The 144179-nt window shown below is 43.8% G+C and overlaps 1 protein-coding gene across 1 annotated transcript; it reads left to right on the top strand.

The window, feature by feature from the left end:
- The first annotated feature begins 47899 nt into the window (after positions 1–47899).
- Positions 47900–143914, top strand: PCTP (phosphatidylcholine transfer protein). The gene is made up of 6 exons (XM_073684134.1): positions 47900–48106; positions 109658–109775; positions 119272–119351; positions 126534–126705; positions 126807–126874; positions 138295–143914. The coding sequence occupies exons 1-6, from the start codon at positions 47924–47926 to the stop codon at positions 138367–138369; spliced, it is 696 nt and encodes a 231-aa protein (XP_073540235.1). The 5' UTR covers positions 47900–47923; the 3' UTR covers positions 138370–143914.
- The last annotated feature ends 265 nt before the right edge of the window (positions 143915–144179 follow it).

Genomic DNA, 144179 nt, shown 5'->3' with positions numbered 1-144179 from the left:
CGGCACTCGGGAGGGCGAGGTGTAAAGACGTCACCGCACCCTCTGACCTGAGACGTCACAGGGAGCGCGCACCAGGAAGACAGCGGATCTGCGAAGGCATGGGGAGAGGTAAGTACCGGGCTGCCGGGGCTCTGAGAAAGCGGGGGGAAGGGAGGGCGCTGACACCGCTCTCCTCTGCCCACAGCCCGGCGGGCTGGATATGGCCCGGGGCCGTAGTTTGAGGACCCCTGATCTGGACCATTGAGATCATTTCATGCATGATAATGCCCCGTCTCATGCTGCACGTAACACATCTGCTTCTCTGGCTGCTATGGGCATAAAAGGGGACAAACTTATGGTGTGGCACCCATGCTCCCCTGACCTCAATCCCATTGAGAACCTCTGGAGCATCATCAAAAGGAGTGTCTATGATGGCGGGAGGCAGTTCACATCTAAGCAACAGCTCTGGGAGGGTATTCTGTCCTCACGCAAAACAATTAAAGCAGAAACCATCCAAAACCTAACAAATTCAATGGACGAGAAAGTTCAGAAGCTCCTTTCGAACAAGCGATCCTATGTGCAAATGTAACATCACCTAGAATAAAGTTTTGAGTTGAAAACTGTTTGATTTCAGTTTGTAATAACCTGCTAATGATTATAATTTCAAAAATGACCATTTTTTTGTTCTTTATTAAAATGAAAAGGTTGAAAACTCTGCTGTGCATAATAATTTGGAACATGCATTTTGAGTGCAGTTTGAGTTTTTTATTTTTTTAAAAATATACTGTTATCATAGGCAGTTTGTACAAAAACCTTTCAATTGTACTCTAATAGTTATCTGACTGGAAAATTACAATGACTGCAATTCATATAGGCAATTTGGGAAAATCTGAGAAAATATTATTTGCATAATAATTTGGAACACAGAGTATATCCATCTGAACTAACAGTCCGTCTGAGGACTAATCCAGCTGCATATATTCAGTGGTGATAGCAGGAGTTAGGCAGGCAGTGAAGGCCTGGCCGAGCATCAAAAAGGAGGAAACACAGCGTCTGGGGATGTCCATGAGTTCAAGACTTCAGGCAGTCATTGCCAACAAAGGGTTTTCAACCAAGTACTAGAAATGAACATTTTATTTACAATTATTTAATCTGTCCAATCACGTTTGGTCCCTAAAAACAGGGTGGCACATGTTAAGGAGCTGAAACTCCTAAACCCTTCATCCAATTTTAATGTGGATACCCTCAAATGAAAGCTGAAAGTCTGAACTTCAACTGCATCTGAATTGTTTTGTTTAAAATTCATTGTGGTAATGTCTAGAACCAAAATTAGAAAAATGTTGTCTCTGTACAAATATATATGGACCTAACTGTATCAGGGGCCAGGGCAATTTTTTTGTTTAATCTTAATCTTGGTTATTTGCTTAAAAAGCAGTCCAGAGTACACCATTTTTATGCTCAATTTGCTTGTTAGAACTATAGAATACAGCCAGATCTGTTCCATATTTCAGCAATAAAAATCCAGAAACTTGTACTGAACGTGGAAAATATTTGCGTCCTTTTACATTCTGTTGCACTGTGTCGGTCAAACTATTCACACTAGGTCTCTGTGAAGAATAGTATTAGTAAATTACAAGCCTGCTATTTATAACCGTGGTTCTCTGTCAGACATATCACATATAACAGCGTTCCAAAATCAGCCATTTCCGCCTTCCTTTTCGTTGCAGTGTGTCTGTCAAGCTATTCAGACTAGGTCTCTGTGAAGAATAGTATTAGTAAATTACAGGCCTTCTATTTAAAACCGGGTTCTCTGTCAGACATATCACATATAAAAGCGCTCCAAAATATGCGATTTCTGCCGCTCATTTTGTTGCAGTGTGTCAGTCAAGCTATTCACACTAGGTCTCTGTGAAGAATAGTATTAGTAAACTACAGACCTGCTATTTAAAACTGTGATTCTCTGTCAGACATATCACATATAAAAACGTTCCATAATCAGCCATTTCTGCCTTTCATTCTGTTGCAGTATGTTGGTCAAGCTATTCACACTAGGTCTCTGTGAAGAATAGTATTAGTAAATTACAGGCCTGATATTTAAAACCGTGGTTCTCTGTTAGACTTATCACATATAACTGCAATCCAAAATCAGCCATTTCTCGTGAACGTGGAAAAAAATGTCCTCCATTTAAAATGGGCAAGGTGCGTGGCAAGGGACGGGGAAGTGGACATGATGGTGCATGCAGAGGCCGACGATGTGGCTGTGGGCAAGCTGAAATTGTGCCACAACAAACACCCACATCTTGTCGAGCGACCTTCCTGTCCCAATTACTAGGGGACCGAGGCACAACACTATTGAACACAGAACAGTGTCAAAAGGTTGTTGGATAGCAGATAATGCTTCAGTTCACATTGACACCACCACCATCACATGGTCAAGTCTCAGTAGCCATGAGTCTTGACTGCATATTCCTCACCCTGACACTCCTTTCACCCACCATGCCGAGTGCCCAGAGACAACTGATCCCACATTTGGACACTCAGAAGAGCTGTTCACTATTCCATTTGTAGATTCGGGCCTCTTGCTCCGCCAGCTTCAAGCGAATGAGGAGGAGAACGCGTTTAGCGATGCCAAAATATTTGAGCAGCTACGGTCATACGAAGGCGACAGTGGTAAAGTGCAATTACTGTCACAAGAGGTGGATGATGATGATGAGACACAATTGCCAAAAAGTCAAGAGGAGGACCAGGGTGCGGAAGTGGAAGACGAGGTGGTGGATGATATAGTAACTGACCCAACCGGGCAGGGGGACATGCAGAGTGAGGACAGCAGCACACAGGTGGAGGGAGGTGTAGACGCAGACAGAAGGCGGGAAAGCATTCCCCGTAACACCAACACGACAGAAGTTGCCAGTACAACTGTTAGGTCTTCCCGAGTCTGGTTGTTTTTTAAAGACTCTGCAGATAACCACAAAAAGGCCATTTGCATCACCTGCAAAGCACCCGACAAAGTGAGCCGGACCCCAGGCTCCAGAAACAGTGTCTGAGGGTGACATCACTGCTTCTTCCGCTGTTGTGTGTGCATGCCAATCCCCTGTCAATGGCGCAAGCAAAGACGCCTCCCGCCCTGCACCTGACTAGCACCATCAGCAAGCACATCCACGTCCTTGTCCCAGCGCAGCGTTCAGTGTCCCTACCTCAGTCCTTGGAACGCAAGCACAAATATGCAGCCAACGCCCCACAGGCCACACTACTAAATTCACACATTTCGCTAATGATTGCACCCGACATGTTGCCTTTTAGGCTCGTGGAGACGGAAGCTTTCCGCAACCTGATGGCGACGACCGTCCCTCGGTTCTCGGTCCCCAGCTGCCACTATTTCTCCTGGTGTGCCATCCCCACATTACACAAGCACGTGTCCCACAACATTAGCCGTGCCCTCAACAATGCAGTTACTGGGAAAGTCCACCTAACCACGGACACGTGTACAAGCGCTTGTGGGCAGGGACGGTACATCTCGCTGACGGCACACTGGATTAATATAGTGAAGCCGGGACCCCGTCGGACCATGGGACGGAACACGTCCTCCCGATGCCGAGGATTGCTGGCCCTGGGTCAATCATGGTTGCCCCCAAATTCTGCAGCTCCAGCACCTCCTCCTCTTCAGCCCCCATCTCTGAAAATACCACATCAGTCGCAAGCTGGAAGCACTGCAGCACTGCCTCGGCCAAGCGGCAACAGGCTGTGCTGAAGCTAATATGCTTAGGTGACAAACCGCACAACGCTGAAGAATTGTGGACAGCTCTGAAAGAGCAGGCAGATCTGTGGCTCACACCGCTGACCCTATAGCCAGGCATGGTCATGTGTGACAATGGCTGGAACCTGGTGGTGGCTCTGAATCAAGGTGAGCTCACACACGTACCATGCCTGGCCCATGTGCTTAACCTCGTGGTTCAGCAGTTTCTCAAAACCTACCCAGATCTTCTGGATCTGCTTGTCAAAGTACACCATGTGTGTGCCCATTTTTGAAAGTCAGCTACAGCTTCCGCAGCCTTTGTCGTGCTTCCAGCTTCCATCTCACCGACTGGTATGCGATGTCCCCATGCGTTGGAACTCTACATTTCAGATGTTGAGAAGGATTTCTGAGCAGAAGAGGGCAGTTATTGACTACAAGCATCAACAAGGCCGTCGGTATTCAGGTCAGACTCTACACATAAGACCTCAGGAGTGGACATGGATGTCAGACATCTGTACCATCCTCCAAAACTTTGAGGACTCCATCAAGATGGTGAGCAGCGATGACGCCATAATTAGCATCACCATCCCGCTTCTCTGTCTTCTGAAACGCTCTCTGCTTGCCATTTGGGCAATTTTTAGGCCCTCCGTAGACCGCTGAGGGGGCCGCCAAAAAAATGCTCGAGTTTTCCATAGACTTACATTGGGCTCATTACTCGGACCAAGCACACAAGCATTCCAATTTTCTCGACCCGAGCATTTTAGTGCTCGCTCATCACTAGTGGTCACGCCGGAAATGCTGCCTCATTTTCAGTTTCTGACACCTATGGAGTGTAAAATAACGGAAGGGATGCCACAATTCACTTGACATCAGCCCTGATAACCATATATAACCCCTGGCAAAAATTATGGAATCACCGGGCTCAGAGGATGTTCATTGAGTGATTCCATAATTTTTTCCCTCTGCTCAGTCTGAAAATAATTACCCTTACTGAGTACCACATTTTCAATCTTGATTTCTTTTAGTGTTTCTTAAAGCCATAAAGTTGCCATTTGAAATGACTTTAGTTTTGTGCCATGTCTGTAATCTGCTTTTTTTCAACAACATTAAACAACTGAATGAACATCCTCCGAGCCCGGTGATTCCATAATTTTAGCCAGGGGTTGTAATATGGGGGGACAGTTTGAGATGAAGAGTTTGGGTCTGTGTAACGAGTCTGGGAGGTGGAACCTCTGAGCAACGATACAAAGGGGCAGTCCTTGTAAGGAAGCGGGTGGCTCCCAGGGTAGGCGGGCAGGTAGTCACGGCAAGTGACGGGGACAGTCTCTGGGTAGAAGGGCAGGAGGTCACGGCAAGTGACGGGGACAGTCTCTGGGTAGAAGGGCAGGAGGTCACGGCAAGTGACGGGGACAGTCTCTGGGTAGAAGGGCAGGAGGACACGGCAAGTGACGGGGACAGTCTCTGGGTAGAAGGGCAGGAGGTCACGGCAAGTGACGGGAACAGTCTCTTGACAGGCGGGTGGTCACGGCAAGTGACGGCTAAGCCTCCAGATAGGCTAGCAGGCGGGTAGCAGGTGGACGCTCCCAGGTGAGCGGGCAAGAGTCTCTGGACAGGCAGGTGGTCACAGCACGTGACGGCAGAGCCTCCAGGTAGGCTAGCAGGCAGGTAGCAGGCGGACGCTCCCAGGTGAGCGGGCAAGAGTCTCTGGACAGGCAGGTGGTCACAGCACGTGACGGCAGAGCCTCCAGGTAGGTTAGCAGGCAGGTAGCAGGCGGACGCTCCCAGGTGAGCGGGTAAGAGTCTCTGGACAGGCAGGTGGTCACAGCACGTGACGGCAGAGCCTCCAGGTAGGCTAGCAGGCAGGTAGCAGGCGGACACTCCCAGGTGAGCGGGTAAGAGTCTCTGGACAGGCAGGTGGTCACAGCACGTGATGGCAGAGCCTCCAGGTAGGCTAGCAGGCAGGTAGCAAGCGGACGCTCCCAGGTGAGCGAGTAAGAGTCTCTGGACAGGCAGGTGGTCACAGCACTTGACAGCAGAGCCTCCAGGTAGGCTAGCAGGCAGGTAGCAGATGAGCGCTCCCAGGTGAGCGGGCAATCAGATCCATAGACAGACTGGCAGGGCTGGTAGGCAGACTGTTGGACCGCAGGAATGCAAGTAGATAGACAAGTATCAGGCAGGTATCAAGCAGGAATCTGGCAGGTAACTGGCAGGTATCTGGTAACGGGACCTGAGGGCTGAAGCAGAGTGATAGGCTATGCAACAACATTGCTCGGGCACCTCCATTTTGGAGGAGGTGCCTTATATATGGTGAGGTCCTCCGGCCATGGGCCGGGGACTCCTTAGGACGGCGCGCGCGGCCCCCTTAAGAGAGGGGGAGCGCGTGCGCGCCCTAAGCACAGTGGCCGGGAAGCAGCGCGCTGCCAGCAGAGCGGGAGGAGGACACCGGGCACGGAGCGGAGAGGTGAGGGGAACAGCGTCCCTGCCTACCAGGAGGCAGGGACGCCGACGCTACAGTCTGTAAATGACCTAGGGCTGTCTTGAGAGAAATATGTTAGAGAACACCTTGGCCATATTACAACATCTATCTGTTTTAGATAAACAACCAATACTGTATTGTAATACACTGATGCTTTATCACATTTTTATTTTGAAGAACCAAGATAAAAATAAACAAATTACATGAATAAAACAAAATTCTGCCATTTCTAGGAGGAGCGTTGATGCGTGCTGCATATCGTATTCTTTTTGAGTTCAATGTATAAATAGTTGCTGCTAATTGCCCCTTTACACAGGATAATAATTGGCTAAATCAATAACGCATGCCAGAGAGATCAACATTCTTGTTCAATGGCTAATTGGATAGTTTCTGCAGACCTTAAAATTTTCATTGTGGGCATTACATCTCCCCATTACAGGGCAAATGCTGTCAACAATATGCAAACTGTTTGGGAACCAATCATATTAAATTTCATGCAGGTGAATCGGCTTGTGTAAATGTTCCTTCAATGACTGCGGATAAAATTGTTAAATTGTTATATCGACAATCAATGCTTATCACTGGCAGAAATCAGCCCATGTAAACCTAGCTTTAGCCCCCCTTTAGAAGTGGCTGAATTTGATTTGTTTTGCAGGGAATGTGGCACTTTGTAACCGAAACTAAGAGCTCCAGCTGCTATAAAAATAAACTAAGAAAGTAAAGAATTGTGGACTACATACAATGAGTAAGATACATGAGTGTTCTCAGCTTACTTGGTATTTTATTAGTTCAGACTTTTCTCTTCCATGGTTGTTTACTCCATTCTCCAGATTTTTTCAAGGATCATTTTATTTTGCAAATCTTTGCCCCATTTATGGTCCCTTCTGGATTTCATCAACGATGCGAACATCAGCTGTCTACATTTCCAAGCCTTTCATGTACAGCCATATAAAACAAAACACACTTGGGCACAGTGTTTTTTTCTCAAATGTATAAAGAACATCTGCAATTAGTTGAGAAACTCCGCTTGTCCTCACTGTAAAACACAAAAATTGTCCGTATGCATCTTAGACCAGCACTCCAGAATTATTATTTTTTTGCCTATATACTGCGGGATAGAATATTATTAAAAATAATGTAGAGGCTCTTGAGTATGACTTGTAATTACTGGAATAAGTTGAAATGACATTTTTGGATTGTCCGCCCCGTTAATTCCTTCTTTTCCTGATAAGGGGAGTAGTGATAGAACTGTTGTCTCTCAGAGGGAATCTGTCTGCAGGTTTTTGCTACTTCATCTGAGAGCAGCCTGATGTAGGCAAAGAGAAGCTGAATCCAATGATGTATCACTTAGATTGCTGGGTGCAGCTGTTCTCACACAATCAGAGCTTTTAGATTTAGCATGAAGAGAGCTGAATGAGCTTCCCCCGCCTACACCAGGCTGTACATAGTCCATATACAGTGAGCTGGCTATCAAAGCAGGGGGTGTGCCGGACCAAGGCTCACATGACCAACTAATCATAGCAATGATAAGCGACATCGCAGGGCATCGCAGAGAGAGTGAGCGCCTTGTCTGCTCCCATCAGCACAACGCGATGCGATCACATTGTGCTGATGGTCTCCATGGTGAACCCTGGCCCCAAGATGGCGGCGGGGTCCTTCACGGTCCTGCAGTAAGGTGGCCACTCAGTGTCTGCTCAGAGCGCAGGAGCTGAGACGCCTCCTTCCTGCCTGTCAGACGCTGATCTGATGCTCTGCAGTGCAGATGCATTGCAGAGAATTAGATCAGCAATCAGGTCAGGGGCAATGTGAAGCAGTAAAAAAAAAGTTAATAAAATTTATAGAAATCTAAAAAAAAAATCACAAAAAAACAGAACAAAAAAAAGAAAAAATATTAATCCAATAAATACATTTATCTGTGTAAAGAAATAAATAAACAAAAAGTACACATATTTGGTATTGCTGGGTCTGGAACGATCGTACATATAAAACTGTCCCACTAGTTAACCCCTTCAGTGAACACCGTAAAAAAAATAAATGAAAAACTAGGCAAAACGATGCTTTATCATATCGCCAACCAAAAAGTGGAATAAAACACGATCAAAAAGACGAATGTAAATAAAAATGGTATTGTTAAAAACGTCATCTTGTCCCGCAAAAAAACAAGCTGCATACAGCTCCGTCAGCGGAAAAATAAAAAAGTTACAGCTGTCAGAATAAAGCGATGCAAAAATAATTATTTTTTCTATAAAATAGTTTTTATTGTGTAAAAGCACCAAAACATAAAAAAAGATATACTGTATTTTTCGGACTATAAGACGCACCAGACCATAAGACGCACCTAGGTTTTAAAGGAGGAAAATAGGGAAAAAAATTTAATCAAAAAATGTGGTCATGATGCCCTGTTATGGGGGAGGGGGTCTGCTGCTGACACTGGTATTGGGGTAATGTCCCCCAATTCTGTTAATATCCTCCATCCTGGTATGTATGGCCCCGCCTTCCTGGTATAAGTGGCCTCCATCCCATCCTGGTATGCATGGCACCCCTTTATCCCTCATCCTGGTATGCATGGCACCCCTTTATACCCCATCTTGGTATGCATGGCACCCCTTTATCCCCCATCCTGGTATGCATGGCACCCCTTGAGCCCCTATCCTGGTATGCATGGCACCCCTTGAACCCCCATCCTGGTATGCATGGCACCCTCTGAGTCCCTATCCTGGTATGCATGGCACACCTTGAGCCCCCATCCTGGTATGCAGGGCACCCCTTGAGCCCCCATCCTGGTATGCATGGCACCCCTTGATACCCCATCCTGGTATGCATGGCACCTCTTGAGCCCCCATCCTGGTATGCATGGCACCCCTTGAGCTCCCATCCTGGTATGCATGGCACCTTCTAAGCCCCCATCCTGGTATGCATGGCACCCTCTGAGCCCCCATCCTGGTATGCATGGCACCCCCTGAGCCCCCATCCTGGTATGCATGGCACCCCTTGAGCCCCCATCCTGGTATGCATGGCACCCTCTGAGCCCCCATCATGGTATGTATGGCACCTTCTGAGCCCTCATCCTGGTATGCATGGCACCCTCTGAGCCCCCATCCTGGTATGTATGGCACCTTCTGAGCCCCCATCCTGGTATGTATGGCACCTTCTGAGCCCCCATCCTTGTATGTATGGCACCTTCTGAGGCCCCATCCTGGTATGTATGGCACCCTCTGAGCCCCCATCCTGGTATGCATGGCACCCTCTGAGCCCCCATCCTGGTATGTATGGCACCTTCTGAGCCCCCATCCTGGTATATATGGCACCCTCTGAGCCCCCATCCTGGTATGTATGGCACCCCTTGAGCCCCCATCCTGGTATGTTTGGCACCCTCTGAACCCCCATCCTGGTATGTATGGCACCCTCTGAGCCCCCATCCTGGTATGCATGACACCCCTCTGAGCCCCAATCCCGGTATGTATGGCACCCCTCTGAGCCCCCATCCCGGTATGTATGGCACCCTCTGAGCCCCCATCCCGGTATGTATGGCACCCTCTGAGCCCCCATCCCGGTATGTATGGCACCCTCTGAGCCCCCATCCTGGTATGTATGGCACCCTCTGAGCCCCCATCCTGGTATGTATGGCACCCTCTGAGCCCCCATCCTGGTATGTATGGCACCCTCTGAGCCCCCATCACGCTGCCTACAAAAAAAAGAACAATCATACTCACCTCCTCTCTCCTCCAGTGCTGTCCAGCTCTGCTGCTGACACTCTCACTGTGTGAGCAGCGCATGGCAGGGCGCGCATGGCGTCCCTGCCATGCACCCTCACACAGTGTGAGACGCTGTGCTGGAATAGTCACTGCTCCCTATGCCGGGACTCTGCGTGGGGAGCAGTAACCATTTAGTCTGTTCAATAGCCGGCCCACTGTACCACAGCGCGGCTCCTGCTGCTGCTCTGCGGTCAGTGTGCCTGCTATTAAAGACCATGGATATTCACTACAACCCATGGGAGTGGGTTGTAGTGAATATTCATGAGCTTTAATAGCGGGCACACTGACCGCAGAGCGGCAGCAAGAGCCACGCTGCGGTACAGTGTTCCGGCTATTAAGAGAAATGAATATTCATTGCTCTCCACGCCCATGGGCGTGGGGAGCAGGGAATATTCATTTTCTTTAGTAGCGGGCACAGCGTAGGCTGCTGCCTCCTGTGCCCAGCTGATCCCCCGCTGCCGCTCCCCCACACCCACCACCATGCGGCCATACAATAATATAGTATTCGGACTATAAGACGCACCCCCCACTTTCCTCCAAAATTTTGGAGGAAAAAAGTGCGTCTTATAGTCCGAAAAATATGATAATTGTGGTATCGCTGTAATCATACTGACCCAAAGAGTAACGCTGCATTATTAATTTTACCACACGCTCTTCTAGCACGTAGGAGATCTGTATATGGAGTACACAAACTATTCTAGGAAAATCTGTGCTCTAGGAGGCAAATAGCGTTTCGTCCCTCCCGAGTCTCGCCGTATGGCTAAACAGTACTGCACAGACACATGATGTATTTCTACATTCAGCAGAAATTGAACAAATTTTGGTGCTATTTTTACCCATTTCCCTGCATGAAAATGTAAAATCTGGGGCTAAAACAAAATTTTGGTGGTAAAAATGTAACTATTTTTTCTTCACTGCCCAATGGTATAAAATGCTGTGAAACACCTGTGGTGTCAATATGATCCCTTAGTTGAATTCATTGAGATGTGTAGTTTGTAAAATGGGGTCATTTATGGGGAATTTGGTTGATCTGGCACCTCAGGGGCTCTACCAATGTGTCACAGAAAGTCCAGCAAAATCTGAACTTTGCACTATGCCTCAAAAGTAGTTTTCGACAACATATGGGGTATCTGCCTACTCAGGAGAAATTGTAAAACAAATTGTGGGTCCTTTTCTCCAGTTATCCTTGTGAAAATGCAAAATTTGGGGTTAAAAAATATTCTTGTGAAAAAAATTAGATTTTTTTTTATTTTCTCCGCTCAACGTTATAAACTTCTGTGAAGCACTTGGGGGTTTATGGTGCTCACCACACATCTAGATAAGTTCTCTGAGGGGGTCTAGTTTCCAAAATGGTGTCATTTATGGGGGGGGGGTTCCACTGTTTAGACACATCAGGGGCTCTCCAAATGTGACATGGCATCTGCTAATTATTCCAGCAAATTTTGCATTCAAAAAGTCAAATGGAGCTCCTTCACTTCCAATCCCTGCTGTGCGCCCAAATAGTAGTTTTCCTCCACATATTGGGTATCTGTGTACTCAGGAGGAATTGCACAACAAATTGCATGGTGCAATATTTTCTGCTACCCTAGTGAAAATGCTAAATTTGGGACTAAAAAAAACATTTGTGTGGGAAAAATTTGATTTTTTTTTTTTATTTTCACGGCTCAACATTATAAACTTCTGTGAAGCACCTGGGAGTTCAAGCTGCTCACTACACATCTATACAACTTCCCATAATGGTGTCACTTGTGGGGGGTTTCCACTATTTAGGCATATCAGCGGCTTTCCAAATGCGACATGGCTTCCGCTGATTACGCCAGCAAATTTTACATTCAAAAAGTCAAATGGTGCTGGTTCCCTTCCGAGCCCTGCTGTGCACCCAGTGATTTTCCCCCACATATTGGGTATCAGTGTGCTCAGGAGAAATTGCACAAAAAAATTTGAGATCAATTTTCTCCTATTACCCTTGTGAAAGTAAAAAAAATTGTGTCTAAAGTAAATTTTTTGTGAAATAAAGTTAAATGTTTCTTTTTTCCTTCCACATTCCATTAATTCCTGTGAAGCACTTGAAGGATTAATAAACTTCTTGAATGTGGTTTTGAGCACCTTGAGGGGTGCAGTTTTTAGAATGGTGTCACTTTTTGGTATTTTCTGTCATATAGACCCCTCAAAGTCACTTCAAATGTGATGTGGTCCCTACAAAAAATGGCTTTGTAAATGTTTCTATATTCAGCAGAGATTGTGGGACAAATTTTGGAGCCATTTTTACTAGTGTTGAGCGAGCACTAAAATGCTCGGGTGCTCGAAGCTCGGGCCGAGCTCGCCGTGATACTCGGGTGCTCGACCCGAGCAACGAGCCCAATGTTAGTCTATGGGAGACTCGAGCATTTTTGCGGTGGCACCCCCGGCAGTCTTTTAAAAGCCTAACAAGTGCCCAAAACGATAGTGACAGTGCTCAAATGACATGGGGACAGCATGGGGATTGCCCCAGGAAGCATTTCTGACCCCCAGGTCACTGCTGTCAATAACATGGTCAGAGGTATTAAGCCACTTTTACGGGCTCACAATAAAACGTTCAAAAACGAAAGTGAAACTTTTTTCCTGTGAAATATGTTAAGGAACATCCTTTCCAGGGAAAAGACTTGTGTATAAGTTAAAATAAATGACCAAAAACAAAAATACTCCTCCACACCTTCGGCTATGTTCACAAGTAGCATTTTTTATGCGTTTTTGCACTTTTGTATTGCTTTCAACTATGACAAATGCATTCACCGGGAAATGTCATTTTAACATTTTACAACCTTATCTGGCCATGTGCTGTGTGACACATGCATAAAGTGCTGAAAAGACATGGGAACAGCATGGGGAAGACCCCTGGAAGCATCTCTGACTCCCAGGTCACTGTCTAAAAGTGTGCCCATCATAAGTGATCCTTGCCGCATCAGAAGATGCAGACTTGCAACTATCCCCATGCAAGTTCTAGTCCGGGGCAGTGTTCAATTGTACCTCCCCCATTCCTTGCAATACAAGCGCAAGTATGCAGCCTGCCACCCACCCACCCCCAGGCTGCAATACCATACTGCTTGCTTGCTTGAACTTGAAATTGGGCCTTTTAGGCATGTGGAGGCGGAATCTGGCCACCACGTCATGGCTGTGTTGGCGGCCTGGAATCCATACTCAGTACCCAGCCGCCCGGCGGCCGAATGTCCATACTCAGTCCCCAGCCGCCCCGCGGCCGAGTGTCCACACGGTCCCCAGCCGCCTGGGGGCAGTCGGGTGTCCATAAACGGTCCCCAGCCGCCCCCATTTCTCCTTGGAACATCCCCCCACACACTTTTCTTAGCCCAGCCTGCTTTAGGCAGCATTGGATGAGCCCACCAGAGAACCAGACTCCTCCGGTGGGCCCTGACTTCTCCATCGGTGGAGTTGAGAGTGCCAATGTGAGGAGCATGATGATGATGACAGAAGTTAGCATCTGCTATGTTTTCTTTTAATGCAAGTGTAAGTGTGCAGCCTGCCACCCACCCACCCCCAGACTGCAATTCCATACTGCTAGCTTGCACTTGAAATGGGGCCTTTTAGTTTAGAGGAGGCCAAAGCTGGCCACTACCTCATGGCTGCTTCGGCAGCGAGGTATCCATACTCAGTCCCCAGCCGCCCCTATTTGTCCTGGTGTGCCTTATACATAAGATTAAGCGCGTACACCAAAACATTACTTGTGCCCTCCTCAGTGCATTTAGTGGGAAGGAGAGCCTATTCCGCTGTAGTGTGTGCATGCCAAACCCCTGTTCATGGTACATGCGAAGATGCCTCCCACCTTGCACCTGTCGTTGCAGACTTGCAACTATCCCCATACAAGTCCTTGTCCCAGGGCAGTGTTCAATTGTACCTCTCCCATTCCTTGCAATGCAAGCGCAAGTATGCAGCCTGCCACCCACCCACCCCCAGGCTGCAATACCATACTGCTTGCTTGCTTGCACTTTAAATTGGGCCTTTTAGGCATGTGGAGGCGGAATCTGGCCACCACGCCATGGCTGTGTGGGCGGCCTGGTATCCATACTCAGTCCCCAGCCGCCTGGTGGCCGGGTGTCCCCGCTGGCTCCCCAGCCTCCAGGGGGTGGCCGGGTGTCCATACTCGGTCCCCAGCCACCCCTATTTGTCCCGGTAACCTTTCCCACACTTTTCTGAGCCTGGCCTGCTTTAGGGCAGCATTGGCCGAGCCCACCGGACTATCAGACTCCTCCGGTGGGCCCTGGCTTCTCCATCAGGGGAGTTGAGAGTGCCAAGGTGAGGAGCATGATGAGGATGATAGAAGTTAGCATCTGCTTTGTTTTGTTGTAATGCAAGCGCATGTATGTAGTAGCGGCTAGGCCTGAGGTGGTCAGCGTTTTGGCGCATATCCTACCTCCTCCGTGGATTGCTGGATGTTTTCCTGCTACTATCCAAGTTCTATGACTCCTGTTAAAACAAAGCTTCAGGTGATAAATGATGGATGAGGTAGTGGCAAAGGAGAAAGAGCAGGAGGAACAGGGACCATTCACATCAATATCAGGCCAGTCAACCAGATATGTCTTATAGGATATGTTTCTGTAACAAAAGGAACGGTTCGGCTACACAGTTATAGGGCATACAGTGAGTGCAATGCCTACCAAAAATTTCGAGGCACTCCAATGCCCCTTGGAAATGACATGGAGGTCAGAGGGCGTTAACTAAACCTTTTTTACCATTTATAGCAACTGGGTCTCCTGTGCACTGTTGGCCTAAGCAGTGAATGGAAGGCTTTCCAAAAATTATGAGGAACTGCAATGCCCCTTACAAGAGCAATGTGTGGCACTCCAGGGATCTGGTCACCACAGTAATAGAGATATTACGTCGGAGAGCAAGTGGGAGGTTTCCTGGTCAGGATCCCTTAAACATGCAACATCCTCCTGCCCCAGTCCTGGGAGGGGAGAATTCTGCCCTTAAAAACTTGTTCTGGGGCGGGGTTGAGTGAGTCAGAGAACAGAGAACAGTCAGAGTCAGAGTGAGAGCAAGGGAAAGTAACAGCAAGGAGCTCTGTAGGAGCTAGGAGCTAAAGACCAGGGGCTGGAAGCTGAGCAGAGCTCGCCCTGGCAGAAGACAATAGGAACCAGACACAGGAGTCCGAGGCTGTGAGGACTTATATATCCAGCAGCAGAAACCAGCCGGCAGGGGATTTCAGGTCCTCTGGCCATAGAAGCCCGGAGGCTCAGTCACAAGCAAGGGACCAGCACCGCCGTCGTGGAGCGGAGGCTAACAGAAGGCCCCAAGTCACCAGCCATACGGGTGAGCACTACACGGTACACTCAGGGACGTGGGCTACTTCTACCCGCTTACAGCAAGGTAGCCAGGAAGAGTGCAGACAGACGGGGAGGCCTACAACTCCACCTGGCCAGGGGAACTCCTGCTTGCTCACAGACTGACCAGGCCTCTTATGCTAGCCAGTACTCCCGGGAGGGTCTACCTTATAATCATCAGTAAAGACCCTGAACTGCACTGCAAAGACTCTGAGTCGTTCCTGCTGCGCTCGTGCACCATCACCCCCATCATCAACACTCACTGCCGTGAGGCTATACTCCTCCCGTGGGGAGTTATCCCATTCTCTGCTGCGCACACAACACCAGCCTCAGTGGTCTGCCTCGCAGCGGTGGTACTCCCTGACCGCAATCCACGGGTGGCGCAGTCGGACAATTAACCTCAAAACCTAAGAAAGACTGCCACTGGTTTGACCAGCCTGAGCCAGGGGACCGGGTCACCACCACGGAGACTACAGACCCCAGAGACCCGGCACCGGGTATCCCACACACGTGTACATACGGCCCAGGGGGCGCGTCACATGCAGTACAGCATATTACAAACATAAGTCCCATTATTGGGGAGTGGGTGTCCCATAGTATTTGCTTATGCCTTGCAAGCAAAAACTGCCAAAAATTAGGACGGAGCAACTTGCAATGCCCCTTACAAGAGCCATGCAGTACAGCATATTACAAACATAAGTCCCATTATTGGGGAGTGGGTGTCCCATAGTATTTGCTTATGCTTTCCAAGCAAAAGCTTCCAAAAATTAGAACGGAGCAACTTGCAATGCCCCTTACAAGAGCCATGCAGTACAGCATATTACAAACATAATTCCCATTATTGTGGAGTGGGTGTCCCATAGTATTTGCTTATGCCTTGCAAGCAAAAGCTGCCAAAAATAAGGACGGAGGAACTTGCAATGCTGGCACCCTGGTGGTATAATGGTGGTGGAGGCTGAGGATAAGGAGAAGAAGATAAAACAGCCGAAACGAGGAAGCGTATACCCATGTGTGGGTGTGAAGCGATGCATGTGAATACACTTCCCGAAATAACACAGTGGATTTGACTTTATGTTACTCTGCTGTCATTTGGTGGTGATGAGAAGTCTGGCCCAATCCAGCCCTTGTTCATTTTGATAAGGGTCAGCTTGTCAGCATTGTCAGTTGACAGGCGAGTGCGCTTATCAGTTATAATTCCCCCAGCGGCACTAAAAACACGCTCCGATAACACGCTAGCGGCAGGGCAGGCCAGGACCTCCAAGGCGTACAGAGCGAGTTCATTCCAAGTGTCCAGCTTGGATACCCAATAATTAAAAGGCACAGAGGAATCACGGAGGACGCTGGCACGGTCGGCAAGGTACTCCCTCACCATCTTTTGAAACTTTCCACTCCTTACATAGTAACATAGTAACATAGTTTGTAAAGCCGAATAAAGACTTGCGTCCATCAAGTTCGACCTGTTAGTTCTGTAATTGCTAAAGTTGATCCAGAGGAGGGCAAAAACCTCAAATGATTTAGCCAATCTTCACCTGAGGAAAAATTCCCTCCTGACTCTGAAACCAGCAGTCAGAATAAATCCCTGTATCAACCTACTATTTTATTTTATTTTTAAGTATATGCTGAAATCTGCCTGGTATCCTTGTCAGAGTACCCCGCGCCTCAGGGCCTGTAAGCTGGGCGGGTGTCAGAAAACTGTCCCAGAACGTTGACAGTGTTCCCCTGCCTCTGCTGGATTGGAGTTGCATCTCTCTCGCCTGTACGCCTTGGTTGGGCAACAAACTGTGACCTCTGCGGCTAGCGTGGTCAGATGGGAATTTTTTAAGAGTTCTGCAGCAAGGGCCTTCTGGTACTGCCCCATTTTTGTAGACCTCTCCACCTCAGGAATAAGAGAGTGAAAGTTCTCCTTGTAGCGGGGGTCTACAAGTGTCACCAACCAGTAATGACTGTCACCCAACATTTTGACAACGCGAGGGTCACGGTTAAGGCAGCGTAACATAAAGTCAGCCATGCGTGCCAGACTGGTAACGGGCAAGATTTCCGTGTCCTCACTAAGATGACGACTGACCATGCTCTCCTCCTCCTCTTCCTCCTCCCCCCTGTCCTCAGGCCACCCACGCTGAACCGACGGTATGACACTTGTACAGGTACTACCGTCTACAACGTATGATAGCAGCTCCTGTTCTTCCTCCTCCTCCTCCTCCTCCTCTCCCTCATTGTCCCCCAATGCACGTTGGGATGAGATGAGGCAGGGCTGTGTGTAATCGCCCGCTATGGCTTCTTGATCCATCTCATCATACTCTGGCTGCAATGCCTCCTCTTTAATTCTCTGCAGAGAGCGTTGCAAAAGACAGACAAGTGGGATGCTGACACTAATGATGGCGTCATCGCCACTCACCATCTTGGTGGCCTCCTCAAAGTTTGTCAGGATGGTACATATGTCAGACATCCAGGTCCACTCCTGAGGTCTTATGTGTGGAGTCTGACCTGAATATCGACGGCCTTGTTGCAGCTGGTACTCCACAACTGCTCTCTTCTGCTCACAAATCCTTTGCAACATGTGGAGGGTAGAGTTCCAACGTGTGGGGACATCACACACCAGTCAGTGTGCTGGAAGATGCAAACGCTGCTGCAACACAGCAAGGGCGGCGGAAGCTGTTGCCGACTTGCGAAAATGAGCTGACAGGCGGCGTACTTTCACGAGCAGATCTGGCAACTCGGGGTACGATTTAAGAAACCGATGAAACCACGAGGTTAAGCACATGAGCCAGGCATGGTACGTGTGTGATCTCACCTCGCCTCAGAGCCGCCACCAGGTTACGGCCATTGTCACACACGACCATGCCGGGATGTAGGTTCAGCGGTCTCAGCCACAGATCTGCCTGCTCTTTCACAGCTGTCCACAACTCACAAGCAGTGTGAGGTTTATCACCTAAGCTTATGAGTTTCAGCACAGCCTGTTGCCGCTTGGCGGAGGCAGGACTGCAATGCTTCCAGCTTGTAACTGATGTGGTGATATCTGAGATGGAGGCTGAACATGAGGAGGAGGAGGAGGAGGAGGATGCGCAGGAGCTGTACACTGTGGGGGCAACTCTGACTCACATAGGGCCCACAATCCTCGGTGTGGGGAGGATGTGTTCCGTCCCAAGGTCCGACTGGGTCCCGGCTTCCACTATGTTTACCCAGTGTGCCGTCAGAGAGATGTACCGTCCCTAGCCACAAGCACTTGTCCACGTGTCCGTTGTCAGGTGGACTCTCCCAGTAACTGCGTTGTTGAGGGCACGGCAGATGCTTTGGGACACGTGCTTGTGTAGTGCGGGGATGGCACACCGGGCAAAATAGTGTCGGCTGGGGACCGAGTACCGAGGGACGGCCACCGCCATAAGATTGCGGAAGGATTCCGTCTCCAACAGCCTAAAAGGCAGCATTTCCAACGCAAGCAGTCGTGAAATGTGCGAATTTAGGACTGTGGCCTGTGGGGCGTTAGCTGCTAATTTCCGCTTTCGTTCAAAGGTCTGGGATATGGACAATTGAACGCTGTGGTGGGACGTGGACGTGGACGTTGATGCTGTTTCTTGAGAAACTGCCATAACAAGTGAAGACTGAGAGGAGGAGGCATCTTTACATGCAGTATGGACAGGGGATTGCCTTGCACACACAACAGGGGGTTGTATTGCACGCACAACAGCGGAAGAAGCAGTGGTGACACCCGCTGACACTGGTTGTGGACCCTGGGTTTCGCCCCACAAAGTCGGGTGCTTTGCTGCCATGTGCCTGATCATGCTGGTGGTGGTCAGGCTGGTAGTTTTGTCACCCCTGCTGATGCTGGCATGGCAGGTGGACCATATGGCCTTTTTGGGGTTATCAGCAGAGTCTTTAAAAAAATTCCAGACTCTGGAAGACCTACCGCTTGTACTGACAACGTCCCTCGTGTTGGTGTTACGGGGAACGGTTGCCTACCTTCTGTCTGCGGCCACCACACTGCTTCTTCCTGCCTGTTAGAGTACTCTGCCTCCCTCCCCCTGTGTGCTGCTGGCCTCACTCTGCATGTCCTCCTTCCACGTTGGGTCAGTTACTAGATCATCCACCACCTCCTCATCTTCCACTTGCGCACCACGATCCTCCTCCTCACTTCCTGGCAATTGTGTCTCGTCATCGTCCACCTCTTGTGACAGATTGCCAACGTCGACTTCCTGTGGCCGTGGCTGTTCAAATATTTGGGCATCGCAACATGGGATCTCCTCTTCCACCACTTCAAGCGTATCAGGCGAGGGGCCCAAATATGGAAATGGACCAGTGAACAGCTCTTCAGAGTGTCCAAGTGTGGGATCACTTGCTGTCTGACGACACTCGGCATGGTGGGAGGAAGGAGCATCAGGGTGAGGAGGAGTATGCAGTCGAGACTCACGGCTACTAAGAGTTGACCGTGTGGAAGACAGACCGGAGGTGGTGGTGCCCAGGTAACTGGAAGTATTATCTGCTATCCAATTAATAACCTGTTCACACTGATCAGCTCTCAATACTGGTGTTGTTCTGTGCTTCCCTAGTAATTCGGTCAAGAAGTGGGAGCGAGAAGATGTGGCTGTTGGTTGTGGCACATTTTCACCTTGGCCACGGCCCCGTCCTCTGCACGAACCATCACCAGAACTTCCACTTCCACGTCCCTTGCCACGCGCTTTGCCCATTGTAAATGAAGTAAAATAGCTTACACTTGCACTATCAATGGAAAAAGGGTAATAAAGAGTAGATTAGAACCGTGGAAGAGGAAAACCACAGTTATTGTTTACTGGGGTATACCACACTTTTTTAAATAGAGATATTTCCGGCTGAACAGTGAGCGACACACTCAAACTGCTTTTTTTTTAGATACCAAAGGCCCAAAACTGGATAGTACAGCGATTTGACCCGTGGAACTGCGAAACCACACTGGGATGTCGGGCCTACACAAGACTATTTTCAACAGATATATTTTTGTGTCACAACAGTCAGGAGACACTACTGTTTTTCTTTACGGAAAAAAACTACCAAAAGCTGAATAATAGAGATTTTTTACCGTGGGATGGCAAAACCACAGTTATTGTTTACTGGGGTATACCACACTTTTTTAAATAGAGATATTTGCGACTGAACAGTGAGCGACACACTCAAACTGCTTTTTTTTTAGATACCAAAGGCCCAAAACTGGATAGTACAGCGATTTGACCCGTGGAACTGCGAAACCACACTGGGATGTCGGGCCTACACAAGACTATTTTCAACAGATATATTTTTGTGTCACAACAGTCAGGAGACACTACTGTTTTTCTTTACGGAAAAAACTACCAAAAGCTGAATAATAGAGATTTTTTACCGTGGGATGGCAAAACCACAGTTATTGTTTACTGGGGTATACCACACTTTTTTAAATAGAGATATTTGCGGCTGAACAGTGAGCGACACACTCAAACTGTTTTTTTTTTTAGATACAAATGGCACAAAAAGGATAATACAGAGGTTTGAACCGTGGAAGTGCAAAACAACACTTCTGTTTCTCTATCCTACACCAGACTATTTTCAACAGTTATATTTGTGTCTGAAAAATCAGAGACACGCTTTTTTTGGGGGGGAGGGGACACACCAAAAGGTTAATAAGACGGGTATTTGTACAGTGTGAAGGAGGAAAAAAAAGGAGGATTTAGATGAAAAAAAAAGGATTTTTCCTGGCCCCCGACACCTGGTGCTAAGTCCAGCAATTTCAGCAACAGGAGCACACAGGACTGTAATGCAGCGTTTGCTGGTATAACCACTGTGTCTCCTATACAGCCTGTCTGCCTGGTATCTGGGATGGATATTAGTCCTGAAAAGGACTGTTTGTTTGTTCTGGTAGCCTTTACAGACTCTACACTAACTATTTCGCAGTTTATATCTCTCCCTAAATCAGCAGCGCTGTCCCTACACTGCCTAATCCGGCGCCCGATTTTAAATACTCGAGGTGACGCTGTGCGGCCAGCCAATCACTGTAATGCCCACAACCAACATGGCTGCAGCATTACAGTGACTGGCTGGCAATCGCTGCATGTTCATTGGCTCTGTAAAGAGCGCCAAACATGCAGGGCGGAGACCCGAGCTCCCGTCCGAGTAACCCGGTAACGCTCGGTGCTCGCCGAACATCCCGAGTAGCGTGATTCTCGGGCGAGTACCGAGCAATGTCGAGCATGTTCGCTCAACACTAATTCTTACCCATTTCCCAGTGTGAAATTGTAAAATCTGTGGTAAAAATTTAATTATTTTTTCTTCACTGCCCAATGGTGTAAAATGCTGTGACACACCTGTGGTGTCAATATGATCCCCTAGATGAATTCATTACGAAGTATAGTTTGTAAAATGGGGTCACTTATGAGGGGTTCAGCTGGTCTGGTACCTCAGGGTCTCTACCAATATGACATGGCACCCTCAAACCAGTCCAGCAAAATCTGAACTCCAATATTGCGCTTCTTCTCTTCTGAGCTTTGCACTATGCCTCAAAAGTAGTTTTTGACAACATATGGGGTATCTGCGTACTCAGGAGAAATTGCAGAACAAAATTTGGGGTCCATTTTCTCCTGTTACTCTTGTGAAAATGCAAAATTTGGGGCTAAAACAAAAAAAAATTTTGTGGAAAAATGTGATTTCATTGTTTTCACGGCTCAACATTATAAACTTCTGTGAAGCACCTGGGGGTTCAAGGTGCTCACTACCCATCTACACAGGTTCCCTGAGGGGTCTAGTTTCCAGAATGTTGTCACTTGTTGGGGGTTTCCACTATTTAGGCTCATCAGCGGCTCTCCAAACGCGACATGGTGTCTGCTAATTTTGCCAGCAAATTTTACATTCAAAAAGTCAAATGGCGCTCGTTTCATTCCAAGCCCTGCCGTGCACCCAAAAAGCAGTTTTCCTCCACATATTGGGTATTGTTATGCTCAGCAGAAATTTCACAACAAATTCTGGGGTCCATTTTCTCCTGTTGCCCTTGTGAAAGTAAAAAAAAATTGGGTCTAATGTAAAATTTTTGTGAAAAAAAGTTAAATGTTCATTTTTTTCTTCCACATTCCAAAAATTCCTGTGAAGCACCTGAAAGGTTAATACATTTCTTGAATGTGGTTTTGAGCACCTTGAGGGTTGCACTTTTTAGAATGGTGCCACTTTTGGGTATTTTATGTCATATAGACCCCTCAAAGTCACTTCAAATGTGATGTTGTCCCTAAAAAATGGTTTTGTAAATTTTGTTGTAAAAAAAGAAAAATCGCTGGTCAACTTTTAACCCTTATAACTTCCTAGCAAAAAAATTATGTTTCTAAAATTGTGATGATGTAATGTAGGCGTGTGGGAAATGTTATTTATTAACTATTTTGTGTGACATGACTCTCTGATTTAAGGGCATAAAAAGTGTAACATTTTTTGCAATTTTTGTCAATTTTTTCCACAAATAAACGTAAGTTATATCAAAGAAATTTTACCACTATCATGAAGTACAATATGTCACGAAAAAACAATCTTAGAATCACCGCTATCTGTTGAAGCGTTCCAGAGGTATTACCTCATAAAGTGACAGTGGTCAGAAGTAAAAAAAATTGGCCTGGTCAGGAAGGTGACTTCGGGGTAAAAGGGTTAAAAACGCAGAAGGAATGTATAAATGCTGGGACAGGTTGGAGACCTAGTCAAAAGAGCCATACACTAATGTGAAAAGCAAATATGTAAGCAGGTAAATAAAATGTAAAACCTGCAACACATATATGAACAGATCAAATAAAGCAGTGCATCTAATAGGGCAGCACAGTGGCTCAGTGGTTAGCACTGCAGCCTTGCAGCACTGTGGTCCTGGGTTCAAATCCCACCAAGGACACCTGCAAGGAGTTTGTATGTTCTCCCTGTGTTTGTGTGGGTTTCCTCTGGGTTCTCCAGTTTCCTCCCACATTCCAAAGACATACTGATGGGGAATATAGAATGTGAGCCCCAATGGGGACAGTGCCAATATTGTCTGTAAAGCACTGTGGAATTAATGGTGCTATATAACTGAGTAAAATAAATATATACCTCAAAATAACACCAACACTTGCTAGACAAGAGAGTCAAAGCATGCTGCGGTAACCTATATAGGAAAAATACACAGATGGGGGAATGTGTGGATACTCATATATTTATTTTTTTGCATCAGGTGTGGCAGAATTCTGCTCTAACAAGGGATTTGTCTGGCTATTATTAGTGATATCCTTTTGGCTTTTTAAGTGTTTTTATGCATTTCTTTAGCTCTATTGTTCAATAAAACTGATTTTCATGGGTGAACCCTTCTTCATTGCATACTTTCTTCCCTCTTTTTTTGCTTGGATCACTGTTATGGGTATGCTATAGGTTGATCCCCTATATTTGGTGGTGCCCTCTTTCCTTCTTTGCTACAGTATCTACTAGATATTAGAACACCAACAATCCTTATCCGCCAAATAAACCAAGTTTCTGGTTCTCTATGTACAGTGGGGAAAAGAAGTATTTGATACACTGCCGATTTTGCAAGTTTTCCCACCTACAAAGAATGGAGAGGTCTGTAATTTTTATCGTAGGTATCGTAGGTAGGTTTTATCAACTGTGAGACACAGAATCTAAAAAGAAAACCAGAAAATCATATTGAACTAACAACAGTGTTAGGGAACAAACTTACAACATTGCACAAGCACCTCCATGTTGGAGGAGGTGTGTTAAATAGTCAGTTTCCTCCCGCCATTGGCAGGGGACACTTTAGAACGGTGCACACGACCCTTTTAAGAGGCGGGGAGTGCACACCCTAAGTATAATGCAAAGGATCTGCGCACTGTGCGCGTACCCCGGGCAGCGTCTGCGTGCGAGGAAGATGGAGCAGTGGGACACTCCGGCCGCGGCAGTGAGGGGGTTGGCATCTATGCTTGGGGGAGTCAGGAGGCAGAGACGCCGGCGCTACAGTTATCACAGTTCATAACCAATGACCTGCGGTAACCTTATTGATGTCACCGCTCGCAGCGTGAGAAATTTCTCACGCTGCAAGCGGTGACATCTGTAAGGTGACTGCAGTTCATTGGCTGTGAACTGCGATTACCTTACTGACATCAGCGCTTGTCGCAGCAGCCGGATTCTGCCGCTACTGTCAGTGTGTGAAGGATGCCGTACTGAGCGGTCACATTGCTGATGTCACCGCCTGGATATAGCAGAGATGGGAATAGCCATGGGATGTGGGATGGATTTATGGCGGACCACTTTGGATTATTTGAAGGTAATAAATGAGTAAAAGACGGTCGGGGAGTGCTTTGCATAAGTAAAGGACTTTTCTTTGTGTGTGTGTTTTGTTTTAAACCTCTCCATTACAAACCCACTGGGATTGATGTCAGCTGACATTACAGAGCTGACATCAACCCCAAAATATTACCCTGCTTGCCAATGCACCAGGGGAAGAGCCTGGCAAAGTGCCAGAATTGGTGTATAAAATGGATGTGCCTTTTCTTGGGCGGCTGCAGGCTGAGATTTTTAGGCTGGAGAGGGCCAAATATCCATGGGCATTCTCCGCCTGAGAATACCAGACCCCAGCTGTCAGCTTTAGCTTAGCTTGGCTGGTTATCAAAAATGGGGGGACCCCACACCAATTTTTTAAATTATTTAATTAATTTAAAAAAAAATGGCGTGGAGGCCACTCTATTTTTGATAACCAGCTGAGCTAAACCAGACAGCTGATGGTTGCAACCCGCAGATGTCTGTTTTACATGCGCTTGTTATCAAAAATAGAGGGGAGCCAATGTTTTTTTTTTTACATTTTTACATGGTTTGCCAGCCAATCACCGCCAATACTTGACATGGCTGTGATGGGGCCAGAAATGCCTTTAAACAAGCTTTGTTCAGGCTGCCGATCCTAAACCGTAACATGGACTTTCCTGAGAAGTCATTTTTGGGGTCCATGCATGGCCACTAGGTGTCCGATACGAACCCCGAACTTTACCATTCGGGTTCGCCCATCTCTAATTACTATATTAAAAAAAAAAAAACTTGCAATATTCATATTTGGGATTATGTAATTCTAATATTAGACTTCTTGCTGTTCTTAACATATACATTAGCAGCAATAGACTGACTCAAACCCTGTTTGTTTGTATTGAACAATTATCTGAGCATGCTCTAATCTGGGCGAAGGTCATTTTCAAGGTAAATGAGCTGTACAATCAATAATTGTGAATATTGGATTATGTGTCATCTGCTGTATGTAAAGGTGTTATCTTTCATTGTATCCCTGCCTATGATGACAAAGAGACTGGTGAAAAGTCCTCTGTAGAGAACAGGAAGTACCGTATATAATTTCTAGCAGGCAGTGTGAAAATTGCAAGATTTCAGATTTAATTTTTTTATATAGTGATATAGAATATTGAAAATAACATTATCAAAATTAAAAAAAAAAGAAAAAAATGATTAAACATAAACACCTATTTTTAAACAATAGAGAGTATGACATTAAAGGCATAATAAAATAAAATTGAGAAGCCCCTGATATGTTACTAGTAAAATAGGAAATTATGTCATAATTCAATAAATTGTATTGTTTACCGCTGTTTCGAAATTACTAAATACTAGCCTGTTCTACCAAGTGCAGGCACAGAGTGATCACTGACCACTCATGCCAGTAATTCAGCTGCTCAGTGTCAACAAAGCAGCTCTTAATGGCTGCTCTGTTGATGGGGCATGACTGTCAACGTCATGCTGATTGACAGCTGGCTACCTGCAGTTAGGCAGCAAGAAGCCATCTGTCAATCAGCATGACGTCGACAGTCACGCCCCGTCAACAGAGCAGAGTGAAAGAGAAGCCGCTGCTATGTTGACATACATATATAATTATACATATACAGTATATATATATATATATATATATATATATATATATATATATATATATATATATAACACAAAGAATTTACACACCTTGGCATGCTTTCAATTAAATTATTAAGGGGAATCTATCACCATGAAAATGCAATCCAGTCTGCAGGCATCATGTTAATAAGCAGGGGGAAATGAGTAGATTGATAAATATTTTGTGAAAAAAGATATAGTATAACCTGTATTTTTATCAACTTCTTCTCTTTCTGGGATTTTCAGCTCAGTGGGTGGTCCTATCAGTGGCTAACAGCTTTTTATGCATTAGTGTGCATACAGATATACCTGTCAATAACTGACACGACCAGCCACTGGACCAAAAATCCCAGAAAGAGCAGCGGCTTAAATGATAAAATCATGGGTTACACTGAATCTTTTCTTGCAATACTATATATCATACCGTTCAGCTCCCCCTCCACTGCAACATGATGCCTGCAGATTTGACTGCATTTTCATGATGACAGGTTCCCTTTAATGGTTGTCTGAGGAATGTTCTGCCATGCTAAATGTATTTCGGCATGCAAATCATCTAGATCTGCTGGCAGCTTCCTTTGCAATTACCAACTAATGACATACCAAATGCAGTCTATGGAAAACAAGTCTGAAATGGTGCAGCCCATGGTAGCACACCTAGGCCACATAGGTTGCTTACAGTAGCATGAGCAACAAGCAGCTGTGTGCTGTTAAGTTAAAAAATGGCTCCTGGGACACTTTAGAGAAATGGCTGTACCACTGGTTCCACCACCAAATCAATCTGAAGCTGTTAGTGTACCTAGAATGAAGATTAGAGGGGTTCAGCTACCATACATTATGCCACCCCACATCTTAATCCCGGAGTAAGATTGCTCTGATGTTCCCTCATGAAGGCCTCTTCATGGCACTGCCCACATTGTCTCCAGGTGGAGATTTGAATGGAGCAATGAAGATTTAAAGGAGGTTCATCCTCTTCTGAGATGATTTGTCTTAAATGCAATGATACCCAGAGATTGGTCTGGAATCCAAGTGGGCAACGAAATGAAGAGCTCTTCATGAGGGAATGTCACACCATCCTACAGGTGTTACATTGACTTCACACCACTGCTCTCAAAGGCTTTCAAGCTGCAGAGCAAGACAGCAATAGAGGCTTGAATGGAGGTCTATTCTCTTCATGGATGAGTCATGCTTTTGTCAAGAGGCTGGAATGGAAGTCTATCCATGAGCACGAGGGTGCATGTTACTCGTACTACTATGAGCAGCCCGCCAACGCCAAGCTGCATGTTGCGCATGGAATTACCTTTACAATAATTCTATTGTATAACATTATACTCTATGGACTATGTCAATTTAATATTAGTAAAAAAATAAAAGCATGCCAAAGGCTGCTTGACATAAAATGTGACCCCTCATCTCTTGACTCATTTACTATTTCATTTATACTGCTGCCAAAATGGACATGATCGGGATTAATTCACTTCAAGTACATTATTTCCAAAGCACGTTCTCTGATATTTAAGACATGATCAAAATTAACCCTATGCTGGCCACCAGGCAGCTGAAATATGTCTAAAAATATGTTCAAAGGGCAATGGACTTCCTGTGATTTACAAGAGTCAATCAGCTTCATTTAACCTACCAAACATGCTTCTGTCCTTAGATCACTCCTGTTCCAGGTCAACACTTAAGTGTCCCTGTCAATCACATCAGTAAAATCATTAGACCAAGCTTGCTCATTTCTAATATAAGTAACACTGTACACAAGCAGATTTTATGTACTGCAGTCAGGGCACTACTCAAGTGCATCTATGTTATACTGTACGATTCGATATGGCCAGCTTATAAGAGGGGCTTCCCAGTTGACACAGATGTTGCAATTGAATACATTTCTTTATTAACACGTGACACAATATAAAGCAGTCCTTAAGCAGGGATTAGTGTTCTAAGGATATCACATCAAGTTAGGCCTCTATGGGTCTCTTTGAGGCTGCCCACTACCGCAACCTGCCAATTCACCTAGGGCAGGGTTGTACTAGTCAATTGTTGGGGATTTACTATAAATCTCCATGGGTTATGGTGGCCACTTACCGTACTCCATTACCTGTCATGGAGCCTGACTATCCTTGGCTATAAGCATGCAGCTTGCATGTCACGTATTACTCCATTGAGCAACAAGAGAACATTTCCAGGTCAAACAGTAGCAAAAATATACTTCCTTAGTCCAAAAAGAAGAATTGTCCTTTGCCCCAGCTGTCCACTCACTTTGGGAGCCTGGAAGGATAGGCCTAGTCATTAAGAATAGATTTCTTCTCTATCCCCACTGCTCATTTCATTCCAGGACAGATATCGCCTACCATGACCAAGTTAAAAGTTTATTCACACTGAAAATAAAAGCTTGTTTCATGATAATCTTGAAGTCTAAACAGGCTTCTAATCAGCCAATGAATGAGCAATATGTTCATTGGTCTTGTGAAATGATCTTTTGAGCGGCACAAAAGATCATCGTGCTAGGCAGCACATCATTTTCTGGAAACAGAAATTGTGCTGCCAAAAACAATAGCAGCATATGTGCCCTGAATGATATTAGTGATCATTCAGTGCAAATCTTAGGTTGTAAGGTATAGGGGGGAAGAATAAGTGTCACCTCTCTAACAAGCTGACAAATACAGTACATGCATTCCTGTTAGATTAAGAAGTAACCATTGCAAAGGTTGAAGGATTTTCATTAAAGGGTTTGTCCATCTCTTGTTGCAAAAGTCACATGTTCCTCTTTGCCAGAAAAGCAACGAGACTGACAGTGGACCCGGTCACAGTTATGGAGGATCGGTAGCTAAGTGTGCTTGTTTTTTATTTTTAGACCATGCTTGGCAGTTTTAATAACCCGATAAAAAGAACCTGTCATCAGAATTTACTCCTAGAAGGTATTAGGGGTGCTTAATCATCCACCTAATACCCTCTTTAATGCTGACTGTATTAGCCCTAAATGCTAAATGTAAACCAAGTCAGCAGGATTGTAAAAAAATCTGTTGAGAAAAAAATGCACATTAATTGCCAAAGATTTGAGTAGAATCATACGTGAGGCAACTAGAAGCCCATTAAACTCCAATGATGTAATATCCCAGAACTGCAACTTCCATGAAGTACCCAGAAGTACAAGGTGGTCAGTACTCAGAGACATGTCCAAGGTAAAAAAAAAAAAACTTAAACCCAACCACCACTGAAAAAGATACAAAGGTTTAAATGTTAAGACTAGGCCAAGAAATATCTGAAGACAGATTTTTCAAAAGTTTTATGGATGAGAGTGTCTCTTGATGGACCAGATGGATGGGCCCTTGGCTGGATCGGTAACAGGCACAGACCTCCACTTCAACTGAGGTGTCAGCAATGTGGAGGTCGGGTACTGCTATGGGATAGTATTATTAATCCCTTCACCCCGAAGCCTGTTTTCACCTTCCTGACCAGGCCAATTTTTTGAATTCTGACCACTGTCACTTTATGAGGTAATAACTCTGGAATGCTTCAATGGATCCCAATAATTCTGAGATTTATTTTTGTGACATATTGTATTCCATGATAGTGGTAAAATTTCTTTGATAAGACTTATGGTTATTTGTGAAAAAATCGGAAATTTGGCGAAAATTTAGAAAATTTTTCAATTTTCAAACTTTTAATTTTTATGCCCTTAACTCAGAGTGTCATGTCAAACAAAATATTTAATAAATAACATTTTCCACATGTCTAATTTACATCATCACAATTTTAGAAACATTTATTTTGTTAGGAACTTATAAGGGTTAAAAGTTGACCATCGATTTCTCATTTTTACAACAAAATTTACAAAACCATTTTTTAGGAACAACATCACGTTTGAAGTGACTTTGAGGTGTCTATATGACAGAAAATACCTAAAAGTGACACCATTCTAAAGACTGCAACCCTCAAGGTGCTCAAAACCGCATTCAAGAAATTTATTAACCTTTCAGGTGCTTCACAGGAATTTTTGGAATGTGGAACAAAAAAAATAAACATTTAACTTTTTTTCACAAAAATTTTACTTTAGACCCAATTTTTTTTTACTTTCACAAGGGCAACAGGAGAAAATGGACCCCAGAATTTGTTGTGAAATTTCTCCTGAGCATAACTATACCCAATATGTGAGGGGAAACCATTGTTTGGGTGCACGGCAGGGCTTGGAAGGGAAAGAGCGCCATTTGACCTTTTGAATGTAAAATTTGCTGGCAAAATTAGCATGTCACGTTTGGAGAGCCGCTGATGAGCCTAAATAGAGGAAACACTCAACAAGTGACACCATTCTGGAAACTAGACCTCTCAGGGAACCTGTATAGATGTGCAGTGAGCACCTTCAACCCCCAGATGCTTCACAGATTTTTATAATGTTGAGCCGTGAGAACAATAAAATCACATTTTTCCTCAAAAGATGTTTTTTTAGCCCCAAATTTTGCAATTTCACAAGAGTAACAGGAGAAAATGGACCCCAAAATTTGTTGTGCAATTTCTCCTGAGTACGCAGATTCCCCATATGTGGTCAAAAACTACTTTTGAGGCATAGTGCAAAGCTCAGAAGGGAAGAAGCGCAATATTAGAGTTCAGATTTTGCTGGACTGGTTTGAGGGTGCCATATCATATTGGTAGAGACCCTGAGGTACCAGACCAGCTGAACCTCTCATAAGTGACCCCATTTTACAAACTATACTTCTTAATGAATTCATCTAGGGGATCATATTGACTCCACAGGTGTGTCACAGCATTTTACACCATAGGGCAGTAAAGAAAAAATAATTACATTTTTACCACAAAAATGTTGTTTTAGCCCCAGATTTTACAATTTCACACTTGGAAATAGGTAAAAATGGCTCCAAAATGTGTCCCACAATCTCTTCTGAATAGAGAAATACTCCATATGTGGCTGTACAGTAGTGCTTAGCCATATGGCGAGACTCGGGAGAGACGGAGCGCTTTTTGCATCCTGGAGCGCAGAATTTCCTAGAATAGCTTGCGGACTCCATATACAGAGCCCCTAATTCCTGGAAGAGCAGAATATCCCCTCAAGTGACCCCATTTTGGAAATTGTACCCCTTTGTGAATTTATCTACAGGTGTAGTGATGATTTCGACTCCATTGGTGTTTTCCAGAAACAAGTAGCGTAGCAGTGGATGTTGCTAAGTGAAGATTGCAAACTGCAGTGACCAAAACATTGTAGTGACCACTACATTGCAGTGACCAGTACGTTATGCCCAGCTTGTTCTTCTGGATACATGCATCCATAAATTAGGCGGACTCTCATCGCTATAGAAATACCAAAGATGTGGACGCTAACTGCAGTTAAGGCACACTGTGGAGCTCAGAAGGGAGGGGGACATTTGGATTTTGGAGTGCAGAATTTGCTGGACTTCTTTTGGAGGCAAGGAGCCATAGCACTTTTCCAGAGCCTTTGTGCTACCAGTAACATGGAAGCCCCTACATTTCCATTGACGGATGACGGACCTGAATGGGGACTTGCTTTTTTTGTGAATGAAGTTGAAGCTTTATTGGGAACATTTATATAACTTTTGGGATCACATTTATTCAGCGTTCTGCGCTGAGCACTTATATTGGGCTTTCCATCTAAATCTCTGAGTGATGTGATTCAGATGAAACCCCCAAGGGATCAATCCACTATAATGAGGCAGCAGAGTTACATCTGACCACTGCTCAATGTCGTCCTTCTTTTCAGAAGTGCACAAGACTGTGGCTAACGGCACTTTTATGCATGCCTAATAAAAAGACGGACCCCGCCGGATCATAGGTCAGACGGTATCCACAGTGCCTCCATCTGCCTCATTATAGGGAATCTTCCAATGGGGGGTTCCATCTGAATCATGTATTTCAGATATTTACACAGAAACTCTGGTGTAAGCGCTCAGCATAGAGCGCAGGATAAATGTGAGCTGAGCCATACTGCGATCTTTGAGAGGCAGAATGAACAAATCAACAGCAGGTGAAGAATTAGTTTTATATATTTTTTACGCTGTTCCTCGTGTGGTATTAGTGATTAGGTGACTTTATTCTTCGGGTGCGATTACAGCGATACCAGATTTATAGCGTGTTTTTATGTCACACACTAAAAGACGCTTTTTATTGTAAAAACAAGTTTTTGTATCGCCATATTTTAATAGCTATAATTTTTCCATACTTCTGATGACAGAGTCATGTTTGGCTTGTTTTCTGCGGGACGAGTTGACATTTTTATTGGTACCATTTTCGGGCACATGATATCTTTTGATCGCTTTCTATTCTATTTTTTAAGAGGCAAAATGAACAAAAAACAGCAATTCAGGAATTGTTTTTTTGGGGATTTTTTTAATGCTGTTCCGCGTGTAATAAAATTAATAAGGCAGCTTGATTCTTCGGGTCAGTACGATTACAGCGATACCACATTTATATCATTTTTTTTAAGTTTTGGCGCTTTTACACGATAAAAACTATTTTATAGAAAAAATAATTATTTTTGCATTGCTTTATTCTGAGATCTGTAACCTTTTTACTTTTCCCTGACAAAGTTGTATGCAGCTTGTTTTTTGCAGGACGTTTTCAGTGGTACCATTTTTATTTAAATACGTCTTTTTGATCACGTTTTATTCCACTTTTTGTTCGGCAGTATGATGATAAAGCATCATTTTTTTCATATATTTTTCTTTATGGTCTTCACTGAAGAGGTTAACTAGTGAAACAGTTTTATAGGTCGAGTCGTTACGTACACAACAATACCAAATACAGTATGTGTACTTTTTTATTTATTTTTTTATTTTTACATTGATAAATGTATTTATTCGATTAACATTTTTTTTTTGTTCTTTATTTTGTAATTTTATTTTTATACTTTTATTAACTTTTTTTTTACTCTTTTACATTGTCCCACTATGGGACATCAACTTTCTCTGCCTTGATCGCTGATCTAATACTCTGCAATGCTTCTGCTCTCTGAACAGGCACTGTCAGGCCACTTTCCTGCAGGACCCTGAAGAACCCCTGGGATCACCATGGAGACCATCATCACAATGCAATCGCATCGCATGGCGCTGATGGTAGCTAACAGGGAGCCCACTCCCTCTGCGATGCTCCTCTATGTTGCTGTAACTATTGACAGGGGCATAAGAGGGGTTAAATGCCCACGATGGGTGCTAGCACCGATCGTGAGCATTGCTGCAGGGTGTCAGCTCTCATATAGAGCTGACACCTGCACACAATGGCCGCGGCGCCTGCGCGATCATGAAGCAATATATACACGGCGGTTTGCGGGAACACAGCTTCCGCTGCACCGGTGCAAGTTGGGAAGGGGTTAAAGATAAGCAAGTAGGACATTTGCAGTTGGACCCAAAATCAACCAGTCATCATCAGAGTGCTGCTGTGTCCTTTTTTTGTACAACTTCTAATACGATCAAAAATCTGTTATTTAACCCCTTTATCCCCGAGGGTGGTTTGCACGTTAATGACCAGGCCAATTTTTACAATTCTGACCACTGTCACTTTATGAGGTAATTACTCTGGAACGCTTCAATGGATCCCCCTGATTCTGAGACTGTTTTTTCGTGACATATTGTACTTCATGATTGTGGTAAAATTTCTTCGATATCACTTGCGTTTATTTGTGAAAAAATATGTCACACAAAATACTTAATAAATAACATTTCCCACATGTCTACTTTACATCAGCACAATTTTGGTGCCTTGGGTGGTCTAGTTTCCAAAATGGGGTCACTTGTGGTTCCAATTTGTTAGCGGACACCATGTCGCGTTTGGAGAGCTCCTGTGTGCCTAAACATTGGAGCTCCCCCACAAGTAACCCCATTTTCGAAACTAGACCACCCAAGGCACCTATCTAGATGCATATTGAGCACTTGGAACCCCCAGGTGCTTCACAAATTGATTCATAAAAATGAAAAAGTGTTTTTTTTCCCACTTTTTCATTTTTACGAATCAATTTGTGAAGCACCTGGGGGTTCCAAGTGCTCACTATGCATCTAGATAGGTGCCTTGGGTGGTCTAGTTTCCAAAATGGGGTCACTTGTGGGGGAGCTCCAATGTTTAGGCACACAGGGGCTCTCCAAATGCAAAATGGAGTCTGCTAACAATTTGAGCCGATTTTCCATTCAATTTGTTAGCGGACACCATGTCACGTTTGAAGAGCCCCTGATGTGCCTAAACAGTGGAGCTCCCCCACAAGTGACCCCATCTTGGAAACTATACCCCTCAAGGATTTTATTAAGGGGTATAGTGAACATTTTGAACCCAGAGGTACGACACAGAATTTGATAACATTAGGTCATCATATTGAATAAGTTGTCGTTAGTCTTGAGCGCAAGTGCTCACTACTTGAGTTTGCATCGGGTACTCAGGTATGCACCATGTACTGTGTGTGCTCGAGTGACATGCTTGAGTCCCTGCCCCGCATGTTTCACGGTTATTAAACACCCAAAAAAAAACATGCGGGGATCACTCGTGCATGGCAGGCAATCCTCGCAAAGTTTTTTTGGCCACGAAGCATATGGGGCGGAGACTCGAGCATGTCACTCAAATACCCACGATACTCAATGCATACCAGAGCACCAGATGCAAACTCAAGTAGCGAGCACTTGCGCTCAACACTAGTCACCATATCGTCATCTTTTTTTCTTACTTTTGAAAAAAAATCCCAACCCCATCACAACCCTAACCCCAAACCTAACCCCAACCCCAGCCCTAACCCTAGCCCAACCCTAACCCTAGCACAAACCTAACCCGAGAGCTTATTTTTTACGCTGTTCCTCGTGCGGTATAAGTGATTAGACAACCTTATTCTTCGGGTCGGTGCGACTACTGCGATACCAGAATCATATGGGGTTTTTATGATTGACAGCTGTCACACACTAAAAGACGCATTTTTTGTAAAATCTAGTTTTTGCATCGCCATATTTTGAGAGCTATAATTTTTCCAGATTTTGGCAGACAGAGTCATGTGATGGCTTGTTTTTTGCGGGATGAGTTGACGTTGTTATTGGTGCCATTTTCAGGCACGTGACATTTTTTGATCGCTTTTTATTCTGATTTTTGGGAGGCAGAATAAACAAAAACCAACAATTCAGGAATTTTTTTTTTTTTTTTTATGCCGTTCCACGTGTGGTAAAATTGATAAGGCAGCTCTATTCTTTGGGTCAGTACGTTTACAGCGGTACCACATTTATATCGTTTTTCTATGTTTTGCACTTTTACATAATAAAAGCAATTTTATAGAAAAAAATATTTTTTAGCATCGTTTTATTCTGAGAGCTATAACTTTTTTATTTTTCGGCTGATGGAGCTGTATGGCGTCTTCTTTTTTGCAGGACGAGATGACGTTTTCAGCGGTACAATTTTATATTCGTCTTTTTGATCGCGTGTTATTCCATTTTTTGTTTGGCGGTATGGTGATAAAGCATTGTTTTTGCTTCGTTTCTTATTTATTTTTTTTACCATGTTCACTGAAGGGGTTAACTAGTGGGACAGTTTTATAGGTCAGGTCGTTCCGGACGCGGTGATACCAAATATGTGTACTTTTATTGTTTTTTTTTGTTTTTTTTGATAATAATATTTATTGATGGGTACATTATATTTTTATTTTTGGTGGATTATTTTTTATATATTTTTTTTAATATTTATTTTACATTTTGTTTATTTTTTTTTCACTTTATGACACTTTTAACACTTTTGTACTTTGTCCCACTATGGGACTTTCACTTTTTTTTCTCTGATCGCCTCCATGGCACAGGAATGCAGCACCATCCCAGTGCCATGCAGGCTGTCAGCGCTGGACAGGGAGAAGATAGTTTGGAGATGCACTGCGCATGTCCAAAAAATCTTCCTGCTGTCTGGTGACCCGGATGTTGTCATGACGACTTCGGGTCGTCATGGCAACATTCTGGAAGCCGCGGCAGACAGCGCTGGAGGCCGGAAGAGGAGGTGAGTATCGGCGATCACCTCCCCTTGCCACCGCAATGCTGCGATCGACTTCGATCGCAGCATTGCGGGGGTTAATGTTCCGGGAGCGGTGCAGGACCGCTCCCTGCACATAGCACCGGGTGTCAACTGTGACAATCAGCTGACACCCGGCGGCGATCGCGCCCGCACAGCCTGTGTGCGGGCGAAATCACCAGGGCGTATAAATACGTATCTGGTCCATAAGTCCTAGGGCACAGATACGCACTAATACGCCCTATGTCGTAAAGGGGTTAAAAGAACAAAATTATGGTGGAACAAAGCATTTCTTGAAAACTATTTATTAAAACAATTAATCCCCGGGGGATTACATGTACACGTCATTTTCTCGTTTCCAGTTGATGATGATGAGTTCATCAACAATCGGGAAAATATTTGCAATGACTCCTCTAGGAAATATATGGAATTACCTTACTTATCAAATTCAATCTCAAAACTATTGCTGGCATTGACAAAACATTGGACAAAACGTATTCTATAGTCAACACTGAATTTTCAGTGGAATAATTTCAATCTATGAACACACAAATGGACAAATCAAAAGATACATGGGTAAAAAATATACAGGAGACAGAAGAGACTAAATTTGGGAGAGATCAGAAGGATTTTGCTCTCAAAGGAGTTTATCGATGGAGGAAACAACTCACTCAGACATAAGTGAGAGAACAAATCTTCTCTGTATCTTCAAATTCATCTATGAGAGATCAAGCTGATGCCTCTTCACCGATATCTTTTGAAACCAACGGGACTCCCAAACGCAAATGTGAATTGCGGTTTCTGCCCAACAAACAAAGTTACGGTTATTCACCTGAAATAAAAAGAACAAATTTAAAGGTAATCAACTTAAGTTTACACAGTTTATTCACTTCGAATATATCTATTCCAAATAAGGGTCTCATCTTTTGCCCTATCGCCAGGTTTGATAAATTCACCGCAGTAAAAGATTTACATATTTTTGTGAGGTCGTTGATATTCAAACGCTATTTTCACATTGAAAACATTGTTAATCTATTTCCGACAGAGACAGAACAGTAGGCATTAGCAACATTGGAGGAACTCACACATGAACACAATACAGCAGACAAAGGTAAAATACCAGCATCAATTAGACTTAGATCTAAAAAAATTCCCCCACTTTCATTGACCCCTAATGTGGATTTGTTTGTCCAACTAGTCAGCTTCGAGATAAGAACTGTTATAAGAAATTAACTTTTAACCTTCTCTCTAAATTTCATTCAGAACTGACCAAATTACTACGGACAACCAGAGACAATGATATTAATACCAAGAATTTGTTTGCAGCATTGAAAGTCTACGAACCACCTCTCCCCGCCCTGCATTTATTACCGAAAATACAGAAAAACATTGAAACACCACCCGGGAGACCCATCATTTCTGGCTGGGGTAATTAACTGGATAGAATAGGTTTATTGATGCTGAATTGCAACCACTTGTAGCAACTGTCACATGCAAGTGGATCGTTTACATATTGATGAGAATATACTGCTAGTGACATGTGATGTTGAATCACTGTAAACTAATATCCGTCACATGGATGGTGTGAAAACGGTTATATTTTTTCTCCAGACAACAGATATCTCTCACATTATGACCAACTTCATTCTTCAATTATTACAATTTACTTAGTCATATAATTTCTTCATCTTCAAGGGGTCCTTCTACCTGCATCTCCAGGGAACAGTCATGGGAACAACCATGGCACCTAATTTTACCACAAAAAACTGGGAAAATTTATTGACCCGAGTATAAACCTAGGGTGGGAAATGCAACAGCTACTGGTAAATTTCCCCAATCCTGATATGCATTGCCCACTCATCCCCAATCCTGATATGCATGGCCACCTCTTCCCCAATCCTGGTATGCATGGCCCCCTCATCCCCCATCCCGATATGCATGGCCCCCTCATCCCTCATCCTGGTATGTATGGCCCCCTCTTCCACAATCCTGGTATGCATGGCCCCCTCACCCCCAAATCATAGTATGCATGGAATCCCTCATCCCCAATCCTGGTAGGGATGGCCCCCTCTTCCCCAATCCTGGTATGCATGGCCCCCTCATCCCCCAATCCTTGTATGCATGGCCTCCTCAACCCCAATCCTGGTATGCATGGCCCCCTCTTCCACCATCCTGGTATGCATGGCCCCCTCTTCCACCATCCTGGTATGCATGGCCCCCTCTTCCACAATCCTGGTATGCATGGCCCCCTCACCCCCAAATCATAGTATGCATGGAATCCCTCATCCCCAATCCTGGTAAGCATGGCCCCCTCTTCCCCAATCCTGGTATGCATGGCCACCTCGTCCCCCAATCCTTGTATGCATGGCCTCCTCATCCCCAATCTTGGAATGCATAGCCCCCTCATCACTAATCCTGGCATGCATGGACCCAAATCCTGGTATGCATGGACCCCTGTCCTGTTCTGCATGGACCCCTGTCCTGGTATGCATGGACCCTGGTCCAGGTATGCATAGCCCCCTCATCCCCAATCCTGGTATGCATGCCCCCCTCGTCACCAATCCTGGTATGCATGGCCCCCTCATCCCCAATCCTGGTATGCATGGACCCAAACCCTGGTATGCATGGACCCCCAATCCTGGTATGCATGGAGCCCTGTCCTGGTATGCATGGACCACTGTCCTGGTATGCATGGCCCCCTCATGCCTAATCCTGGTATGCATGGACCCCTGTCCTGGTATGCTTGGCTCCCTCATCCACAATCCTGGTATACATGGACACAAATCCTGGTATGCATGGACTGCAATCCTGGTATGCATGGACCCCAATCCTGGTATGCATGGACCCCAATCTTGGTATGCATAGACTTCTGTCCTGATATGCATGGACTTCTGTCCTGGTATGCATGGACCCCTCATCCCCAATCCCGGTATGCATAGACACCAATCCTGGTATCCATGGCCCCCCATCACCGCACACATGAAAAAAATAAACATTCATACTCACCTTCCTCCCCTCTAATCCAGCGCTGCGTTCTGTTCTGCCAGCAGCTGATCTACTAAAGAGAATGAATATTCACTCTTCTCCACGACCATGGGAGTGGGAAGGCGTGAATATTCATACTCTCTAATAGCGGGCACAGAGGTTTGCTGAGCCGCAGCAGGAAGCCGGTGGCTGCAGCTACAGTGTGCGCTATTAAAGAAAATTAATATTCATTCCTCTCCACTCCCATGGGCGTGGAGAAGAGTGAATATTCGTTTTCCTTACCAGCGGGCACACGTGCTAGCTGAAGCAGCTGGCTACTGTCTGTGCACTGCTCCTCCGACGCCACAACCCACCTCCCCACCTTCCACAGCCGGTATATATATATATATATACAGTAAGTATATACTCGAGTATAAGCTGAGGAGGGCTTTTTCAGCATAAAAAATGTGCTGAAAAAGTCGGCTTATACACAAGTATATACGGTATATATTTTTGATCTGGCAGGACTCCATTGAGGCGCTGCATGCTTTTACAGTATGTCATTACTGAATCAAAATGACTACAATATTCAATATTCACCTCTCATATCAATGTTCATTGATTTTTAAGACGTCACGGTCAAGAGAGGTTCTGAAATTTTTTTACAAACATTTCTTTTACAGACAGATTTATTCGGTAAATCTACATTGTTGAATTCACTCTTACACACTTCATCCCACCCACCAGCTATGATCCAATCCATACCCATGAGTCAGTTTTTGCATCTCTGAAGCAATTGTTCAGATGATGGGGATTTTGAGCGTCAAGGGCAGGTTTTACGATAGAGGGTACAGTCGTCGATCAGTCAAATGAGCATAGAATAGGACCAAAATGAACTTCAGCTTTGAAATCAGCAGCCTGTTTTTTGTTAAATCATCATGATAAATTTTGGTTTCCTCAGTGCTTCTTGCTTTTGGGGTGGGACTTGTGGGCAGAACTCTTGGTAGGGTCTTCGGTTCAGAGGGCTCAGCCACGGCCCCTCCGCTGACTCTGTTGTATTCATTATCTTCGTAATTTAAATTTTGGTTAGCGCTGTCATAGCTGTGAATGGCGCTATCGCAGATTGAGCTGGTGGCGGTCTTCATGAAAATAGTGCCGGTGCATGTGCAGATCGATTTCCGGCGGTTTTCAGGAAAATGGCGTCGGAAGCGGCGCACGCACAGAATGAGATCTTGGCTCAATGACGAGCCATGATCTCATTCTGGGCATGCGCCAACTCGGGCATCATTTTCCTGAACACCGCCGGAGATCGATCTGCGTATGCGCAGGCACTACTTTCATGAAGACTGCCACCAGCTGAATCTGCGAGACCGTCACTCACAGCTAGGCTGGCGCGAACCAAAAATTTAAATTCCGAAGATAATGAATACAACAGAGGTAGCGGAAGGGCCGTGGCTCAGCCCTCTGAACCGAAGACCCTACCCACAGTCCCGCCCCGAAGTATGAAGCACTGAGGAAACCGAAATTTATCATGATGATTTAACGAAAACCAGGTTGCTGATTTTTACACTAAAGGTGTGTATTTAATCAGTATGACAGTGCCATTCTGCCCATACCTTTAGTTTAACATGGCTGTTCCTGATGACAGGTTCCCTTTAACCCCTTTACAACCCAAGGTGGTTTGCACGTTAATGACCAGGCCAATTTTTACAATTCTGACCACTGTCACTTTATGAGGTAATTACTCTGGAACGCTTCAACGGATCCACCTGAATCTGAGATTGTTTTTTCGTGACATATTGTACTTCATGATTGTGGTAAAATTTCTTCGATATCACTTGCGTTAATTTGGGAAAAAAACGGAAATTTGGCGAAAATTTTGAAAATTTTGCAATTTTCAAAATTTTAATTTTATGCCCTTAAATCAGAGAGATATTTCACACAAAATAGTTAATGAATAACATTTCCCACTTATGTACTTTACATCAGCACAATTTTGGAACCAAAATTTTTTTTATTGGGGTTAAAAGTTGACCAGCGATTTCTCATTTTTCCAACAAAATTTACAAAACCATTTTTTTAGGGACCACATCATATTTGAAGTCACTTTGAGGGGTGTTTTTGACAGAAAATACCCAAAAGTGACACCATTTTAAAAACTGCACCCCTCAAGGTGCTCAAAACCACATTCAAGAATTTATTAACCCTTCAAGTGCTGCACAGGAATTTTTGGAATGTGGAAGAAAAAAATTAACATTTAACTTTTTTCACAAAAATGTTACTTTAGACCCATTTTTTTTTATTTTTGCAGAGGTAACAGGAAAAAATGGACCCCAAAATTTGTTGCGCAATTTCCCCTGGGCACGCAGATACCCCATATGTGGGGGAAAACCACTGTTTGGGCGCATGGCAGGGTTCGGAAGGGAAGGAGCGCCATTTGACTTTTTGATTGTAAAATTTGCTTGAATAATTAGCGGACGCCATGTTGCATTTGGTGAGTCCCTGATGTGCCTAAACAGTAGAAACTCCCCACAAGTGACACCATTTTGGAAACTAGACCCCTCAGGGAGCTTATCTAGATGTGTGGTGAGCACCTTGAACCCCCAGGTGCTTCACAGAAGTTTATAACATTGAGCCGTAAAAATAAAATTTTCACATTTTTCCCACAAAAAGGTTTTTCAGCCCCCACTTTTGCATTTTCATAAGGGTAACAGGAGAAATTGCACCATGTAGTTTGTTGTACAATTTCTCCTGAGTAAGCAGATACCCCACATGTGGGGGAAAACCATTGTTTTGGCGCATGGCAGGGTTCGGAAAGGAAGGAGCACCATTTGACTTCTTGATTGTAAAGTTTGCTTGAACAATTAGCGGACGCCATGTTGCATTTGGGGAGCCCCTGATGTGCCTAAACAGTGGAAACCCCCCACAAGTGATACCATTTTGGAAACTAGACCCCTCAGGGAACTTATCTAGATGTGTGGTGAGCACCTTGAACCCCCAGGTGCTTCACAGAAGTTTATAACATTGAGCCATAAAAATAAAATTTTCACATTTTTCCCACAAAAATGTTTTTCAGCCCCCACTTTTGCATTTTTCTAAGGGTAACAGGAGAAATTGCTCAATGCAGTTTGTTGTGCAATTTCTCCTGGGTAAACAGATACCCCATATGTGGGGGAAAACCACTGTGTGGGCGCATGGCAGTGTTCGGAATGGAAGGAGCGCCATTTGACTTTTTGCTTGAATAATTAGCGGATGTGCCCCTGATGTGCCTAAACAGTTTAAACCCCCCACAAGTGACACTATTTTGGAAAATAGACCCCTCAGAAAACTTATCTAGATGTTTGCTGAGCACCTTGAACCCCCAAGTCCTTTACAGAAATTTATAACATGGAGCCGTGAAAATAAAAAAATCTAACTTTTTCCACAAAAATGATGTTTTAGCCCCATTTTTTTTATTTTCACAAGGGTAAGAGGAGAAAATGGACCCCAAAAACTTTTGTGCAATTTCTCCTGAGTACGCCAATACCCCATATGTGGGGAAAATACAGTGTTTGGGCGCACGGCAGAGTTCAGAAGGGAAGGAGCACTGTGTGACTTTTTGAACGCAAAATAGGCTGGAATCGAGAGCGGACGCCATGTCGCGTTTGGAGAGCCCCTGATGTGCCTAAATAGTGGAAACCCCCCACAAGTGTCCCCATTTTGGAAACTACACCCCTCAAGGATTTTATCAAGGGGTATAGTGAACATTTTGAACCCAGAGGTACGACACAGAATTTGATAACATTATGTCATCATATTGAATAAGTTATCATTAGTCTTGAGCGCAAGTGCTCGCTACTTGAGTTTGCATCGGGTACTCAGGTATGCACCATGTATCGTGGGTGCTCAAGTGACATGCTCGAGTGCCCGCCCGCATGTTTCACGGTTATTAGACACCCAAAAAAAAACATGCAGGGATCACTCATGCATGGCAGGCAATCCCGAGAGGTTTTTTTGGCCGCGAAGCATATGGGGCGGAGTCTCGAGCATGTCACTCGAGCACCCACGATACTCAATGCATACCCAAGCACCCGATGCAAACTCAAATAACGAGCACTTGCGATCAACACTAGTTGCCATATCGTCATTTTTTTATTTTTTTTTTACTTTTGAAAAAAAAAACAACCCTAACCCTAGCACAACCCTAACCCCAACCCCAGCCCTAGCGTTTATTTTTTACGCCGTTCCTAGTGCGGTATAAGTGATTAGCTGACTTTATTCTTCGGGTCGGTGCGACTACAGAGATACCAAAATCATATCGGGTTTTTATGATTGACAGCTGTCAGACACTGTAAGATGCATTTTTTTGTAAAATCTAGTTTTTGCATCGCCATATTTTGAGAGCTATAATTTTTCCATATTTTGGCCGACAGAGTCTTGTGATGGCTTGTTTTTTGTGGGATGAGTTGACGTTTTTATTGGTGCCATTTTCAGGCACGTGACATTTTTGAAGCGCTTTCTATTCCGATTTTTGGGAGGCAGAATAAACAAAAACCAACAATTCAGGAATTGTGTTTTTTTAAATTTTTTTATTCTGCTCCGCGTGTGGTAAAATTGATAAGGTAGCTTTATTCTTTGGGTCAGTACGTTTACAGCGGTACCACATTTATATCGTTTTTCTATGTTTTGGCGCTTTTACACAATAAAAGCTATTTTATAGAAAAAAAATTTTTGCATCGCCTTATTCTGAGAGCCGTAACTCTTTGATTTTTCGGATAATGGAGCTATATGGCAGGTTGTTTTTTGCGGGACAAGATGACGTTTTCAGCGGTACCATTTTTATTTATATTCGTCTTTTTGATCGCGTGTTATTCCATTTTTTGTTTGGCAGTATGATGATAAAGCATTGTTTTTTGCTTCGTTTTTTTTTTTTTTTTTACCGTGTTCACTGAAGGGGTTAACTAGTGGGACAATTTTATAGGTCAGGTCGTTCCGGACACGGCGATACCAAATATGTGAACTTTTTTTTTTCATAATAATATTTATTGATGGGTACATTATATTTTTATTTTTGGTGGATTTTTTTTTTCTTTTATATTTTTACAATTTTTTTTTTTCACTATGACAGTTTTTTTATTTTTATACTTTGTCCCACTATGGGACTTTCACTTTTTTTATTCTGATCGCTTGCATAGCATATGGATGGAGCACCATCCCTGTGCTATGCAGGCAGTCAGCGCTGCATAGTGATAAGATAGTTTGGTCATGCACTGCGCATGGCCAAAAAATCTTCCTGCTGTCTGGTGACCCGGATGTTGTCATGACGACATCGGGTCGTCATGGCAATATCCGGGAAGCAACGGCAGACAGCGCTGGAGGCCAGAAGAGGAGGTGAGTATTGCGATCACCTCCCCTTAGCCACCGCAATGCTGCGATCGACTTCGATCGCAGCATTGCGGGGGTAAAAGTGCCGGGAGCGGTGCGGGACTGCTCCCTGCACATAGTATCGGGTGTCAGCTGTGACAATCAGCCAACACCAGGCAGCGATCACGCCCGCACAGTCTGTGTGCGCGCGCGATCACCATGAGGTATTAATACGGGTCAGGCTCTTAAAGCCCGGGGCACTGACGCGTATTAGTACCTCTTGGGCTTTAAAGGGGTTAAGGATAACTAAGTGAAAAGTCACTATCAAAATGAGCCCACCACGTTTTTGGATACTATAAGACCACCATGGGGTCTGCACTCCTTGCGGCAAATGTGTGGCTTGTCCAAATATTATTGCAAAAACTTTCTCTAAAACTCGGATGGTAATACGCTATTCAACATCACACATACAATTACATGCACCACTAAGGGTATGTGCCCACGTAGCGTTTTACAAGCGTTTATGCTGCGGAATTTACGCAGCGTAAACGCTTGTGAAACGCTTGGTAATCTGTCCCCCATGGTCCCCAATGAGAAGCCGCAATTTCAATGCCCATGCTGCGGATTTTTCCGCAGCATTTTTGATGCGCTCAAAAATCAGCAGCATGTCCATTAATTTTGCGTTTACACATGCGGAATTGCCTTGTCAATGCAATAAAAAACGCAAGGCAATTCCGCATGTCCCAAACGCATCATAAACGCTTTTAAAACACTTGTCAAATTACGCAAGCGTTTTTCCGGGGAAGGACATGCAGAAATGAAGCAGAAATTTTCTGCTTCATTTCTGCAACGTGGGCACATAGCCTTAAGCTTCGTTCTGAGGCTCCATAGACTTACATTGTGCAAGTCACTTCTGGGTCACGCATGGAGGATACAGTGAGCCGGCTAGTTACAATTGTGGTGACGTCACTCAGAAGAAGAGAAGAACAGCATGGAACACCAGTCAACACAGCAGTAGGTGAGTATCTTAATACACTAATACTACATTACATGCACATACACACTCATTTAATGAATTAAAATCGAAGTGGTAGTAGTGCTTCTTTAACTCCTGTAAAATATATGGATGAAGCATGTTGAAATGCAACAGCTAGATCCTTCTTTTCCCTGACATCTGCTATCAGTTGAACTACAGGACACCGGAATATACATTGGATGATAGGCCTGTTCTGCTGAAATGGTCAGATATCCCTGACATTAATCTAAAGGGTATGGGTACCTTAACATTACATGTGTACGGCATAATACTGAATTGTATAGATCAGTGCCTACACATTATACTGTTCAGCCAAGTAGCTTTGTACAAAGTACAAACCTTAAATCCTTCTGATGTAAGGCCAAGTTTTCCACATACCTTAGTACAGAACTTTTAGAACTGTTACACATGAAAGTTGAGTACAATTCCTTTTAGTGCAACTAAATATATAAATGTGAGCCTGTTTGAACTGTCTTGATCAGTGGCATACCGGCAATGGTGGCAGGCCACGCATCCGCTATGGGGCCCATGAGTCAGTGGGGCCCGGAGCCAGCGCCAGCACCGGGCCTTCCCACCTGTCATTGCACGTTCAACTGTATTGGCATCCTGGATGCCGATAAAGTTGAAAGCAATGATGGAGGAGGGAGCGTCAGCTGCAACTTACTCCTCCATCATTCTTCCTCAGCGTCTGACATCTCAGAGTAGTGGGCGTGATGACATCACCACATGGCACCCACTGAGCTGAGGTATGCAGTGCATCAGATTGCTTGCTGCAGAGACTGGAGATGCGGGGGAAAGAGGAGAGGCGAGTATTTTTATTTTGGTGGCCATAATACTGTATGGAGGACTACGGGGAGTGCAGTATACTGTATGGAGAACTATGGGGACTGCAGTATACTATATGGAGCATTATGGGGAGTGCAGTATACTGTATGGAGGACTATAGGGTGAATTACACTGTATTGAGAACTATGGGGAGTGCAGTATACTGCATGGAGGACTATGGGGAGTGCAGTATACTGTATGGAGAACTATGGGGACTACAGTATACTATATGGAGCACTATGAGGAGTGTAGTATACTGTATGGAGGACTATGGGGTGTGCAGTATACTATATGGAACACTATGGGGAGTGCAGTATACTGTATGGAGGACTATGGGGAGTGCAGTATACAGTATAGAGGGCTATGTGGGGGACTATATAATATTTGAAGGGCTATGTGGGGGCCATTATAATATTTGGAGGACTATGTGTTGGTGATTATACTGTATGCAAGCAGTTATACAGTGTGAAGGTTTGTGTGGGGTTCATCATATTGTGTTGAGGGCTGTGTGGGGACGTTTATACTGTTTTAAGGATTGGAGGAATAGTGCAGGCCATTATACAGTGTAGAGAGGTCTGGGCCAATATACTGCATTGAGGGCTGTGTGGGGGTCACAGTTGGGGGATCATATTGTCTTGGGGTCACCATACTTTGCCGGGGGAGTTAAGACGGGGTACAGTAAGGTCATCATACTGTGGTGTGGAGTAATTCACTGTGGGGGTATCATACAGTGTTTGGGGGGCACTTTTGTTGGCATCATACTTTATTGGTGCAATGAAAGGGAAAACTAGGGCTTCAGCAGGAGGAAAATAACTTTGTATTGGCTGCAGAGTTGTGAGATATGCTCTTCTGTGACCCTTCCAAATATTATTCTTTTTTTGGGGGGCCCAATTAGGACTTCTGCTAAGGGGCCTCATGAATTCTATGTCCGCCCCTGGTCTTGATGTATGATATATAGGGTGAATTTATCAAGTCTCGAGTTTCATATGACAGTGTTGACCCCGAAGTATTATTAATAGGTGCTCGCCTCCTATTAAATTTGGAGCATCTTTGGGCTCTCTGCGCTTCTGAGGACCCAATATCTGCCAGCTATGAGCTGTGTACACTTATGCTACAATTACTAATGTTCTAGCAAATTTGTCAAAAGGCACCAAAAAATGTCAAGGACGACACAAGACGTAGCAAGATTTTAATGGAAATACAATTTATGCCAAATTGTTCAACTTCTTCACATCCAGCAATCTGACCCAGAGGGGATAATAAAGTCCTCCCGCAGAGCAGGAAATGTATCAAAATTGTCTCAAAGGAAATGGTGAGAACAATCCCCAAAAGTCTTGCCCCAGTATTGATACAGCAAAGTGCATATTCACACTAGACAAAACCTTAAGTGCAACTTTTAAGAGAGCATTAGATAAGAGTAATAATAAAGAAGGGTTAATGATATTAAAGATCTAGTCATGAAGGGAAGCAGCACAGCTCCTCTCCCCTCACTCAACATCCGTGCACACACACTGACTGCACAGCACCGTGCGTGACAGGAGTCACCCAGCAGCGCAGCGAAACACGGAAGTGCTCCTCGGTCTCTGATTGGCCACCGTGAAGTTGGCCAGCTGCGTGATTGGCTGCGGCGCGGTTCGAACCATGACGTCATCTCTACACTGTCAATTCCATGTTTGTGTGCCGGTGTCCGGAATAATGGAAATCGAGTTCACCGAAGAACAGTTTCAGGAGGCCTGGAAGGAGCTGGACGAGCGGGCACTGCCTGCGGGGTGGGAGCTGTTCACAGAGAGCATGGGCATTCAGATCTACCGGCTCTACGACCAGGTATTGGCATGCTGGAATGGTAACGTGCCCTGAGGCTTCCTTTACAGCTCCCTGTCATTCATGGTCATCTATGAAATACATCTGAAAATAAAGATGAAATGTGCAGAGCCATAGGTGAGATTATAAGATCCATGATCATAGAAAGATTACTGATCAGCTACTAAAAGGTGTGCAATGTGCTATATATATATATATATATATATATATATATATATATACACATATAATCCATGAGCATAAGCGGAGATGATTACTGTACAGATACTAAAAAGTGTGTAATTTATCATAAATTATATATATGAAGTCCATGATCATAAGCAGAGATGATTACTGTACTGATACTAAAAAGTGTGCTGTATATATCTGTGATAAATTGCACACTTTTTAGAATCTGTACAGTAATCATCTCCGCTTATGTGATCATGAACTTCATATATATATATACAGTTATATGAAAAAGTTTGGGCACCCCTATTAATCTTAAGCTTAATGTTTTATAAAAATTGGTGTTTTTGCAACAGCTATTTCACTTTGATATATGCAATAACTGTTGGACACAGTAATGTTTCTGCCTTGAAATGAGGTTTATTGTACTAACAGAAAATGTGCAATCTGCATTCAAACTAAATTTGACAGGTGCATAAGTATGGGCACCTCACCAGAAAAGTGACATTAATATTTAGTAGATCCTCCTTTTGCAAAAATAACAGCCTCTAGTTGCTTCCTGTAGCTTTTAATGATTTCCTGGATCCTGGATGAAGGTATTTTTGACCATTCCTCTTTACAAAACAATTCCAGTTCAGTATTCAGATTTGGAGTGGTGTTTTGGATCATTGTCTTGCTGAAAGATCCATCCCCTGCGTAACTTCAACTTTATCACTGATTCTTCAACATTATTGTCAAGAATCTGCTGATACTGAGTGGAATCCATGCGTCCCCAACTTTAACAAGATTCCCGGTGCCGGCATTGGCCACACAGCCCCAAAGCATGATGGAACCTCCACCAAATTTTACTGTGGGTAGCAAGTGTTTTTCTTGGAATGCTGTGTTTTTTTGCCGCCATGCATAACGCCTTTTTGTATGACCAAACAACTCAATCTTGGTTTCATCAGTCCACAGGACCTTCTTCCAAAAAGAAATTGGCTTCTCCAAATGTGCTTTTGCATACCTCAGCCGACTCTGTTTGTGGCGTGCTTGCAGAAACGGCTTCTTTCGCATCACTCTCCCATACAGCTTCTCCTTGTGCAAAGTGCGTTGTATAGTTGACCGATGCACAGTAACACCATCTGCAGCAAGTTGATGCTGCAGCTCTCTGGAGGTGGTCTGAGGATTGTCCTTGACTGATCTCACCATTCTTCTTCTCTGCCTTTCTGATGTTTTTCTTGGCCTGCCACTTCTGGCCTTAACAAGAACTGTCCCTGTGTTCTTCCATTTCCTTACTATGTTCCTCACAGTGGAAACTGACAGGTTAAATCTCTGAGACAGCTTTTTGTATCCTTCCCCTGAACAACTATGTTGAATAATCTTTGTTTTCAGATCATTTGACAGTTGTTTTGAGGAGCCCATGATGCCACTCTTCAGAGGAGATTCAAACAGGAGAACAACTTGCAAGTGGCCACTTTAAGTAGCTTTTCTCATGATTGCATACACCTGGCTATGAAGTTCAAAGCTCAATGAGGTTACAAAACCAAAAAAAGGGCTTTAGTACTTAGTAAAAAGTAGGTAGGAGTATTTAAAACAAGAAAATGATAAGGGTGCCCATACTTATGCACCTGTCAAATTTTGTTTGAATGCAGATTGCACATTTTCTGTTAGTACAATAAACCTCATTTCAAGGCAGAAACATTACTGTGTCCAACAGTTATTACATATATCAAACTTAAATAGCTGTTGCAAAAACACCAATTTTTCTAAAACATTAAGCTTAAGATTAATAGGGGTGCCCAAACTTTTTCATATAACTGTATATATATATATATATATATATATATATATATATATATACATACATGGAGATTCAAGTGTAAGTCCGTGGTCCCACTAGCATATCACATCGAATGCGGTATGCTAATGACACTCGGCTCCAGCTCTGCTACTAGTGGGAGCTGAGTGTCAGTGCTCTGTGCTCTTATCTCTCACACAGCTGCGGAGGAGACAGAGAAATTAATTCCTCCATCTCCTCTGTTGCCAGCGTCCGTGGGAATTGCACTGCACTCAGGTGATATCCGAGTGCTGTGCGATGTTTCACACTCACCCATAGACTTATATAGGTGCGTGCAATCTGATTTGCAGATGCAATCGCTGCATGCTGAGATTGTTTTCACATGAGAAAAAAAATGTGAGCTGCCCCACAAGGTAATATTTAGGCGAGTGCAATTCGATTTTTTTATTCGATTGCTCTCGTCTGATTGCATCGCAAGCGAGCCCTAATGGCGATTACAGAACTGACAGAAGCAATGCTCAGGGTCAGGGTCACACTGGAGTCATGGTTCAACCCCTTCAGGTTTACGTTCTCATTGGTGGACCAATCATTGGTGTTTGTTGCATTATTCTGAGGCTGTGTTCATTAGGAATTCCGTCTTTCTGTTCCGTTAACAAAAACCAAAAAAACAAATAGCAGAATAGAAGCTGGGAACCATAACTGGTTCCATCGGATCCTGTCAGGCTATGTTCGCACGTTCAGGATTTGAAGCAGAAATTTCTGCAGCATTTCTGCATCTCTTTGGCAGGAAAAACGCTGCCGAAAAAAAACGCGCTTTTTCCCGATTTTTTTATGCCTTTTTTATGGGATTTTTAATGTGTTTTTTGATGCGTTTTTGTACTGAAATGCATGCTGTTGGGAGCTAAATAAAGTTATTTGAAAAAGAAATGTGGGACATTGCTTTAACCCTTGGATTACCGTCTGAACTGGGGTGAGTATATTGGTTAATTTAAGAAAGTGTCTGTTGTATTTCAAATAAAATGTTTACTCTGTGTCTGTGTGTTTATTTATCTCTTTAGTTTAATTAGGTTTGGTAATGAAAGGGTCTGATTGACACCTTGTCATCACCAAACAAAAGAGCTAGGTGTCAGCTAATCCCATATACCCAATCTCATTAGCATCCCCATCCATGTCATTTCTGGGGCAGCTGTGGGCTACTATTTTTAGCCTAGGAAGGTGCCATTAGGCAAACATGGTTCCTGGCTATTATTAACAGCTCACAGCTGTTTCGTTACCCGCTATGTTCCCCCGATCAGCAACAAGCAGTGCTATGGACACAGCGTATTCTTGCTGCGTCCAAAACGTGGTGTTCTAATTTTGCACTTTTGTTGTCAGTACATGTGAATCCACCGCATATAATGACACTTCAATCGTCCAAAATCTGCAGCGGTGACTGGCGTCTCCTCTACAGAAATTGACATGCTGTGGGTGAGTATGGGTACGTGGCGACGATCAGGAGCTGCTGGGGGTTTGAAGCTGTGTGTTTATACGGTGTCAAACCCACAGCGTCCAGATGTTACAACATAGTGGATGAGATTTCTAGAAATCCCATCTCCACTATGCGTGCATCTGAGGCTGCGGATCACCCGTGGACACTGACATGAGGTGCGTCTTTCAGGACTGCAGTATGTCAATTTCTCTTGCAGAGTCGCTAGTCTCCGGAACATAAATTTGACCACTAGAATGTGTAGAATGCGGTAAATCCGCACGGTTCAGTGAACACATGTGGATTTATCTGCATTCAATAGAATGCAATGTTTTGGACGCAGCAAAAATATGCGTCCAAAGCACTGCTAAGTCTGAATCGTGGGCACAGAGTCTAAAATGTAAAAAAAATATGGCGTGGGCTCCCGCGTCATTTTTATAACCAGCAGAGGGAAAGCCGACGCTGGGAGCTGATATTAGTAGCTGGGGAAGGAGCCATTGGCCAACAATGTTCCCTGGCTATTAATAACAGCTCACAGCTGTTTTCTTAGCTTTTACTGGCTAGATTACAGTGGGACACCAGAAAAAAAATTGATGTAGGGTCCCCCTATAAAATCTAACCAGAAAAGGCTAAACAGACAGCTGCGGACTGATATTAATAGCCAGGGAAGGGGCCATGGATCCTAGTCCCCTTCGCGGCTATTAGTATCACCCCTCAGCAGTCCCAGAAATGGCGCATCCATAAGATGCTCCAAATCTTGCTCTTAGCCTCAGCTCTTCCCACTGCCGTGTAGCGGTGGGGTAATGGGGTTGGAGTTCATGTCAGCCTTGTATTGGCGGCTGACATGAAGCGCAGGTTAGTAATGGAGGGCGTCAATAAGACACCCCCATTACTAACTGCCTAGTTAAGTTTTCAACGCTTTTTAAATAAAAGACATGGCCAGAAGAAAGCGTTTTATTGAATTAAAATTCCACACGGTTTTAATAATTTTTTTATTATACGCCCAGTCCCCGTAGCCCTCCATCTTCTGTAAAAAATTAAAAAACCATTGTATGTGCGTTTCTGTCAATGGGCGGGAAACGCTGCAGAAACGCAGCATACGATGGACATGCTGCGTATTTAAACGCAATGACAATCCTGAGCGGAAAATTCCATATCATGTGCAGAGCACATCAGGATTGTCATTGCATTAGCTGGCTGACAGATTACACAGCGTTTTTGATGCATTTCCGCACGGAAAAAAACCCTGCGAAAACGCATCAAAAATGCTACGTGTGCACTTAACCAAAGTGTCGTGTATTTTAACGGCTTGTTCACATTGCGATCGTGGCATACCCCTGTACAAGCATGTTTGAAAAATAAGAAAGAGCCGTAGATTGTAATGGTTAGACATAGCTTACGTTTGGCCATCTTTATAAAAGGTATAATTTTTTTTAGAAGTGGAGAGAGGTGTGGTACTATACTTTCTACTTTACTTATGTAGAAAAGTGGGGTTTTATTTTACTCCTTAAAAGAATGTGTATTTGTCACCTGGCTATTATGTGGGTATCCTGTGGATAACTGCTAGGCTATTTCTAATAGTGCAAAGATTTAATGGTGATTTCCAGAACTCTAATTATACAGTATTTTATGTATTCAGGTCTGGAGCAGACTGCTAATTTCTGTTATTATGAGAACATTGGCAATCAGTCATAGTAAAAAAGAGAGCATTTAATACTGGATGGGATATGTCAGGTATACATGCACTATGTCCTATAAATGCAGGATCCACCCACCTTCCTAAAAATGACAGTGCCCTCTCAAGATGGGATGACCCATTAAAGCACCACTACAGTGTTTTTTTTTATTGCACTGTTGGAGTGGCGCTTTAAATTTAATTCTCCTGCCCCCTGTCTGATACCTGCCGCTGCCTTCATCCATTTCCGGTGTCGCGCTGGTCCGTCTCCTGTGAAAAGTGACTTGCTCGCAGCCCCAGTGTTTTATGGAGCGCGCTGGAGGTCACTTTTCAATACAAGTCTTTGAGATCCTCGTTCTGGTCTTGTTCTGGCTCTCATAGACTTGCATTGAGAGCGTGTGACGTAGCCTCTGACTTCAGGCCAGTCAGAAGATGGCGCTGGGGGACTGGAGTGGTGCCGAAAAACGATGAAGACGCCGGAGGGTGAGTATATGACCGGGGCCGTGGGCTTATATTTAAAGCTCCACTCCAGCTCTGATAAACAAACGCTGGAGTGGTGCTTTATACTTTGTTTCAAAAACGTGTGACTGATGCTGTGTAATGTTGTTAAAGTGGTTGTCCAGGACTATGATATTGATCACATATCGGAGTGGTTACCTTTTTACAGCAGCTGTTAGAGAGGTTGTCCCATAAACAACATTTATCACTAATCCACAGGATAAATGTATGACTGCTGGGGGTCTGGGTGCTGAAACCCCCAATAATACTGGAAATGGAGGTTACAATATCGCCTGTGTGAATGAAGCATTAGCATGACCTCGTTTAAATGTTTGTTATCACTTCCAGGCCGCTGTCAACACCTGGCAAACCCGGTCAAGTACCAGGTCCTACTGTGCTCAGGGGCCCACTTGGCTGTGTACACTGCATATTTGGCTGGCTCAAGAGCTAAGGCTGCTTCATACATCTTGGGTGTTGGTTGTGTTGTACAGCTGGTACCCAAGCCTAACTGCTGCAATTAGAGCTAGCAGAAATCATAGTTAAAGCCCTTAAAAGCCACTTTCCTCATTTAATTTTAACTGCTGTGATCAGAGCTTACCCCAATAGCAGCACGGCAAGCCCTTAGGTTGGAATTAGGGTACCAATAGTTTTCTCATGGCAAGCGGGGACCTTTTTTCTAAAGGCCATGTTTGCGGCTGGGGATCATAGGAAAACTTGAACTTTATAATAAACTGCAATATTACAATCAGGGCTGTGGAGTTGAAGTGGTGGAGTCAGAGACAATGTCCATTTTGTTGGAGTCTGTATAAAATGGACTGACTCCGACTCCTAAAATATATAATAAATTGGGTACAGTAGTTCAATGCAGGATGTGCTGTAAATGTTTTCATAAGAATTTGGGAAAGTTATGAAATGTCCTATAAGTGTCTGTTCTGTTCCTGATCTAAGGATCTCGGCTTTTAGTTGAGATGAATCTGTGTTGCACTTTATGTACACGCTCAGTAGTGAGGCTGTGAGATGAATCTGTGCTGTACTTTATGTACATGCTCAGTAGTGAGGCATTGAGATGAATCTGTGCTGCACTTTATGTACACGCTCAGTAGTGAGGCAGTGAGATGAATCTGTGCTGCACTTTATGTACACGCTCAGTAGTGAGGCAGTGAGATGAATCTGTGCTGCACTTTATGTACACGCTCAGTAGTGAGGCAGTTTGATGAATCTGTGCTGCACTTTATGTACACGCTCAGTAGTGAGGCAGTGAGATGAATCTGTGCTGCACTTTATGTACACGCTCAGTAGTGAGGCAATGAGATGAATCTGTGCTGCACTTTATGTACATGCTCAGTAGTGAGGCAGTGAGATGAATCTGTGCTGCACTTTATGTACACGCTCAGTAGTGAGGCAGTGAGATGAATCTGTGCTGCACTTTATGTACATGCTCAGTAGTGAGGCAGTGAGATGAATCTGTGCTGCACTTTATGTACACGCTCAGTAGTGAGGCAGTGAGATGAATCTGTGCTGCACTTTATGTACACGCTCAGTAGTGAGGCAGTGAGATGAATCTGTGCTGCACTTTATGTACACGCTCAGTAGTGAGGCAGTTTGATGAATCTGTGCTGCACTTTATGTACACGCTCAGTAGTGAGGCAGTGAGATGAATCTGTGCTGCACTTTATGTACACGCTCAGTAGTGAGGCAATGAGATGAATCTGTGCTGCACTTTATGTACACACTCAGTAGTGAGGCAATGAGATGAATCTGTGCTGCACTTTATGTACATGCTCAGTAGTGAGGCATTGAGATGAATCTGTGCTGCACTTTATTTACACGCTCAGTGGTGAGGCAGTGAGATGAATCTGTGCTGCACTTTATGTACACCCTCAGTAGTGAGGCAGTGAGATGAATCTGTGCTGCACTTTATGTACAAGCTCAATAGTGAGGCATTGAGATGAATCTGTGCTGCACTTTATGTACACGCTCAGTAGTGAGGCATTGAGATGAATCTGTGCTGCACTTTATGTACACGCTCAGTAGTGAGGCATTGAGATGAATCTGTGCTGCACTTTATGTACACGCTCAGTAGTGAGGCAGTGAGATGAATCTGTGGTGCACTTTATGTACATGCTCAGTAGTGAGGCAGTGAGATGAATCTGTGCTGCACTTTATGTACATACTCAGTAGTGAGGCAGTGAGATGAATCTGTGCTACAGTTTATGCACACGCTCAGTAGTGAGTCAGTGAGATGAATCTGTGCTGTACTTTATGTACACGCTCAGTAGTGAGGCAGTGAGATGAATCTGTGCTGCACTTTATGTACACGCTCAGTAGTGAGGCAGTGAGGTGAATCTGTGCTGCACTTTATGTACACGCTCAGTAGTGAGGCAGTGAGATGAATCTGTGCTGCACTTTATGTACACGCTCAGAAGTGAGGCAGTGAGATGAATCTGTGCTGCACTTTATGTACACGCTCAGTAGTGAGATGAATCTATGCTGCACTTTATGTACACGCTCAGTAGTGAGGCAGTGAGATGAATCTGTGCTGCACTTTATGTACACGCTCAGTAGTGAGGCAGTGAGATGAATCTGTGCTGTACTTTATGTACACGCTCAGTAGTGAGGCAGTGAGATGAATCTGTGCTGCACTTTATGTACACGCTTAGTAGTGAGGCAGTGAGGTGAATCTGTGCTGCACTTTATGTACACGCTCAGTAGTTAGGCAGTGAGATGAATCTGTGCTGCACTTTATGTACACGCTCAGTAGTGAGGCCGTGAGATGAATCTGTGCTGCACTTTATGTACACGCTCAGTAGTGAGGCATTGAGTTGAATCTGTGCTGCACTTTATGTACACGCTCAGTAGTGAGGCAGTGAGATGAATCTGTGCTGCACTTTATGTACACGCTCAGTAGTGAGGCAGTGAGATGAATCTGTGCTGCACTTTATGTACATGCTCAGTAGTGAGGCAGTGAGATGAATCTGTGCTGCACTTTATGTACACGCTCAGTAGTGAGGCTGTGAGATGAATCTGTGCTGCACTTTATGTACACGCTCAGTAGTGAGGCAGTGAGATGAATCTGTGCTGCACTTTATGTACACGCTCAGTAGTGAGGCAGTGAGATGAATCTGTGCTGCACTTTATGTACACGCTCAGAAGTGAGGCAGTGAGATGAATCTGTGCTGCACTTTATGTACACGCTCAGTAGTGAGATGAATCTATGCTGCACTTTATGTACACGCTCAGTAGTGAGGCAGTGAGATGAATCTGTACTGCATTTTATGTACACGCTCAGTAGTGAGGCAGAGAGATGAATCTGTGCTGCACTTTATGTACACGCTCAGTAGTGAGGCTGTGAGATGAATCTGTGCTGCACTTTATGTACATACTCAGTAGTGAGGCAGTGAGATGAATCTGTGCTGCACTTTATGCACACGCTCAGTAGTGAGGCATTGAGATGAATCTGTGCTGCACTTTATGTACACGCTCAGTAGTGAGGCAGTGAGATGAATCTGTGCTGCACTTTATGCACACACTCAGTAGTGAGGCATTGAGATGAATCTGTGCTGCACTTTATGCACACGCTCAGTAGTGAGGCAGTGAGATGAATCTGCTGTACTTTATGTACACGCTCAGTAGTGAGGCAGTGAGATGAATCTGTGCTGCACTTTATGTACACGCTCAGTAGTGAGGCAGTGAGATGAATCTGTGCTGCACTTTATGTACACGCTCAGTAGTGAGGCAATGAGATGAATCTGTGCTGCACTTTATGTACACGCTCAGTAGTGAGGCATTGAGATGAATCTGTGCTGCACTTTATGTACACGCTCAGTAGTGAGTCAGTGAGATGAATCTGTGCTGCACTTTATGTACACGCTCAGTAGTGAGGCAGTGAGATGAATCTGTGCTGCACTTTATGTACATACTCAGTAGTGAGGCAGTGAGATGAATCTGTGCTGCACTTTATTTACACGCTCAGTAGTGAGGCAGTGAGATGAATCTGTGCTGCACTTTATGCACACGCTCAGTAGTGAGGCATTGAGATGAATCTGTGCTGCACTTTATGTACACGCTGAGTAGTGAGGCAGTGAGATGAATCTGTGCTGCACTTTATGTACACGCTCAGTAGTGAGGCAGTGAGATGAATCTGTGCTGCACTTTATGTACATGCTCAGTAGTGAGGCAGTGAGGTGAATCTGCGCTGCACTTTACGTACATGCTCAGTAGTAAGGCAGTGAGATGAATCTGTGCTGCACTTTATGTACACGCTCAGTAGTGAGGCAGTGAGATGAATCTGTGGTGCACTTTATGTACATGCTCAGTAGTGAGGCAGTGAGATGAATCTGTGCTGCACTTTATGTACATACTCAGTAGTGAGGCAGTGAGATGAATCTGTGCTGCACTTTATGCACACGCTCAGTAGTGAGGCAGTGAGATAAATCTGTGCTGCACTTTATGCACACTCTCAGTAGTGAGGCAGTGAGGTGAATCTGTGCTGCACTTTATGCACACGTTCAGTAGTGAGGCAGTGAGATGGATCTGAGCTGCACTTTATGCACACGCTCAGTAGTGAGGCAGTGAGATGAATCTGTGCTGCACTTTATGTACACGCTCAGTAGTGAGGCATTGAGATGAATCTGTGCTGCACTTAATGTACATGCTCAGTAGTGAGGCAGTGAGATGAATCTGTGCTGTACTTTATGTACACGCTCAGTAGTGAGGCAGTGAGATGAATCTGTGCTGCACTTTATGTACACGCTCAGTAGTGAGGCAGTGAGGTGAATCTGTGCTGCACTTTATGTACACGCTCAGCAGTGATGCAGTGAGATGAATCTGTGCTGCATTTTATGTACACGCTCAGAAGTGAGGCAGTGAGATGAATCTGTGCTGCACTTTATGTACACGCTCAGTATTAAGGCATTGAGATGAATCTGTGCTGCACTTTATGTACACACTCAGTAGTGAGGCAGTGAGATGAATCTGTGCTGCAGTTTATATACACGCTCAGTAGTGAGATGAATCTGTGCTGCACTTTATGTACATGCTCAGTAGTGAGGCAGTGAGATGAATCTGTGCTGCATTTTATGTACACGCTCAGTAGTGAGGCAGTGAGATGAATCTGTGCTGCACTTTATGTACACGCTCAGTAGTGAGGCAGTGAGATGAATCTGTGCTGCACTTTATGTACACGCTCAGTAGTGAGGCAGTGAGATGAATCTGTGCTGCATTTTATGTACATGCTCAGTAGTGAGGCAATGAGATGAATCTGTGCTGCACTTTATGTACATGCTCAGTAGTGAGATGAATCTGTGCTGCACTTTATGTACACGCTCAGTAGTGAGGCAGTGAGATGAATCTGTGCTGCACTTTATGCACACGCTCAGTAGTGAGGCAGTGAGATGAATCTCTGCTGCACTTTATGTACACGCTCAGTAGTGAGGCATTGAGATGAATCTGTGCTGCACTTTATGTACACGCTCAGTAGTGAGGCATTGAGATGAATCTGTGCTGCACTTTATGTACACGCTCAGTAGTGAGGCAGTGAGATGAATCTGTGGTGCACTTTATGTACATGCTCAGTAGTGAGGCAGTGAGATTAATCTGTGCTGCACTTTATGCACACTCTCAGTAGTGAGGCAGTGAGGTGAATCTGTGCTTTACTTTATGCACACGCTCAGTAGTGAGGCAGTGAGATGAATCTGAGCTGCACTTTATGCACACGCTCAGTAGTGAGGCAGTGAGATGAATCTGTGCTGCACTTTATGTACACGCTCAGTAGTGAGGCATTGAGATGAATCTGTGCTGCACTTTATGTACATGCTCAGTAGTGAGGCAGTGAGATGAATCTGTGCTGTGCTTTATGTACACGCTCAGTAGTGAGGCAGTGAGATGAATCTGTGCTGCACTTTATGTACACGCTCAGTAGTGAGGCAGTGAGGTGAATCTGTGCTGCACTTTATGTACACGCTCAGTAGTGAAGCAGTGAGATGAATCTGTGCTGCACTTTATGTACACGCTCAGAAGTGAGGCAGTGAGATGAATCTGTGCTGCACTTTATGTACACGCTCAGTAGTGAGATGAATCTATGCTGCACTTTATGTTCACGCTCAGTAGTGAGGCATTGAGATGAATCTGTGCTGCACTTTATGTACATACTCAGTAGTGAGGCAGTGAGATGAATCTGTGCTGCACTTTATGCACACGCTCAGTAGTGAGGCATTGAGATGAATCTGTGCTGCACTTTATGTACACGCTCAGTAGTGAGGCAGTGAGATGAATCTGTGCTGCACTTTATGCACACACTCAGTAGTGAGGCATTGAGATGAATCTGTGCTGCACTTTATGCACACGCTCAGTAGTGAGGCAGTGAGATGAATCTGCTGTACTTTATGTACACGCTCAGTAGTGAGGCAGTGAGATGAATCTGTGCTGCACTTTATGTACACGCTCAGTAGTGAGGCAGTGAGATGAATCTGTGCTGCACTTTATGTACACGCTCAGTAGTGAGGCAATGAGATGAATCTGTGCTGCACTTTATGTACACGCTCAGTAGTGAGGCATTGAGATGAATCTGTGCTGCACTTTATGTACACGCTCAGTAGTGAGTCAGTGAGATGAATCTGTGCTGCACTTTATGTACACGCTCAGTAGTGAGGCAGTGAGATGAATCTGTGCTGCACTTTATGTACATACTCAGTAGTGAGGCAGTGAGATGAATCTGTGCTGCACTTTATTTACACGCTCAGTAGTGAGGCAGTGAGATGAATCTGTGCTGCACTTTATGCACACGCTCAGTAGTGAGGCATTGAGATGAATCTGTGCTGCACTTTATGTACACGCTGAGTAGTGAGGCAGTGAGATGAATCTGTGCTGCACTTTATGTACACGCTCAGTAGTGAGGCAGTGAGATGAATCTGTGCTGCACTTTATGTACATGCTCAGTAGTGAGGCAGTGAGGTGAATCTGCGCTGCACTTTACGTACATGCTCAGTAGTAAGGCAGTGAGATGAATCTGTGCTGCACTTTATGTACACGCTCAGTAGTGAGGCAGTGAGATGAATCTGTGGTGCACTTTATGTACATGCTCAGTAGTGAGGCAGTGAGATGAATCTGTGCTGCACTTTATGTACATACTCAGTAGTGAGGCAGTGAGATGAATCTGTGCTGCACTTTATGCACACGCTCAGTAGTGAGGCAGTGAGATAAATCTGTGCTGCACTTTATGCACACTCTCAGTAGTGAGGCAGTGAGGTGAATCTGTGCTGCACTTTATGCACACGTTCAGTAGTGAGGCAGTGAGATGGATCTGAGCTGCACTTTATGCACACGCTCAGTAGTGAGGCAGTGAGATGAATCTGTGCTGCACTTTATGTACACGCTCAGTAGTGAGGCATTGAGATGAATCTGTGCTGCACTTAATGTACATGCTCAGTAGTGAGGCAGTGAGATGAATCTGTGCTGTACTTTATGTACACGCTCAGTAGTGAGGCAGTGAGATGAATCTGCTGCACTTTATGTACACGCTCAGTAGTGAGGCAGTGAGGTGAATCTGTGCTGCACTTTATGTACACGCTCAGCAGTGATGCAGTGAGATGAATCTGTGCTGCATTTTATGTACACGCTCAGAAGTGAGGCAGTGAGATGAATCTGTGCTGCACTTTATGTACACGCTCAGTATTAAGGCATTGAGATGAATCTGTGCTGCACTTTATGTACACACTCAGTAGTGAGGCAGTGAGATGAATCTGTGCTGCAGTTTATATACACGCTCAGTAGTGAGATGAATCTGTGCTGCACTTTATGTACATGCTCAGTAGTGAGGCAGTGAGATGAATCTGTGCTGCATTTTATGTACACGCTCAGTAGTGAGGCAGTGAGATGAATCTGTGCTGCACTTTATGTACACGCTCAGTAGTGAGGCAGTGAGATGAATCTGTGCTGCACTTTATGTACACGCTCAGTAGTGAGGCAGTGAGATGAATCTGTGCTGCATTTTATGTACATGCTCAGTAGTGAGGCAATGAGATGAATCTGTGCTGCACTTTATGTACATGCTCAGTAGTGAGATGAATCTGTGCTGCACTTTATGTACACGCTCAGTAGTGAGGCAGTGAGATGAATCTGTGCTGCACTTTATGCACACGCTCAGTAGTGAGGCAGTGAGATGAATCTCTGCTGCACTTTATGTACACGCTCAGTAGTGAGGCATTGAGATGAATCTGTGCTGCACTTTATGTACACGCTCAGTAGTGAGGCATTGAGATGAATCTGTGCTGCACTTTATGTACACGCTCAGTAGTGAGGCAGTGAGATGAATCTGTGGTGCACTTTATGTACATGCTCAGTAGTGAGGCAGTGAGATTAATCTGTGCTGCACTTTATGCACACTCTCAGTAGTGAGGCAGTGAGGTGAATCTGTGCTTTACTTTATGCACACGCTCAGTAGTGAGGCAGTGAGATGAATCTGAGCTGCACTTTATGCACACGCTCAGTAGTGAGGCAGTGAGATGAATCTGTGCTGCACTTTATGTACACGCTCAGTAGTGAGGCATTGAGATGAATCTGTGCTGCACTTTATGTACATGCTCAGTAGTGAGGCAGTGAGATGAATCTGTGCTGTGCTTTATGTACACGCTCAGTAGTGAGGCAGTGAGATGAATCTGTGCTGCACTTTATGTACACGCTCAGTAGTGAGGCAGTGAGGTGAATCTGTGCTGCACTTTATGTACACGCTCAGTAGTGAAGCAGTGAGATGAATCTGTGCTGCACTTTATGTACACGCTCAGAAGTGAGGCAGTGAGATGAATCTGTGCTGCACTTTATGTACACGCTCAGTAGTGAGATGAATCTATGCTGCACTTTATGTTCACGCTCAGTAGTGAGGCATTGAGATGAATCTGTGCTGCACTTTATGTACATACTCAGTAGTGAGGCAGTGAGATGAATCTGTGCTGCACTTTATGCACACGCTCAGTAGTGAGGCATTGAGATGAATCTGTGCTGCACTTTATGTACACGCTCAGTAGTGAGGCAGTGAGATGAATCTGTGCTGCACTTTATGCACACACTCAGTAGTGAGGCATTGAGATGAATCTGTGCTGCACTTTATGCACACGCTCAGTAGTGAGGCAGTGAGATGAATCTGCTGTACTTTATGTACACGCTCAGTAGTGAGGCAGTGAGATGAATCTGTGCTGCACTTTATGTACACGCTCAGTAGTGAGGCAGTGAGATGAATCTGTGCTGCACTTTATGTACACGCTCAGTAGTGAGGCAATGAGATGAATCTGTGCTGCACTTTATGTACACGCTCAGTAGTGAGGCATTGAGATGAATCTGTGCTGCACTTTATGTACACGCTCAGTAGTGAGTCAGTGAGATGAATCTGTGCTGCACTTTATGTACACGCTCAGTAGTGAGGCAGTGAGATGAATCTGTGCTGCACTTTATGTACATACTCAGTAGTGAGGCAGTGAGATGAATCTGTGCTGCACTTTATTTACACGCTCAGTAGTGAGGCAGTGAGATGAATCTGTGCTGCACTTTATGCACACGCTCAGTAGTGAGGCATTGAGATGAATCTGTGCTGCACTTTATGTACACGCTGAGTAGTGAGGCAGTGAGATGAATCTGTGCTGCACTTTATGTACACGCTCAGTAGTGAGGCAGTGAGATGAATCTGTGCTGCACTTTATGTACATGCTCAGTAGTGAGGCAGTGAGGTGAATCTGCGCTGCACTTTACGTACATGCTCAGTAGTAAGGCAGTGAGATGAATCTGTGCTGCACTTTATGTACACGCTCAGTAGTGAGGCAGTGAGATGAATCTGTGGTGCACTTTATGTACATGCTCAGTAGTGAGGCAGTGAGATGAATCTGTGCTGCACTTTATGTACATACTCAGTAGTGAGGCAGTGAGATGAATCTGTGCTGCACTTTATGCACACGCTCAGTAGTGAGGCAGTGAGATAAATCTGTGCTGCACTTTATGCACACTCTCAGTAGTGAGGCAGTGAGGTGAATCTGTGCTGCACTTTATGCACACGTTCAGTAGTGAGGCAGTGAGATGGATCTGAGCTGCACTTTATGCACACGCTCAGTAGTGAGGCAGTGAGATGAATCTGTGCTGCACTTTATGTACACGCTCAGTAGTGAGGCATTGAGATGAATCTGTGCTGCACTTAATGTACATGCTCAGTAGTGAGGCAGTGAGATGAATCTGTGCTGTACTTTATGTACACGCTCAGTAGTGAGGCAGTGAGATGAATCTGCTGCACTTTATGTACACGCTCAGTAGTGAGGCAGTGAGGTGAATCTGTGCTGCACTTTATGTACACGCTCAGCAGTGATGCAGTGAGATGAATCTGTGCTGCATTTTATGTACACGCTCAGAAGTGAGGCAGTGAGATGAATCTGTGCTGCACTTTATGTACACGCTCAGTATTAAGGCATTGAGATGAATCTGTGCTGCACTTTATGTACACACTCAGTAGTGAGGCAGTGAGATGAATCTGTGCTGCAGTTTATATACACGCTCAGTAGTGAGATGAATCTGTGCTGCACTTTATGTACATGCTCAGTAGTGAGGCAGTGAGATGAATCTGTGCTGCATTTTATGTACACGCTCAGTAGTGAGGCAGTGAGATGAATCTGTGCTGCACTTTATGTACACGCTCAGTAGTGAGGCAGTGAGATGAATCTGTGCTGCACTTTATGTACACGCTCAGTAGTGAGGCAGTGAGATGAATCTGTGCTGCATTTTATGTACATGCTCAGTAGTGAGGCAATGAGATGAATCTGTGCTGCACTTTATGTACATGCTCAGTAGTGAGATGAATCTGTGCTGCACTTTATGTACACGCTCAGTAGTGAGGCAGTGAGATGAATCTGTGCTGCACTTTATGCACACGCTCAGTAGTGAGGCAGTGAGATGAATCTCTGCTGCACTTTATGTACACGCTCAGTAGTGAGGCATTGAGATGAATCTGTGCTGCACTTTATGTACACGCTCAGTAGTGAGGCATTGAGATGAATCTGTGCTGCACTTTATGTACACGCTCAGTAGTGAGGCAGTGAGATGAATCTGTGGTGCACTTTATGTACATGCTCAGTAGTGAGGCAGTGAGATTAATCTGTGCTGCACTTTATGCACACTCTCAGTAGTGAGGCAGTGAGGTGAATCTGTGCTTTACTTTATGCACACGCTCAGTAGTGAGGCAGTGAGATGAATCTGAGCTGCACTTTATGCACACGCTCAGTAGTGAGGCAGTGAGATGAATCTGTGCTGCACTTTATGTACACGCTCAGTAGTGAGGCATTGAGATGAATCTGTGCTGCACTTTATGTACATGCTCAGTAGTGAGGCAGTGAGATGAATCTGTGCTGTGCTTTATGTACACGCTCAGTAGTGAGGCAGTGAGATGAATCTGTGCTGCACTTTATGTACACGCTCAGTAGTGAGGCAGTGAGGTGAATCTGTGCTGCACTTTATGTACACGCTCAGTAGTGAAGCAGTGAGATGAATCTGTGCTGCACTTTATGTACACGCTCAGAAGTGAGGCAGTGAGATGAATCTGTGCTGCACTTTATGTACACGCTCAGTAGTGAGATGAATCTATGCTGCACTTTATGTTCACGCTCAGTAGTGAGGCATTGAGATGAATCTGTGCTGCACTTTATGTACATGCTCAGTAGTGAGGCAGTGAGATGAATCTGTGCTGCACTTTATGTACACGCTCAGTAGTGAGGCAGTGAGATGAATCTGTGCTGCACTTCATGTACATGCTCAGTACTGAGGCAGTGAGATGAATCTGTGCTGCACTTTATGTACACGCTCAGTAGTGAGGCAGTGAGATGAATCTGCTGCACTTTATGTACACGCTCAGTAGTGAGGCTGTGAGATGAATCTGTGGTGCAGTTTATATACACGCTCAGTAGTGAGATTAATCTGTGCTGCACTTTATGTACATGCTCAGTAGTGAGGCAGTGAGATGAATCTGTGCTTCATTTTATGTACACGCTCAGTAGTGAGGCAGTGAGATGAATCTGTGCTGCACTTTATGTACACGCTCAGTAGTGAGGCAGTGAGATGAATCTGTGCTACACTTCATGTACATGCTCAGTAGTGAGGCAGTGAGATGAATCTGTGCTGCACTTTATGTACACGCTCAGTAGTGAGGCAGTGAGATGAATCTGCTGCACTTTATGTACACGCTCAGTAGTGAGGCTCTGAGATGAATCTGTGGTGCACTTTATGTACACGCTCAGTAGTGAGATGAATCTGTGCTGCACTTTATGTACATGCTCAGTAGTGAGGCAGTGAGATGAATCTGCTGCACTTTATGTACACGCTCAGTAGTGAGGCAGTGAGATGAATCTGTGCTGCAGTTTATATACACGCTCAGTAGTGAGATGAATCTGTGCTGCACTTTATGTACATGCTCAGTAGTGAGGCAGTGAGATGAATCTGTGCTGCATTTTATGTACACGCTCAGTAGTGAGGCAGTGAGATGAATCTGTGCTGCACTTTATGTACACGCTCAGTAGTGAGGCAGTGAGATGAATCTGCTGCACTTTATGTACACGCTCAGTAGTGAGGCAGTGAGATGAATCTGTGCTGCACTTTATGTACACGCTCAGTAGTGAGCCATTGAGATGAATCTGTGCTGCATTTTATGTACATGCTCAGTAGTGAGGCAGTGAGATGAATCTGTGCTGCACTTTATGTACATGCTCAGTAGTGAGATGAATCTGTGCTGCACTTTATGTACACTCTCAGTAGTGAGGCAGTGAGATGAATCTGTGCTGCACTTTATGCACACGCTCAGTAGTGAGGCATTGAGATGAATCTGTGCTGCACTTTATGTACACGCTGAGTAGTGAGGCAGTGAGATGAATCTGTGCTGCACTTTATGTACACGCTCAGTAGTGAGGCAGTGAGATGAATCTGTGCTGCACTTTATGCACACGCTCAGTAGTGAGGCAGTGAGATGAATCTGTGCTGCACTTTATGTACACGCTCAGTAGTGAGGCAGTGAGATGAATCTGTGCTGTACTTTATGTACACGTTCAGTAGTGAGGCAGTGAGATGAATCTGTGCTGCACTTTATGTACACGCTCAGTGGTGAGGCAGTGAGATGAATCTGTGCTGCACTTTATGCACACGCTCAGTAGTGAGGCAGTGAGATGAATCTGTGCTGCACTTTATGTACACGCTCAGTAGTGAGGCAGTGAGATGAATCTGCTGCACTTTATGTACATGCTCAGTAGTGAGGCTGTGAGATGAATCTGTGGTGCACTTTATGTACACGCTCAGTAGTGAGATGAATCTGTGCTGCACTTTATGTACATGCTCAGTAGTGAGGCAGTGAGATGAATCTGCTGCACTTTATGTACACGCTCAGTAGTGAGGCAGTGAGATGAATCTGTGCTGCAGTTTATATACACGCTCAGTAGTGAGATGAATCTGTGCTGCACTTTATGTACATGCTCAGTAGTGAGGCAGTGAGATGAATCTGTGCTGCATTTTATGTACACGCTCAGTAGTGAGGCAGTGAGATGAATCTGTGCTGCACTTTATGTACACGCTCAGTAGTGAGGCAGTGAGATGAATCTGTGCTGCACTTTATGTACACGCTCAGTAGTGAGGCAGTGAGATGAATCTGTGCTGCATTTTATGTACATGCTCAGTAGTGAGGCAATGAGATGAATCTGTGCTGCACTTTATGTACATGCTCAGTAGTGAGATGAATCTGTGCTGCACTTTATGTACACGCTCAGTAGTGAGGCAGTGAGATGAATCTGTGCTGCACTTTATGCACACGCTCAGTAGTGAGGCAGTGAGATGAATCTCTGCTGCACTTTATGTACACGCTCAGTAGTGAGGCAGTGAGATGAATCTGTGCTGTACTTTATGTACACGTTCAGTAGTGAGGCAGTGAGATGAATCTGTGCTGCACTTTATGTACACGCTCAGTGGTGAGGCAGTGAGATGAATCTGTGCTGCACGTTATGTACATGCTCAGTAGTGAGGCAGTGAGATGAATCTGTGCTGCACTTTATGCACACGCTCAGTAGTGAGGCAGTGAGATGAATCTGTGCTGCACTTTATGTACACGCTCAGTAATGAGGCAGTGAGATGAATCTGTGCTGTACTTTATATACACGTTCAGTAGTGAGGCAGTGAGGTGAATCTGTGCTGCACTTTATGTACACGCTCAGTAGTGAGGCTGTGAGATGAATCTGTGCTGCACTTTATGTACACGCTCAGTAGTGAGGCAGTGAGATGAATCTGTGCTGCACTTTATGTACACACTCAGTATTGAGGCAGTGAGATGAATCTGTGCTGCACTTTATGTACACGCTCAGTAGTGAGGCATTGAGATGAATCTGTGCTGCACTTTATGTACACGCTCAGTAGTGAGGCATTGAGATGAATCTGTGCTGCACTTTATGTACACGCTCAGTAGTGAGGCAGTGAGATGAATCTGTGGTGCACTTTATGTACATGCTCAGTAGTGAGGCAGTGAGATTAATCTGTGCTGCACTTTATGCACACTCTCAGTAGTGAGGCAGTGAGGTGAATCTGTGCTGCACTTTATGCACACGCTCAGTAGTGAGGCAGTGAGATGAATCTGAGCTGCACTTTATGCACACGCTCAGTAGTGAGGCAGTGAGATGAATCTGTGCTGCACTTTATGTACACGCTCAGTAGTGAGGCATTGAGATGAATCTGTGCTGCACTTTATGTACATGCTCAGTAGTGAGGCAGTGAGATGAATCTGTGCTGTGCTTTATGTACACGCTCAGTAGTGAGGCAGTGAGATGAATCTGTGCTGCACTTTATGTACACGCTCAGTAGTGAGGCAGTGAGGTGAATCTGTGCTGCACTTTATGTACACGCTCAGTAGTGAAGCAGTGAGATGAATCTGTGCTGCACTTTATGTACACGCTCAGAAGTGAGGCAGTGAGATGAATCTGTGCTGCACTTTATGTACACGCTCAGTAGTGAGATGAATCTATGCTGCACTTTATGTTCACGCTCAGTAGTGAGGCATTGAGATGAATCTGTGCTGCACTTTATGTACATGCTCAGTAGTGAGGCAGTGAGATGAATCTGTGCTGCACTTTATGTACACGCTCAGTAGTGAGGCAGTGAGATGAATCTGTGCTGCACTTCATGTACATGCTCAGTAGTGAGGCAGTGAGATGAATCTGTGCTGCACTTTATGTACACGCTCAGTAGTGAGGCAGTGAGATGAATCTGCTGCACTTTATGTACACGCTCAGTAGTGAGGCTGTGAGATGAATCTGTGGTGCAGTTTATATACACGCTCAGTAGTGAGATTAATCTGTGCTGCACTTTATGTACATGCTCAGTAGTGAGGCAGTGAGATGAATCTGTGCTTCATTTTATGTACACGCTCAGTAGTGAGGCAGTGAGATGAATCTGTGCTGCACTTTATGTACACGCTCAGTAGTGAGGCAGTGAGATGAATCTGTGCTGCACTTTATGTACACGCTCAGTAGTGAGGCAGTGAGATGAATCTGTGCTGCACTTTATGTACACGCTCAGTAGTGAGGCAGTGAGATGAATCTGTGCTGCACTTTATGTACACGCTCAGTAGTGAGGCAGTGAGATGAATCTGTGCTGCACTTTATGTACATGCTCAGTAGTGAGATGAATCTGTGCTGCACTTTATGTACACGCTCAGTAGTGAGGCAGTGAGATGAATCTGTGCTGCACTTTATGCACACGCTCAGTAGTGAGGCATTGAGATGAATCTGTGCTGCACTTTATGTACACGCTGAGTAGTGAGGCAGTGAGATGAATCTGTGCTGCACTTTATGTACACGCTCAGTAGTGAGGCAGTGAGATGAATCTGTGCTGCACTTTATGCACACGCTCAGTAGTGAGGCAGTGAGATGAATCTGTGCTGCACTTTATGTACACGCTCAGTAGTGAGGCAGTGAGATGAGTCTGTGCTGTACTTTATGTACGCGTTCAGTAGTGAGGCAGTGAGATGAATCTGTGCTGCACTTTATGTACACGCTCAGTGGTGAGGCAGTGAGATGAATCTGTGCTGCACGTTATATACATGCTCAGTAGTGAGTCAGTGAGATGAATCTGTGCTGCACTTTATGCACACGCTCAGTAGTGAGGCAGTGAGATGAATCTGTGCTGCACTTTATGTACACGCTCAGTAGTGAGGCAGTGAGATGAATCTGTGCTGTACTTTATGTACACGTTCAGTAGTGAGGCAGTGAGGTGAATCTGTGCTGTACTTTATGTACACACTCAGTAATGAGGCTGTGAGATGAATCTGTGCTGCACTTTATGTACACGCTCAGTAGTGAGGCATTGAGATGAATCTGTGCTGCACTTTATGTACACGTTCAGTAGTGAGGCAGTGAGATGAATATGTGCTGCACTTTGTGTACACGCTCAGTAGTGAGGCAGTGAGATGAATCTGTGCTGCACTTTATGTACACGCTCAGTAGTGAGATGAATCTATGCTGCACTTTATGTACATGCTCAGTAGTGAGGCAGTGAGATGAATCTGTGCTGCACTTTATGTACATGCTCAGTAGTGAGATGAATCTGTGCTGCACTTTATGTACACTCTCAGTAGTGAGGCAGTGAGATGAATCTGTGCTGCACTTTATGCACACGCTCAGTAGTGAGGCATTGAGATGAATCTGTGCTGCACTTTATGTACACGCTGAGTAGTGAGGCAGTGAGATGAATCTGTGCTGCACTTTATGTACACGCTCAGTAGTGAGGCAGTGAGATGAATCTGTGCTGCACTTTATGCACACGCTCAGTAGTGAGGCAGTGAGATGAATCTGTGCTGCACTTTATGTACACGCTCAGTAGTGAGGCAGTGAGATGAATCTGTGCTGTACTTTATGTACACGTTCAGTAGTGAGGCAGTGAGATGAATCTGTGCTGCACTTTATGTACACGCTCAGTGGTGAGGCAGTGAGATGAATCTGTGCTGCACTTTATGCACACGCTCAGTAGTGAGGCATTGAGATGAATCTGTGCTGCACTTTATGTACACGCTCAGTAGTGAGGCAGTGAGATGAATCTGCTGCACTTTATGTACATGCTCAGTAGTGAGGCTGTGAGATGAATCTGTGGTGCACTTTATGTACACGCTCAGTAGTGAGATGAATCTGTGCTGCACTTTATGTACATGCTCAGTAGTGAGGCAGTGAGATGAATCTGCTGCACTTTATGTACACGCTCAGTAGTGAGGCAGTGAGATGAATCTGTGCTGCAGTTTATATACACGCTCAGTAGTGAGATGAATCTGTGCTGCACTTTATGTACATGCTCAGTAGTGAGGCAGTGAGATGAATCTGTGCTGCATTTTATGTACACGCTCAGTAGTGAGGCATTGAGATGAATCTGTGCTGCACTTTATGTACACGCTCAGTAGTGAGGCAGTGAGATGAATCTGTGCTGCACTTTATGTACACGCTCAGTAGTGAGGCAGTGAGATGAATCTGTGCTGCATTTTATGTACATGCTCAGTAGTGAGGCAATGAGATGAATCTGTGCTGCACTTTATGTACATGCTCAGTAGTGAGATGAATCTGTGCTGCACTTTATGTACACGCTCAGTAGTGAGGCAGTGAGATGAATCTGTGCTGCACTTTATGCACACGCTCAGTAGTGAGGCAGTGAGATGAATCTCTGCTGCACTTTATGTACACGCTCAGTAGTGAGGCAGTGAGATGAATCTGTGCTGTACTTTATGTACACGTTCAGTAGTGAGGCAGTGAGATGAATCTGTGCTGCACTTTATGTACACGCTCAGTGGTGAGGCAGTGAGATGAATCTGTGCTGCACGTTATGTACATGCTCAGTAGTGAGGCAGTGAAATGAATCTGTGCTGCACTTTATGCACACGCTCAGTAGTGAGGCAGTGAGATGAATCTGTGCTGCACTTTATGTACACGCTCAGTAGTGAGGCAGTGAGATGAATCTGTGCTGTACTTTATATACACGTTCAGTAGTGAGGCAGTGAGGTGAATCTGTGCTGCACTTTATGTACACGCTCAGTAGTGAGGCTGTGAGATGAATCTGTGCTGCACTTTATGTACACGCTCAGTAGTGAGGCAGTGAGATGAATCTGTGCTGCACTTTATGTACACACTCAGTATTGAGGCAGTGAGATGAATCTGTGCTGCACTTTATGTACACGCTCAGTAGTGAGGCATTGAGATGAATCTGTGCTGCACTTTATGTACACGCTCAGTAGTGAGGCATTGAGATGAATCTGTGCTGCACTTTATGTACACGCTCAGTAGTGAGGCAGTGAGATGAATCTGTGGTGCACTTTATGTACATGCTCAGTAGTGAGGCAGTGAGATTAATCTGTGCTGCACTTTATGCACACTCTCAGTAGTGAGGCAGTGAGGTGAATCTGTGCTGCACTTTATGCACACGCTCAGTAGTGAGGCAGTGAGATGAATCTGAGCTGCACTTTATGCACACTCTCAGTAGTGAGGCATTGAGATGAATCTGTGCTGCACTTTATGTACACGCTCAGTAGTGAGGCATTGAGATGAATCTGTGCTGCACTTTATGTACATGCTCAGTAGTGAGGCAGTGAGATGAATCTGTGCTGTGCTTTATGTACACGCTCAGTAGTGAGGCAGTGAGATGAATCTGTGCTGCACTTTATGTACACGCTCAGTAGTGAGGCAGTGAGGTGAATCTGTGCTGCACTTTATGTACACGCTCAGTAGTGAAGCAGTGAGATGAATCTGTGCTGCACTTTATGTACACGCTCAGAAGTGAGGCAGTGAGATGAATCTGTGCTGCACTTTATGTACACGCTCAGTAGTGAGATGAATCTATGCTGCACTTTATGTTCACGCTCAGTAGTGAGGCATTGAGATGAATCTGTGCTGCACTTTATGTACATGCTCAGTAGTGAGGCAGTGAGATGAATCTGTGCTGCACTTTATGTACACGCTCAGTAGTGAGGCAGTGAGATGAATCTGTGCTGCACTTCATGTACATGCTCAGTAGTGAGGCAGTGAGATGAATCTGTGCTGCACTTTATGTACACGCTCAGGAGTGAGGAAGTGAGATGAATCTGCTGCACTTTATGTACACGCTCAGTAGTGAGGCTGTGAGATGAATCTGTGGTGCAGTTTATATACACGCTCAGTAGTGAGATTAATCTGTGCTGCACTTTATGTACATGCTCAGTAGTGAGGCAGTGAGATGAATCTGTGCTTCATTTTATGTACACGCTCAGTAGTGAGGCAGTGAGATGAATCTGTGCTGCACTTTATGTACACGCTCAGTAGTGAGGCAGTGAGATGAATCTGTGCTGCACTTTATGTACACGCTCAGTAGTGAGGCAGTGAGATGAATCTGTGCTGCACTTTATGTACACGCTCAGTAGTGAGGCAGTGAGATGAATCTGTGCTGCACTTTATGTACACGCTCAGTAGTGAGGCAGTGAGATGAATCTGTGCTGCACTTTATGTACATGCTCAGTAGTGAGATGAATCTGTGCTGCACTTTATGTACACGCTCAGTAGTGAGGCAGTGAGATGAATCTGTGCTGCACTTTATGCACACTCTCAGTAGTGAGGCATTGAGATGAATCTGTGCTGCACTTTATGTACACGCTGAGTAGTGAGGCAGTGAGATGAATCTGTGCTGCACTTTATGTACACGCTCAGTAGTGAGGCAGTGAGATGAATCTGTGCTGCACTTTATGCACACGCTCAGTAGTGAGGCAGTGAGATGAATCTGTGCTGCACTTTATGTACACGCTCAGTAGTGAGGCAGTGAGATGAGTCTGTGCTGTACTTTATGTACGCGTTCAGTAGTGAGGCAGTGAGATGAATCTGTGCTGCACTTTATGTACACGCTCAGTGGTGAGGCAGTGAGATGAATCTGTGCTGCACGTTATATACATGCTCAGTAGTGAGTCAGTGAGATGAATCTGTGCTGCACTTTATGCACACGCTCAGTAGTGAGGCAGTGAGATGAATCTGTGCTGCACTTTATGTACACGCTCAGTAGTGAGGCAGTGAGATGAATCTGTGCTGTACTTTATGTACACGTTCAGTAGTGAGGCAGTGAGGTGAATCTGTGCTGCACTTTATGTACACACTCAGTAATGAGGCTGTGAGATGAATCTGTGCTGCACTTTATGTACACGCTCAGTAGTGAGGCATTGAGATGAATCTGTGCTGCACTTTATGTACACGTTCAGTAGTGAGGCAGTGAGATGAATATGTGCTGCACTTTGTGTGCACGCTCAGTAGTGAGGCAGTGAGATGAATCTGTGCTGCACTTTATGTACACGCTCAGTAGTGAGATGAATCTATGCTGCACTTTATGTACATGCTCAGTAGTGAGGCAGTGAGATGAATCTGTGCTGCACTTTATGTACATGCTCAGTAGTGAGGCATTGAGATGAATCTGTGCTGCACTTTATGTACATGCTCAGTATTGAGGCAGTGAGATGAATCTGTGCTGCACTTTATGTACCCGCTCAGTAGTGAGGCATTGAGATGAATCTGTGCTGCACTTTATGTACACGCTCAGTAGTGAGGCAGTGAGATGAATCTGTGCTGCACTTTATGTACATGCTCAGTAGTGAGGCAGTGAGATGAATCTGTGCTGCACTTTATGTACATGCTCAGTTGTGAGGCAGTGAGATGAATCTGTGCTGCACTTTATGTACACGCTCAGTAGTGAGGCAATGAGATAAATCTGTGCTGCACTTTATGTACACGCTCAGTAGTGAGTCAGTGAGATGAATCTGTGCTGCACTTTATGTACACGCTCAGTCGTGAGGCAGTGAGGTGAATCTGTGCTGCACTTTATGTATACGCTCAGTAGTGAGGCAGTGAGATGAATCTGTGCTGCACTTTATGTACATGCTCAGTAGTGAGGCAGTGAGATGAATCTGTGCTGCACTTTATGTACACGCTCAGTAGTGAGTCAGTGAGATGAATCTGTGCTGCACTTTATGTGCACGCTCAGTGGTGAGGCAGTGAGATGAATCTGTGCTGCACGTTATGTACATGCTCAGTAGTGAGTCAGTGAGATGAATCTGTGCTGCACTTTATGCACACGCTCAGTAGTGAGGCAGTGAGATGAATCTGTGCTGCACTTTATGTACACGCTCAGTAGTGAGGCAGTGAGATGAATCTGTGCTGTACTTTATGTACACGTTCAGTAGTGAGGCAGTGAGGTGAATCTGTGCTGCACTTTATGTACACACTCAGTAATGAGGCTGTGAGATGAATCTGTGCTGCACTTTATGTACACGCTCAGTAGTGAGGCATTGAGATGAATCTGTGCTGCACTTTATGTACACGTTCAGTAGTGAGGCAGTGAGAGGAATATGTGCTGCACTTTGTGTACACGCTCAGTAGTGAGGCAGTGAGATGAATCTGTGCTGCACTTTATGTACACGCTCAGTAGTGAGATGAATCTATGCTGCACTTTATGTACATGCTCAGTAGTGAGGCAGTGAGATGAATCTGTGCTGCACTTTATGTACATGCTCAGTAGTGAGGCATTGAGATGAATCTGTGCTGCAGTTTATGTACATGCTCAGTATTGAGGCAGTGAGATGAATCTGTGCTGCACTTTATGTACCCGCTCAGTAGTGAGGCATTGAGATGAATCTGTGCTGCACTTTATGTACACGCTCAGTAGTGAGGCAGTGAGATGAATCTGTGCTGCACTTTATGTACATGCTCAGTAGTGAGGCAGTGAGATGAATCTGTGCTGCACTTTATGTACATGCTCAGTTGTGAGGCAGTGAGATGAATCTGTGCTGCACTTTATGTACACGCTCAGTAGTGAGGCAATGAGATAAATCTGTGCTGCACTTTATGTACACGCTCAGTAGTGAGTCAGTGAGATGAATCTGTGCTGCACTTTATGTACACGCTCAGTCGTGAGGCAGTGAGGTGAATCTGTGCTGCACTTTATGTATACGCTCAGTAGTGAGGCAGTGAGATGAATCTGTGCTGCACTTTATGTACATGCTCAGTAGTGAGGCAGTGAGATGAATCTGTGCTGCACTTTATGTACACGCTCAGTAGTGAGTCAGTGAGATGAATCTGTGCTGCACTTTATGTACACGCTCAGCAGTGAGGCAGTGAGATGAATATGTGCTGCACTTTATGTACATGCTCAGTAGTGAGGCAGTGAGATGAATATGTGCTGAACTTTATGTACACGTTCAGTAGTGAGGCAGTGAGATGAATCTGTGCTGCACTTTATGTACATGCTCAGTAATGAGGCTGTGAGATGAATCTGTGCTGCACTTTATGTACATGCTCAGTAGTGAGGCAGTGAGATGAATCTGTGCTGCACTTTATGTACATGCTCAGTAGTGAGGCAGTGAGATGAATCTGTGCTGCACTTTATGTACACGCTCAGTAGTGAGTCAGTGAGATGAATCTGTGCTGCACTTTATGTACACGTTCAGTAGTGAGGCAGTAAGATGAATATGTGCTGCACTTTATGTACACGCTCAGTAGTGAGGCATTGAGATGAATCTGTGCTGCACTTTATGTACACGCTCAGTAGTGAGTCAGTGAGATGAATCTGTGCTGCACTTTATGTACACGCTCAGTAGTGAGGCAGTGAGATGAATATGTGCTGCACTTTATGTACATGCTCAGTAGTGAGGCAGTGAGATGAATATGTGCTGAACTTTATGTACACGTTCAGTAGTGAGGCAGTGAGATGAATATGTGCTGCACTTTATGTACACGATGAGTAGTGAGGCAGTAAGATGAATCTGTGCTGCACTTTATGTACACGCTCAGTAGTGAGATGAATCTGTGCTGTACTTTATGTACATGCTCAGTAGTGAGGCAGTGAGATGAATCTGTGCTGCACTTTATGTACACGCTCAGTAGTGAGGCATTGAGATGAATCTGTGCTGCACTTTATGTACACGCTCAGTAGTGACTCAGTGAGATGAATCTGTGCTGCACTTTATGTACACGCTCAGCAGTGAGTCAGTGAGATGAATCTGTGCTGCACTTTATGTACACGCTCAGCAGTGAGATGAATCTGTGCTGCACTTTATGTACACGCTCAGTAGTGAGGCAGTGAGATGAATCTGTGCTGCACTTTATGTACACGCTCAGTAGTGAGGCAGTGAGATGAATATGTGCTGCACTTTATGTACATGCTCAGTAGTGAGGCAGTGAGATGAGTCTGTGCTGCACTTTATGTACATGCTCAGTAGTGAGGCAGTGAGATGAATCTGTGCTGCACTTTATGTACACGCTCAGTAGTGAGGCAGTGAGATGAATCTGTGCTGCACCTTATGTACACGCTCAGTGAGGCAGTGAGATGAATCTGTGCTGCACTTTATGTACATGCTCAGTAGTGAGGCAGTGAGATGAATATGTGCTGAACTTTATGTACATGCTCAGTAGTGAGGCAGTGAGATGAATATGTGCTGCACTTTATGTACACGCTCAGTAGTGAGGCAGTGAGATGAATCTGTGCTGCACTTTATGTACATGCTCAGTAGTGAGGCAGTGAGATGAATCTGTGCTGCACTTTATGTACACGCTCAGTAGTGAGTGTTATGCACACGCCCGGGCTGAGCGGCGTGTGCGTGTGATTGTAGTGATTCCACTGGACCATGAACCGGAGAGTGCCTGGAGGGGCGTGACTAAGTATCTGGCCGATCCGACCAAGATGGCACGACGGCATACGACGCCAGTGCACCAGGGAGAAACCGGGCAGAGGGACCAGGTGCTACTCCAGGTCAAACTCCGGACACGGGGGTTGACCCACACAGGGATTACTGGATCAGGCTGGTTAGGCTGGCGCACAGACTGGAGGGTATAGGCAGGCACGACTGGTATGCAGGCAGGCGGGTAAAGGCAAGCGCAGCTAGAGTGCAGACAGGGAGGCACTAGCAGGTAGGAACACAGGCGGGATAGGACCCAGTACACACTGGGACTCAGGAACAATACAGGTAGAGGGGTACAGGCAAGCACAGCTAGAGTGCAGACAGGGAGGCACTAGCAGGTAGGAACACAGGCGGGATAGGACCCAGTACACACTGGGACTCAGGAACAGGCAGGTTAGGCTGGCACAGACTGGTGGATATAAGCAAACACGGCAGGTATGCAGATGGGTGGATACAGGCGAGTATGCAGGCAGGGAGGTACTGGCCGAAAGGACGGGCTGGAGCACAGAAAGGTTAAGACCCAGTACAGACTGGGTCACAGAACCGCAGATGCGGTAGACAACCACAGCAGAGAGGGAACGCCTGAAGCGGTGGGCAAGAACAGAGCAGGACGGGGCTGCAGGAGCAGCGAGCACAAGCAGGGCAGGACAGGACTGCCGGAGCAGCGGGCAGAAGCAGGGCAGGACAGGACTGCCGGAGCAGCGGGCAGAAGCAGGGCAGGACAGGACTGCCGGAGCAGCGGGCAGAAGCAGGGCAGGACAGGACTGCCGGAGCAGCGGGCAGAAGCAGGGCAGGACAGGACTGCCGGAGCAGCGGGCAGAAGCAGGGCAGGACAGGACTGCCGGAGCAGCGGGCAGAAGCAGGGCAGGACAGGACTGCCGGAGCAGCGGGCAGAAGCAGGGCAGGACAGGACTGCCGGAGCAGCGGGCAGAAGCAGGGCAGGACAGGACTGCCGGAGCAGCGGGCAGAATCAGGGCAGGACAGGACTGCCGGAGCAGCGGGCAGAAGCAGGGCAGGACAGGACTGCCGGAGCAGTGGGCAGAAGCAGGGCAGGCTAGAACCGCCGGAGCGGTAAGCAAAGGAGTCAGAGCAGACTAGAACCGCCGGAGCGGTGAGCAAAGGAGTCAGAGCAGGCTAGAACCACCGGAGCGGTGAGCAAAGGAGTCAGAGCAGGCTAGGCTGAGTAGGGGGGACAGGGCTCTGTTCACACGGAACAGACAGGAAGGGAAAGGCAGAGCCAGACACCCACAGGGTACTAGCAGAGAAGTAGCGAGTGGACCACAAACTCACAAACGGGAGTACAGAGACAACAAGCAGGAGTTAGGTACGAGTTCAGACTCTGCAGAAAAAGGAAGGGAACGGACATAGAGGCAAAACAGGTAAAGGATAGGAGAGAGTTCAGACTGGAACTGAGTGTACGGAGGAGACCGACACTGCAGCGGAATACAGGAGCGGGTCTGGGAATACGGCCCCCAGAGAGGCAGGACGAACAGGCAAGGTGCGTGTTCAGACAGGACAGACAAGATACAGGAGCAGGTCTAGGTAATCGGCCCCTAGAAGGCAGGAGGAACAGGCTAGGAGCGTGTTCAGACAGGTCAGACAAGATACAGGAACGGGTCTAGGTAATCGGCCCCTAGAAGGCAGGAGGAACAGGCTAGGAGCGTGTTCAGACAGGCCTGGAAATACAGCCTCCAGGATAGGCAGACAAGAGAACACAGAACGGGACCTGGCACCTTCAGAGTGCAAGCACACACTGAATGAAACACTATGCTCAGGCAGGGATAGATGGGAGCAGCTGAGCTATATACCAGGTGACAGACAGCAATAGGCTGAGGACGCACAAGGGGTGTGACCCACAGCAGGTACAAAAAGCAGGAAGTGATCGGGCGCCGCCCTTAAGCAGCAGAAACAGACACAAACAGACAGCATGGAGGGAAGCCAGAGAGACATTCTGGACAGGAGATCAAGTGCGCGCTCTTGCACAGTGGGAGATGGACCACTATGCAAGGACGCCGCCAGGTATGTTACAGTACCCCCCCCCTTACGCCCCCTCTTCTTCAGGCCTGCCAGAATCTTCCGCAGGGAATTCGAGGGCCAATTCTTCACTTCGAAGAGATCACTTCCCCTGTCCACCGGAAAAACTGGTCTCCTCTGGGTAGCTAGGATGCTACCTCCCATCCAGCCACCCTTAGCAACAGACGAAACGGGTGGAGTACCAGGAACAGCACACAAGGAAGTCTCTCTCCACATATTTTCAGGTGGCACCCCAGAGGGTACAGGAGACAACTGGAAGTCCTCCACTGGGTTGGAGGGGGACAGAGACTTGGGGGTAATCTCTGCTTCGAGGTACATCTTGTCAAGCTCACAGGAAGAAATAGACGGGTTATCAGGTACATAATGAGGAAAAGTCACTGTCTCTTTGTTTTCTGGTGGTACCCCGGAGGATTCAGGAAACAACTGGAGGTCCTCCGCCGGGTCAGAAGAGTGCAGAGGCTCAGAGAAAACATCTGCTTCAGAGTACACTAGGTCGGACTCACTGGACGAAGCAGGCGAGGTATCGGGTACCGAGTATAGGAAAGTCTCTGTCCATTCTCCACCAGGTGGCACCCCGAAGGGTTCTGGAGACAACTGGCGGTCCTCCGCCTGGTCAGAGGGGTGTAGAGACTCACGGGTAACCTCTGCTTCAGAGTACACTAGGTCGGACTCACTGGACGAAGCAAGCGAGGTATCAGATCCAGGATATAGGAAAGTCTCTGTCCATTTACCACCAGGTGGCACCCCGAAGGGTTCTGGAGACAACTGGAGGTCCTCCGCCTGGTCAGAGGAGTGTAGAGACTCGGGAGTAACCACTGCTTCAGAGTACACTAGGTTGGACTCACTGGACGAAGCGAGCGAGGTATCAGGTACAGAGTATAGGAGAGTCTCTGTCCTTTCGCTACCAGGTAGCACCCCGAAGGGTTCAGGAGACAACTGGAGGTCCTCCGCCTGGTCGGAGGGGTGTAGAGACTCGGGAGTAACCTCTGCTTCGGAGTACACTAGGTTGGACTCACTGGACGAAGCGAGCGAGGTATCAGGTACAGAGTATAGGAGAGTCTCTGTCCTTTCGCTACCAGGTAGCACCCCGAAGGGTTCAGGAGACAACTGGAGGTCCTCCGCCTGGTCGGAGGGGTGTAGAGACTCGGGGGTAACTACCACTTTGGGGTACCCATTGTCAGGCTCACAGGACGAAGCGGACAAAGTATCGAGTACCGGGTGTAGAGAATTCTCTCTCCATTTGTCATCGAGTGGTATCCCGGAGGATTCAGGAGGCAACAGGGGGTCCTCCGCCAGGTAGTAGAGGTGCACAGACTCTGAGGTAACCACAGCTTTGGAGCATCCTTGGACATGCACACCGGTTAAAGTGGGTGAAGCATCTGATGCCGGGTGCAGGAAGTTCTCCTGTGTGGAGTCTGGATGGGCAGAAGTCTCTTCGGGCAGGAGAACTGGTGCACTACCCACGCACATTACCCGTTGGGGCTTCTCCGGGATACAGGGAGATGAAGCTTCAGTAGGGACTTCAAGGTTGGGGTCAGGAGGTCTCAGGGAGGACAGACCCTGGCGTGACGGCTTGCCTCTACGTCTAGCACGTCTGGACTGCCTCTTGAGGTTGGGAGAAGTATTCCGGAAAGCGTAGTCACCCTGTGAGGATTCTGGGTGGGCAGTAGTCTCATTGGGCTGGAGGACTATTGCGCTACCCACACACATTACCCATTGGGGCTGCTCCGGGATATTGGGAAGTGAAGCTTCAGCAGGAGCCTCCGGGTTAGGATCATCGAAGACCATTAGAAAGGCCACCAGGAAGGCCATTAGGTCCAGGAGGATCGGATCCTGTGTTTCATATAGGGGGTTGATCCATTCCAAGGCATCACCCGCCAGGTAAGACATAATGAATGCCACCTTAACCCGATCGGTGGGAAAACATAGAGGGTAGAACTTGAAGTGTAGCATGCATTGCTCCACAAATGCACGACTTTGTCTAGGATCCCCATAATAACGTAGCGGATCCGCGGGAACGAGAGCAGATAGATCCATCTGGACGGGTGCGTAATTCGCCTGGAACTCAGCTAAAGGAAAAAAAAAAAAATTATTTATTTATTTTAATGCATGTATTCGCTGGAAAACTTCTCAGAGAGCGAAGGCCGTGGGGCTCAACGGGAACCATGGCCTGAGCATGCTGTTATGCACACGCCCGGGCTGAGCGGCGTGTGCGTGTGATTGTAGTGATTCCACTGGACCATGAACCGGAGAGTGCCTGGAGGGGCGTGGCTAAGTATCTGGCCGATCCGACCAAGATGGCACGACGGCATACGACGCCAGTGCACCAGGGAGAAACCGGGCAGAGGGACCAGGTGCTACTCCAGGTCAAACTCCGGACACGGGGGTTGACCCACACAGGGATTACTGGATCAGGCTGGTTAGGCTGGCGCACAGACTGGAGGGTATAGGCAGGCACGACTGGTATGCAGGCAGGCGGGTAAAGGCAAGCGCAGCTAGAGTGCAGACAGGGAGGCACTAGCAGGTAGGAACACAGGCGGGATAGGACCCAGTACACACTGGGACTCAGGAACAATACAGGTAGAGGGGTACAGGCAAGCACAGCTAGAGTGCAGACAGGGAGGCACTAGCAGGTAGGAACACAGGCGGGATAGGACCCAGTACACACTGGGACTCAGGAACAGGCAGGTTAGGCTGGCACAGACTGGTGGATATAAGCAAACACGGCAGGTATGCAGATGGGTGGATACAGGCGAGTATGCAGGCAGGGAGGTACTGGCCGAAAGGACGGGCTGGAGCACAGAAAGGTTAAGACCCAGTACAGACTGGGTCACAGAACCGCAGATGCGGTAGACAACCACAGCAGAGAGGGAACGCCCGAAGCGGTGGGCAAGAACAGAGCAGGACGGGGCTGCAGGAGCAGCGAGCACAAGCAGGGCAGGACAGGACTGCCGGAGCAGCGGGCAGAAGCAGGGCAGGACAGGACTGCCGGAGCAGCGGGCAGAAGCAGGGCAGTACAGGACTGCCGGAGCAGCGGGCAGAAGCAGGGCAGGACAGGACTGCCGGAGCAGCGGGCAGAAGCAGGGCAGGACAGGACTGCCGGAGCAGCGGGCAGAAGCAGGGCAGGACAGGACTGCCGGAGCAGCGGGCAGAAGCAGGGCAGGACAGGACTGCCAGAGCAGCGGGCAGAATCAGGGCAGGACAGGACTGCCGGAGCAGCGGGCAGAATCAGGGCAGGACAGGACTGCCGGAGCAGCGGGCAGAAGCAGGGCAGGACAGGACTGCCGGAGCAGTGGGCAGAAGCAGGGCAGGCTAGAACCGCCGGAGCGGTAAGCAAAGGAGTCAGAGCAGACTAGAACCGCCGGAGCGGTGAGGAAAGGAGTCGGAGCAGGCTAGAACCACCGGAGCGGTGAGCAAAGGAGTCAGAGCAGGCTAGGCTGAGTAGGGGGGACAGGGCTCTGTTCACACAGAACAGACAGGAAGGGAAAGGCAGAGCCAGACACAAACAGGGTACTAGCAGAGAAGTAGCGAGTGGACCACAAACTCACAAACGGGAGTACAGAGACAACAAGCAGGAGTTAGGTACGAGTTCAGACTCTGCAGAAAAAGGAAGGGAACGGACATAGAGGCAAAACAGATAAAGGATAGGAGAGAGTTCAGACTGGAACTGAGTGTACGGAGGAGACCGACACTGCAGCGGAATACAGGAGCGGGTCTGGGAATACGGCCCCCAGAGAGGCAGGACGAATAGGCAAGGTGCGTGTTCAGACAGGACAGACAAGATACAGGAGCAGGTCTAGGTAATCGGCCCCTAGAAGGCAGGAGGAACAGGCTAGGAGCGTGTTCAGACAGGTCAGACAAGATACAGGAACGGGTCTAGGTAATCGGCCCCTAGAAGGCAGGAGGAACAGGCTAGGAGCGTGTTCAGACAGGCCTGGAAATACAGCCTCCAGGATAGGCAGACAAGAGAACACAGAACGGGACCTGGCACCTTCAGAGTGCAAGCACACACTGAATGAAACACTATGCTCAGGCAGGGATAGATGGGAGCAGCTGAGCTATATACCAGGTGACAGACAGCAATAGGCTGAGGACGCACAAGGGGTGTGACCCACAGCAGGTACAAAAAGCAGGAAGTGATCGGGCGCCGCCCTTAAGCAGCAGAAACAGACACAAACAGACAGCATGGAGGGAAGCCAGAGAGACATTCTGGACAGGAGATCAAGTGCGCGCTCTTGCACAGTGGGAGATGGACCACTATGCAAGGACGCCGCCAGGTATGTTACAGTGAGGCAGTGAGATGAATCTGTGCTGCACTTTATGTACATGCTCAGTAGTGAGATGAATCTGTGCTGCACTTTATGTACATGCTCAGTAGTGAGATGAATCTGTGCTGCACTTTATGTACATGCTCAGTAGTGAGGCAGTGAGATGAATCTGTGCTGCACTTTATGTACACGCTCAGTAGTGAGGCAGTGAGATGAATATGTGCTGCACTTTATGTACATGCTCAGTAGTGAGGCAGTGAAATTAATATGTGCTGAACTTTATGTACACGTTCAGTAGTGAGGCAGTGAGATGAATATGTGCTGCACTTTATGTACACGCTCAGTAGTGAGGCATTGAGATGAATCTGTGCTGCACTTTATGTACACGCTCAGTAGTGAGTCAGTGAGATGAATCTGTGCTGCACTTTATGTTCACGCTCAGTAGTGAGGCAGTGAGATGAATATGTGCTGCACTTTATGTACATGCTCAGTAGTGAGGCAGTGAGATGAATATGTGCTGAACTTTATGTACACGTTCAGTAGTGAGGCAGTGAGATGAATCTGTGCTGCACTTTATGCACACGCTCAGTAGTGAGGCAGTGAGATGAATCTGTGCTGCACTTTATGTACATTCTCAGTAGTGAGGCAGTGAGGTGAATCTGTGCTGCACTTTATGCACACGCTCAGTAGTGAGGCAGTGAGATGAATCTGTGCTGCACTTTATGTACACGCTCAGTAGTGAGGCAGTGAGATGAATCTGTGTTGCAGTTTATGTACACGCTCAGTAGTGAGGCAGTGAGATGAATATGTGCTGCACTTGATGTACACGATCAGTAGTGAGGCAGTAAGATGAATCTGTGCTGCACTTTATGTACACGCTCAGTAGTGAGATGAATCTGTGCTGTACTTTATGTACATGCTCAGTAGTGAGGCAGTGAGATGAATCTGTACTGCACTTTATGTACACGCTCAGTAGTGAGGCATTGAGATGAATCTGTGCTGCACTTTATGTGCACGCTCAGTAGTGAGTCAGTGAGATGAATCTGTGCTGCACTTTATGTACACGCTCAGCAGTGAGTCAGTGAGATGAATCTGTGCTGCACTTTATGTACACGCTCAGTAGTGAGGCAGTGAGATGAATCTGTGCTGCACTTTATGTACACGCTCAGCAGTGAGATGAATCTGTGCTGCACTTTATGTACACGCTCAGTAGTGAGGCAGTGAGATGAATCTGTGCTGCACTTTATGTACACGCTCAGTAGTGAGGCAGTGAGATGAATATGTGCTGCACTTTATGTACATGCTCAGTAGTGAGGCAGTGAGATGAATCTGTGCTGCACTTTATGTACATGCTCAGTAGTGAGGCAGTGAGATGAATCTGTGCTGCACTTTATGTACACGCTCAGTAGTGAGGCAGTGAGATGAATCTGTGCTGCACTTTATGTACACGCTCAGTGAGGCAGTGAGATGAATCTGTGCTGCACTTTATGTACATGCTCAGTAGTGAGGCAGTGAGATGAATATGTGCTGAACTTTATGTACATGCTCAGTAGTGAGGCAGTGAGATGAATATGTGCTGCACTTTATGTACACGCTCAGTAGTGAGGCAGTGAGATGAATCTGTGCTGCACTTTATGTACACGCTCAGTAGTGAGGCAGTGAGATGAATCTGTGCTGCACTTTATGTACACGCTCAGTAGTGAGGCAGTGAGATGAATCTGTGCTGCACTTTATGTATATGCTCAGTAGTGAGATGAATCTGTGCTGCACTTTATGTACATGCTCAGTAGTGAGATGAATCTGTGCTGCACTTTATGTACATGCTCAGTAGTGAGGCAGTGAGATGAATCTGTGCTGCACTTTATGTACACGCTCAGTAGTGAGATGAATCTGTGCTGCACTTTATGTACATGCTCAGTAGTGAGGCAGTGAGATGAATCTGTGCTGCACTTTATGTACACGCTCAGTAGTGAGGCAGTGAGATGAATCTGTGCTGCACTTTATGTACACGCTCAGTAGTGAGGCTGTGAGATGAATCTGTGCTGCAATTTATGTACACGCTCAGTAGTGAGGCAGTGAGATGAATCTGTGCTGCACTTTATGCACACACTCAGTAGTGAGGCATTGAGATGAATCTGTGCTGCACTTTATGCACACGCTCAGTAGTGAGGCAGTGAGATGAATCTGTGCTGTACTTTATGTACACGCTCAGTAGTGAGGCAGTGAGATGAATCTGTGCTGCACTTTATGTACACGCTCAGTAGTGAGGCATTGAGATGAATCTGTGCTGCACTTTATGTACACGCTCAGTAGTGAGGCAGTGAGATGAATCTGTGCTGCACTTTATGTACACGCTCAGTAGTGAGGCAGTGAGATGAATCTGTGCTGCACTTTATGTACATACTCAGTAGTGAGGCAGTGAGATGAATCTGTGCTGCACTTTATGTACACGCTCATTAGTGAGTCAGTGAGATGAATCTGTGCTGCACTTTATGCACACGCTCAGTAGTGAGGCATTGAGATGAATCTGTGCTGCACTTTATGTACACGCTGAGTAGTGAGGCAGTGAGATGAATCTGTGCTGCACTTTATGTACACGCTCAGTAGTGAGGCAGTGAGATGAATCTGTGCTGCACTTTATGTACATGCTCAGTAGTGAGGCAGTGAGGTGAATCTGCGCTGCACTTTACGTACATGCTCAGTAGTAAGGCAGTGAGATGAATCTGTGCTGCACTTTATGTACATGCTCAGTAGTGAGGCAGTGAGATGAATCTGTGCTGCACTTTATTGACACGCTCAGTAGTGAGGCAGTGAGATGAATCTGCTGCACTTTATGTACATGCTCAGTAGTGAGGCAGTGAGATGAATCTGTGCTGCACTTTATGTACACCCTCAGTAATGAGGCAGTGAGATGAATCTGTGCTGCACTTTATGTACACACTCAGTAGTGAGGCAGTGAGATGAATCTGTGCTGCACTTTATGTACACGCTCAGTAGTGAGGCATTGAGATTAATCTGTGCTGCACTTTATGTACACGCTCAGTAGTGATGTATTGAGATGAATCTGTGCTGCACTTTATGTACACGCTCAGTAGTGAGGCAGTGAAATGAATCTGTGGTGCACTTTATGTACATGCTCAGTAGTGAGGCAGTGAGATGAATCTGTGCTGCACTTTATGTACATACTCAGTAGTGAGGCAGTGAGATGAATCTGCTGCACTCTATGCACACGCTCAGTAGTGAGGCAGTGAGATAAATCTGTGCTGCACTTTATGCACACTCTCAGTAGTGAGGCAGTGAGGTGAATCTGTGCTGCACTTTATGCACACGCTCAGTAGTGAGGCAGTGAGATGGATCTGAGCTGCACTTTATGCACACGCTCAGTGGTGAGGCAGTGAGATGAATCTGTGCTGTACTTTATGTACACGTTCAGTAGTGAGGCAGCGAGATGAATCTGTGCTGCACTTTATGTACACGGTCAGTGGTGAGGCAGTGAGATGAATCTGTGCTGCACGTTATGTACATGCTCAGTAGTGAGTCAGTGAGATGAATCTGTGCTGCACTTTATGCACACGCTCAGTAGTGAGGCAGTGAGATGAATCTGTGCTGCACTTTATGTACACGCTCAGTAGTGAGGCAGTGAGATGAATCTGTGCTGTACTTTATGTACACGTTCAGTAGTGAGGCAGTGAGGTGAATCTGTGCTGCACTTTATGTACACACTCAGTAATGAGGCTGTGAGATGAATCTGTGCTGCACTTTATGTACACGCTCAGTAGTGAGGCCGTGAGATGAATCTGTGCTGCACTTTATGTACACGCTCAGTAGTGAGGCATTGAGATGAATCTGTGCTGCACTTTATGTACACGCTCAGTAGTGAGGCAGTGAGATGAATCTGTGCTGCACTTTATGTACACGCTCAGTAGTGAGGCATTGAGATGAATCTGTGCTGCACTTTATGTACACGCTCAGTAGTGAGGCAGTGAGATGAATCTGTGCTGCACTTTATGTACACGCTCAGTAGTGAGGCAGTGCTGTGGAGTCGAGAGCCAGGGGAATTTGAGGAAACGGAGTCGGAGATTCGGCTTACCGACTCCACAGCCCTGATTACAAAGCACAGGGTTACTACTAAAAATGTAAGAAAAACAATGACAAATCTAAAAAAAATTGAAATCACCTTGATTTTCCCAGAATGTTCTTAAAAGCTAAACAAAAAATAAAAAAATCTTTTGTATTTGGTATCTCTGCATGCATATGTGTCTAATCTTATAGAATATTCTAAAATGTATCCTCTACGATAAACCCCAAGGCAAAAAAGCACTAATTGAAATATCAAAATATATGTTTTTTGGTCACTTCACCGCCCCCAAAAAATGGAGTAAAACGAGATCAAAAAGCCTCATGGACTACTAAATAGTATTAATAAAGTGTACAGGCCACACAGCAAAAAATCAAAACGCCGTTAATCAACCATAGAATAAAGTTATAGCTCTTCCAAAGCAAAAAGGAAATTGAAAAGCGAAGAGGGGTCCACTGGAACTGAAGAGCCTGTATTGTTCTGGACTTGGCCCTGAGCACTCCTATAGAGAGGTTCATGGAGCGGGGGTCTGACACCTGGTACACCTACCGATCCGCTGTTATAAGCTCTATAGGCAGCCAGATGCAAGCCCCCTGAATGGCAGCTCCATTCAAAGTGCAGCGGCCGACCTCCAAACAGCTATTCTCCTAAATATCTCCTTTTACCCTTGATAGGACTGCCTGTCAGTATACCACTATCAGACAAAATTTCACTGCACTACAGAAGTATTCCAGTGTATTAGAAAATAAATCTAATTATTGCAAGGTCATATTCCCTGGAGGGAATAAAGAAAACAGTACCATAATCTGAATCTGAACTATAACATTCTTAAAGGGGCTTTCTACTTCAGGGCACATTTTTGACTTTTAGTGCAGCTTTCTGAATACTGTGTAATAATCACATTGTTAGGATTCAACTCTGCTAGACAGTGCATACTTGTTGTCATTTCCCGACTAGCTTCTAATCCTTCTCTGAATATTGAGAAACAGTTGAGAAGTTATTCATCACACGACTGCAAGTATGCAAATCGAACTGGTTGTAGGATCCAAATCCTAACAGTGTGTTTATTACTTTACTGCAGTACTTGAAAAAAAAAATTAATTGCAGCATTTTTAGTTCATCTTATCTCTAGAAAAATGTGATAATCGATTAAAAAATCGTATGCATCCCAAAAAGTAGTCTCCGAAAAAAAAAATCCCTCTTACTGCTCCATCAACAAAAAAAATGTGTATTCGAATGCAAAAATATATATTTTTTTTGTTTTATTGTTCAAACGTAGTAAAACATAACAAAGTGTAGATAATAAAGTTGTATTCTTTTTACTGCAGAGTGGATAAATTTTATTTCACATTTCACCATTGTTTTTTTCCAATTTTTGAATACAAAATCATATTGTTATATGAATGGTGTCATTCAAAACTACAGTACACCTAGTCCCTCAAGAAAAATCAAGAACTTTTGGGTCAACCGAAGAATAAAAAAAGTTATGGGTCTTGGAAAAAGGAGAGGAAAAAACAAAAATTGTCCACTAGAGAAGTTAATAATATTAGTACAAATGCCACTGTGGAACGATTTTATTTCATCAGTAATCTAGTTGATTACAAGTGGTTGTCATAGATTATTTATGTGTCTTCGGTGTTTATTCCTTTGGCCACGGCCCCACTGTCAGTATTCAGTCAGTATTTTTTCTCAGGAATGGAAGCCAAAACCAGGAGTAGGCAATAAATGCAGAATTGGTGACTTGTTTCTATTAATATATATATATATTTTACTATATTGTCAATCCGTGAAAATCTAAACTAAGATGTCATCTGAGTGTGGTCGGATTTTTTCCACTGACCCATAGAGTTGAATTGGAGAGTGCGATCCGATTCGCGAAGGCTAATCGTGCATACTGCGATTTTTTGTTTCCTTGGTCTGAGGATAATATCGGATATGTGCATAACCCCACGGAATAACATGGGGAAAAGTGCCATTCGTCAAAACGGCGGCTAGCACTCGTCTGATTTTTATGGTTGGGTACATGAGCCCTTAGGTTAAGTTCCCACTGTGCATATTTAATGAGTTTTTGATGCTGCATATTTCTCTGCACAAGAAACGCAACGTCTTACAGTTCCAGCAAAGTGGATGGGATTTATAGAAATCTTATGCCCACCTGGGTTTTTTTTCCGCTGTCTTAAAGGGGTTGTCCACTACTTGGACAACCCTTTCTTGAACTAAATGTTTGGCCTCGATAAAATAAAAAAATTATACTCACCTCCCGTGCTGTTGCCGTTCCCGCGGCGTCAGCACTCACGGTCCTGGGACTCCCGTGCTGTTGTTGTGACACGTGACCCCAGCGCCCATTCAAGGCTGGTGTCACTGTCTCTGCCTTCAGACAAATTGAGCATGAAGAGAAAATCCGGGCTGTAGCTGATCCCTGATCTCCTCTTCATGTTCAATTCGACAGGAGGTGGGGAAAGTGCTGATTGGGCGCCGGTGTCATGTATCACAACAACAGCATGGGAGTCCCAGGACCGCGAGTGCCGACACCGAGGCAACGGCGCCAACCCGAGAGGTGAGTATAGGCTTTTTTATTTTATCGGGGCCAAACATTTAGTTCAAGAAGGGGTTGTGCAAGTAGTGGAAAACCTTTTTAAGTGACCAACAGTGCGTGTTTGAAAATTTTCTTATAGGTACACTGAGTTTTTTGTGTGGATTTGCCTTATAGAAATCCACAGATGAAATAATGAGTTTCCGCTGCAGAAACATGTTAAAAACGCATATAATCTGCACTTGACTATCAATAAAGTTTTTTTTATAGCCAAATACCAGGTAGTATCAAAAACAAAGCAGCTTTATTTAAAACATGACACACTAGAAAAAGACAAAAACTGCAACAACAACTGCAATGAAAAAAAACCACAGGTCACCTAATTTACAGCAGACATTTCTGCACCAAAAACGTGTCTCTTGGCAGGAAAAACGCTGCTTAAATTATGTGCGTTTTTGATCCGCTTCTTGATGCCTTTTTTCCCATTCATTAGCTTGGCTGAAAAATGCAGAAAAAACGCTGAATGAATTGACATGCTGTATATATGAAACTGCTTCAAATCTGCAAGGAAAAAATAAGCAATGTGTGCATGCGATTTCAGATATCTCATTCACGTTGTTGGTGCAGAAAAATGCCTTGTTTTTTTATCTCAGCAAAAAGCTAATTTTAAAAACACTGGACAAACACTGCAAACACGCAACACTTGAGCAAGCCCTAATAGGTGCAGAAATACTGTAGAAAATCTCACCAAAATCAAATTGTGTGAACTTAGCCCTAAGATATGTTCACACTGTGCAAAATTGCTGTGGAGAATTTGCACAAATTAATGAAAACACTATACTTACCTACTCTGGTCTCTGCATAAGGCCATGTTCACACGTCCAGTATTTGGTGAGTTTTTTACCTCAGTTTTTGTACTAGCTCAACCTTCTCACATGTCCTTTTATTCTATGCGATCGGCACAGCCTGTGATTGACTGCAGAGGTCATTCGGGACGGTTTATCACTGTAGAAGTCCGGTAATACAGAGCCCATCAGGTGACCAGGTAAGGAAGCTATGGAAGCGCCATGGTAGTTGAGTATAGTGTATTTGTTTTTCTTTGAAACTTTGCAAAAGTGTTCCTTTTTTTATTTTGTCGATCACGCTGCATTTCTGCGTGTAACCTTCAGCGAAATCTGCACAAAATTTATTAAGACTTTCTTTTGATTTTACCATTATCCTTAATGACATCCAGCCGCATGTCAATTTCTCCACAAATGGTTTTCCCATAGCTTGTGGATGAGATATCTTGAAACCTTACCTACTGTACTGCAATTGTAAGACCTTGTGGATTTTCTTTCTGCAAAATCTTCAGTATTTTTGCTAAGTGTGAACATAGCCTTAGGTTCGGTCAAGATGAGGAAATTCTGGAACAATAATTGATGGTGAATTTAAAAAGGGCCCAATTTAGTGTTTTTAAAAGTTAGGCCATGGCCCCACTATAAGTATTTGGTCAGTATGCGATCAGTATTTTTTTCAGGAGTGGGAGCCAAAACCAGATGAGGAGTAATCAGAGAAAAGGTAGAATAGAAACAAGTCACCAATTCTGTATTTATCACCCACTCCTGGTTTTGGCTCCCACTCCTGAGAAAAAATACTGACCGAATACTGACCAAATACTGATAGTGGGGCCGTAGGCTTAAAAAAAGATACTGACCTACTGGACAACTGACAGTGTTCCCTGATGGTCTCCTTGATTTTCCTTTTGCTGGTGGACATGAGGATCCCTCAGCAGCCAGTGATTGACTGAATCAGTCACGTTATGTCCCTCGATGGAAGAGAAGTGAAGGAGACCAGTGAGGGACACTGGAAGCAATGTGGAGGAACAGTGGGGGTCCAGTAGATGAATATATATATTTTTTTATTATTTTAAGAACACCAATTGGGTCCATTTAAAGTAAAACATGGCAACCCCTTTAAGAACAAGTAGGAGGTGAGGTAAAAACAAAGATAAAGGTAGTTACTAGAAACATTAGATGGCAGCACCCAGAATACTTATAAGGCAAAATTTTCAGGCAAAGGAGAAAGGGGAACTGGGCCTTTAATTCATTAACTTTTTATGTGCCACATGCCAGAGGTAACAAGAGCTGTACTATAGAGATCCCTAGGCAACAGCTGTTCACTGATCTTATGTTTTTTGCCTTGGTATGGCTAATGAATATAATATCTGACTGGCCATATTTGTGATCCAAGTACGGTTTGAGCCCATCACAATAGAAACCTCTCGAGCTGGGTTTTGTGTGGGGACCCTTCAATAGCTTCAAAAAATCCCTTTAGGGTGTGTGCCCACGGCGTCTTTTTTAGGTGGATTCCGCTTGGAACCCACCTAAAATAAACGCTAAAAAATCTTAAAAAGAATAAACATGCTCAGCAACGTCAAAATGAGTTGCTGTGCACACGTTCTGCCTTTTCTCACTTCTTTTAACTGCTTCAGGTTTCGAAAGCCAAGAAGCGGCTAAAAGAAGGGACCTGACTATTCTTCCATTTGGAAGCCACCACTATTTTATATGTAATATTAAAAAAAAGTTAGTGCATTAGTGCATTTCTTCATTTGGACACAATATTCAAGAAGTTGGACCCCCTTATATCAGGTGTTTATGACATAGCCTTCATAAATTTATTTTAAAGGAAATCCTTATTGATCGATTGATTGTGTTATCTATTGTTCATCTTACAGATTCCCAAAATGTTTTTTATATTTCTGCATGATATTTGGCATATTTCAGTGTGGCAGGTCTATGGCATATAACTAATATTTTATGTTATCTTATCTCTCAATTTTACACATTGAGATTTAAGATAACCAATTTTACACTCTTGCCCTTTTGAACCCAAGACGGTGCTTATCCTTAATACAATGGATTATCTGTCTTTTATACTTCTATAGCTAATTGGAACAAGCTGCTTTACTGCTGATGATCCGATATATGGTGTAGATTTCAAGCTCAGCTCATCTATGGGATATCCTGCTTAGAAAGGACTGGTGTTCCTACTGTCTGTATCAGTGTGTCCTAGAACAATATAATAAGTACAGAATAACACAAAGCAGAATGATACAAAGGTCCTTTACTACTTGCTTTCGAAATGAACGTTCTGTATTTTCTGAGTTCCTAAACTGAGTTAGGCTAATGATGTTACCAAAGTGTCCCAAATAGAAGCCCTCAAAGCTGGGACTGTAGAATCTGTAAGCCAAAGCTCTGACACCAGTACCCCTATTTTTGTACACTCCGACTGTAGTAGAATAGTATCATTACTATTTTTTTTTTTTATAAATAGGGTCCTTTTATTATTGAAACGTAAAATATATTTATACTATTAACATATCTAAACTTGCCTAATTCCCATGAAAGTTAAATAATTAATTATACAACCTAATTAACAGGTTATTAACAGGCACTATATCTCTTTAAAGAGTAACCATTGATTTAATTTTTATTTCATAAATGAATAGTACACATGAAAATAAGTAACTTTGTTATATATCTTATTAGAAAAATCTGCTTCTTTGTCCGCCAGGACTGATCATTCATTCTCAAAATTCTCAATTCTCATGTAAAATCTGTATTCAGTGAAGACAGATTTCTTTGATAAGATATTTTACAAAGTTGCTTATTTTCATGCGTACTATTGATTTATAAAATGAAAATTAAAGCGACTTGTACTCTTTAAACTGGAGTTTAAATCGGTACATATGCATATACCTTATGTAATGCAGCGGCTTGCGGCATTACTGTAATGGTCCAGGGTGTGTTTTGGCTGACCATGTACCTCCCCCTCAGGTGACTGATCACATGACTGTGACATCAGCACAGGTCATGTGTGCACTGGAAGATATATAAACCCTGGTAGTTTTGAAACAGGTGTGAAAAGGTGTGAGGCCTGTTCCCTGTGTGGGACATCATTAGCCTGGAGAGGCTTAGTGAGGCCTAGAGAGGCCTGGTAAAGCATGGTGAAGCCTGAAAGGCAGAGGCTGGATCCTTGTATGTAAGAGATGCCAGTAGCCTTGGAGGGCAAGAGGCTTGGAAGACAAGAGTCCTGAAAGACAGAGGCTGGATCCTGTGTGTGTAAGAGATGCCAGTAGCCTTGGAAGGTACGAGGGCTGGAGACCCCCATCTGGGAAGCCATAAAGCCACAGCGCTGGCAGAACCGAACTGACTGAAGCAGCTACGACCCGGCAAAGGTAAAAACACTGCTTGATGTGGACATTTATATTGTTACCTTGCTGAAGGCTGTATCTGGAGCCAAGTGGACATATCTGTCACTGGAATGGCTCTTGGATGTTATGTGTGTAAACATGCCGGTGAGCCACTGAGACGGACTATGTTATAAGGAGTTATGAAGTGTAATAAACTGCTGGATTGTGAAATACCGGAAAAGCGTTACATGTGTGCGTTAATTGTCCCAGTGAAGCGAGTGTCCCCCAGCATGATGACTAGCGCTGCCTTACACTTAGCATATTAGCATAGTAGTGCCATCTTGCAGATACTATAATGAAAGACAAAACAATCTTACTATTGTGTCCACTAAACCTAAAATTATACAAGCCCCACAGCAGTATAGGGTTTTTCCCAAAATAATAGATAATGGTAAATTATTATGATTCTCACCAATCTTTAGAATAAAGGGGTCTACAGCTCCGTTGCAGTTCTGAGGCTCCTATGGAAGATAACAGTGGTTACTATGCAGAGGTTTGCTGCACAGTAACATTCCATCTGTTCTCCAGATTGACAGGGTCCTATAGTGAGAATCCACACAATTAAAATTGTTTTGATATATACTGTTAATGTGCTATAGACAGACTAAACGCTGACTTTGCACTGAAAGGAGATATCCTAGTTTCACATGCTATCACCTATCCAGATGCCAGGAACCCATAGGATCTGTCTAAGGGTCTCTATTAAAAAAGCCACTTTGAACAGACTGGAGCTAGCCACTATGTCTAGTAAGTCCCAGAAGAAGCCCGGCCTTCACATTTTAACCCCAAAACAGAACTTATAATGAGGACCCTGAGTTGCGTCCACAAAGTAGCTGCTGGCCAGAGTAATGAACCTGATGCAAGGATAGTCATATAAAGCTGGTAAACAACAGAAATTACAGAATCAGGGTCAAAATCAGAAGACAATACCTAGGGTTGAATACCAAGAGGTTAGTCAAAAAGAGACTTTTATGAATGGGAAAGGTCGGAGTTAGTGTTGAGCAAATTTGTTCGGCTTTTTTCGGGTTTGTGTTCGGGGTTCCGGCTTGTTTGTGGCAAAAAATAGGCTCCGCCCATGAACATCCCTGATTTGTCACACTGTCACGTAGCGTGGCAAATCAGGGATGTTCGTGGGCGGAGCTGATTTTTTGACGCGAAATAGCCGGAACCCCGAACACGAACCCGAATTTGAAATGCCGAAGAAATTCACTCAACACTAGTCAGAGTATTCTAGCACAAAGGGTTTGGTGCTTTTTGGCTCAAGCGCAGATTCCTAAGGAGAGTACATATTCTTTACAGTATCTTGCCGTGATCGAGCACCAAAAATATCTGGCTGCAAGTTGAAGTGTGTTATTTATGAAAGGGTGTCTTGTGTGTATGGAATCATAAGACTCCTGTAGGACAAGCAGTTGAAACTAAGGAGAAACATATAATTTTTGTGTAGGAGTGATATCCGGAGCTAAATTTTAAGCTCTACTCAACTCTTCAGATCTAAAGAAATTGTGGGCACAACCATACTCTTAGGAAGAATAGAAACCTGCTCAAAATCCAACTTTCCCAGCTCTTCTCCCCCTCCCTAGCCTGACTCTGCTTCACGTCACCTGTCGTATTTACGACAACACATAGCATTGATTTTTTTCCCTTTTTTTTTTCTTCTCTTTCTTTTGCCTATGTACATATATACAGTGCTGGCCAAAAGTATTGGCACCCCTGCAATTCTGTCAGATAATACTCAGTTTCTTCCTGAAAATGATTGCAATCACAAATTCTTCGGTATTATTATCTTCATTTAATTTGTCTTCAATGAAAAAAACACAAAAAGAATTGTCCTAAAGCCAAATTGGATATAATTCCACACCAAACCTAAAAAAGGGGGTGGACAAAAGTATTGGCACCCTTTGAAAAATCATATGATGCTTCTCTAATTCGTGTAATTAACAGCACCTGTAACTTACCTGTGGCACCTAACAGGTGTTGGCAATAACTAAATCACACTTGCAGCCAGTTAACATGGATTAAAGTTGACTCAACCTCTGTCCTGTGTCCTTGTGTGTACCACATTGAGCATGGAGAAAAGAAAGAAGACAAAAGAACTGTCTGAGGACTTGAGAAACCAAATTGTGAGGAAGCATGAGCAATCTCAAGGCTACAAGTCCATCTCCAAAGACCTGAATGTTCCTGTGTCTTCCGTGCGCAGTGTCATCAAGAAGTTTAAAGCCCATGGCACTGTGGCTAACCTCCCTAGATGTGGACGGAAAAGAAAAATTGACGAGATATTTCAACGCAAGATTGTGCGGATGGTGGATAAAGAACCTCGACTAACATCCAAACAAGTTCAAGCTGCCCTGCAGTCCGAGGGTACAACAGTGTCAACCCGTACTATCCGTCGACTTCTGAATAAAAAGGGACTGTATGGTAGGATACCCAGGAAGACCCCACTTCTTACCCCGAGACATAAAAAAGCCAGGCTGGAGTTTGCCAAAACTTACCTGAGAAAGCCTAAAACGTTTTGGAAGAATGTTCTCTGGTCAGATGAGACAAAAGTAGAGTTTTTTGGGAAAAAGCATCAACATAGAGTGTACAGGAAAAAAAAAGAGGCATTCAAAGAAAAGAACACAGTCCCTAAAGTCAAACATGGCGGAGGTTCCCTGATGTTTTGGGGTTGCTTTGCTGCCTCTGGCACTGGACTGCTTGACCGTGTGCATGGCATTATGAACTCTGAAGACTACCAGCAAATTTTGCAGCATAATGTAGGGCCCAGTGTGAGAAAGCTGGGTCTCCCTCAGAGGTCATGGGTCTTCCAGCAGGACAATGACCCAAAACACACTTCCAAAAGCACTATAAAATGGTTTTAGAGAAAGCACTGGAGACTTCTAAGGTGGCCAGCAATGAGTCCAGACCTGAATCCCATAGAACACCTGTGGAGAGATCTCAAAATGGCAGTTTGGAGAAGGCACCCTCCAAATATCAGGGACCTGGAGCAGTTTGCCAAAGAGGAATGGTCTACAATTCCAGCAGAGCATTGTAAGAAACTCATTGATGGTTACCGGAAGCGGTTGTTCGCAGTTATTTTGGCTAAAGGTTGTGCAACCAAGTATTAGGCTGAGGGTGGCAATACTTTTGTCCGGCCCTTTTTTGGAGTTTTGTGTGAGATGATCAATGATTTGATTTTTGCTTCATTCTCTTTTGTGTTTTTTCCTTGCAAGCAAATTAAATGAAGAGAATAATACCAAAGAATTTGTGATTGCAATCATTTTCAGGAAGAAACTGAGTATTATCTGACAGAATTGCAGGGGTGCCAATACTTTTGGCCAGCACTGTATGTGTTTTCAGATTTGGTGTCATTATTAGCCTGAAGAAGAGACCTGAGCTGTCTCGAAAGCTTGCTATGTTTACCATCTTTTCAGTTAGCCATTAAAAGGTATCAACCACTGAGGACTCTCAGATTCCAATATTGTTCAAAATCCTCAGTATGAGAGGACAGAAACTGTAGGTTAAGATAAAACAATACAGGGTCAGCTGAAAAGCATTCATTTAACTCCAAGAAGGTATCAACTGCCTCAAGTTTCCAGTCTGCCCCCTCTTTAGTCAACTCAGTCGATGGTTTGGCAATCTTGGAAAAAATTGTAATGAACTCATAATAGTAGTCTGCGAACCTTAAAAATGTTGCAAAGCCTTCAGCTGTTTGAATAACACCCAATGCTTGGACATTGGACATTTGAGGGATCTATCCAGACAACTTTTGGCAGACAAGTTATACCCCAGGAAGTTTTCTTCCTGAATGAGAAAAACACATCTTTGAAGTATGGTGTAAACATGTCAGATGTGTGACTCATAATCATCCTTCCAATTACTGATGCAGTGTTACATATCATATGTCAATAATGTACATAGCATTAGACCAGGGGTGTGAAATTAATTTTCCCTAGGGGCCACATGAGAGACCGTGACTGTTGTGGAGGCCGAACCAATAGGCTGAAATTAATTCTGCTAAATATTTATATTAAGTTATTAATTATAATTATTTAATATTAATTGTATAATTTAAAATTGAGCAGAATTAAGTATGCTGACACCCCCCTATATGTGACTGTATGAGCCCACACATCCCCTTTATACAGTATACACACAGCCCCCCTATATAGTGTTCGAGCCTCCACAAAGCCTGCCTATATTCAGTATGAGCCCCCATACCAACCCCCTTTTATAGTACGAGGCCACACACAGCCTCCTGTGTATACAGTATGAGCTCCCACAGAGGCCCTTTATACACAGTATGTGCCCCATGTCCCCCACAGTCCCTCCATATACAGTATGAGATCCCACAGCCTCCCTATATACAGTATGAGCCCCCTTTATCCAGTATGAGTCCCCACACAGTCCCCCAATATACATTATGTACCACCACACATTCTCGTATGGGAAAAAAACACATACTCACCTTGCTCCCTGGCCCCTGGCATTCTGCTCCAGTCTTTGCTGTCTCCACTGACACAGCACAGCAGATGTGATGTTGTGACATCATCACGACCGCTGTCTCAGCTTCATACTCTTAATGGTGAAAAGAGGAGCCAGTGGTTCCCTCCTCCACCATTGTATTCAACGCTGTTAGAGAGCAGTAAATTCGGGACACCGAGCGGGTGAGGGCAGCAGGATGGGTAGGTCCGTGGGCCACTGTTTTGTCTACGGGCCGAACTGGAACAGCCAGAGGGCTGGATGTGGCCTGTGGGGTGCACTTTGCCCAGATCTGAATTAGACTATTATATTTGATCACTTTGAATCTAATGACAGATTTTAACATGCAGGAACCTAAATAAAATCTGGAGATAACCACTGACAGAAGAGGCAGCTGCTTATCCCCCTGTCTCTAAGAAGTTAAACATGCATCCCTGAACACCCCGATTTCACGTTAGCTATCAGTGCAGGCAGGAAAAGGAAGCTCAGTATTATGATCGCATATACAGTACAGACCAAAAGTTTGGACACAGCTTCTCATTTAAAGATTTTTCTGTATTTTCATGACTATGAAAATTGTACATTCACACTAAAGGCATCAAAACTATGAATTAACACATGTGGAATTATATACTTAACAAAAAAGAGTGAAACAACTGAAAATATGTCTTATATTCTAGGTTCTTCAAAGTAGCCACCTTTTGCTTTGATGACTGCTTTGCACACTCTTGGCATTTTCTTGATGAGCTTCAAGAGGTAGTCACCGGAAATGGTTTTCACTTCACAGGTGTGCCCTGTTATGTTTAATAAGTGGGATTTCTTGCCTTATGAATGGGGTTGGGGCCATCGGTTGTGTTGTGCAGAAGTCTGGTGGATACACAGCTGATAGTCCTACTGAATAGACTGTTAGAATTTGTATTATGGCAAGAAAAAAGCAGCTAAGTAAAGAAAAACGAGTGGCCATCATTACTTTAAGAAATGAAGGTCAGTCAGTCCGAAAAATTGGGCAAACTTTGAAAGTGTCCCCAAGTGCAGTTGCAAAAACCATCAAGCTCTACAAAGAAACTGGCTCACATGAGGACCGCCCCAGGAAAGGAAGACCAAGAGTCACCTCTGCTTCTGAGGATAAGTTTATCTGAGTCACCAGCCTCAGAAATCACAGGTTAACAGCAGCTCAGATTAGAGACCAGGTCAATGCCACACAGAGTTCTAGCAGCAGACACATCTCTTCAACAACTGTTAAGAGGAGACTTTGTGCAGCAGGCCTTCATGGTAAAATAGCTGCTAGGAAACCACTGCTAAGGACAGGCAACAAGCAGAAGAGACTTGTTTGGGCTAAAGAACACAAGGAATGGACATTAGACCAATGGAAATCTGTGCTTTGGTCTGATGAGTCCAAATTTGAGATCTTTGGTTCCAACCACCGTGTCTTTGTGCGACGCAGAAAAGGTGACCGGATGGACTCTACATGCCTGGTTCCCACCATGAAGCATGGAGGAGGAGGTGTGATGGTGTGGGGGTGCTTTGCTGGTGACACTGTTGGGGATTTATTCAAAATTGAAGGCATACTGAACCAGCATGGCTACCACAACATCTTGCAGCGGCATGCTATTTCTTCCTGTTTGCGTTTAGTTGGACCATCATTTATTTTTCAACAGGACAATGACCCCAAACACACCTCCAGGCTGTGTAAGGGCTGTTTGACCATGAAGGAGAGTGATGGGGTGCTACGCCAGATGACCTGGCCTCCACAGTCACCAGACCTGAACCCAATCGAGATGATTTGGGGTGAGCTGGACCGTAGAGTGAAGGCAAAAGGGCCAACAAGTGCTAAGCATCTCTGGGAACTCCATCAAGATTGTTGGAAGACCATTTCCTGTGACTACCTCTTGAAGGTTATCAAGAGAATGCCAAGAGTGTGCAAAGCAGTCATCAAAGCAAAAGGTGGCTACTTTGAAGAACCTAGAATATAAGACATATTTTCCGTTGTTTCACACTTTTTTGTTAAGTATATAATTCCACATGTGTTAATTCATAGTTTTGATGCCTTCAGTGTGAATGTACAATTTTCATAGTCATGAAAATACAGAAAAATCTTTAAATGAGAAGGTGTGTCCAAACTTTTGGTCTGTACTGTGCTTTTGGATAGCACTTCAAACTTTAGGTCTACACTAACCCTTTGACTGAAGTAAGTCAGTATATTTTAATAAAAGTACAATTACCAAATAAACAAAAAAAATGTAAAATGAAATGATATTTTTGGCAAAATTACGCCCTGGATTAGCAGTGCTATCCACGATGTAGCATTTCAATGATCTTTCAAGCTACATTAGAATGATTCTGACAGTCTGTAATATCAAAGGATGAAGTTCAGGTTAGGGAAGCAGAACCCCTTGACTTTTGCTGTGTCGATGTCCTATTTCTTGGGCTGTTCTTTCCTTTGAGGAACAAATATAGAGAATGCAAACATTCAGGTCATCCTAGTTCGTGTGAAAGGGAAATGGGAGGGAAAGTAATGATTCATTATAACTCCTCAAAGTTATAGCCGCGACTCCACTTGTGTTATATAGATGTTAGAACTACTCTTAAGATCTTCTTTCGTAACCCATTTCCATATTTACAGATAGACCTAGGAATTGTCAGAAATTAATACTGTTGAATTCTGGAAAGTGGTGTCAAACTCTGATACATAAATGAGTAGCGATATACTGTTATGTAGACTCTTAGCTTTTAAAAGTTATAATTATTACAACTATATTCAGAATTTTCAGTACTCTACATTGAGGTGAACCTTTAACTTTAGAGCTTTATGATGGGTTCATCAGGCAGCAGGAAATATTGAGTTCCTGCTGACGTAAGCACCATGGAGTAGAGAAGCTAATAGTCACTCTTTCCTGACTGAATCATTGAGCCTAATGGTTTTTCTAGGATCTGTAATTCTGCATTTCTCATACTGATGTATGTTACAAACCATAAGGTGATTTATGCTACTGAGAGGAAATGAACTTTATTCCTCCCGGGAGCCTCCAGCTTTCAATCATTGAGGCGTAGAGACTACCGTCATAACTCAGTACACAGTGAGCACTTTGATTGACAGCTGCCAATCAAAGTGATGGGTCGTGATTACAGCCACCATTCACCGTGTACTAGGAATGCCTCTATGACTGAAAGCTGGAGTGTCCTGGAAGGAATAAAGTTAATTTCCTCCCTGTAGCTGTGCTTTCATTAAGGCAACATTGGAACGCTATTAGCCTGCAGATTGTCCCTGTATATGCGAGTTAATAGCATTTGGGTTCCCTTTTGAAACAATTTTTTTTGTGTTTTTTAGGGTTGTTATTTTTTTTACTTCCTTTATGGGACATTCATTTTTCAAAATAAACTGTTGCGTGTGTACATGAGGCGGAACACAAGTCATATAATAGCCATAAATTGTGTTCTGAATTTCACACAAGTTTTCACTCTGCAAACTCTATCTTTATTATACTGTCCTCTCGGCTAACTGCTACAATGTCTCCCTGATACACAGGGCACGGAAACAGGGATTCCTGCTTTTCTTTCCTTGTTTAGCGCATGTTCAGAAGTAGCAGAATGGAAGACAGTATACAGCAGCTAGGAGGATATTATACAGCATTACTGAGCTGTGTAGATGTGAATCCAGCACTTTATTGAAACATAACAGTTGTTTGAAGCTGTAACACAAGTGTGTGTGTGTTTCACCGTGCTGAGTGCTTCTCTCTCCTCCTCCCTCTCCAGAGAAGATAAAACAAGGTGTAACCTGATACCTAAATGTGCTTGTAGTCCATCTTGCTTTGAGTAAGAAACATTTGCACTGTATCTTTTCAGTGGGAGTTGATTTCTGGAGGTTCTAAGAAGCAGATTTGTTTTGAAAGATATATTACAAAGTTTCTTATATTCACTTCTACTATTAATATATGCAATTTTATTCATACGATAGTGCCCATTTAACATTTTTTTTGTTCAGTATTTACACTCATGTATTTATTTGATAATACATTACATTGCATGTAAAAAATTGCAGGCATCTATTTTGACTATATTTAGATATTTCTTTGTTATGCAAAAGACAGTCACAATTTCCCAATTATTTCTGGTAATCTTACATTTGATCTAGCAAAAACATAATAATGGAAGCCTTCTACCATTTTTTTACTGAATGGGTGATTTTTGTTCTGCAAATTAGATAAAAAAAATGCTTTATTTTCTGTATTGCAGACAATTGGTTTCCAAAAAAAAATGGACATGTGAACATGCTCATAGACTGTAATGGGTACATGTTCTTTCTGTAATGGATGATACGCAGATGCTAAAAAGAGCACATTAATGAAAACCAAACCTTATCTTCCACCTTAGAAAAAAATCATTGACGTGTGAATTCGCCCTTGATTGTACTCTGTTAAAAAAAAAAAAAGAAAAACGAAATACAATAACTGATGTTTTTCCAGAAGATTCAAACATCACAGGCATAAGAAAAAAATACATATGCCATGACTGGAAGGATTTAACAAAAAGCAGTAATTGTAGCTTCTATAAATGTCTGTACTAAATCTTCTTATGTACGTCAGTACATTCCTGAAAACCTCTGAAAAAGCTGCTTGGGGCCTGGAATTCTGTTACTGCTGTAAGAAAAACAACATCCAGGTAGAACAGCTGCAGACTGAAAAACAGAATGAAAAATACTTTCATAAACAGAAAATATCCATCTTTCTAGCTGGAAAATTCATTCTGCAACCTTGACTGGTAATATTTAACCCCTTAGTGACAACCAGACGTCTTTTTACTGACCTGCGATAGAAGAGACTAGTGTTCCCCGACAGGTGACAATCCTGGAACTGTCACCTGTACACTATAGCTGACAACTTGCTGCATCAGCCACGATCAGTGTTGGCAACCACTATGGACGTTTAAACCCTTAAATGCTGCTGTAAATAGTGACTACAGAACCTAAATAGTAAACAGAGTGTGGGGTCTCCCTCTTTAAACTCATCGGCACCCTGAGATCTTGATCGTGTGGTCCTGATGTTTGCCATGGCTGTTCATGGACAAGTAACGGCCTTAAAGTCTTCCGGCTATAGCGACCTGTTCAGAAGTTATCAAAATTTTGGTGATAAAAATAAACTTTTTCATTCTTGTCATGCCACTTTCCATTACTTCCTGAAAAGAACCAGAAGGGTTAATGAACTACATGGAAGCAATTTTAAATACGTTGAAGGGTACGGTTTTTAAAATGGTATGACTTTTGGGTGGTTTCCAACGTATAGAACTCCCAAAGTCAATTCAAAACTAAACAGGTCTCTATAAAAATAAGTTTTGTAAATTTCCTTGAAAAGATGAGAAATTACTTCTATGTTTTTAAACATTCTAAAATGATAACAAAATAAAAGAACATTTTATAAATGGTGCTGATGTAAACCAGACATGAGGGAAATGTTATTTATTAATGTTTTTGTGTGGTATGACTATTCGGATTAAAGGGATCGTCATTCAAAGTTTGAAAATTGCAGTTTTTAAAACATTTTTGTCAAATTTCTGATATTTTTATAAATTAACACAAAACATATAAACCTAAATTTACCATTATTATAAAGTATCATGTGTCACAAAAAAACAGTCTCAAAATCAATGGGATTTGATGAAGCATTCCAGAGTTATTACTACATAAAGTGACACTGGTCAGACTTAAAAAAAATTGGTCCAGTCACTAAGAGGTTAAAGGAAACACAGATATAGGGTTACTAGATGGTGGCCCAATTCGAATGCATCGGGTATTCTAGAATATGTATGCGGCCGACTGGGCGCAATCAGCAGAACGTTGTTTAAATTTGGCGCCAAAATCGCTGATTGGTCGCGGCCGGCAACCGCGACTAATCAGCAAAACGGTGTTTAAATTTGGCGGCAATATCGGTGATTGGTCACGGGTGGCGGCCGCGACCAATCAGCGAACTGTGTTAGTAAGGACCGGAGAGCTTGTTTAAATTTGGCGATAAAATCGACCAATCAGCAGAGCGTTGTTTAACTTTGGCGGCAATCTCGCTGATTGGTCTCGGCCGGCCGGCGGCCGGGACCAATGAGCAGAGCGGTGTTTAAATTTGGCGCCGAAATCGCTGATTGGTAGCGGTCGCCGGCGGCCGCGACCAATCAGCACAACGGTGTTTACATTTGGCGTCAAAATCGCTGATTGGTAGCGGTCGCCGGCCTCCGCGACCAATCAGCAGAGCGGCGTTTAGATTTGCCGCCCATCTCGCTGATTGTTCGCGGCCGGCCGCGACCAATCAGCAGAGCGGCGTTTAAATTTGCCGCCCATCTCGCTGATTGGTCGCGGTGGCCGGCCGCGATTAATCAGCAGAGCGGCGTTTAAATTTGCCACCCATCTCGCTGACTGGTCGCGGCCGGCCACCACGACCAATCAGTAGAGCGGCGTTTAAATTTGCCGCCGATATCGCTGATTGGTCGAGGTGGCCGGCCGCGGCCAATCAGCAGAGCGGCGTTTAAATTTGCCGCCCATCTCGCTAATTGGTCGCGGAAGACTGCGACCAATCAGCACAGCGGCGTTTAAATTTGCCGCCCATCTCGCTGATTGGTCGCGGTGGCCGGCCGTGATTAATCAGCAGAGCGGCGTTTAAATTTGCCGCCCATCTCGCTGATTGGTCGCGGCCGGCCACCGCGACCATCAGCAGAGCGGCGTTTAAATTTGCCGCCCATCTCACTCATTGGTCGTGGTGGCCGGCCGCGATTAATCAGCAGAGCGGCATTTAAATTTGCCAGCCATCTAGCTGATTGGTCGCGGTGGCCGGCCGCGACCAATCAGCAGAGCGGCGTTTAAATTTGCCGCCCATCTCGCTGATTGGTCGCGGCCGGCCACCGCGACCAATCAGCGTCGTATTAGTGTGGGCCCGGGAGCGGCGCTGCTTGTGCGGCTCCGTATTAGCGAGGACCGGGGAGCGACGCTGCCTGTGCCGCTCCTTCTGCGAGAAGCCGGGAGATGAGCGGCTGCTCGCAGCAGAAGCATCCCGACCTGCGGCGCCGCTCCCCGGTCCTCCGTTCACACTTGCTGTCGGGAGATCAGCGGGCCAAGCCGCTGATCTTCCGACGTTAGCCGCATGGAGGTCAGCGGCGCCGGTCGGGGTAGTTGTGCTGCTAGCGCCGCTCATCTCCCCGCTGCATCGCCGCTAACCTCCGTCCGCCAGATGAGCCGCTAACGGCCGCCATCTTTTTTCAGAAATCCCGCGGCGCTGATTGGCCGCTGCCGGACCAATGAGCGACACGGGATTTCCAGGACAGACAGACAGAAAGACAGACAGATAGACCGACAGACAGACAGACAGACGGGATAAGACAATTATATAGTAGATTCTGCAGGTTAATAGTGTTCTAAAGCTGTTCTGCCTCTGCACTTAAAGCCTGGCTGCAGGGTAGGAAATTAACTTTATTCCTCCCGGCAACCACCAGCTTTCGGTCATGGAGGGGCACCCGGCGCGTCTTCAGTCACCACTCAGTACATAGTGAGCGGCAGCTGTAAACAGGCCTTAGCACTGACTGACAGCAGTGCATCAGTGCAGAGCTGGCTGTCAGTCAGTGCAGGAGCGTGGTTACAGCAGGCACTCATTATGTACTTTTAGGGAGATATACTGCCCACATTCCCCTTTGAAGACACATGCATTGTTGCAATGTGTATTGTGACATGCGTTATTGGTGATAGTGTTGTGTTCTGCCCGACAATAGGGAGAGTTAGGGCTAATATTTGGGACTAGAGTGGAAGGCACTAAGGGGAAGGGACAGAGACAGTTTCTTGTCAAGACATTAAACAGGGCCCAGCGTGCAGTAAAAGAGGACCTATAGTCTGACTAGTGTGCAGAGCCGCGTGACGTAGGTGTTCCTGATGTGGGTGGAGACTGTGCCAGTGGATAGCGTGATCTTGAGAGAAGTGACTGAAGGACAGAGTGATGCACTGGAGACGGGTCCTTGGACAGGATGCCTTACAGTATGGCCCCAGAGTTTATAACTCCGAGAGGTAACGGGCCAGGACGGAACAGATAATGTGAGACACGGAGAGTGCCCCTGGCGGGAGTTCCAAAAGCAGAAGCAGAGAAGCTAAATAACGGCCATATTGACAAACCAGTTCACTTAAGAAGAAAGAGGACGCGGAACCGTGAGCTGAGAATAAGACTCTCAGTTACTAGACTGTAGTATTGTGCTGGGTAGCGGGTAAGATATTGGAGTGAGGCAGAACCGAGTCATTCTGAGGACAGAAGGAATGTACTTGAAGATGTTGAAGATGCTCCATGTGTTAAAGGAAATGTTTGTGAAGTTTTGCACCCGCTATCAACTGTACATAGTTCCCTCCAAGTTGCTGTTTAGTAACAGACTGTTTATTGTTTAGTTGTCTGCCTCATTGAACTTTAGAGCTCCTAGTCCTGGCCAGCCGAAGTCACCAGCATCATGCCTGCAAGGGCGTACCGCCCCTATAGCACAACTCTGTACACCCAGTCAGGACCCCCACTTTCATGTAACGTACCGCCCCGCGCCACGTTACACTTGGCGTAGTTGGCAATATCGAGTCTTGCACCAGAAAGAATGAAGGGTTGCGGAGAATTCTCATTTTGCATGGAGGATGGAGCAATAAGGAACAAAACAGTGAGAGACAACAAACCTGCCTCACACCAAGAGTCTGACCACAGACATGCGCTCCACTGACTCGGAAGATTTGTCCCATATCCATGCCTGTTGGAACTCAATCGACTAAATAGAGACTAAATCTATCGCAACTGTGCTTTCTTAACCGTCCGTCACTGTCCCGCCATTAACTTCAAATCCTCCAACTTGTCTAAAATACCTGCATTCCAAATAGTTTTTGTTAGTAGCAGTGACCAGTTGTTGATCCTTCGATCTTGTTGGGAGCCAATGGAACATCAAAACGCTGGGCCACTGCCTCCGTAGTATGAAGCAGCATTGGGCAAACCCTAGAACTTAGGAGGCCTATAAACAAAAAGTAATCAAGAAAGTGATGCACGGAGGACCCGCTGGACTTTTTCTCTACCACCTATTTGAAAAACATGCTAAATGTTTCAACATATGAGCATGACATAAAATACTCCATAGATAAGCCACACTCCACATAGTACTGCTTATTCTAATGAATACTTAACACCTAAAACTGTCCAGATGAACCTGTAGAAGATATCCATCTTAGCCAGCAGGGCCCCCCTTTCCAAATTTACACACCCATTTTACAGCTGCATTAAATGATGAATAAGATAACAAATATGCCTATTACATCATTAACTGAGGATTCTGCTGAATGAATCAAGTGGGAAATAAGCTGACTCAGTGTGAGCTGGCAAGCGTGGTGAGAGGTCGCATCACTGATATGACCACTCACCAAACCATCTGGATCGTCGTGGGACATTAGCATTAATGGATTATTGGCGGATAGGTGAGAATGACTTTGATTTTTTATTTTGATTTTATGGTTATTAAATTGGTAAAAGAGGGTTATTGTGGGAGGTGTTTTTTTTAATTAAAGGACTTTTCTCTGCATCGGCCTTTATTACTTTTGACTATGAGGTTAGTAATGGGGGTGTCTGATAGACGCCTCTCCATTACTGACCCCTTGGCTTGATGTCAGCAGACATCAAACAGCTGACATCAACTCCAAAAATATTACCTCACTTGCCACCGCACCTGGGCGAGTGAAAAAAGCCGAGACTAAGTGCCCGATTTGGCACATAGAACGGATGTGTTATTTCTGGGGCGGCGGACAGCTGATGTTTTAGTCTGGGAGGGGGCCAATATCCATGGCTCCTTCCCAGCCTATTAATATCAGCCCGCAGCTGTCCTTTTAGCCACTGCTGGTTACTAATATCAGGGGGACCGTTTGGCATATTTTTTTTTTTTTTGGGGGGGGGGCCTTTTACTAACCAGTAAAGGCTAAGCAAACAGCGGTGAGCTTTTATTAATAGCCTTGGGGATTTTATGGGTATTGGTCCATTCCCAGAATATTAACACTATCCCCCAGCTGTCAGCTTTCCCACAGCTGGTTAGGAAAATTAAGAGGAACCACACGCCGTTTATTTCTTTAATCTATTTAAATAATAAATATAAGTCAAGAAAAAAAAGCACGCAAAGCACTGATTATATATCACACTGACATATTTCTATCTATCTATCTATCTATCTATCTATCTATCTATCTATCTATCATCTAACTATCATGTTCCTCATCGCTATCTATCTCTATCTTTCAGCATCTTTAATACATAACACTCTTTAAATGCAACCTGTCAGGTCCCCCATGCCCTCCAACCCAGCAGCATTCACCTATGTGTCAGCAAATTAGCAAATTCCCTGCCTAACCATCCCTGTATAACATTATTGAGTGAAAACAAGGTATAAAAAAGCATTTATATTGTCCCCGTTTCCTGTGCTAATAAGTCCTTTGACTAGTCGATTGCCCCAGACTAATCAGCCCTCTTTCCATCTTATCACGCCCCTGTGTACGTGATAACATAATTTGCATGAGCAGCGTCATCGATTCATTGATCAAGAGACTTGTCCATATATCCATTTTGTGATTATTTTTTGGTTTCATGCTTTTATGCCTATTTTATGTCTCATTTACTTAATTATGATTGCATGTTACAGAAATCAGGTCTGTATGAATATAAAATCTACGGTGGTCTGGCCGATTGTCCAGCAGAGCTCTGTGCTGATGTATACATGGATTTGGATTACAGAAAAAAATGGGACCAGTATGTAAAAGGTATGCTCAATTAACACACTTGCCTATCATATTCAGACATTTTAAGCGGTTTTCCTGGTATTTTTACATTGAATATTAAAAAAAAAAATACAGTGGAGCTACCCTTTCTATATGAGTCTCAGACATTGTACAGAAGGGACTTTTTTTTTTGCATTGAGTGGTGCCATGTTGTGGACGAAATCTCTAACTACTTTTAAAAACTTCTAAGTAATCCATTTGTATATTCTCGAAAACCATAACATGAGAAAGAAACCTGCTACAGCCCCCTGGTGGCTAATCTAAGAACGCGATTGTTAAAGGGAATGTATTATTATCTGAAAAGAACATAAAATTTAAATTAGAAAAATATGAATTTTTTTATTTATACTATTTTTAATAATATTTGTTACTTTTAACATGTAAAAATATTTAAGTTTTTGCACTGGCAGCTCGAGAAATCACAATAGACAAATGCTTCTTGTTTTCTGTAGCTTACTTGCAACCTTATCAGCTCTGCTTTCCTCTGGAAGCAGAAGTGATTCACACCGGAGAAGCCCTTTAAATACGGCTCCATAATATTGCTGGATACCTGGATAGGACGGGATAGAAACATATATAATGATAAGTATTGCATGCATGTCCACTGTCACTCCCTGGTCTCGGAATGGGGAATATATTTCTTGGAGACTGAGTTAATCTCTAAAATTTCTTTGTCAATTGACTTGCATTCATTTTCACTTCTATAAATAATGCACAAACACCCTACTGTGTAGAGAGACAATATAGGAAGGAAGTAACGTATGTATGTTCAATATGGCTGTTCATATGAATGTTTTTAAAAATAAAAATAAATAGCTACAAAATAAAAAAAAACAAGAAAACACATAACTCTTGTAGGAAAAGCATTTGCATTTCAAATTAATAATGCAAAGAAAATAAAAGGCCATCTGACCACTAGCTTAATATTCTAGCTGTCGCAGTATATGGCCTTCCGCCTGCTATTTGAAAACACATTTGTCCATACTAGTATTGACTCCCACAAAGCCCAACATCCTTGTAGCTGCACTAAACAATTATAGAAGCTTAAGAGTGTGTGTGTACAAATACAGTACTGTGGAAAAGTTTTTGGCAGGTGTGGAAAAATTCTGCAAAGTGAGAATGCTTTAAAAAACAGAAGTGTTAATTTATTTTTAGCAATTAACAAAATGAACAAAAGAGAAATCTAAATCAAAGCAATGTTCAGTGTTAAAAGCCTTTTCTTTCAAAGCAGCATTCATTCTTTTAGGTACACTTGCACAAAGTCAGGGATATTGAAGGATTATAGTCGGTTGTATGAGTGAACAATTATACCAAACAGGTAATAATAATAATCATCAACATTTTCATATGTACAGTAGGTTGAAACACAGTCATTAACTGAAACTTAAACAGCTGTTTAGGAAGCTTAAAACTTTGTTAGTGAGGAACAGACTGGTAAAAAGGTGAGGTTGTGGAAGACAGTTTAAAGATGATACACCATGGCAAGACTGAGCACAGCAGCAAGATACAAGGTAGTTATCCTACATCAGCAAGGTCTCTCCCAGGCAAAGATTTCAAAATGGACTGAGGTTTCAAGATATGCTGTACAAGCTCTTTTGAAGAGACTAGAAGAAATGGGTAACGTTAAGTACAGTAGATGCAATGTTGGACAAAGAGATTTAGTCGAGCAGGTAATAGTCACACCATGCTTCCGTTCAAAATTGTAAAATGTTCAGCAGTGCCATCATCTCATAACTGACAACAACCATTGAGACCCAGCTACACACATCTAATGTTTGGAGAAGTTTGGCCCAAAGTGGTCTTTATGGAAGACTTCTGACTAAAAAGCCACACCTTCGTCATGGAAAAAAAAACAAGCGACTCAACTGCATGAAAACGTAGGAACTAGTGTGCAGAAAAAATGCAGGTCCTCTGGACTGATGAGTCAAAATGTGAAATATTTGGCTATAACAGAAGGCAGCTTGTTCACTGAAGGGCTGGAGAATGGAACAATAATGAGTGTCTGCAGGCATCTGTGAAACATGGTGGATTTTCCTTGAAAGTTTGGGGCTGCATTTTCAGCACTTGGAATGGGGATTTGGTCAGGATTAATAGTTTCTTCAATGCTGATAAATACAGTAAAATACTTATGCATCATGCTATACCATCTGGGAGGCATCTGATTGGCTCCAAATTTATTCTGCATCAGGTACATATGTGTATGTAGTGTAGTGTCAGTGTGATAATGTACTCATCTATCGCTGTCTTTTCTTATATCAAGTGCTGTTCTGCTCTTCTCAATGACTTCACGAGCTCTTCAGACTAACCGTCTCACTCTATGCTCTATATGTGAGCCGGAAGTCTATTTTACAATGTAAGTCTATGAAACCTCATTTTTAGCCTCCTTCTGACGCCCCATTTGCTAACATTATAAAACCTACTTCTGGATCACGCAAAGCACAGTGTGATCTGGAGTGTTTGAAGGGCGGTGAAGTCACTCAGAAAAGGAGCAGAACGGAGCTGTATTGCAAAGAGGAAGGTGGTAGATGAGTGGAAAAACTTCATTGGAGTGCTTATTTAAGACCCATCTTCAAGGTAAAAAAGAACAAGAAGTCCTGGAAATGATGCACACAGAGCCCTGATCTACAGTGGGGAAAATAAGTATTTGATACACTGCCGATTTTGCAATTTTTTCCACCTGCAAAGAATTGAGAGATCTGAATTTTTTATCGTAGGTACACTTCAACTGTGAGAGGCAGAATCTAAAAAAATCCAGAAAATCACATTGTATGATTTTTACATATTTATTTTGCATTTTATTTCATGAAATAAGTATTTGATGCAGTAGAAAAACAGAACTTAATATTTGGTACAGAAACCTTTTGTTTGCAATTACAGAGGTCAGACGTTTCCTGTAGTTCTTGTCCAAGCTTGCACACAGTGCAGCAGGTATTTTGGCCCACTCCTCCATACAGATCTTCTCCAGATCTTGAGGGTTTCGGGGCTATCACTGTGCAACATTGAGATTCAGCTTCCTCCAAAGATTTTCTATTGGGTTCAGGTTTGGAGACTGGCTAGGCCACTCCAAGACCTTGAAATGCTTCTTATGGAGCCACTCCTTAGTTACCCTGGCTGTGTGTTTGGGGTCATTGTCATGCTGGAAAACCCAGACCCGACCCATCTTCAATGCTTTTACTGAAGGAAGGAGGTTGTTGACCAAAATCTCACCATACATGACCCCATCCATCCTCCCTTCAATACGGTACAGTCGTCCTCTCCCCTTTACAGAAAAGCACCCCCAAAGTATGATGTTTTCCCCCACTATTCTTCACGGTTGGGATGGTGTTGTTGGGGTTATACTCATCCTTCTTCCTCCAAACATGGCGAGTGGAGTTGATACCAAAAAGTTCTATTTTGTTCTCATATAGCCACTTGACCTTCTCCTATGCCTCCTCTGGATCATCCAGATGCTCGTTGGCTAACTTCAAACGGGCCTGGACATGTTCTGGTGTGAGCAGGTGGACCTTGCGTTCCCTGCAGGATTTTAATCCATTACGGCGTAGTGTGTTACTAACGGTAATGTTTGAGACTGTGGTCCCAGCTCTCTTCAGGTCATTGACCAGGTCCTCCCGTGTAGTTTTGGGCTGATTCCTGACCTTTCTCAGAATCTTCCTTACCCCACGAGGCGAGATCTTGCATGAAGCCCTAGACTGAGGAAGATTAATATTCATCTTGTTTTTCTTCTATTTTCTAATAATCATGCCAACATTTGTTGCCTTCTCACCAAGCTGCTTGCCTATTGTCCTGTAGCCCATCCCAGCCTTGTGCAGGTCTACAGTTTTGTCTTTGGTGTCCTTAGACAGCTCTTTGGTCTTAGCCAGGTTGGAGTGTGATGGGCAGGTGTCTTTTATGCAGGTAACAAGTTCAAACAGGTGCAATTAATCCAGGTAATGAGTGCAGGGTAGGAGGGCTTCTTAAAGAAAAACTAACAGGTCTGTGAGAGCTAGAATTCTTGCTGGTTGGTAGGTGATCAAATACTTATTTCATGCAATAAAATGCAATTTAATTATTTAAAAATCATACAATGTGAGTATCTGTTTTTTCTTTTTAGATTCTGTCTCTCACAGTTCAAGTGTACCTACGATAAAAATTACAGATCTCTTCATTCTTTGTAGGTGTCCACAACTTGCAAAATCAGCAATGTATCAAATACTTATTTTCCTCACTGTAAATATCATTGAGTCTGTCTGAGATTACATGAAGAGACAGAAGGATCTGCACAAGTCTACATCCACAGAAGCGCAAATATACTGACAGCACCTCTGAAAGCTGATCATAATGAAGCAAGTGTGAACAGGTGCAAGCTGCTGAGACTATGCTATATGCAAACCAAAGCATGCGGCAGCACACTGTATGCACTAAGATATACAGTACAGACCAAAAGTTTGGACACACCATCTCATCTAAAGATTTTTCTGTATTTTCATGACTATGAAAATTGTACATTCACACTGAAGGCATCAAAACTATGAATTAACACATGTGGAATTATATACTTAACAAAAAAGTGTGAAACAACTGAAACTATGTCTTATATTCTAGGTTCTTCAAAGTAGCCACCTTTCGCTTTGATGACTGCTTTGCACACTCTTGGTATTCTCTAGATGAGCTTCAAGAGGTAGTCACCGGAAATGGTCTTCCAACAATCTTGAAGGAGTTCCCAGAGATGCTTAGCACTTGTTGGCACTTTTGCCTTCACTCTGCAGTCCAGCTTACCCCAAACCATCTCGATTGGGTTCAGGTCTGGTGACTGTGGAGGCTAGGTCATCTGGCGTAGCACCCCATCACTCTCCTTCTTGGTCAAATAGCCCTTACACAGCCTGGAGGTGTGTTTGGGGTCATTGTCCTGTTAAAAAATAAATGATGGTCGAACTAAACGCAAACCGGATGGAATAGCATGCCGCTGCAAGATGCTGTGGTAGCCATGCTGGTTCAGTATGCCTTCAATTTTGAATAAATCCCCAACAGTGTCACCAGCAAAGCACCCCCACACCATCACACCTCCTCCTCCATGCTTCACGGTGGGAACCAGGCATGTAGAGTCCATCCGTTCACCTTTTCTGTGTCGCACAAAAACACGATGGTTGGAATCAAAGATCTCAAATTTGGACTCATCAGACCAAAGCACAGATTTCCACTGGTCTAATATCCATTCCTTGTGTTCTTTAGCCCAAACAAGTCTCTTCTGCTTGTTGCCTGTCCTTAGCAGTGGTTTCCTAGCAGCTATTTTACCATGAAGGCCTGCTGCACAAAGTCTCCTCTTAACAGTTGTTGTAGAGATGTGTCTGCTGCTAGAAGTCTGTATGGCATGGACCTGGTCTCTAATCTGAGCTGCTGTTAACCTGCGATTTTTGAGGCTGGTGACTCGGACAAACTTATCCTCAAAAGCAGAGGTGACTATTGGTCTTCCTTTCCTCAGGCGGTCCTCATGTGAGCCAGTTTCTTTGTAGCGCTTGATGGTTTTTGCAACTGCACTTGGGGACACTTTCAAAGTTTGCCCAATTTTTCGGACTGACTGACCTTCATTTCTTAAAGTAATGATGGCCACTCGTTTTTCTTTGCTTAGCTGCTTTTTTCTTGCCATAATACAAATTCTAACAGTCTATTCAGTAGGACTATCAGCTGTGTATCCACCAGACTTCTGCACAACACAACTGATGGTCCCAACCCCATTTATAAGGCAAGAAATCCCACTTATTAAACCTGACAGGGCACACCTGTGAAGAGAAAACCATTTCCGGTGACTACCTCTTGAAGCTCATCAAGAGAATGCCAAGAGTGTGCAAAGCAGTCATCAAAGCGAAAGGTGGCTACTTTGAGGAACCTAGAATATAAGATATATTTTCAGTTGTTTCACACTTTTTTGTTAAGTATATAATTCCACATGTGTTAATTCATAGTTTTGATGCCTTCAGTGTGAATGTACAATTTTCATAGTCGTGAAAATACAGAAAAATCTTTAAATGAGAAGGTGTGTCCAAACTTTTGGTCTGTACTGTATACAAACATTAAATTTGTTTAATTTACACTGTATTACTGATATATAGATAATCACTACATTACCTGGGGATATATAACCATAGGTCAAGAAGAGACTTATGCATAAAGATTAAAAAAGTACAATATTTTATTATGAATTCAATAAAAAAACACTAAGCTTAAAATAAGCAAAGAATCACTGGACTAAACAGGAGCTCATATAAGGGTGTACATATATATTCCTCTGAGGCCACCTCGTAGAGATGTACAGATTAATATTCAGTATCAAACAAAAGATGCCGATATAAGCATTTATTGAAGTGTCTCAGCAAAGGGCTTAAGGCACATATACAACCATTTTAGGATAGAAAATATGATGCAAGTGCAAATGTTACCATTTAGTATCTAATGGCCCCTGGAAGAAGCATGGCGAAACGGTGGTGTTGGGGTGCAGCTACAGGACTCATGGGTACTTCCCTTGTTTAATTTCTGACTGTAAGTAGACATTTTAGTACAGTGAAATGTTTCTATTTGTATTCATAGGATGCCAATCTTTACCAATATACGTCTAGATGTTAACTATACTGCAAAGTATGTGAAAAACAGAATGTTAATATTTTATTTTTATCAATTAACCGAAGTGAAATAACAAAAGAGGATCTAAATCAAATCAATAGTTGGTGTGACCTCCCTTTGCCTTCAAAAAGATTCAAAGCATTAATTTTTTTAGGGACACTTGCACACAGTTTTGAAGGGCAGAGGTTGTTTCAAAATCCTGGAGAACCAACCACGGATCCTCTGTGGATGTAGGCTTACACAAAGCTAACTGTTGCTTAACTTGATCCCATCTCACACAAAGATCAGGTTCTGTGGGGGTTATATCATCACTTCTAGGACTACTTGTTTTTGTTTACACCGATGAGAATTCTTATATAATTACATACTCCCGTTTGGGTCTTACAAGTCTAATAACAGGCAGCTGGGTTAGCTCAGCAGAGTGAGTTCTCCTGGAGCTGAACAGAGGTGTCTGGTGGTGAAAATGTTTAAACCTATATGAGATTTTATAGCCTGCGATACCATGATTGGTAATACTGCTGCATTTGCTCTGTTGTATTGTGCTGAAGAAATGACTGTTATTCATTTGGGCTGAAGAAAGGCTGTTTCACTTTGGTGTTATAAGGTTTATGAAGGGCAATAAAATGTATTATGTTTTGATATAAAAACCCTGTACCTGTGTTTATTCAAGCGGGTACCAGAGAGTTGAAACTCTATAAATGATGTTTCAATGCGGGCATGAAGTCTCAAAGATTACAGGTGATGATAGATTAAAGACTGAATGTCCTGGGTAAAGGCAGATGCAGCATTGCAAACATGGTCTCAAAGCACGGAGGAGTTTGTTAAAGCGAACCTGTCACATGAAAAAAATTCTATTAACCTGCAGATATGGGGTTAATCTTTTTTCCTCCAGGTAACGTTCAGGTTTCAGTTATGAGGATGGTGCAGGCGCAAGTTCAGTCATCGCTCTGTAACCATGCCCTCTGCACTGACTGACAACCGACTCTAATGCTGAGCTGCTGTCAGTCAGTGCCGGGGTTAAGACTAGTGTTGAGCGAATTTGTTCGGCATTTCGGGTTCGTATTCGGGGTTCCGGATTGTTCGCACCAAAAATTGGGCTCCACCCATGAATATCCCTGATTTGTCACGCAGATCTGTGTGATGTTCATGGGTGGAGACGATTTTTTGGCGCAAACAAGCCGGAACCCCGAACACGAACCCAAATTTGAAATGCCGAACAAATTTGCTCAACACTAGTTAAGACCTCTATTAATCTGCAGATTAACCCCATATCTGCAGGATAATAGCTTTTTTTCACGTGACAGTTTCCCTTTGGAATTATAAGGTTTATAAAGGGCAATAAACTTTATTCTGTTTTGATAAAAAACCCTGTGCCTGTGCATACCCAAGCAGCTATCAGACAGCTGAAACCCCTACAGTGTATATATATATAGTGAAGAAAGAATCCGCCACTCATAGAGTTGCTGAAAAAAATATCAGATTTATTAGCAAAGCAATCCAAAAACAGTTACGTTTTGGTCTAAAGGACCTTCTTCAGACGGATTGCATACGGTTCACTGCATGTAACAGCGCTGTGGGGAATAGGGGTTCATGCCCATAGGATTTGCGCAAATCTTTCTTCACTGAATATACAGTATAATTCATTCTCACGCTTCTGCAATCTTTTAGTTATGTGAGCCAAGTGTTGACAGTACACTATGTTGAGTATTTTGTAATGTTAATCTAGAATATCAGTGAAAGAGTTTGTATATTCTGTATATATACAGTACTGTTGTATATACTATAATCAATGAACCTCCCTTACAAGGTGTGAGGACTCCAACATTGTTAGGCTAGGAACACACGAGCGTATGTGCTGTCCTAGTGCGATCCGACAAAATATGGGATCACACTCGGACCAATGTTATTCTATGGGGCCATGCACATGTCCAATTTGTTTCCACAGGACAGAGACTGTTCGAGGAAACAAATCGCTGCATGTCTGAGTTTGATCCGATACTCGGATCGCACTCGGCCATGTAAGTCAATGAGTGCATGGGAATCATCGGACTGCACTCGAATGACCTGTGAGTGCTGTCCGATTTCTATGGACTCTCACAATGGAGAAGATGAAGACATTTTTTTCTCCATCTTCCCTTCATCCGAGAGAATTGGATCACACTATGCTCACACTCTGGTCAGTGTTTGATCAGAGTGTCATTTGCATAACCGGCCCGATTGTCTCAGATGAGAGAATCTATGGCAGTCTGCACCTACCCTTTCAAGAATAGTTATGTCACAGAAAAAATGGAGTAAGGCTATGTTCACACGCAGCAGTTTTTGCAGCATTTTTTGCTGTTTTTTTCTGTAGAAAAGAAGCTACATTTTACAGTACCAACAAAAGCTCTAAAAGTTCCAAAATTTCATGCACACGCTTGTTTTTTTCCTAACTTAATTTCAGCACTGCAGCGTTTTTGAAATCTTCAGAATGTCAAACAAACAATTTTTGCTTAATTTTTTTTCCTTTTTTAGTGAATAAAACTAATTTTATTAAACATGTACAGTAGACAAATCACACAGGTAATGAACACCAAAAAAAATGCAGCAAACAGAGCTCAGCATTTTTTTTGCCAAGAGAGCAGGTTTTTGATGCAGAAAAAAAGCACTGCAATACACTGCTTGTGAACATAGCCCAAAGCTCATCAAAGATGACAAACTGTATCATTCTTATGACATTTATCCAGCTGAAATGCCAGCCATGATATGCAGTTGCACACACTGCGCTCAGTCCATTCATGAAGGATTATTTTCAAGTATCAAAAGAAAAATTTTACTAATTTTTTTCTGAGAAGAGATACCTGTGTTAGAGATACCACAAAACAATACTGTTCTTTTAATTCTGTAGCTCTACATGAAGACCAAAATGGGGAAGACAAAGTGATATACTGGGAAGTGAAATATCCGTTCCCTCTTTCTAACAGAGATGTATCCTTTTTTAATTTGGGTATGATTTGTGTAGAATGATGCAGATAAACTAAAATCAACATAAAAATTAAAGTAGTGCAAGCTTAAAAAATTATTATCATGCTAAGTCGGCCTCAGAGGCAGAACCCCCATGTTTACGCCACGGCCCCACTATCAGTATTCGGTCAGTCAGTATTTTTTCTCAGGAGTGGGAGACAAATCCTGATGAGGAACAATCAGAGAAAAAGTATAATAGAAAGAAGTCACCAATTCTGCATTTATCACCCACTCCTGGTTTTGGCTCCCACTCCTGAGAAAAAATACTGACCGAATACTGATCAAATACTGATAGTGGGGCAGTGGCCTTAGGAGAAAAGATATACTGTAACTCAGCGATGAGAATGATTGATGAAGGTCCCAGACAAAGGCCTGTAAGATATTTATGATATATTATGTGGATATGCTATAAATGTCTTAACTTAGAACATGCTTTATGGGGAATCTATGATGTCAAAAATTACCTGCTATTAACACCAGATATGGTGTTAATCTGCAGGTTAATAGCGTTTAAACCAGGGGTCTCAAACTCGGCTGGGTATATGGGCCGCAAATGGAAAAAATTTGAATTTGGGGGGCCGCATTTTTTGTTCAATGTGACATTTTTAGTGATACCATTTTTTTTGTGTACACCTTTTGAACATTTTTGCCGTGTTTATTTTTTTATGGCTTGGGTCGTTATGGATGTGGCGATAATAAACGTGCACTTTTTTGTGTTTACTTTAGTTTACATATAAAACAGCATTTTTAGCGCCCAATATTTTTTCATGCTTTATTTTTATTTTTTTGATTTTTACAATTTTGTTTCCCCCAATTGGCCACATACAGTAAAATTGTCTTACAATTAGCATCATATAGTAATAATGGCAAACATCTTGTAGTAATGTCCCCATCTTGTACTAATGTGCCCCAACCAGGTCCCCATCCTGTGGCTATGTGCCCCATCCAGGTCCCCATCCTGTGGCTATGTGCCCCATCTAGGTCCCCATCCTGTGGCAATGTGTCCCATCCAGGTCTCCATCTTGTGGCTATGTGCCCCATCCAGGTCCCCATCCTGTGGCTATGTTCCCCATCCAGGTCCCCATCTTGTGGCTATGTGCCCCATCCAGGTCCCCATCTTTTGGCTATGTGCCCCATCCAGGTCCCCATCTAGTGGCTATGTGCCTCATCCAGGTCCCCATCTTGTGGCTATGTGCCACATCCAGGTCCCCATCTAGTGGCTCTGTGTCCCATCCAGGTCTCCATCTTGTGGCTATGTGCCCCATCCAGGTCCCCATCCTGTGGCTATGTTCCCCATCCAGGTCTCCATCTTGTGACTATGTGCCCCATCCAGGTCCCCATCTTTGGCTATGTGCCCCATCCAGGTCCCCATATTGTGGCTCTGTGCCCCATCCAGGTCCACATCTTGAGGCTATGTGCCCCATCCAGGTCCCCATCTTGTGGCTATGTGCCCCATCCAGGTCCCCATCTTTTGGCTATGTGCCCCATCCAGGTCCCCTCTTGTGGCTATGTGCCCCATCCAGGTCCCCATCTTTTGGCTATGTGCCCCATCCAGGTCCCCTCTTGTGGCTATGTGCCCCCTGTGCTGTTCTTCACACACATAAAAAAAAAAAAAAAGATGATTCTCACCTGTCCTCCGTTCCCTCGGCGTCCTTCCTGCAGATGTGGCCGCAGGCACCACAGAGTCAGACCCCTTGACGATCCCGACCTGGTCCAGGAGGAGCCGCCGACAGCAGCGCTGCATTGCCGCACAGAGACTGTCTCCCAGCACAGCATTTCCAATGCCAGCCACCGGCCAATCAGAGGCCAGCAGCTGACATCAGCGTACGGCAATGACGTCATACTCACTGCGCCGACACGCAGATATCAGCTGCTGGCCTCTGATTGGTCAGCGGCTGTCATTGGAAATGCTGTGCTGGGAAACAGTCTCTGTGTGGCAATTCAGCGCTGCTGTCGGCGGCTCCTCCTGGACCTGGTCAGGATCATCAAGGGGTCTGTGCTTGCGGGCCGCATAAAGCAGCCTCAGGGGCCGCATGCGGCCCGCGGGCCGCGTGTTTGAGACCCCTGGTTTAAACCCTGGTTGTCAGCAGGAAATTAACTTTCTTCCTCCCGGCAGCCTCCAGCTTTCAGTCATAGAGGCGCGGCCGACTCGGCTTCACTCACTGCTCAGTACATAGTGAGCGGTGACTGTAAGCACGCCCTGGTAATGACTTCCAGCTGGCTCTGCACTAATGCACTGCTGAGTCTGGGCTCAGGGCTGGAAATAGTTGTGTCCCACACCAAGTGACCGCCGCTTGCCCGACCTCTCAGTTTCACTGATATCTGCATCCTTAGTACACTGCAAACACTGGAGCAACGGAATTAAGTGAGTAGTTTATTTTTCATTAAAAAAAATTTTCCTTTTACCTTGTGTTGATTCCTATGAAACATATGAAGGATTAATATTTTTTTATGACATATAGGACCATCGAAGTCACTTCATAAGTGAATTGGTCCCTAGAAAAAAGTTTTTTTAAATTTCGTAGAAAAAAACAAAAAATGTATGCAAAAGTTTTAACCCTTCTAACATCCTAACATAAGAGAAAGAAAAGAAAATATAAAAAATGATGCTGGCGTAAAGTAGACATATGGTAAATGTTATTTGCTTTTTTTGCAGAATGACCACATGATTTAAGGGCTTAAAAATTCAAAGTTTGAAAATTGCTTATCAACCTAGCCACTGGATAGTTGATACATGAATGATCACTGGGGGTCTGAACGCTGGGACCCCTACTAATCCTGAGAATGGGGGTTTCTGCATCTGCTAATTGAATTGAGTTGTAGAGATGTGTGATATCTACTCCATTCACTGTGTATTGGAGTTGTTGTTTCACATACTGCTGCTCAATTCACCAAGGAGATTTTGAGACTCCCATTCTTAGGATCAGTCATGGTCATAGCAGCTGGACCCCCAGAGATCATACACTTAACTTATCTCCTGTGGATAGGTATAGAATTATGTTTATGGGACAACCCGACTAATATGTTTAGCTATTTCAGGTCCCAGACAATTTTTGTTTTTTCCCCTTTCGTTTTCTTGTCCCCTTGTTTCATAACTTTTTTATTTTTCCGTCTACATTTAAGGGCTTTTTTCATGGGAGTTTTGTTTTGAATGATAGAATACATTTTACTATATAACGTAAATGAAAAACGGAAAAATAATTCCAACTTTGGTGAAAAATACGCAATTCCTCCATTGAATCTCGGTGAGGGTTTGTTTTTTGTTCACTGAGCTGACGTTTTTATTTTTACCATTTTATATTACATACAACATTTTGATTGCCTTTTATAGATATATTTCATTGGGAAGTGTGGCAACTAGTGATGAGCGAGCGTGATCGTGTAACCCTTTAACCGAGCATGCTCGGGAACTTACCGAGTAGCTTCGGCATGCTCGTATATTATGTTCGAGTTCCTGCGTCTGTATGATTTACGTCTGTAAGACAGCTTCAACACGTGAAGATTCCCTAACAAATGTGCAATCCCTGCATGTGTTGAGGCTCTCTAACAGCTGTAAATCACGCAGACGGAGGGACTCGAACAGAACATAATACACAAGCATGCCGAAGCTACTCAGTAAGCACCCAAGCATGAAAGGGTTAAGTGAGCATGCTCGCTCTTCACTAGAGGCTACTGAAAAATGGCAATTTGATTTCCTTTTCATTTTCACCGTTTAGCATATAGTTAAAATAATTTTATATTTTGGTAGATCAGACTTTTTCAGACACCATAATATCAAATATTATTTTTTAAAATGTATGAATTTCTTTACTTTTGAAAGGGAAAATGAGTGTGATTTTAAACTTTTAATATTTGATTGTTTTTCATATTTTTAAAACATTTTTTTTATTTTCACTGTAAATATTGAGGATAAGTTTATCCGAGTCACCAGCCTCAGAAATTTTAAATGTTAACTCATAGTTTTGATGCCTTCAGTGTGAATGTACAATTTTCATAGTCATGAAAATACAGAAAAATCTTTAAATGAGAAGGTGTGTCCAAACTTTTGGTCTGTACTGTGTATATATATATATATATATTTATATATATATAATGTACTGTCTTTAGCAGTGGTTTCCTAGCAGCTATTTTACCATGAAGGCATGCTGCACAAAGTCTCCTCTTAACAGTTGTTGAAGAGATGTGTCTGCTGCTAGAACTCTGTGTGGCATTGACCTGGTCTCTAATCTGAGCTGCGATTTCTGAGGCTGGTGACTCGGATAAACTTATCCTCAGAAGCAGAGGTGACTCTTGGTCTTCCTTTCCTGGGGCGGTCCTCATGTGAGCCAGTTTCTTTGTAGCGCTTGATGGCTTTTGCAACTGCACTTGGGGACACTTTCAAAGTTTTCCCAATTTTTCGCACTGACTGACCTTCATTTCTTAAAGTAATGATGGCCACTCGTTTTCCTTTACTTAGCTGCTTTTTTCTTGCCATAATACAAATTCTAACAGTCTATTCAGTAGGACTATCAGCTGTGTATCCCCCAGACTTCTGAACAACACAACTGATGGTCCCAACCCCATTTATAAGGCAAGAAATCCCACTTATTAAACCTGACAGGTCACATCTGTGAAGTGAAAACCATTTCCAGTGACTACCTCTTGAAGCTCATCAAGAAAATGCCAAGAGTGTGCAAAGCAGTCATCAAAGCAAAAGGTGGCTACTTTGAAGAACCTAGAATATAAGACATATTTTCAGTTGTTTCACACTTTTTTGTTAAGTATATAATTCCACATGTGTTAATTCATAGTTTTGATGCATTCAGTGTGAATGTATAATTTTCAAAGTCATAAAAATACAGAAAAATCTTTAAATGAGAAGGTGTGTCCAAACTTTTGGTCTGTGCTGTGTATATTGTAAGGCAGCGCTAGTCATCATGTTGGGGGACACTCGCTGCACCGGGTCAATTAAAGCACACCAGCCACGTTTTCCTGTATTTCACAAACCAGCAGTTTATTTTACTTCATAACTGCTATAACCGAGTCCAACTCAGTGGCTCGCCGACATATTACATATAATGTTCAGGAGCCTTTCAAGTGGCAGACAGGCCCACTTGGCTCCATTTACAGCCTCCAGCAAAGTCACTTATAGAAATGTCCACATCAAGCAGTGTTTTACCTTTCATAGAATCATAGAATGGTAGAGTTGGAAGGGACCTCCTGGGTCATCTGGTCCAACCCCCTGCTCAAAGCAGGATTCAGCTGCTTCAGACTTGTTCTGCCACCACTGTGGCTTTACGGCTTCCCAGATGAGGGTCTCCAGCCCTCGTTCCTTCAAAGGCTACTGGTATGTGGTCTCACCTCACATCCAGCCTCTGCCTTCCAGGACTCTTGCCTTCCAAGTCTCTGGCCCTCCAAGGCTACTGGGATCGCTTACACCTAAAGATCCTGCCTCTGCCTTTCAGCCTTCACCAGGCTTCAATAGGCCTCACTAGGCCTCACACTCTAGCGGTGTCCCACACGGGAACAGGCCTTACACACCTGTCTCAAATCTACCAGGGTTTTTATATCCTCTAGTGCACACACAGGACCTATGCTGATGTCACAGTCATGTGATCAGACCTTCTGTGTGCACATGACCTGTGCGAGGTCACAGTCATGTGACCAGTCACCTGAGGGGGAGGTACATGGTGAGCCAAAACCCACCCTGGACCATTACGGTAATGCCGCAAGCTGCTGCATTACAATATATATATATAATAAAAAAAATTATTTCTTTATTGTTAACTGAGGAAAAGCAGGGTTTTTGAATTTTTAAATATATTTTTTTCTATATTTTTAAAAACTTTTTTTTCTACTGTTTATTTGTTAATCCCCTTAGGAGACTTGTACATGTTTGACAATAGTATTGCTGTATGTAGTAAAAATGGCAGTCTCCTATGATTCCCAGCCACAGGCTGAACATTACAGAAGAGACCAGCTGGTCCTTGGCTGTGGTAGTAAGTCACTGACTTCCTACAATCATGTCTGAGCCAGATAGTGGCATTTAAAAAGGTGGTCCATTACAATGTATAATGCCCCCATCGATTTACCTTCTGCTGACATATGTGCCTGTAAGTGGCGCTATCGCTGCTCGCTCAGTCGGCTCCTCCTGCAGCCGCAGTGAAACGCAGATCTCAGCCCTGTCAGTCAGGGGAGGTGCATGCGACTGGGTCACGCCTAGGGGAATCAAGGAAGTATGGAAGTTGACGTGACATCAGTGGATATCAGAGGCTGCTGCAGACGGGATCACTTGATCGTGACTGAGCAAGCAGAGATAACTCCATTCACAGGCAAATATAACAAGAGAAGGTATTGACAAAAGTACTTATTTAAAAGATTTAAATCGATGGATGAATTATACAATGTAGTGGACAATCTCTTTAGGATTAGCAGCAGCGATCAGTGAATACCTCGATCACTGCTGTTAGATGCAGATGCTGACTATATAATATAGCCATCATCTTCCCTGTGTGGAGCTTGCTGTGCTTCTGAGCCTTCTCCAAAGTCCCTTTCACACTCAGTGGTTAGAGATGAGCGAACGTTGGGGTTTGCACCGGACAGCTAGAGTCTTGTGCTAAACCCGATCACAGAGTTCTCCCAGAAGTCCGTTGCAATGTTCAGAGTCCCAGGGGAAGAGAGAGAGAGAGAGAGAGAATTTTCCTGCTCAAAAGTTTAGGTTCCCATTGTTTTCAATGGGGTCCGGGTTCTGGTTCAGGTTTGAGTACAGTTCTTGTACCCAAAACAAACTTTGGAATAAGTCTCTGGTCAGGTACCAGAACCCGAACTTTCACGGGTCCGCTCATTCCTATCAATGATGTAATAGTAGGTCATGGAGAATGAAGGGGCTAATCAGACTAATTCGTTAATGTTGAATCTGGATTAATTAAATTATGAAAATACACATCCACAAAGTTTCTCAGACTAAAGCTGCGAAAATCAATTTGCATGACTCTGGTCCATCTTTGACTGTTGTACAGTAGACCTGAAACTCTCCTTAGGAGGTAAAGAGATCCACATGTCTCCCATCCAGCAGTTACTGACCTGGCCGATGAAATAGAGTCCTGCAAATCCATTCTCCCATCTCTCTCGGATACAAAATTGCTTTTTCCTTACATATGAATATAGTATGTATATGTACGAGATCGGAGGGATTTAATCATCGATGGGAGAAACATTTTTGTAATTCTGGCTAAGAGTGTGTCAATTCCAAATTGTCCAGAGAAGTCAGGAATTATCAGGGTCAATGGCTACAAACAGAGCTTAGCAATAGAGAGCGATGGCAACAACGGCTGTAAAGGTAAGATGATTAGGGAAAATCGGGAATGCAGATGCAGTTAAAGTCTGAAATGTCACAACTAGCTCATAAGTTGCTCATTGTTCATTTTCTTTACCTTGCAGTCTTCATGTACTACTTTGACAATCCAGGTGGCATGATCCCTTCGTGGCTTATTAACTGGGCGGCTAAGGTAATTTATTTATTTTTATTTTTTTTACATGTAATTTATTTTACATTTTATTTATGTCTTCACTTTTTTTTAAGTTTTTTGATAATACAATTCCATAGCTTGATATAACTTATGATCTGTATCTAGGGAAGCTAATCTTCATTATTCTGCGTAGCTACACGAAATTTAATTCTTGCAATAGATAATATAACTAAGTGAGCATTTTCTGTCCATAAGATTTGACACATTTATTTTACCTTTTGCAAACTGTGAATTTGGATTTTTTTTGGTGATATGGCTCTTTTAGTTTCCTTTAGTTTTACACTTTAGTTATCTTATGCCCACCTTCAAAGAGCCACAATTATTTTATTTTTTCTGTCAACATAGCACTATAGGTGCTTGCATTTTTTCAGGATGAATTGTATTTTTTCATGGCACCATTTAATTACTGTATTTTCCGGTGTATAAGACGACAGGGTGTATAAGACGACCCCCAACTTTTTCAGTTAAAGTATAGAGTTTGGGATATACTCGCCATATAAGACTACTCCTCTGCTAATGCACATACGGTAAAAATTAAAAAAAATCAGATTTGATTTCAATATTAATTGAAATGCTTATGACATGCAGGTACTTAACAGGAAAACTGTCACTTATAAACATAAGGCTGTTTGTCTTCAAACATGTAAACGTAAAACAGTGCAAGTGGATTCAACTTTTCCTAATTCACTCTAAAGGATAAGACCATAAACCCATGGAAGCTGCCATGCTGTTTGTTTTCTAAGCTGTCAACCAAACTGGAACTGATGATGATAGGAGGAAGATGACAAACAATAGAGCGAGCAAGTGTCGGGCAAGTCCCTGGCGAGTTAGCAACTCCCATCATAACTGCAAGCTACGGTATTTTTACAGGTTTTGCTGGCGTGACAGTTTCCCTTTAAAAGCCTTCAAAATCCTCCTGTTCGTCGTCTTATATCATAAGTACATCAATGACATCTTATGATGCATTTGTAAGACTGTCATCGTTTGGATCGCGTATCAGATGGTGTGGTCTCAGCTTCGGCTTCCTCTTCATCTTGCCACAAGTAGTTGTCCTCCATACCATCTAATGAATTTGATATGCCACACTTCTTGAAAGACCTGATTACTGTTTCTGCATCAATAGCATTCCAGGCTTTTATGACAAACTTGCACAAAATATCCAACTGTGAAGCACATGTTTCCTCCTTTTGTGAATGACTTTTCGCCGCTAACCTTCCATTCATTCCACTGTTCTCGAATGCGATCTTTAAATGGCTTGTTTAGGCACACATCCAGTGGCCGTACCCACGATGTCAATCCTGCTGGAATAACAGACGCATATGTATTTAGTTTTGGAAGCCTTTGCTTGGTGCTGGGAGTTAAATGAGCCCTGAACATATCCCACACCAGTAGACTACATTTTTGAATAAGTCCACCTGGTCGCCTGCTCCATACATTATCAAGCCATAGCTTTACCCCTTCTTCATCCATCCAGCCTTTTTTATTCACATGTACAAAACAACCAACAGGGAACTTGAGTTTCAGCATTGTTTTTTCTTTTAAAAATAATCATTGGTCTCAGTTTGGCGCCATCAACTGTGCATCCTAATACCACTGTAAAACTGGACTTCTCATGCACTGTTGTTTTAATTAAAATTGTTTTTTTGCCTTTTTGATGAACAGTTTTATTTCCAACCATATCAAAATTCATTGGATTCATCCATATTTCCAATACTACTTAACGGATATCCATGTTTAGTGCGCTGTTGTATTACATATCGATGGAAACTATTTACTTTGCTATCAAGATTTACAGGTAATCTTTGGGCAATTTTCGTCTTTTGCCTCAGTACCATATTATGCCTTGCCATGAATCTAATACACCAGGATACAGTGGCCTTAAATCTGTTGCTGTGATCTGGGTTAGATTTGGCCCACTGAAGTGCAAACAAACGTATTTTATTTTGTGTCACTACATAACCGTTTTGGCGATGCTCATTCACCATGTCTGCTACATGTTTTTCGAGTTCTGGCTAATGTGGGGTGCCTCTTCTTAATGCACACTTCCTCCTTGGCGTACTCTTTTAATGCTTTTTTATTTGCTTTCCAGTCCCGAACCATCATTTCTGTTACTCCATATTGTCTTGCAGCAGCGCAGTTATTATGTTCCATGGCAAAGTTTACAACTTTAAGTTTGAAACTGGCTTCATATTTCTTTCTTCTTGCTGATGGAGCCATGATGGGGTTTTGACTGTTGGACATTTGTATACTGTACTGTATGTACTGGTGCTATACTGAATGAACAGGTACAGATACTGGTGTTGTACTGTATGTGGTGCCCAGTATACAACAACCAGCCAATCACGGCAAGTGATGAACCTTACCGGCGATTGGCTGGTTGTTGTATACAAATCCTGCTTGGATTGGTCAGCTTTCCCTGCCTACCCAGCCCTCCCTGTCTCCAAGACTATCAGAGAGGTAGCACATCCCTCTGGCCCACCCTTGTATCCTATTACCGGTACCTCCATCTCTGCCTCTCTGATCTAGCTCCTGAGGACTGCAGTGATGAGGTGAGGGGGCGCCTCACCGGGAAAGTTTAAGTGAAGCAAGCTGCAGGCGTCCGGGACGCCAGAGGTATGGAAAAAAGAGAAAGAGCAGTGCTGTGCCCAGGAAAACACGTCTCTTTCACTCGTCTGGCACGCCCTTGTATTACCTCCTTCTCTGCCTCTCAGATCTCGCACATGCGCGCCTACACCACTTCACTGCAGGCGCCCCTTCACCTCATCACTGTAGTCCTCAGGAACAAGATCAGAGAGGCAGAGAAGGAGGTATCGGTAATAGGATGAAAGGGTGGGCCAGAGGGATGTGCAACCACTATGATAGTCTTGGAGACAGGGAGGGCTTATAAATTACCATAATTATATGCCTTATAAGATGACACCCGGCGTATAAGACGACTCCTGACTTTTGAGAAGATTTTCAGGGTTAAAAAGTCATCTTATACGCCGGAAAATACTGTAATCTATTGAAAAAAGAAGAAAAAAGATCACTGTTTGCTTTAAATACATGATATCCACAAGGTTTAAATCAGAGGCATAATCTAATATACAATTACTAATTGGCCTTAACTAACTGCACCGCGCGTAGATGATAAACGTCCTTGCAGTCTACTTTCTACTGCATAGAAGAGCAGTTGAATGACATCTTGCAGCTGTGGGAGCAGGAAACTGGCTGTCAAAAAACAGCCAGCATGGAGAAGACAGAAAGGGATGGCAATCATCTCTGCCTTCCTAATCACTGTGTCACGATTCCACCCCTCAGTGTGTCTTGAACGCAGTGATTGACAGCTCAGTCATCAGTCTGGAGCCGGGGCATAATGAGCTGTCTGTTTTGATTGACAGCTCGGCCGTCCAATCTGAGGCTGGGAGGTGCTGAGCTTCTGTTAGGTGTTCCCTGGTCCTAATGATTACTCAGCTACTTAATTTGGCTGGCAGTCCCAGATAGCTGTCAGTTGTAGCTTCAGATCAGTGTGGTTTGTTTCTCTGTGCGTTGTGCTTTGCTTGTAGATCTATTGCTAGACCTTGGACCTCATTTTGACCATCCGTTTGCTTAGCCCCTTTGCTCAGATCCGTAATTTTCTGGTATTGTGACCTCGGACCGTTACCTGATTACGCCTCTGTCTTTTCCCTCTGTTTATGACGTACCCTCCTGGCTCTTGACCTTGGACTCATTGACTTCCTCGACTCATGGGTTGTCCTTGAGAAGTGACTGAGCATCACAAACTGCATGCAGAGCGCTGAACAAGCACTGTGCATGCAGAATAGGAAGCGCTGATGGCGGTTTCTCCTTTGGACCCAGCAGTCACATGGAGAGAGAGAAAAGTGCTGGGTCCTAGAAGACTCAGTGAACTCTGCTCTGTAGCCAGGAGGCTGAATTTCCTCAGTAGCTTGGGCTAATATAGCAAACCAAGTTATAGGGAAAATCAGATAAAAGAAAGGATTGAAATGTTGAAATAGCACCCAAAGGTCTATCTTGACCTTATTGGTGGTACAATTTGTGAAATAAATGAAAAATAGATGAACAAAAAGCATGAAACAAAAGCCGCTGGCATTTCTGTTATTAGCTCCGCTCCCATCAGAAATAAAAAACATCTCCAATGTATAAAAATAATTGTTACAGAAAGAGGATCAAAGTTTAAAATGTGGCTCTTTGTGACCATACAAAAAAATATAATATGACATAAAAATTATTATTTGAATATCTGAAATATTATTACAGCTCTTTAAATTCCATGCACAAAAAATCTCAATAATATGCTTGGTCAGAAATAAGGGTAAATGGCCTAATCTTGAACTGATGTCATGGCTTGGTTAGGGATTCGATCGGGTGACCTGTTGCTTTGTGGTCGGTTGTTCTGCTTGTTGAGATATTTTTCTTTTCCTTCCCTGTCAAAATGCTGATTGTTACTTTGTCCTTATTCTCCCTTCTTGGTTAGCTCTTTTCCAGGTGTTTACAATTTTCCCATTTTGATTTGCCCTATCACATTCTTGGTGGGGCTTTATATAGTATCCCTTCTCAGCATTTCCTTGCTGGCAATATTTCCTGGTGGATGTACGGTATACTTAGGAGATCCAGCTCTTTATCTTAGGGTTTACCTTGCTGGGTAAACTCCAGTGTTATTCTTGCAGTAATTTGATTTGCTTTACTCCCAGCACCTTTTCCTTTTACTTTTACTATTGTTAGGTTCTTGACGGGGTCTTACTTGCTTCTTTTATTTTTGGTACTCCTTAACCTTCACCCCTCCATCTTATTTGAATGTGTCTTAGTTTCTCACCTTGGGTTCTCACATCTCTCCTCACCCTTTCCTTTCCCCTTGTTGGTAGTGTGTTGCCGCCTCCTCCTGGTTCATCAGGGGGTCCGAGAAACCCCCTGACGGCCTTTTAGAGAGACTGCTCCGAGGTGGTGTTTTTTAGTTGTGTGGCTAGGACCTTTCTGGTCTGTACAGGGACAGTTGAGTATAGGTGTGGTATTTCCCTGGTGTGAGTGTGAACTCGTTCATAACAACTGGTTACTCATTATCTTAAGCACTACTAGGATTTGTTTTTTAATGTCATTATATGTGGTTTACATACTTTGGAATGTACAGGTTTAATGTTCATTGTCCATGTTTGTTCTTTTTATTTTTAGAATCGCAGGTGATTATTTCCAATCACACATATGCAGTAAAGGTGACAAAATGTTTTATTGGTCTAGTTTAACTTGTGACCTTTTTGTACATTCTGATTGGTTGGCTATTGCATTTAAATATTACTTATGATGGCCACGACTGAAAGCAGTATTGATTGAAATGCATTGGCCTTGCTTATACTGCCAACAGAATTATTTAAGATGTAATGAATAAGGTTTGGGGATTTTAACAATCACTTCTGGTACAATCCTTGGATTCACTCCACCTTGAATGTCCATCAAGCTATCCATGTACCGTCGTTGAACCCTCTCAACTGTTGGAACAAGAAGACAAGTTGTTACTGTTGAGCTTGACTGCTCCACATTTTTTACATTACTCAGTAGTACTGAGCAGTGCAGCTGTGATTCCAGCTCTGAAGTGAGATAAAACACTTAGCTGCTTCTTTTATGTACCATATCGGTGAGTCTTTTTGCCTTTCATTCAGAGGCTGTTCCCTCTTGCATTTACCTTGATCTCTTGATGTGAGGACAAATGCAAAAGCATTTCTTTCTGTAATTCAAAGACATTGATCAGTTTTATAGGTTGAGTTGAAGGTAGCAAAAGGCTGAAAAACTGGTTATTTTGGCTAAGCTATAATGCAGAGTTTATCATTGCTTGCCTGAAAACCTCATTATTTAAGTATCATATCCGGTATATAGATGCTTGCTGTATTTCACCATGGATGCTGATCTCACGTGAGGCTTAATGAACGACTGATCATGAGCTTTAACCCTTTCACAACATGTATGGCGCAAGTCTGAAACAGGTGTATACTCGGCAGGTGATGGCCGTGTGTTACAGCCAGGATCTGCCCCTAACAACCATGGGTGGAGCCTGTGATTGTTAACATGTTAAATGCCGCTGTCAAACTCTGACTGCGGCATTTAACACACGCCGGTGTGTCATTCCATGCGCCCATCGGCACGCTCCTGACATGATTGCCGGTCGCTGATGACTACTATGACAGCAGAGGGTGTGTCGAAGATGTCCATGCTTGTCTTTACGGAGTTCCTTTGGTTTGTCACTAGATGCAGCAATGGCTACATATAGCACAAGCAATTAGACAATTGCAGCTTCAAATCCCCTAAAGGGACTATTAAAACAGTGAAAAGTTAAAAAAAAAAAAAAGCTTTAAAAAATATGAAAATAACCTAAACATAAAAGTTAAAATCACCCCTTTTTTCTCTCATTAAAAGTAAAGATAATAATAAAAAAATACAGATACGAGGTATCACTGCATTCAGAAAAGTCTGATCTATCAAAATATAAAAAATTACCCGATCAGTAAACACTGTAAATGAAAAAAATTAAGTTTTGTTGATCATTGCAGTACCACAAAAAATGCTGTAACAAGCGATCACAACTTCATATCTATCCCAAAAAAAATCAATAAAAACGTTGCCCCACAAAAAATAAGGCATAATTCAGCTTTTTAAAAATTAAAACGTTATGTGTCTCAGAAAATGGCAGTATAACCTCCCAAATTTTTTTTTTTTTTGCAAAACAACTGGACAGGTTTGGTATTGCCGTAATCGTTTTGATAAGCAGAATATTACTGTGGTGTCACTTTTACCACAAAATATGCTCATGAAAAACAATTCCCATAAAACAATGGCAGAATTGTGTTGTTTTTTTTTCCACAATTTCTCCCCACTTGGAATTTGTTTCCCATTTTCCAGTACACTATGTGGTAAAATGAATGGCGTCATTCAAAAAACAAGCCCTCATATGTCTATGTGGACAGAAAAATAAAAAAGCTATGGCTCTAGGAAGAAGGGGAGGAAAAAATGGAAAAACGCAAAAAAGGAAAACTCCAGCTTAGAGGAATTGAGTTGAAGAAAGGTAAGCTACAAAATGTGTCATCAGAATTAGCTTACTGAAAGATTCTCAGTTAACTCATTCTGCAGTCACTTATGTACAGTGAAGCATAGAGGCTGTCGAAGAAAAAAAATACAACATATTGTTTTAGTTATATTGGTTGCCACTAATTTTACCCAGAAACATACAAATGATGGTTGGTTGTTTTTTTTCAACTCCTTGACTAAAAGAGATTTCCATTTCAAAGGAAATTTAGGATGAAATACTAGAGTGTTAACAGGTCTCTTTACATAAAACTGTACTTTGGAATAACTAACCCCCTTTCTCCAGTTAGCCCATTTCCTTCCACCCTCCTCTTAGGTAAGATGGAGTAAAGCCTGTACTTATTAATTGTATTACTTTGCTTTACTAAAACAGTTGTTGCCCATTAAACAATTCTGTGTGCTGATGTCATTTTTCCTGTATCCTGCTGCTCCAGATAAGCAATTGACGTAAGGAGACAAGAATATTGTACAAAATCTGATTACAAGATGCCGATGTTTGAAGATGGGTGTGGGCTGAGACCGGGGGATTGATTCTGGAAAATGAATGTCTTTAGTGTGTGCACAATATAGTCGCAATCGTTATAGCATTTCATGATTGTTTCAGGAACTGTTAAATTCATGTAAATTGTTACTGTCAGGTTCCTATTACCAGCAACTCGTACGAGGACATTGTATGTACACAAAGAAACCAGACTTAGGCCACATTCACACGATGCGTATTTCATGCGTCTCTGCGGCGTTTTTGCAGTTGCGTAAACGCCGCGGAAACGCATGAAAAACGCATGGTAGAAGGGAAGCAATGTTCCCCAATTGAAATCCGCATGTGCTGTGCCCATGATGCGGATTTTTCCGCAGCGTAAACGCTGCGCTCAAAAATCCGCAGCATGTCATTTAATTTTGCGGAAACGCAGCGTTTTCGCCGCCATTGACTTGCATTAGAACGCGCCAATTCCGCAAGACTGCATCTGTACTTGCGTAATTGGTGCGTTCTAATGTGCGGATGGTACCCGAGTGTGGAGGAGAGGAGAGTCTCATCCACACCCAGGTACCATTAAAAAAGCTGTAAAAACAAGAATAAAATAAAAAATATATATATACTTACCATCTGTCGGCCCGCGCAGCGCTCCTGCTTGCTTCCCGGCACTTGCAGTGAGTTGTAGGACCTGCGGTGACGTCAGAGTCATGTGACGGGTCACGTGACGCTGACGTCGGCAGGTCTTTCAATTCAAAGTTGCCGGCAGCCGGGAGAACGGAGTGAGCAGGACAGCGTGGGCCATCGGAGGTAAGTATATACACTCTCTCGGGTCACACTATATAAATCCATGCTGTTTGCATGGATTTATATAGTGTGACCTAGTTGTCAAGCACTTTCCAGGTGATGCTAAAATCGCCTGGAAAGCGCTTGTCAATCTGCATGCGGAAACGCATGTGAATCTGCATGTGGATCTGCATGTATTCTGCAGGAAAAACGCATGCACAATCTGCATGCGTTTTTTTCTGCCAGGGAGATGCAGAAATGATGCAGAAATTTTCTGCTTCATTTCTGCATCGTGTGCACATAGCCTTAGGCCACATTCACACGTTCACTATGGGAGAAAATGGGAGAAAAATACAGAAATGGTGACGTGTTTCTATTATACTTTTCCTCTGATTGTTCCTCTCCTGGTTTTGTCTTACAAATACTGATGTAAAATACTGACCAAATACTCAACGTGTGAATGTGGTCTTACTTGTTGACTAATGTGTCATAGGAGAAAGCTTAAGAAGCAATGGGGTGATTTGTACTGTTAACAATGTTTTGAGAGTTTATTCCTGAGCTCCTTTTGTGTTTTTTGCCTCTTTGGCTATGTGCCCACGATGCAGAAATGCTGCAGATTTTTTCCGCTTCTCCCTGGCAGGAAAAACGCATGCGGTTTTTACATGCATTTTTCCCGCCAGGTAGGTAGCGTTTGTCAAGCGTCTTTGCATGCACTTCTGCATGTGGGTTATCAAGCGCTTTTCCAAGCGATTTTAGCATCACTTGCAAAAGTGCTTGACAACCTGGTCACACTATATAAATCCATGCATAGTAGTGTGACCAAGTTAGTTAAAAAAAAGAATAAGAATGGTAAAAAACAGATTATACTTACCTTCCGATGTCCTCCCGGTGTTTTCTCTGCTCCGTCCGGTGTTTTGGGCGGCTCGCAGTGTTGTGAAGGACCTGCGGTGACGTCATTAAGTCATGTGTCAGGTCACATGACTCAATGACGTCATGGCAGGTCCTTCACAACACCGCGACCCATACAGCAGACCAGACGGAGCGGAGAAAACACCGGGAGGACATCGGAAGGTAAGTATAATCTTAATTTTTTATTTTAAATTCTTTTTTTTTTTACAGGTACCATGGTACCCAGGTCTGGATGAGAGTCTCCTCTCTTCCAGACCCGGGTACCATCCGCACATTGAACCGTGTGATATCCGCATGTGCAGATGCAGTGATGCGGATGTCACGCGGTCCAATGTAAGTCAATGGCGGCGATTACGCTGCGTGTCCGCAAAATTAATGGACATGCTGCGTATTTTTCTGCAATGATAATCCGCAGCGGAAATTTCCGCATCATGTGCACAGCACATGCAGATTATCATTGGGGACCATGGGGCACGTATTACCAAGCGTTTTTTAAGCGTTTTTGCTGCGGAAAACTTTTAGTTGATGTTGGTGCTCTGTATTTATGGCTGAGCCTGCATGTGCCGATTTTATCTACACACAGCGAACACAGACCTTATTTTACCTTAAAGGGGTTTTCCCACAAACAAAAGTAAACTTTATTGACTAGATCTTGGAATAATAATAACTTCCACAATTGGATGTGATTAAAAAAAATGTTCCTGTACCGAGATAATCTTATAAATGTGCCCCTGCTGTGTAATGGATGTGTCTGACCGTACAGGAACATGGTCTGATAATACCACAGCTCCTGGGCAGGGAGTGAAGCAAAAGAGTATACAGACATTACAGCATGGGGTCACAGCTGATTGCTTAAAAACAGGCAGGGAAATGTTTTGCCTACCAAAAACAATGTTTTACCTCACAGAAAGAATCAGCTGCGAGCCCGTGCTGTAATGTCTGTATACTCTTTTGCTTCCTCCCAATCTCAAGGTTACAAGTCCATCTCCAGCGATCTTGACGTTCCTTTGTCCATGGTGCGCAACATAATCAAGAGGTTTACAATCCATGGCACTGCAGCTAATCTCCCTGGACATGGACGGCAGAGAAAAATTGATGAAAGGTTGCAACGCAGGATAGACTAGATGGTGGCTAAGCAGCCCCAATCAAGTTCCAAAAAAATTGAAGCTGTCCTGCAGGCTCAGGATGCATCAATGTCAGCACAAACTATCCATCGACATTTGTATGAAATGAAACGCTATAACAGGTATGCGCAAGGATCAGAATTTACTCCAACTGGGTAAATTATAGTGAGTTTGTTGGTCTGCACAAGGCCATACCCCATCCTGTCAAGCTTGGCCCACTTTTCAAAAAGTTGATAAAACGGGCGCAAAAATGCAAAGTTGAAACATTTTTGCACAACTATATGTTGTACAAACGTGTAACTTTTTACTTCTAGTTTTCTGGTGTAAAGTGCTTAATAAATTCCCACTTATATCAATCAGTTCAGCTTCTTCGGCTGTATAACATGATGCTTGCCAACCAAATTCCCAATAAGTGCTCTTTAAAGTTGAAAAATTGTGTCTTATGTATGTGCCTATACATGGGTCATTGCTATACTCCAGGACCCACTCGCCCTGTATTTCCTGTTCTCTGTAATACAACATGAAATGTTGCGTTTTACTTTTTGGTACAATTTCTCTTGAAATCCTGAAGGGGAAAAAAACATCCAGCAGACAAGGTACAATTTGGCAGGGTTTGGAATCCATAATATAAATCCATACAACATGATCAAGTTCTATAACATGACTGTGCGCATGAGAAAGTGATTGCAAGAAAGGATCTTTAAATGAATTGGCGCTGATCAGCAGTACCTGGCAGAGGCCACTAAACAGTTGACAGATTTGTGCTGGTCAGCTTTAAACTTTCACATGCGGAGCTGAGAAAAACTAATAGGTAGGGGGTGTTTGTTGTTGGATCCCTACCAATCAGATACTGATGACTTATCCAGGTCATCAATACCATAGTAGTGAAAAACCTCTAAAAAAGTTCAAAAGTTAAAGACAGATATAGAAAAAGTAACAAAAGGAAGGCTTGGACAATTAATGTGCTCCATACCGTTAGTGAAAATATATGTATTTTAAGCCATTTTGTTATTTTAATTCTCTCCATTTACTTCTTATAGAATGGAGTTCCAAACTTCTTAAAAGACATGCAGAAGGCGTGCAAAGGATATACAGCGAAAAACTCTACAAAGTAGATAAAACAAGCGCATCATTTTAATGATACCAGGCAACAATTAACTTGAATTCTAAATACTGTACATGATTTATATCCTGATTGTTTTACTGAACTGCTTGTACATAAACATGGCTTCTACGTTGTGAACTGCTGGTTGCCAGAATGAAAAGTAATGGCAAGATTCCTCATCAATGACTTTGATTATTCCAATAATTAAGTCTTTAAAACTGGTAAGATAATTTTTGTTAGGTTATTTGTAGTGCATTTTATATTTCCAAATCTGAGATTAACTGAAAAGTCAAAAACACAGGAATAAAAAAAAATTGATGCTTTTTAATAATTTTTGGCAGGAATCTTGTTTATGGTTTTCCGGCCCCAATATATTTCTTAGATTTCATAAGCTATTAAACAATATATACTCAGGCTTACAATATGCAATGGCAGCAATGTTTTTACAATCAAAATATTTGTCTACATGTTTTATTTTTTTTTCAATAGTTTTGCTTAAAGTGGTTGTGCGGTTGCATTAAAGAAGTTGTTCACTACTTACTCTGTATAGGGCATCAGTGTATAAGTAGTTGACAACCTCTTTAAAGAGGACCTTTCACTATTTTGAGAAAGTTAAATTAGCCATGTCATGGATTAGTGGTTGCAGAGCCGAGTAAAATATTGTTTTTATTTTTTAATTTCTCCTCTCCGTTGCAGAGATATTAGCTCGTAAAGTTTAAGTTATAATTTATTAAAACTCCAAGAGGGCATTACCAGAGAATTGTCTCTGGGCGTGTAAACTTCTTCCCATGCATGAGGTTGACCAATTTTAAGCAGGCTTTGATATACTGGGGAAAGAAGAACATGCCTCCACAATAGCTTAGAACAGGTTTATCAATGTGAGACATGTATTGACAGACAATCTGCTCTCCTCACTGATCTCACTGCAGAGTTGAATGTAATTACTACACTTCTTCAGCTTTCATCCTTCAGTCAGTATGGGAAAAGAGGGAGTACAGCAGAGCTGACAGCATTATAAAAGGAGAGCTGAAGCTGCAGAGATATTTGTAATGAGACACAGCTTAGTTCATCTGTACTGACCCTTCCCCCACACTGACTGCTGTGAGATAAAAGCTGAAGAAGTGTTAGTAATCAAACACCGCTCTGCTTTGCTCCCAGCACTTCGTAATCACACACAAATCTGGTGTGAGAGCAGAATGTCAGTCACTACATGTCTCACACTGAGAAATCTGCTCCAAGCTATTGTGGGGATGTGTTCTTTTCCCCCCAGTATGTTGCAGTCTGCAATTGGTCAAGGGAAAGAAGTATACACCCCCAGTGAAAGTCTAATGCTCCCTTAGACTTACATAAATTCTAACCTAAATTATACAGGGTAATATCTCTGCAACAGACAGAAGAAATGAAAAGATAAATACAGGATATGGCTAGCTTAATTCCTTCACGACCTTCGCCGACGAGAGTTCGGCTTACGAGATAGCCGAGACCCGGCTGCTACTGCCAGGAGTAGTGCCTGCACCGCCCCCAGCTTTTTAACCCCCTAAGTGTTGCAATCTATATCGATCGCGGCATTTAGGTGGCTAGGAAAGGGAGGGGGCTTCCTCTCCCTACCGATAGGCACCTACACAACGTCATTGTGAGGACCCGATAGTTGTAATGGCAACCCGAGGTAGTCATGACCACCTCTGGGTCAGCCAGCTGCGGCAGGCATCTTAGACCATGTGAGGAGCATGGTCTAAGAGGCTTCTGTCCATGTAATATCGACAGGTATAATGCATTGCAATGCTGGTGCATATATCAGCGATCAGACTAATAAAAGTTAAAGTCCCATAGAGGGACTAAGAAAAAAATAAAATAAAAATTATTGCAAAAATATTTTTAAAATAATATCACACATTAAAAAAAAAGATAATAATGTTATATCAATAAATAGGTATATTTATGTAAAAACAAAAATAATTTAAAAAAGTACACATATTTGTTATCGCAGGATCCGGAATAACCTAACCTATAAAGCTGTCACACTAGTTAACACCTTCAGTGAGCGCTGTAAAAAAAAAAAAAAAAAAGAATAACGTGGCAAAAAAAACACACTTCTAAATGTGGAATAAAACGCAATAAAAAAGTCCAATAGAAATAAAAATTGTATTGCTTTAAAGATAATTTTGTTCCCCAAAAAGTAAACCACCATACAGCTTCATCAGCGGAGAAATAAAAAAGCTAGCGGACAAAAAATTTTATGTGCCCAAAAATGGTACCAAAAAAGACATCAACTCGTCCTGCAAAAAACAAGCCGTCACATGACTCTGTCAGCAGAATTATATTATAGGTCTCAAAATATGGCGATGCAATAACTTGTTTTTGCAAAAAAAAGCGTTTTTTAGTGTGTGATAGCAGCCAAACATAAAAAAATATATAAATTTGGTATCACTGTAATCACACCGACCCGAAGAATAAACTTGTCTAATCACTTATACCGCATGAGAAATGACGTAAACAATAAATAAAACCAATTCTTCACCTTCTGTTGATTTGTTCATTCTGCCTCCCAAAGATCGCAGTAAGGCTCGGCTTACATTTATCCTGCACTCTGTGCTGAGAACTTACACCGGGATATCCGTGTGAATCTCTGAAATACATGAATGAGACGGGACCCCCATTGGAAGATTCCCTATAATGAGGCAGATGGAGACACTGTGGACGCCATCTGGCCTATAATCCGGCAGTTTCCCTCTTTTTAAGTCTGCATAAAAGTGCGGTCGGCCACAGTTCTGTGCACCTATGAAAAGAAGGACACTGCTGAACAGAGACTAGATGGAGTCCAGAGTAACTCTTCTGCCTGATTATAGTGAATGGATCCTTCAGGGGTTTCATCTGAATCATGTCATTTAGATGGAATCCCCGATGTAAGTGCTCAGCTTAGAGCACAGGGTAAATGTGATCCAAAATGTTAAGTAAAATGTTCCCAATAAAAGCTTCAAATCAGTCCACAAAAAAAAACCCCACTCAGGTCCATCATCTGTCATTGGAAATATAGGAGGCTTCCATGTATCTAGTAGCACAAAGGATCTGGGAAAGCGATATGGCTCCTCGCCCCCCAACAGAAATCCATTGAATTCTGTGCTTTAAAATTCAAATTCATCCTCCCTTCTGAGCCCCCCAGTGTGCCTAAACCACATTTAGCGTCCACATGTTTGCCATTTCTGTAGCAATAGGAGCCCGCTTAATTTACAGGGTACGTGTCTCCAGAAGCATGAACTAAGCACAATGTATGTGCACTACAATGCACTGGGCACTGCAATGTACAGGGACTACAATGGCAGATTTGCAATTCACTCTGCAACATCCACTGCTGCTTGTTTATGGAAAACACCCATGGAGTCAAAATACACGACACCTGTAGATAAATTCCCAGAGGGTTGTAAATTCCAAAATGGGGTCACTTGAGGGGGAATACTGTTTATCTGGCACTTAGGGGCTCTGTATATGGAGTCCGCAAACTAAAATGATTTTTTTTATTTTCACAGCTTAACGGTATAAAATTCTGTGAAGCAGCTGTGGGTTTACAGTACACACCACACCTCTAGATAAGTTTTTTGAGGGATGTAATTTCTAAATAGGGTCACTTGTGGGGGATTTCCATTGATTGGGCAAACGGCATGGCGTCTGCTATCTGTTCCAGACAATTTTGCGCTCCAAAAGTCAAATGCTGCTCCTCCTCTTCTAAGTCCTGCTGTGTGCCCAAACACTAGTTTTACACCTCATATGGTGTATTGGTGTACTTAGGAGAAATTGCAAAACAAAATGAATGGTTTATTTTCTCCTGTTATCCTTGTGGAAATTACAAATTTGGGGCTGAAGCAAAATTTTTGCCCGAAAAATTTATTTTTTCATTTTCACATCTCAACATTATAAAACTCTGTGAAGTACCTGTGGGTTCAAGGTGCTCACCACACCTCTAGATAAATTACTTGAGGGGTTTGGTTTCCAAAATGGGGTCACTTGTAGGGGGTTTCCACTGTTTAGGCAAATCAGGGGCTGTGCAAACGTGAACTGGCGTCCACTATCTATTCTACCCAGTTTTTCTCTCCAAAAGTTGAATGATGCTTCTTCCCTTCTGAGCCCTGCCGTGCGCCCAAACAGTAGTTTTGCACCACATATGGAGTATCAGTATACTCAATTTGTATGGTCCATTTTCTCCTGTTACCCTTTTAAAAATGCAAAATTTAGGGCTAAAGCAATATTTTTTTGTGGGAAAAAGTGAGATTTTCATTCTTTCCTTCCTAATTTCTTTAATTCCGGTGAAGCCCCTAAAGGCTTAACAAACTTTTTGAGTGTGGTTTTGTGCACTTTGAGGAGTGTAGTTTTTAAAAAGGTGTCAATTTTGGGTATTTTCTGTCACATAGCCCCCCCCCAAAGTCACTTCAAATATGCTATGGTCCCTAAAAAAAAATGGTTTTATAGATTTTGTTTGAAAAATGAGAAATTGTTGATAAACTTTTAACCCTTCTAACTTCCTAACAAAATTTTTTTTCAAAAATGATGCTGATGTAAAATAGACATGGGGCACATTTTATTTATTTACTATTTTGTGTGATATGATTCTGGTTTAAGGGCATAAAATTCAGTTTCAAAAATTGCAAAATGTAAAAAAAATGTTGCCAAATTTTAAATATTTTCATAAATAAAAGCAAATTATATCGACCAAAATGTACCACTAACATGAAGTACAATGTGTCACGAAAAATCCTTCTCAGAATCACTGGAATACATTGAAGCGTTCCAGAGTTATTACCTCCTAAAGTGACACTGGTCAGAATTGAAAAAAATGGCCTGGTCAGGAAGGTGAAAATAGGCTGGGTTGTGAAGGGGTTAACATACTGAAACTAGTGAAAGGCCCTCTTAAAAAAAACAAAAAAAAAAAACAAGGCAAAGACTGCTTACGCTGCAAATATTAAAATATGCAGCACTGAAACCCTTGCAGCTCTAGCACCCTATCTCTACGGGTCTTCATTGGTCATTGTTGACTGGGATGCAGCTGTGATGTCCCATCTGTAATTTGTGTCCTCTAATCTTGTAAATTCTTCTTTTGTTACATTAAAGGGGTGAGACCTAGTCCTCTAGTGATAATCTCCTGCTGATAAAACACTGATTGTATTGAAACTACAGCACACAGCCTAATAAGTGACACATCCCTGGAATCAGGGTCTCTGCCCCTACACAGATTGCCTTTAAAAAAAATTTAGTTTGTCCCTTCCACTTACAATCTATTTAATGTCCAACACTCATGTATGTTTTTGTCCATGCATCTCTTTCTACTAGATTGAAGAGTGGCCAACTAGCTCTTCCAACTATACACATCCTCACTCAAGTTGGGCCACAATAGAGAATTTCCAATGTATTTGTTTTAAAGCATTTGCCATATTTTTGTTTTATACACTACCTCCATAGCTAATACAAACTATGCAACGTGTACCATAAAGATATTACTATACTGTACAAGTGTAGTGGTCCTGCCAGTTCTAATTATATATCGTAATAAAGCCCTTTTAATATAATATTGCAGCGTAACATTTTACATAATATATTTTTCAAGTTTTTGCTACCCCATCTGAGAGCAACATGATATAGGGACAGAGACCCTTATTCCAGCAATGTGTCTCTTACTTTACTGGGTGCTGAAGTTATGATAAAAAAAAAAAGTTTTATCTGACCTAGACCTTGATTCTAGCAATTGTAGTGCAGCGCTATTCACCCTGTGCGGCAATGAGGCAGTGACCCAAGAAAGTTTAACTTAAATGTCTTTATTTTCAAAGCTTACAA

Source organism: Phyllobates terribilis, unplaced genomic scaffold (genome assembly GCF_046119375.1).
Source record: "Phyllobates terribilis strain yellow unplaced genomic scaffold, ASM4611937v1 Scaffold_5__5_contigs__length_657084704, whole genome shotgun sequence".
NCBI lineage: Eukaryota > Metazoa > Chordata > Amphibia > Anura > Dendrobatidae > Phyllobates > Phyllobates terribilis.
The sequence above is the reverse complement of the archived record's forward strand: the minus strand, read 5'-3'. Positions and strand labels throughout refer to the sequence as shown.

What these genes read in the sequence shown, in the direction of transcription:
- PCTP (XM_073684134.1), top strand. Translation starts at nt 47,924, where the DNA reads ATGACGTCATCTCTACACTGTCAATTCCATGTTTGTGTGCCGGTGTCC. An exon ending in TCTACCGGCTCTACGACCAG is followed by an intron (nt 48,107 to 109,657) that starts GTATTGGCATGC and finishes TGCATGTTACAG; the next exon opens with AAATCAGGTCTGTATGAATA. An exon ending in TTATTAACTGGGCGGCTAAG is followed by an intron (nt 126,875 to 138,294) that starts GTAATTTATTTA and finishes TACTTCTTATAG; the next exon opens with AATGGAGTTCCAAACTTCTT.